Here is a 144,179-nt window from a genome sequence, read left to right as displayed (position 1 = left end):
ACCTGAGGTCAGGAGCTCAAGACCAGTTTGGCCAACATGGTAAAACCCCTATCTATACTAAAAATACAAAAATTAGCCAAGTGTGGTGGCATGCACCTGTAGTCCCAGATACTGGGAGGCTGAGGCACGAGAATTGCTTGAACCTGGGAGGTGGAGGTTGCAGTGAGCCGAGCTTGCACCACTATACTCCAGCCTGAGCAACAGTACAAGATTCCATCTCAAAAAAAAAAAAAAAAGAAAAAGAAAAGAAAGAAAGAAAGAAAACTACGAAAAAAGCAAAAATGCAACCCACAGAAAAGGAGAAAATATTTGTAAGTCATGTAACTGAGAAGGGATTAATATCCAGAATACATCTTATTCGTAAAACTCCTACGATTCAACAATAACAACAAAATTTGTTTGAAGTAGGTAAAAGACTCAAATAGACGTTACTCCAAAGAAGATAAACAATTGGTCAATAAACACATGAAAAGATGCTCAACATCACCAGCCATTAGGGAAATGCAAATCGACACCACAAGGAGATACTACTTCACATTTAAAGAATAGCTATTATTGGCCGGGAGCGGTGGCTCACACCTGTAACCCCAGCACTTTGGGAGGCTGAGGCAGGCAGATCACGAGGTGAGGAGATCAAGACCATCCTGGCTAACACGGTGAAACCCCGTCTCTACTAAAAATACAAAAAATTAGCCAGGCGTGGTGGCGGGTGCCTGCAGTCCCAGCTACTGGGGAGGCTGAGGCAGGAGAATGGCGTGAACCCGGGAGGCGGAGCTTGCAGTGAGCTGAGATTGCACCGCTGCACTCCAGCCTGAGCGACAGAGTGAGACTCTGTCTCAAAAAAAAAGAATAGCTATTATTTAAAACAAAAGGAAAATAACAAGTGTTGGCAAGAAGGTGGAGAAATTGGAAACCTTGTGCATTGACTGGTAGAAATGTAAAATGGTGCAGCCACTATGGAAAACAGTATGGTGGTTCCTCAAAAAGGGAAACTTAGAGTTATCACATGACCAGCAATTTCATTTCTGGGTATATACACAAAAGAACTAAATGCAGAAACTCAAACAGATAACTTGTACATCAGTGTTCATAGCAGCATTCTTTGCAATAGCCAAGATGTAGAAAAAAACCTGTGTCCATCAAAAACTGAATAGATAAATAAAATGTAATATATACACACAATGGAATATTACTTATCCTTAAACAGGAATGAAATTCTGGTACATGCTACAACCTGGATGAAACATGAAAATATTATGCTAAGTAAAATAAACCCGACCCAAAAAGACCACATAACCAGATCCAATCCAAACATTGTATGATTACACTTGTATATTACTAAGAATAGGCAAATTCATAGAAACAGAAAATAGAATAGTGATTACTAGGAGCTTAAGTGAGGGTGAACTGGACAGTCATTGTTTAACGGGTATGAGTTTCTGTTTGGGATTGTGACGTTCTGGAAAGGATTAGTAGTAATGGTTGGACAACAATTTGAATGTATTTGGTGCCACTGAACTTACACTTAAAAATGGTTAATGAGGTAAATTTTATGTTATGCATTTTTTAAAAAAAAGTTTAAATTATGTTGAAGACAAAATGTGTTCTTTCCTTTTTCTTTTTTTGCGGGAAGGGGATTCAGGGTGTTAAATATTTTTTTAAGAGATGGAGTCTCACTCTGTTGCCCAGACTGGCCTCTAACTGCTAGGCTCAAGAGATCCTCCCACTTCAGCCTATGAAGTAGCTGAGACTAGAGGCGCGCACCACCTTGTCAGGCTTAAAATGTGTTTTCATAACCCTCTCAGACTATCCACTAAGTGTCATTTAACTTTTTTTTCTTAACCAAAATTTATTGAACACTAACCAAATGTCAGCTGTCTGGTAGGTCCCCAGCTTTCAAAGATACATAAAGGATTCTTCATAAAGGACTTTATAATCTACTTAGAAAGGCATGGAAGTAAATTAGCAGACAATACCATGTGGATGAGTACCATGATACTGGTAAGGATAGGGACCTTGGGAAGTACATTGATGGGAACATTTAGCTTACGTGAGAAATGTCTGGGAACACTTTTGAAAGAATGTAAGTGACTGAGCTGAGTCTCAAAGAACGTGTATTAGTTGGCCAGGTGAAACGGGGAAACAGCTTCTCAGAAAAGAGGACTAACATGTAAAAAGATAGAGTAAAGAGAACATGAGACTGAAAAAAACACGGAAACTTATGAAGTCAGTAGAAATGGGGTGGGAAGAAGATGAATATTGGAGAGCTGGATGAGGCTCAGAAAGTTAATACCTTATATGATATGGGAGTGCACACTTTATCTTACAGGCAATGAGTAGCCATTCTATAAGGGTTCAGAGGCCAAGCACTGTGGCTCAGGCCTGTAATCCCAGCACTTTGGGAGGCCGAGGTGGGCAGATCACAAGGTCAGGAGATCGAGACCATCCTGGCTAACACGGTGAAACCCCATCTGTACTAAAAATCCAAAAAATTAGCCAGGCGTGGTGGCGGGCGCCTGTAGTCCCAGCTACTGGGGAGGCTGAGGCAGGAGAATGGCGTGAACCCAGGAGGCGGAGCTTGCAGTGAGCCAAGATCACGCCACTGCACTCCAGCCTGGGTGACAGAGCGAGACTCCATCTCAAACAAACAAACAAACAAAAGTTCAGAAAGAGGAGTCAGCTGTATCTTTAAAACAGACTTCCTGGCTACACTGTGGAAAAGGGACAGAAGAGAGGTTCAACTCCTCATTTAAAGTGAGGACTGATGAAGGACCTGAAGCAAGAGAGTGGCAACAGTCACAGAGGCCAGTGGACAACAGTCAAGAAACGTTCATGATAAAGACTCAGAAGGCCAGGCATGGCGGCACATGCCTGTAATCCCAGCTACTCAGGAGGCTGAGGCAGGAGGATCACTTGAGCCTAGAAGGTCGAGGCTGCAGTGAGCTGTGATCACACCACTGCACTTCAGCCTGGACAACAGAGTGAGACCCAGTCGGTACAACAACAACAACAAAATTAATTAGCCAGGCATGGTGGTCTGTGTTTTTTGTTTTTGTTCTTTTTTGAGATGGAGTCTCACTCTGTCACCAGGCTGGAGTGCAGTGGCACGATCTTGGCTCACTGCAACCTCTGCCTCTCAGGTTCTAGCAATTCTCCTGCCTCTTCTTCCCAAGTAGCTGGGAATACAGGTGTGTGCCACCATGCCCAGCTAATTTTTGTATTTTTAGTAGAGACAGGGTTTCACCGTGTTGGCCAGGATGGTGTGGTCTTAACTACTCAGAAGGCTGAGGTGGGAGGATTGCTTGAGCCTAAGAGGTCCAGGCTGCAGTAAGCTATGATCGTACCACTGCACTCCAGCCTGGACAACGGAGTTGGTCCCTGTCTCTAAAGAGAGAAAAAAATGACTCCACATGGCCAGCTGGATGTGGGTGACGGGAAGACTCTCACTCAGGTTTCTAGCTTGGGAAACTTGGCGAGTGGTGGTACAATTCATAAAAATTAGAAACCTAGAAGAAGAAATAGTTTTGATACAAGGGAGATAATAAGTTCTGGGGTTTTTTGTTTTTTTGTTGTTGTTGTTTTTGTTTTATTTTGTTTTGTTTTTGAGATGGAGTCTTGCTCTTTTACCCAGGCTGGAGTGCAGTGGCACAGTCTCGGCTCACTGAAGCCTCCACCTCCGGGATTCAAGCAATTCTCCTGCCTCAGCCTCCCGAGCAGCTGGGATTACAGGCGCGTGCCACTATGCCTGGCGAATTTCTGTATTTTTAGTAGAGATGGAGTTTCGCCATGTTGGCCAGGTTGGTCTTGAATTCCTGACCTCAAGTGATCTGCCTGCCTCAGCCTCCCAAAGTGCTGGGATTATAGGTGTGATTCACCACGCCTGGCCTTTAGGTTCTGTTTGGAACTGTTGTATTAGAGGTGATTGTGGGGCAGAAACAGATGGCTATTTAGGTGTGGAGTTAGGAAGAAAGCCTGACATACAGATATAGATTGGAGGGTGCACTGGACAGAAAGGAGGATCTGCCTTAAGTGAAAGGAATTAATGTCTAAATTAGAATCCCATTATTAGAAGTAAGTCTACCTCTTCCACAGCAGGGGAGATTAAGGAATGGAGCAGCTCCCCTATAGGACATCGACATCGAATCACATGGGCCGATGCCCACTCAGTGTTGTGTGTAATAAAGCGTATTAGAATAAACCGAGTATGGATAAGCCCGGGAGCTTTCCAGACTGGGTTTCATTTTGAAGCAAGAGGGACTTCTAATATATATCTTGTCTGTGGCAAAGCAAAATGCTAAATACCTTCTTATATTTGAGATAAATTCTTTGAGAATCTTGTCAGCAACCAGAAAAGCATAGCTAACCAAAAAAATGAAACAAAATAAAATAAAAATAAAACAAGTGTTGGTGTGTTTTATTCTTTTTTAAATGGGCATTCATTATCAATGTCCCCACATCTGTTGTTTCCTTCTACTGCGGACAGAAATTCTTCTTCATAAAAGGTGGATTCTATATGCAGAATTCCTAAGGAAGTACATCACATCATATATGGAAGAAGACTGGGCTTTGGAATAAGAATATCCTAGCTGAATCCTGTTCCAACCATGTACATGGTCATTGTCAAATTCATTTATTCACTCATGCATTCATTTATTCATTCATGCAATAAACATGTGCAGAGCACATTTTATACGTCTTATCCTATATACATATAATAGAGTAAAAAGTCACAGCTCTTGCTCATAGACTAGTGAGAAGGAAGACATACCAACAAAATTACAGCATAGTGTCCGTGCTGGAAGAGTGAGGAAGATGGTGCATCAGACTGCTTTAATGAGACTGGAGAAAAGGAAGAAAAGGTAGGGAAGGAGGTAAGAAGTATGAGAGAGTAAAGGGCCCTGGGGACATAGGAAACATAGAGAGAGAGATTGACAGGGAATTCCTAGTAGAAGGAACTACAAGACCAAAGTCAGGGAGATATAAGATAGTATGGAGTTGGGTTCCAGGAGCAGCAAGTCACTTTTTGGTAGTTGGACAATAGGGTTGGTCATGAGTGACAGGGATGGGTGACAAGGCTTGATGCACAGTCAGGGGCATGATCATGTGCACTCTGCCTATATTGTTGCCTGAAGGTACCACTGAGGCATGTTCCTCATGCTCCTCTTAGACTCTATAAATCCTACTCTCTTCAGTAAATAGCTCTTTTTCATTCTATAGCTGTCTCCTACTCTCTGCCTAAGAAACCCCCACTCATTATTTGGGGACCTTGACACTGTGTGCATAGGCTTCTCACTAAATTCTGTGGCATCCTATGTTAATCAAGGTTCTCCAGGGAAACAGAACCCATAGGATATATTTGCACAGAGAGAGAGATATTTATGTTAAGGAATTGGCTCACACAATTGTGGAGACTGTCAAGTCTGAAATCTGTAGGCCAGCAGGCAGGAAACTCAGGCAGGGTTTTTATATTGCAGTCTTTTTTTCTATCTTTCTTTATATAGAGACAGGGTCTCACTCTGTCACCCAGGCTGGAATGCAGTCATACAATCATAGCTCTACAGCCTCGAACTCCTGGGCTCAATTATCTTCCCAACATTCCTGAGTAGCTGGGACTACAACATGCACCACCATACCTGGCTAATTTTTAAAAAATTTTTTGTAGAGATGGAGTCTTGCTATGTTGCCCAGGCTGGTCTTGAATTCTTGGCCTCAAGTGATCCTCCCACCCTGGACTCCCAAAGCACTGAGATTACAGGTATATTGCAGTCTTGAGGCAGAATTTCTTCTTCTTTGAGAAACCTCAGTCTTTGCCCTTCAGGCCTTCAACTAGGTGGATAAGGCCCACCCACATTATCGGGGGTAAGCTAGTTTAGTCAAAGTCAGAAAAAAAAAAAAAAAAAGATTATAGGCCACTGGCTCATACCTGTAATCCCAGCAATTTGGGAGGCTGAGACAGGAGAATAACTTGAGCCCCGGAGTTCGAGGTTATGGCGAGCCATAATTGTGCTACTGTACTCCAGTCTGGGCAATAGAATGAGATCCTGTCTCTAAAAAAAAGAAAAAAAAAAGAATGAATCACATCTTTAAAAAAAACTTTACAGCGACATCTAGACTAGTGTTTGACCAAAAAAATGGGCACCATAACCTAGCCAAGTTGATATACAAAATTAACCATCACACATCCCCATGAGATTTCAAACTCTCTAGATATATCAGGCAGGGGATAGCAGGAAACAGAATTCACTGAAATGAATTTTATGGAAGAACTATTTTTAAAGGTATCATCAGATTCTTTTTTGAGACAGGGTCTCACTCAGATTTAAAGGAACAAACAAGAGGTGCCAAGTTACCTGTTAAGAACTGTAAAGAATCTGAGATTGTACCTTATTTGAAAGCTAACAAGAGAACCTATTAGTTTCACAGATGCTGGTAGAAGACATGACACTCCTGGGTCAACATGAAGGACAGTTTATTGCTCATAATAACAGCAGTAGCCAAAGCATCAGCACCTTTTTTTTTTTTTTTTTTTGAGACAAATTCTCACTCTTGTCACCCAGGCTGGAGTGCAGTGGTGTGATCTCCACTCACTGCAACTTCCACCTCCCAGGTTCAAACACTTCTCCTGCCTCAGCTTCCCAAGTAGCTGGGATTACAGACATGCACCACCACACCTGGCTAATTTTTATAGTTTTAGTAGAGACAAAATTTCACCATGTTGGCCAGGTTGATCTTGAACTCCTGATCTCAGGTGATCCACCCGCCTCGGCCTCCCAAAGTGCTGGGATTACAGGCGTGAGCCACTGCGCCCCACCAGCATCAGCACTTTTATTCTAGTTTCCCAGGTCCTAATTTCCATGAAGAGTGTGACATGAAAAGAGCCAGATAACAACTGTACATGCAGTGGGGTAGGTTGAGTTATAGGAGAGGGAATTCTGAGCTTAGGAAACCCAATCTTTTGTAATGGGCACTAAATAGGCCTGTCCCTTTCTCTAGAGGAAGACAGTATCTTTCTTATACTGCATAGTAAATATGACTGCCTTTTGCTCCAGAGACACCATCTTTATTTTCCAAGGCTACTTAGTATACAAACCTCCTTGAAAAGGCATTAGCATCTTGCAAGTAAGATGTGCAGAAACACGAGAGACCCATGGAGAATTATCTCTCAACACTACCTAGAAACCAGTGGTGGTAAAAATCTGTCACCGTTCATAGGGCCAAAATCCAAGAAAAAATACAGTTATCTGAGCCCAGTAAGAGCTGGAGGCATGGAAAAGAGGCCACCCATTAAGAACTTCAGTCATAGAGAGACACAGGCACCAGAGAAGCAATGCTGAAGCAGGGAAATAATGAGAAAGAAATATTCCAATTTCTATCTTCCATTTTGATTTTTGGCCAGTGACTCCAACTGGCCAAATCCAACATGAAGCCAGCTATCAAGAAAGCCTCAATAATACAGTTCATAGGGGTCAGTATCCTAGTGTTCAAAGCAGCACTGGGAGAAAACTGGAGAATGTATCTGGGGTAATGGAGGAGAATGGTACAATTGATGATCCCTTTAATATCTCAGCTTGAAAGTTTCTTGATTTTCTGGGATTAAATCAGCCTCACTCCACTCACTCTATTTAAATCACCCTCTCTCAAGGTTACATGGAATTTATCAATATACAGGACTCCTCCACCTCCAAAATATTAAGCCTCAATCTGCCAGTCTCTGACCACAACTTTCTAAACTACCAGCTGGCTGACTCTCTTTTTCTCAGTAGACCTGCTTTGTTTTGAACACTACTGTTTCTTGCATTCCATTTGTTTTTTTCTGATTCCAACTTCCTTCTTTTTGAATTACTCCATTTGTTAATGATTTCAGAAAAAGCCTCTGCATGATGAACACTCAGTCTTTTGACTGTCTGAAAAGGTTTCTATCCTAGCCGCCATCTTATATGATAGTTTAGCTAGGTGTATAATGTTAGTATCCTGCTTATTTCCTCTCAGAACTTTAAATATATTATTCCAGTGTTTTGTGGGGTTTTGTTGTTGTTGTTGTTGTTTTTTGGCTTCTGTTCTTGATGATGAGATACCAATTTAATGTGTTATTTCTATATATGTAACTCTTATCTTTGGTGTCCTTGAGTTTTTCTGTAATGTGTTTAAATAAGGATTGCTAGAATTTATTCTCTCATAAGTCAGCTTTCTTCAATTTGACCAATCAAGTTCGTTTTGTTTTGTTTTGTTTTTGTTTTTGTTTTTGAGACGGAGTTTCACTCTTGTTGCCCAGGCTGGAGTGCAATGGCGCGATCTCAGCTGACTGCAACTTCCGCCTCCTAGGTTCAAGCGATTCTCCTGCCTCAGCCTCCTGAGTAGCTGGGATTATAGGTGCCTGCCACCATGCCCAGCTAATTCTTATATTTTTAGTAGAGATGGGGTTTCACTATGTTGGCCAGGCTGGTCTCAAACTCCTGACGTCAGGTGATCCATCCCCCTCAGCCTCCCAAAGGGCTGGGATTACAGGCGTGAGACACCATGCCCAGTTCAAGCAATCAAGTTTTTTATAATCCTTGGAAATTTGTCCTTTTAAATATTTTTTTCCTCCATTTTTTTTTCTACTTTCTGCTTCTGGAAACTCTTGTTAAACGTGTGTTGAATACTAACCCCCATGATTCAACTTTTCTTTTATATTCTTTATCTCTTCTTTTTGTGCAGTCCTTTGGATAGTTACCTTACAGCTGTGTTCCAGTTCACTAGTCAATCACTAAGCTATATTTATCTATAATTTAACCCACCTATTCAGTTTTAATTTCAATACAAAAGTTTTTCATTTCTCTAAGTTCTATTTGATTCCTTTTCAATCCACCTGGTCTGTCTTTACAAAGTCTTGCTCTTTCCATATGATTCCTGTATCTCATCTTCTTTCATCCTTTTAATCATTTTTCAAAACTATTTACTTTATAATCTTTTAAAGATCATTCTATACAAATCAAAGTTTTAGAAATGTATTATACTGTGCCTGATAAATCTTTGCATAGTGGATTATTTCTCTATGTGGTTTGAAATTCAACTATGAGCTCATCTTCAATAGGGATTCTTTTCCCTTGTGAGTTTGCTGAGTTATAGAAGTGTGTTACATAGTGACTTTATATCTGCATCTGCCAGGCACAAGAAGGATTTCATTGTCCAGGCTCAGCTTTTATACTAGTATCTCCTCTTCAAATTAATACAGTAAGTATGGGATAAATTCAAATTAAAAAGTCTGAACATGGGAAGACATACATTTCCCTTACAACTTCCCTGAGGATTTTTTAGTTTCCCCTTTCATTGAGGAGTAGCTCCACCAGAGCCCTGGCTTGATTTAAAAGGTATCTCAGTTCAGTTTCCTGACTAACCCTACCTCAAGGCCATATCTTTTTTTTTTTTTTTTTTTTTTGAAACAGTTTCACTCTTGCTGCCCAGGCTGGAGTGCAGTGGCGCAATCTCAGCTCACTGCAACGTCTGCCTCCCAGGTTCAAGCAATTCTTCTGCTTCAGCCTCCCAAGTAGCTGGGATTACAGGCATGCACCACCACACCCAGCTAATTTTTAGTAGAGATGGGGTTTCATTATGTTGGCCAGACTGGTCTGGAACTCCTGACCTCAGGTGATCCACCCGCCTCGGCATGCCAAAGTGCTGGGATTACAGGCGTAAGCCACCACACACGGCCATATCTTCTATTCTTACAAAGGTGTTAAAAGCCAGGAAACTAGCCTATACAGTGTATATCCTGCTTTGATATTTCCTTGGCTAAGGCAGCAGGTTTACAGATCCAGACTTCAGTTCCTCGTTCACTTTTGGCACCCAAGAACACCATTTCTATGTCTTTGCAGTAGAAAAGGAGTGGCAGAGATCCTCACTGGTTCATTCTGCCATGATGCTAAAATTGTCCGTCGCCCTGCATTACTGCTTCATTCATATATCTAATTCCTTCATTTCTCCCTTGGCTTCTGGGAACCTTACTCCATTCATGGCTGTGGTACCATCTCTGTCCAGCCTAGAATCACAGTACACTATTCAACCACTCTACTTCCTACAAACTAACATTGTAGACCTCTTTTATTCTGCCTCATCCACTTTGAAATCATTCCAGATTGGATCTATCCAAACATCCTCTTTCTTACACCACACCAACGAGAAGCATAGTGCAGGGTGCAAAGCATGATGGACTTTGGAGTAAAACAGAGCTGATTTTGAATCTCAGCTCTGCCATTTTCTATTCTTTTTTTTTGGGTGGGGACAGAGTCTCGCTCTGTCGCCCAGGCTGGAGTGCAGTGGTGCGATTTCAGCTCACTGCAAGCTCTGCCTCCCGGGTTCACGCCATTCTCCTGCCTCAGCCTCCCGAGTAGCTGGAACTGCAGGCGCCCACCACCACCACGCCCAGCTAATTTTTTCTATTTTTAGTAGAGACGGGGTTTCGCCATGTTAGCTAGGATGGTGTCAATCTCCTGACCTCATGATCTGCCCACCTCGGCCTCCCAAAGTGCTGGGATTACAGGCGTGAGCCACCGTGCCTGGCCAGCTCTGCCATTTTCTAGTTGGGTAACCATGGACAAGTTATTCAACTGATCTAAGCCTCCATTTTCCCTCCAGTAAAATGTAAATGATAATATTAATCTCAGTTATTGTGAAAATAAAATAAAATAGTGAAGGTAATGCATTTACTACAGCTCCTGAAACAGTTAATAAATGGTAGCTATGATAAGATTCTGTAGAAAATCTCCAGACTGGTCCTTCACAAATAGATTTTTTTAACCTCAGCAAGACCCTCTGTGAGGTTTGGGAATCTTTCATGTGCTGCTTTTATCATTCCCGACAACTGCTCTTGCAAATGTGCAACATTTTCTTCAAGCCATGGCCAACCAGCAGCTAACTTTGCTTCCTATTTCAATACTGAGAGTATCAGGTGGCTTCACCACCAAGTTACTGCCTCCATGTGTGACTTGACTAGAACTTGGTCTTTTATCTCACACAAAAATGTCTGAGTATATGCCATGTGCCAGGCAGTGTACTAGGCCCTGGGGCTACATCAGTGAACAAAAGAAACACATTTCTGCCCTAGATAGTTTACATTCTACTAGGAAGAGAAAAACAATGAAAAGCATAACTGAGTAAATTGTATCTTACAAAGTAATAAGTACAATAAAGAAAAGTAAAGTGCTGCCAGGCATGGTGGCTCATGCCTGTAATCCCAGCACGTTAGGAGGCCAAGGTGGGTGGATCACCTGAGGTCAGGAGTTCAAGACCAGCCTGGTCAACATGGCAAAACCCCGTCTCTACTAAAAATACAAAAAATTAGCCAGGCGTGGTGGTAGGCACCTGTAATTCCAGCTACTCGGGAGGCTGAGGCAGGGAGAATTGCTTGAACCCAGGAGATGGATGTTGCAGTGAGCCGAGATTGCGCCACTGCACTCCAGCCTCGACGACAGAGTGAGACTCCATCTCAAAAAAAAAAAAAAAGAGAGAAAAAAAAGAAAAGTAAAGTGCTGGCAGGATTATAATTTTAATAGGGTCATCAGGAAAGATCTCAATGAAAAGATGGCACCTGAATAAAGAGGGCAAGGGAGTGAGGAAACAGTAATTGCGTGGCCCTTGTGAAAAAGTGCTTGGAATGTTTGATAAAAGCAACGAGGCCAGGATGGCTGAGAAAATATGAGTGAGGTAGAGAGCTATAGGAGGTAAGGTCAGAGAACCAATGAAAGACCTGATTGTATAGGGCCTTGCAGTCCATTTCCAGGATATTGACTTTCACTATGAGTGAGATGCAGAGCCTTTGGAGAGTTTTCAGTAGAGGACTATGAAATGTGATATGCCAGATAGCATTACTCTGGTTCACAGCTCTAAAATGGAGCAGGGAAGCCATTCTAAGGATGACCTGCATGATCTGCAACCTTGAAAAACAAAAAACAGGACCTTGCCTTGAAACTTTCAACTAGGCCAAACCTCCATGACCACAACATCCTGGAAAGCAGCTGAAGTTTTCTAGCACTATGACTCCTAAACAACCACAACCAATGACTGTAGACTCATGTACTAAGCCAGCCACCTCCACCCATGATAATTCTTTCAAAAACAACTAGTGTAACCACTCTCAGCATCCTTTTAAAAATCCTTACTCTCCTTCCTCTCTTCAGAATATGATTTGGCCTTTAGCTGAATCTATGTCTCGTGAATTGCAATTCCTACAACCCCAATAAATGCCTTGTTTCCTTGCTCTGCAGTAAGGTCTTTCACCTCTTCTTGGTTGACATTAAATGGTGTCATAAGTGGGATGCAAGTGACTCTCTTCCTCTGTGTCCCAGTGCTGCTGTGGTTTCAAGAATGGTACTTGCAGGAACTCCTTGCATTCCATTGCCTTCCTGACAGCCTCAAACCCTATTGGGGAGTCCTCTCATTTTCCTGAACCTCCCACCTTGGTTGAGGTTGAAGCCTTTATTGGGTAGCCTTTGTTGCCAGCTGTCAACAAAGAAAATCTTCCCTTTTTGGTGGGTATTCAGGAGCTCTTTTGCTTCTAATGGTATAGGTGCTAAGTTACCCCCCTTCTTAAACATCTGTTTGTTTTTTAGACAAACATTATGGTCATTCACCTTGTAAATTTCATTCTCAGTGGACCAATATCACTGAAAGTGATTTGGAATTACAATCGCCAACCTGAAGCTTTTTTAATCTCCAAAACTTGTTTTCCTTCTCAATTACAGGGCTAAAATGAAAGAATAAACAGCCTGAGTGGGACGCCTACTTTAATTGGGTTTCTTGAGGTATCTAAAAGACTCCAGAGATCTAAACTAGTGTCCCTAAGAGATAACCATGCCAAAATAACTTTTAAAAATCTCTAAAATTAAAAAAAAAACAACTCAAGTTTCTAGAATTTCTCAACTTCAGTGACCAACAGATACATCCTTTAAATTAGAAAGACTCTATACTTGAAAGGTTTTTAGAGGTCTCTCTTTCTAAACAATGCATTATTTGTATTTATGGGAGGATCAAATTGAAAAAAAAGACACATGATCGTGTTATGGCTAGCCTTAGAAATCATTTTGACAAAATTAAAGAGCAAAAATTCTGACCTAAAACTAAGTTAAAATCCTTGTATGCTTTCAGAACAGGGTTATCTGAAGAAAAAAATTCTTGTATGCTCAAACTGCCTGCTTTGTTAGCCAGGTGTAGTGACACATGCTTGTAGTCCCAGCTACTCGGGAGGCTGAGGTGGGAGGATCAACTGAACCCAGGAGGGTGAGGCTGCAGTGAGCTGAGATCACACCACTGCACTCCGGCCAGGGTGTGAGATCCTGTCTCTAAAGTTTAAAAACAAAAACAAACAAACCAAAAACATTGCCTGCTTTGGATTTCCTGCAGGATTTATTTACAAAAAAAAAAAAAGGCACCACTCACTCTGTGGTCTATGGTTAGGATTTGGTGCTTTCACTGCCATGGCCCAGTTATGGTTTAATATTTATGTGACTCGTGACTTTTTGGGATACTCATTTGTTATTGACGCTTTTCCCTTCCATACAGCTTTTGATTTCCTGTCTTACTGACTGTTTTAATCTTTCATCTGAGATGCCCATAGAGAAGCTTTCCTTTTTTTAAGCTGTCTTTTGGGGGGTAGTTCTGGGTCTTGTAAGGACTGCTTTGTACTTCTTTGGCAATACCTCATGCATCCTTCTTTAAGTTATAACCTTGGCTAAGGCTTTTGCTTTTGGTAAGTCACTTGGGAGGTACCTTTGTTAAAAACAACAACAATAGCAAAAAACAACTGGCTGCATACAGTGGCTCATTCCTGTAATTTCAGCACTTTGGGAGGTCAAGGCAGGAGGACTGCTTAAGCCCAGGAGTTTGAGACCAGCCTGGGCAACATGGCAAACCTTGTCTCTATAAATTAAAAAGATTTAAAAAAAAAATTAGCCAGGCATAGCGGTGCACACCTATGTCCCAGCTACTCAGGAGGCTGAGGTGGGGGATTGCTTGAGCCCAAAAGGTCAAGGCTGCAGTGAGCTATGTTTGTGCCACTGCACTCCAGCCTGGGCAAACAGAGTTAGACCCTGTCTCAAAAAAAAAAAAAAAGAAAAAAGAAAAAAACAGGTCAAAAGCCAGGAATATTGGCTACTTATCCCTGCTGAAATCTGAAAATAAGAGATATGATAAGATTTTTTTTTAAAGAACTCTACAGTCAGAAATCAACCAAATTAAAAGCTGATATTCAGGCTGTTTTTGTGGGGTTTTTTTTCGAGGTCTTTCTGTTTTTCTCTTTTGGATTCTGTTTCTGGGAATTTTTTTTCAGTCAACTGAAATCCCTTTTTAATTGTGTTCGGTTCCTCTGTCGGCTTCCTTTCTTGTTGGCATGATTTTGCTTAAAAAAAAAAAAAAAAAGTAAAATTTCACTGGCCTTTCTGGAAAGCTTTAAATCTCCAAATTGGCTCCTTTAAGATTTGTTCTTCCATTTCCTTCCACTTCTACTGCTCCTTCTTTTTTGCTATTTTTGATTCCACATGAAGAGATCTAGGAGGAACTTCTAGTGGCCCTGAAACCCCTTGAGCCACACAGAAAAAGACACCACGCCTCCTTTTTGGGATTCTCAGTTTTCCTTACGGAGCCCCAGAGTTGTGGCGAGATCCTCTCGGGGCTAAAGCTCTGCTCTCTTTTACATTGACCTCTCTAATTCCTCTGGCTTTTGAGGGTACCAGGGATTCCTTTGCACTGTGAAAGAAAGACTGATCTTTGTGCAATGGCCAGTCATCACTAGCAAGGGCTGCAGTTTTGGAGGTGGCTGACAGTGGTTGTTTGCGGTGAATAGTTAATACTGCAGGGGGATACTCATTTCATTGCAAGTTTAGATAAGGAAAGTGAAGTTTGAATACTTGGAGGCTATGAGAACACCTGCCACGAAAGGATAAGACTCCTGGGCCAGGAGCAGTGGCTCCTGCCTGTAATCCCAGTGAGAAGTGACAGCGTGCTGGCAGCCCTCACAGCCCTGGCTCACTCTCCGTGCCTCCTCTGCCTGGGCGCCCACTTTGGCGGCCCTTGAGGAGCCCTGCAGCCCGCCGCTGCACTGTGGGAGCCCCTTCCTGGGCTTGCCGAGGCCAGAGCCAGCTTCCTCAGCTTGCGGGGAGGTGTGGAGGGAGAGGCAGGGACAGGAACTGGGGCTGCGCGCGGCACTTGCGGGCCAGCGTGAGTTCCGGGTGGGCACGGGCTCGGCCGGCCCCGCACTCGGAGTGGCCCGCAGGCCCTGCCGCCCCAGCAGTGAGGGGCTTAGCACCTGGGCCAGCAGCTGCTGTGCTTGATTTCTCACCAGGCCGTAGCTGCCTCTCCACAGGGCAGGGCTCGGGACCTGCAGCCTGCCATGCCTGAACACCGACCTGGCCCCGCCCCGCGTGGGCTCCTGCACAGCCTGAGCCTCCCTGACCAGCGCCGCCCCCTGCTCCACGGAGCCTGGTCCCACTGACCGCCCAAGGGCTGAGGAGTGCTGGCGCAGGACGCGGGACTGGCAGGCAGCTGCACATGCGCCCCTATGGGGGATCCACTGGGTGAAGCCAACTGGGCTCCTGAGTCTGGTGGGGACTTGGAGAACCTTTATGTCTAGCTAAGGGATTGTGAATACACCAGTCGGCACTCTGTGTCTAGCTCAAGGTTTGTGAATGCACCAATCAGCGCTTTGTGTCTAGCTGATCTGGTGGGGACTTGGAGAACCTTTATGTGTAGCTAAGGGATTGTAAATACACCAATCAGCACTCTGTATCTAGCTCAAGGTTTGTAAACACACCAGTCAGCACCCTGTGTCTAGCTCAGGGTTTGTGAATGTACCATTCGGCACTCTGTATCTAGTTAATCTGGTGGGGACTTAGAGAATCTTTGTGTCTGGCTAAGGGATTGTGAATGCACAAATCGGCACTCTGTATCTAGCTCAAGGTTTGTAAACACACCAATCAGCACCCTGTGTCTAGCTCAGGGTTTGTGAATGTACCATTCGGCACTCTGTATCTAGTTAATCTGGTGGGGACTTAGAGAATCTTTGTGTCTGGCTAAGGGATTGTGAATGCACAAATCGGCACTCTGTATCTAGCTCAAGGTTTGTAAATACACCAATCAGCACTCTGTGTCTAGCTCAGGGTTTGTAAATACACCAACAACACTCTGTATCTAGCTAATCTAGTGGAGACATGGAGAACTTTTGTGTCTAGCTCAGGGATTGTAAATGCACCAATCAGCACCCTGTCAAAACGGACCAATCAGGTCTCTGTATAACAGACCAATCGGCTCTCTGTAAAATGGACCAATCAGCAGGATGTGGGTGGGGCCAGATAAGAGAATAAAAGCAGGCTGCCCAGTGCTCTGGCAACCGGCTGGGTCCCCTTCCACATTGGGAAAGTTTTGTTCTTTCCTTCTTTGCAATAAATCTTGCTACTGCTTGCTTTTTGGATTCACATTGCCTTTATAAGTTGTAACACTCATGTGAAGGTCTGTAGCTTCGCTCCTGAAGCTAGGGAGACCATGAACCCACCAGAGGGAAGAAACTCTGAACACATCCAAACATCAGAAGGAACAAACTCCGAACGCGCCATTTCTAAGAACTGTAACACTCCCCCCAAGGGTCTGTGGCTTCATTCTTGAAGTTGGTGAGACCAAGAACCCACCAATTCCAGACACACCGGCACTTTAGGAGGCCGAGGCAGGCAGATACCTGATGAGGTCAGTAGTGCGGGACCAGCCTGGCCAACATGGTGAAACCCTGTCTCTACTAAAAATACAAAATATTAGCCAGGTGTGGTGGCAGGCACCTGTAATCACAGCTAGTCTGGAGGCTGAGGGAGGAGAATTGCTTGAACCCAGGAGGCAGAGGTTGCAGTGAGCTGAGGTCGTGCCATTGCACTCTAGCCTTGGCAACAAGCCTGTCTCAAAAAAAAAAAAAAAAAAAGCTCCTGTGGGGACTGGGCTGATCCCAGAGTGGGCTGATGGGTGCTGGGTCAGTCACCCTTTAAGGGTAGGCGCACTGTGGAAGTGTACTGCCCCGTCTTGTGGTGTATCTCTTTTTTGGGGGGTCTGGGATCCAGTGTAAAATGTGATCCTTGATTTCTGAGGATCTAGACGTTCAGTTTCCAGCTGTATCTGCTTTTCACACATAAAATATTAGGCCTTGGAAACTGCAAATACTTTGTTGGTCCTGTTAATGGGCTTTGCCCTGAGCTCAGTATTCCAGTTAGAAAGTAAAGACTGAATTAGCCACATATGTAACTAGACTGGTTTACAAAATATTCCTTTCCGGCATCCAGTTTATTTTGAAAAGGTTTCTGAATGTTCTCTAAATTCATCTGTATGTTTTCCTTGTAAAATGCTGTAGCAAATTCCTGTGATTTTGTATTACCTTGGCATCCATTTGTAATAATCCTCTAACTCACCCAAAGTCTTTCTTGAAATGCTTAATATTCTCTCTGTGCACTTTGAGATGGCTTTGGCTATGTTGGCCAGAGAAACTTCAACTGTCTCATTTAAAGAGACATGATTCAACTGATTCTTTAAACAGTTTTACCTGTCTCCTGGCTAAAAAATTTTAAATCGAAGCTATAAAATCTTTGTGTTTTTCTCTATTTTTGTGTATACATGTGTACATGTCTGTTTGTATATTGTCAACAAGGTGCCAAATTGACTTATTAATAAATGAGTATTGATAAATAGCCCAAATGTTTTTCTTTTTTCTTTTTTTTTTTCCTTTTTTGAGACAGAGTTTTGCTTTTGTTGCCCAGGCTGGAGTGTAATGGCACAATCTCGGCCCACTGCAACCTCCACCTTCCAGGTTCAAGCGATTCTCCTGCCTCAGCCTCCTGAGTAGCTGGGATTACAGGCACCTGCCACCACGCCTGGCTAATTTTTGTATTTTTAGTAGAGCTGGAGTTTCGCCATGTTGGCCAGGCTGATCTCGATCTCCTGATCTCAGGTGCGCCACCTGTGTTGGCCTCCCAAAGTGCTGGGATTACGGGCGTGAGCCACCGCACCCAGCCCCAAATGCTTTTCAAATTTACATGACTTTAGTAATCTTTGGTAAATAAAGCTGGTTTTAACATTAGATTTCGAGCCTTTAGATTCTGGGGTGTGGATAATGCCTATGGTGAAGTCTAGAGACGTGTATCTACAGCACCTGGGCCACCAGCTTCAGGGCAGAGCCAAGGTCAATACATCCTCCCTGGCCCAGCTGTGCCTCCTGGCCATGCTGGGAGAGGTTAGCTCCTACAGGCATTGTCTTCACAGCCCTGTCCTCAGGCCTGGGCTCTGTATCTGGTACATAATAATTAAAACTGCTTACTTCCTAGGTTGTTCACTAGAATTTAGAATCACTAAGAATTCAAATTGTAGTTAGTTTGTATAATTAAAACTACTAGATATAAGAGAAATAATTCTGTGTAGAGATTGGACAAGGACAGTAGAATGTGTTTTTTGTTAGGTTATTTTTAAAAACGTAAATATGTGGGTTTTGTTAAAGGAAAAGTAATTTTGTCTAGTTCGGAGGTTAATTCAAGGTTGTTTAAATGGAATGAATAAAAAATGATATTGAATAGACATTTCTCAAAAGAAGACACACGAATGGCAAACAGGTGTATGAAAAGGTATTCAACATCACCGATCATCAGATAAATGAAAAATCAAAACTACAATGAACTCTGGGTGTAGTGGCTCATGCCTATAATCCCAGCACTTTGGAAGGCCAAGGAGGGAGGATCTCTTGAGCCCAGGAGTTTTGAGATCAGCCTGGGCAACACAGGGAAACCCCATCTCTACAAAAAAAAATTTAAAAAATAGCCGGGCATGGTGGTGCCACGCCTGTAGTCCCAGGTACTCAGGAGGCTGAGGCAGGAGGATCACTTGAACCTGGGAAGTCAAGACTGCAGTGAGCCATGATTGCACCACTGCACTCCAGCCTGGGTAACAGAGTGGCACCCTGATTAAAAAAAAAAAAAACAAAACAAAACTACAGTGAGATATCATCTCACCCTGGTTAAAATGGCTTTTATTCAAAAGACAGGCAACAACAATGAACACTGGTGAGGATGTAGAGAAAAGGGGAAACCTCATACACTGTCAGTGGAAGTGTAAATTAGTACAGCTACTATGAGGAACAGTACAGAGGTTCCTCAAAAACTAAAAACTAAAATAAAAATTAAAAAACCATATGATCTAGTAATCCCAAGGTAGATTACCTTGTTAGGTAGATACCCAAGGAAAAGGAAATCAGTATATTGAAGAGATATCGGCACTCCCATGTTGACTGCAGCACTATGCACAGTAGCCAGGATCTGGAATCAACCTAAGTGTCAAACAGGATAGGATGAAGAAAATATGGTACATATACGCAATGGAGTACTAGTCAGCCATAAAATAGAATGAGATCCTGTCATTTGCAACAACAAGAGTGGAACTGGGGGACATTATGTGAAGTGGAATAAGCTAGGCACAGAAAGGCAAACTTCTCACGTTAGCACTGATTTGTGGGAGCTAGTAACTAAAACAATTGAACATACGGAGATAGAGAATAGAATGATGGTTACCGGAGGCTGGGTAGGGTAGTGGGGGTATAGAATAGGTATGGTTAATGGGTACAAAAAATTAGTTATAATTAATAAGATATAGTATTTGATAGCACAACAGGGTGACCACATTCAGCAATAATTTGTCATACATTTTAGAATAATTGAGAGAATATAATCGGAATGTTCAAAATAAAAAGAAATGATGAATGCTTGAGGTGATGGATACTCCATTTACCCTGATGTGATTATTACACATTGTACACCTGCATCAAAATACACCCCATAAACATATATATCCCCTAGGTACCCATACAAATTAAAAAAAAGTTTTAAAAATAATAGATAAAACTGAATGAGGCTGGGTGCAGTGGCTCATGCCTGTAATCCCAGCACTTTGGGGAGGCTGAGGCGGGTGGATCAACTGAAGTCCAGAGTCCAAGACCAACCTAACTAACATGGTGAAACCCTGTCTCTACTAAAAATACAAAAATTAGCCAGGTGTGATGGCAGAAACCTGTAATCCCAGCTACTTGGGAGGCTGAGGCAGGAGAATCAATCACTTGAACGTGGGAGGCGGAGGTTGTAGTGAGCTGAGATCCCACCATTGTGCTCCAGCCTGGGCAACAGAGCGAGACTCTGTCTCAAACAAACAAACAAACAAAATTGAATGGATGTAGAGAGTTGTGGGGGGAAAGAGAATGGAAAAAAATCTGTAAGAAGTTATAAAAGGGTTGTGGAACCATTATCTTGTATGGTCAAGGCTGACTGAGATTGGATAGATCTGTTTATAATATTAAAATTAGCTTTAAATCAAGTGTTTTAAACCATTGCCATCTGACAAACTACCCAAAAGCAGATTTTGAATTCTAAATTATTTTTAACTTCAAACTAACTTTTGGACATTCCAAAAAGAGCCCCTGGAACTCTTAAGAGAGACATATTGGGCTTATCTGATATGTTAAAATCGTATAGTAAGCATTGTCAAATTTAGAAATCGTGTTTAATTTTCCTTGAGTTATATTTGTATAAATGTGTTAATATATGTTCCAAAATTGTATGAAAGTCCTAAAACTCTTGATATGTCTTGGTAAATTGCTTCATTCTGATGCTTTTTTTCTAAGAGCTCTTTGCAAATCCTAAGGTGGTGTATTTTCAAGGAGGTTCATGAAAAAGCCTCTGAAAGGTACTTTTAAATAGAGACCTCTGCTTACGACTTTGAGATTATTCAATTGGACTGGGTTAAAAAAAAAAAAAAAGAAACTCCAGTAAAAAAAACTGGACTCATAAAATTGCTAATCTGACATCATACAGAACAATAATTAAGTAGATGGGACTAACCTGATAAATGACTAAAATGATGTTTATGACTTTTTTGCTTGAAACATTCTTTTATTTACTTACTTATTTTGAGACAGGGCCATGCCATGTTATCCAAGCTGGCTTCAAACTCCTGAGTTCAAACAATCCTCCCGCCTCAGCCTCCTAAGTAGCTGGGATTATAGGTATGCTGCTAATTGTTTTATTTTCCAGAGTTAAAAAAAACTTTTTTTCCTCTTAAGCTATTTATAACCTACAGTAATTGGGAAAGTATACTTTTGTGAGCAAAATGGAAATATTTACTTTTCTCCCTAACTGATATCTTCAAAATTTGGAAACTATTAATGAGTATTTTTATTTTATGGCAATATAGGTATTTGAATAAACTCAGTAAGAATCTGTTTTCTTCTGTGATAGGACACAATTAGAGACACTGGTTATTTTACCAAGGCTTTGGCTGGAATGTCATATTTTCATATGTGATGGGGCTGCTTTAAGGAACTGAAACTGACTTTAAAGTCAACAGACTTGGAAAAAGACTGTCCTGGTTCCTTGTATACACAGTTTCTTTAAAGGATTTTTGATCCTATGGTAAGTAAAGAATGTCACTTTCTAACAGGCCCAGGAACCTCAAGATATTTTGGGGACCTTGATGATTGGACTCCGGTGAAGACTCCAAGATGGCGATCGCCACCTCAGATACCCTGACTCAGCATTTCCGGGTTCACCTTTCCTGTTTCCGCCACCCCGACTAACGCGCATGCCCACTAGGGCGTGTCACACTCAGAAGCGCGAAACTCAACCGACCCCGCCCCTACCCCGCCCACTCCTCACCCAGCATCCATAAAAGCGCGCTGCACCTTTGGCACAGCGCGACTTCCCTGGCCCTCCTCCTGCGGACCAGTGAACCTCGCCCGAGAGCTCAATAAAGAAGATTTTTGCCCTCTTTGTCTCGCCTCTCGGCCTTATTGATCCACGGTGCCCTTCCATTGCCTTTCACTTGAGAGAAGAATTCATCCAATTTGTGTAGTTATTACAGGTATAATCTGATGGAAAATCCTTGGCGTGGCTTCCTACCCTTGAGAGGCTTTTTTTTTTTTTTTTGAGACAGAGTTTCACTCTTGTTTCCCAGCCTGGAGTGCAATGGCACGATCTTGGCTCACCGCAACCTCCGCCTCCCAGGTTCAAGCAATTCTCCTCCCTCAGCCTCCCGAGTAGCTGGGATTGCAAGTATGCACCACCACGCCCGAATAATTTTGTGTTTTTAGTAGAGATGGGTTTCTCCATGTTAGCCAGGCTGGTCTCGAATTCCCAACCTCAGGTGATCTGCCCACTTGGCCTCCCAAAGTGCTGGGATTACAGGCATGAGCCACCATGCCTGGCCAGCTTTTAAAAATATAATCTGAGGTTCTTATGAAAAAGCCCCTGCAAAGCCAATTTATAAAGAGCCTATGTAGCCAATCACTATTGCTGCTTTACTTTATGCAAATAATCAAGCCATGTATAATAGGACTAAAATTATTCTGCAATTAAATTGGTTCTGCTATGATTTATCTTTGGTAGAAATGGGGGACTAGAGATTGAAAAATTATGTTTCAGAAAAAAAACTATAGTACACCTGTTATTAGATTCTACCACTGACCATTGTTTCTATTATTTGCCTACAATTCAGACTGAATTTTGAATTCCTTCCTGGTTACAAGTCTCCAAACTAATGTTTCCAAAATTTTATTCCATTTTTCTGACTTGGACTCACTGAAATTGCTACTACCTTTTTCTGGAGGGCCTGCAAGCTGAAGCTCATGAATAAACAACCTTGTGATATGCAAATTACAGACCAGAAAAGCTGTCAGATTGCTACCGCCTATTTCTACTTCAGCTGAGAATGCTTTGAGTTTAACATCAAGACACCTCAACTGACTGCCCTCCAAACTCTGAAGAAACTGGTTTATACTGTTCCAAACATTAACCTTTGTGTTTCTTCTGTGTGAGAGCCTGTCTGCAACACCATCTCCTGAAATCAGATACAGCTGTCTAATGGGGCTGGCCTATTTCCAGAAATGGGAGACTGGGTTAATGGGATCCTTTGCCACTCAGCTATTAACTGAAATATTCTCTCCACAGCCACCAACTCAGCTTTCAGTGTGTGAAACATCTAGGGAAGTTTCATATGGAAATGTTGTTTGCAGAGAATGTTTCCCCAAAAATATGGTGCTTTGGCATGTTAAGTGCTTTTGAAAATGGAAAGGCCTCAGAAATAAGCCTCAGAATCAAGGTCCCTCTAATTTTGTCTTTTTCCTCTCTCTCCAAGGGCACAGAGAGTCTCCCTCTGGAATTCCTTTATCTGACCAAGAAAGCTTCTCACCAAAAGAAACACAATCGCTTTCTATCTCCTTCCTGAAATCTCATCATCTATTTCAGGAAAGAAGGCTGAAGAATGACCTTTACACGTGGTTAACCAAATGTATGCCTTTCCTGATGTACAGCTAATTGCCATAGACTAATGCAGGACTCTTTATGAAAATGGCTCCCCTGTTACTCCAACTTGGCCAATTTCTGCATGTTATCTTTTGACAGCTCACTTCTGTGGGACAAGCCACTCTAAAAACAGACATTTCTAGCTCCAAAGACAATATGTAACAAATCTATGGCCAACCAATAATAATTGATCAGCAGTGCTGCCTCCTGTCAGATCTTGATCAAAACAGGGAATGTGAAATGTGATATACAAAATGGCGTCACTCTGGTTCAGAGCTCTAAAATTAAATCAGGGCTGGGTGCATTGGCTCACACCTGTAATCTCCACTTTGGGAGGCCAATGCAGGAGGATTGCTTGAGCTCAGGAGTTCAAGGGCAACATAGTGAGACCTTGTCTCTACTAAAAACAACTACAAAAATCAGTTTGGTGTGATAGCATGTGACTGTAGTTCCAGTTACTCAGGAGGCTGAAGTGGGAGGATCACTTGAGCTTGGGAGGTCAACGCTTCCAGGAGCTGCAATCACACCACTATACTCTAGCCTGGGTGACAGAGTGAGACCCTGTCTCAAAAATAAATAAATAATTAAATCAAATTAAATTGGGAAGCCATTCAAAGAAGTACTAATTCTATAAAACCTGCAACCTTGGAAATAAAAAAACCCAGAAACTTGCCTTAAACCTTTGAACTGGGCCAAATCCCCATGACCAAAACATCTTGGAAAATAGATAAATTTTGCCAGCACTATAACGCCTAAACAGCTACAACCCATGAACTATGGACTCATGTACTAAGCCAGCCTCCTCTACCAACAATAATTCTTTCAAAACAACTAGTGTAATCACCCTCGGCATCTTTTTAAAAATTACTATTCCACTTTATTTTTCAGAACACAATGTAGCCTTTGACCACATCTGTTTCTCCTGAATCACAATTCCTAAGACCCCAATAAGTGTCTTAACTGCTTTGCAGTCCGGCCTTTCATGCTTCTTGATTAACAAGAATAACATGAGAAACTTACATTTTAATGGCATCATTTTGCTGATGTATTGAGTATTAACTGGAGAGAGGCAAAAGAAGACTCAAGGAGACTAGTTAGGAGATTATGGAAATAATCCAGGCAAGAGATGTTGATGACTTGCCTCAAGGCAGTAGTGGTAAAGATGGAGAAAAATGATCAAAGTGTGTGGGTGTGTGTGTGTGTGTATTCAAGATAGGGTCTTGCTATGTTGTCCAGGCTGGACTCGAACTCCTGGACTCAAGCACCTGTCCCACCTCTGCCTCCTGAGTAGATGGAAGCTGGGACTATAGGTGTGTACCGCCACACATGGCAGATTGTGTAAACATTTTAAAGAAGGTGCCAACAGCATTTGTTAATAGACTGAACATGGGATGGGAGAGAAATCGAGGAATAAAAGATGATTCCAGGACTTGTGCCTAAGCAACTAGAAGGATCCCATTGAATTAGTTCAGAAAGACCGAAAGGAGCATATTTTGATGGGGAGGATAGGGATGATCAGGAATTTAGTCTGCAACATGTTAAATGTAAGATGCTCACCTGCTATCCGGTGGACGTGTCAAGTAAATAGTTGGAGTCACCTTGAGATTGGAAGATATTACTAAGGGAGAAAGTACAGACAGAAAAGAGAATAGTTCCAAAGACTACTGAGGGGGCAGCAAGGATGATTAACAAAGGAGGCTAAGGAATAGTGGTGAGTGAGGTGGGAAGGTAATTGGGAGTGTGTGGTGGTGTCCTGGAGATAACTGAAGAAAAGACTTCAAGGAGGACGCAATGATCAATGCAAATGGCGCTGTTATATAAGATGAGAATGAAGAATTGATAATTGGCTGCAGCAACTCAGAGGTCACTGATGACCTTGACAAGAACAATTTGTGTTCACCAGTGAGAGTGAAAGCCTAACTGTAGTGAACTTAAGAGAAATGACTCAACAGATACTTGTATGCACATGTTCATGGCAGCAGTATTCACAATAGCCCCAAAATGGAAACAACCTAAGTGTCCATCAACAAGAAAATGGGGCCGGGCGTGATGGTTCACGCCTTTAATCCCAGCACTCTGGGAGGCCGAGGCAGGCGGATCACAAGGTTGAGATCGAGACCATCCTGGCCAGCATAGTGAAACCGTGTCTCTACAAAAATACAAAAATTAGCTGGGCGTGGTGGCGCATGCCTGTAGTCCCAGCTACTTGGGAGACTGAGGCAGGAGAATCGCTTGAACCCAGGAGGTGGAGGTTGCAGTGAGCCAAGACTGTGCCACTGTACTCCAGCCTGGCAACAGAGCAAGACTCTGTCTCAAAACAAAAACAAGAAAGAAATGGATAAATACAATGTGCTATATGCATACAATGGAATATTACTCAGCCATGAAAAGGAATGAAATTCTGACTCATGCTACCATATAGACAAACCTTTAAAACATTATGCTATGTGAAAGAAGCCAGACACAAAGAAATAAATACTGCATGATTCCACTTATAGAGGTACCCAGCGTAGTCGAATTCAGAGACAGAAAGTAGAATGGTGCTACTAGGGGCTGGGGGGCAGGGGAGAATGGAAGCTATTGGTTAAGAAGTATGCAGTTTCTGTTTGGAATGATGAAAAATTCTAGAAGTGGACAGTGTTGATGGTTGGACAACATTGTGAAAGTAATTCGTGCCCCTGAATTGTATACTTGAAAACAGTTAAAATGGTAAATTCTATTATATATACTTAACCACAATAAATTGGCTGGGCATGGTATCTCAAGCCTGTGATTCCAGCACTTTGGAAGGCCGAGGTGGGAGGATTGCTTGAGTCCAAGAGTTCAAGACCAGAATGGGCAACATAGTGAGACCTGCCCCTGCAAAAAAAAATTGAAAAAGAAAAAAAATGTTTAATGACTCTCTGACAAAATGAAACCATAATTGAAAAAGAAAAATGGAAAACAACATAGACAAATCTTTCATGAAGTTTTGTTTTAAAGAGTCAGGGGAACAAAGAAATGAGGCACTAGTAGAAGAGGGAAAGGGGTCAAAAAAGGATTTTGTTTTCAGAAGGGTGAAATTACAAGTTGTTTTATGCCAATTGAAATGATCCAAGAGAAAAGTAAAATGATAATGCAGGAGAGGGGAGGGTAGCTCCAACAGTGCCACTGAGTAAGCGAGAGGAGAAGGGGTCCGGCGCTGAGTGGCAGCATGGCCTTTGCTAGCAGGACAGAAAGGGGAATTCTGTGATGAGAAATGCTGGGAATATGAGATTCTGTACCATCTTGACTGGGAGAAGGCAGAGTCCGTGGCTCCACATGCTGGGGAATAGGGGAAATTCTCCACTCTCCTCTGACTGCTTTTATTTTCTCTCTGAAGTAGGAAGGATATTCATTGTGGTAGACTGAGTAATGGCCCCCCAATGATGTCCATGTCCTAAACCCTGAGATCTGTGACTGTGTTACCTTACATGGCCAGAGGGACTTGGCAGATGTGATTAAGGGTAAGGACCGTGGGCCGGGCACGGTGGCTCACACCTGTAATCCCAGCACTTTGGGAGGCCGAGGCGGGCGGATCTTCAGGTCAGGAGTTCGAGACCAGCATGACCAACATGGTGAAACACCATCTCTACTAAAAATACAAAAATTAGCTGGGTGTGATGGCATGCACCTGTAATCCCAGCTACTCAGGAGGCTGAGGCAGGAGAATCACTTGAACTCAGGAGGCAGAGGTTTCAGTGAGACGAGATCATGCCACTGCACTCCAACCTGGGCACCAGAGCGAGATTCTTTCAAAAACAAAAAACAGTAAGGACCGTGAGATGGGCAGCTTTTGCTGGATTACCAGGGTAGGCCCGATCTAATCTCATGAGTCCTTAAAAGTGGAAGAGGAGAATGAAGTACTGAGACATGGATGAACCTTGAAAGCATGCCAAGTGAAAAAAGCCAGTGACAAAAGAGCATATACTGTGTGATTCCATTTACATGAAAAGGCCAGAAGAGGAAAATCCATAAAGGCAGAAAGCAGATTAGTGGTTACCAAGGGTTAGGAATGAGTGATGGGCAAGAATAAAATATAATTGCTAAAGGGCACAGGGTTTCTTGGGGATAGTGAAAATGTTCCAGACTTGGTTCTGGTAATGGATGGATGTATAGCTCCGTGAATATACTAACAACTATCAAATTGTCCACTTTAAATGCATGAATTATGTGGTATGTGAACTATATCTTCACTATGGCTATTACTAAAAACAGTGGAAGGGGGCTGGGTGTGTTGGCTCACGCCTGTAATCCCAGCACTTTGGGAGGCCGAGGCCGGGAATTCAAGACCAGCCTGGCCAGCATGGTGAAAACCCATCTCTACAAAAAATACAAAAAATCAGGTAGGCATGGTGGCGCGCGCCTGCAGTCCCAGCTACTCGGGAGGCTGAGGCAGGAGAATTGCTTGAACCTGGCAGGTGGAGGTTGCAGTGAGCTGAGATCACACCACTGCACTCCAGCCTGGGTGACAGAGCGAGACTCCATCTAAAACAAAACAAAACAAAATAAACAGTGGAAGAAGGAGGCAGAAGAACGTGGTTGAGAGAAACGTGATGATGGGGAAAGGGGCAGAGAAGAGTTGCTGGCTTTCAAGATGGAATAAGGAGACCATGAGCCAAGGAGTACAAGTGGCCTCTACAAACGAGAAAAGGCAAAAAGGGCTTCTCCGTATGGCTTTCAGAAATGGACATAGTCCTGCCTATACCTTGATTTTAAGCCAGGGAGACTTCTGTCCAACTTGTGACTTCTAGATTGTGAGATAAAAAACGTGTGTTGTTTTTAGCCACCATATTTGTAGTAGTTCTTTTTTTGTTTTTTGTTTTGTTTTGTTTTGTTTTTTGAGAGTCTCACCCTGTTGCCCAGGCTGGAGTGCAGTCGCACAATCTCAGCTCACTGCAACCTCCACCTCCCAAGTTCAAGCAATTCTCCCACCTCAGCCTCTCAAGTAGCTGGGACTACAGGTGCCAACCACCATGCCCAGCTAATTTTTTGTATTTTTAGTAGAGACGGAGTTTCACCTTGTTGGCCAAGCTGGTCTCAAACTCCTGACCTCAGGTGATCCACCCACCTCATCCTCCCAAAGTGCTGGAATTACAGGTGTGAGCCACTGCACCCAGCCTGTGGTAGTTTTTTATGATGGGCATCAACTGAGAGACAGTGGTAAAGGAAGTATTGGAGGACTGACAGAAGAGATGATAGAAAATAGTCTTCTAAGTGCAAAAGAATGAATGAGCCAGAAAAATGGAATATAACTGCCAAACAGAATTAAAAACACATAACAAAATTGAGAACACCTTCTCCCCCATCTAGATGGCTACTATGAGAGTTCCATTTTTTTATTAGAAAATATTAATTACCCCACTGTTGTGCAATTTTTTTGTGACCCAGTGAAGATCATCTGTTATAAGTTTGGTGAATGATTAGATCATAATCCTAACCACAAATGATTTCTGCATTGGGTTATTAGCAAACACTGTCCTCAAAAATGAATGCAATGAGCTGTTTCAGTCTTAAGCACTGCAAAATAAAATAAAATAAAACAAAAGTCAATCCTTGCAAAATCACCTGTGATTATTGCTCAACCCGTAAGATAAGACTCAGCTCAAATGTATTCGCCAACATAGAGTCTACTGCTAAAATAGAGTCCCCTTCAGAGGAGTCCTCCCCAAGCTCTTTCTCAGTGTATTAGTCAGGGTTCTCCAGAGAAGCAGAACAAATAAGAGATTATATATATATTTATTTAATAGGAGACATACCGTGGGCATTGTTTCATGCGATTAGAGGCCAAGGAGTCCCACGATCTGCCATTGGCAAGCTGGATCCAGGAGAGCTGATGGTGAGTCAGAAGTCAGAAGGCCTGCAAGCCAGGGAAGCTGATGGAAATCCTGGTCTGGGTCCCGAGGCCTGAGAATCAGGAGCACAGCTGTCTGAGGGTGGAAGAAGATGGATGTCCCACCTCAAGCAGAGAGAACAAATTCACCCTTCCTTCACCTTTTTGTTCTATCCAGGTCCTCAATGGATTGAATGACACTCACCCATGTTGGTGAGGGTGATCTCTACTTAATCTACTGATTCAAATGCTAATCTCTTCCAGAAACATCCTCACAGACACACCCAGAAATAATGTGTTACCAGCTATTTGAGTATTCCTTAGCCTAGTCAAGTTGACACATAACATTAATCATCATACTCAGGGATGGCCCTGTTGGATACAAATAAGGAAAACCCTCCTAGCAGAATCCTGGGGCGGCCATACTGAACTTAATCCACTCTTAAGGAAGTAAATTAACAAACAGATGCACATTAAGTTTGCTGGCCCTATGATCTACTTTATTGTCTTCCTCCAGCAAGATGTGCTATAAGATCTGGGCAAGTGACCTCTGTAGGTTGCTCTTCTTTTTCTTCTTTTCTAAAGAGTTTTTTAAAAATTGTGGATATTCTAGTTGTCTTTCATCATTTAATACTTTTTTACCCTAGAAATAGAATGTACACACATTTAATTCATATGAACTGAAGTAGGCTTGAGAGAGGGAAGTATAAGCATCATTTGACTAAGCAAATTAATGCCCAAAGTAAGCAGAAGACAGAAGACACAAACGTGTCATTCTCTCAGTTGGTCTGTTTCCAGGTGCCTCTCATAGTGTGGGCATCTAGCAGTCTGAGTCCAAGTCTAGAAGTCCTACATGCAAGCCAATGACTTCCTCTGGGGCTCAATAGAAGGATGAGCCATCTGTTCCAATGCTGCAAGGAAAATCATCTAGGTTGGACTTACTGAGAGACAGAATGTCAGCCTCCAAGGTGGCTCATAAATGCAATATATTGTGCCTTATGGGCAATTTAAGAGATCTTCAACAGTAATCTTGACTATACATGATCTTCAATTTGTAATGCACATTTTAAATTTTTAGAGAATTTTCAGTTTTACTAATAGAGCAGACAACAAAAAATAAAAAGGCTAAGTGAAACCAAGTGTGGAAGCAAATGGCATGTAAAAAGTAAAGTAAAGGTTCCTCTTCAAAAAGACTTTCCTCCCTGTCTAATTAGGAATAAATAGTAACTTCTCTTAGAAGCAAAATTTATTCAAAGACCTGTGCTAACATTCTCAGATATCTGCTAGCCATAATAAAGAAATCAATGTACTTTGTGTTCTTAGCTCCCACAATTTAGCCTAAATATTTGCCCTGGCATGCTTATACTAGTCCAAGCAAGCATTAGGTCATAGCCTGTTCCTCTTCCTTATTTGGAGGTATTTTTACCTTTCTCAGCATTCCACAAGTTACTACCTCCTTCCTTTGTTCTCCTCTGCCTTTGTCTCTTTTAGAAAGTTCTAAGTTGCTAGCCAGTTGGGACAAATACAGAATTTCAGGTCCCATTCCAGGCAATGGAAACCATACACAGCAGTAGGGTAGACGTGTCAGGTTATAAATAACCCTGTCTCCTTTGTTCGGTGTACTCTCGTGGCAAAACAGCTGGCTAGTGTGCCCTTTCTGCAGAAAGTAAAAATGGCCTTGCTGAGAAAATTAAATTTACGTTCAAGTGGTATTTCTTTGTAGCACTGGGGAACAAGCACTTCTAACAGGCATGTCAGACATGTTAGAACATACATGTTCTAAAGTAGATAGAAAGGGAAGGAAGGACCAAGACATAGCAAATATTCATGATTCACTAAATATACATGAGACACATTAAGCCCTTGACATTGTTGAAGACTTACATCAGCCACTCATAGTTGATATTATTCTAACCCCATTTGTCCTTTGCCCCAAAAATGCAAATGAAATTGAGACCTACTCATCAGGCTGATTGATGAGATACAGCTACTGCCATGCATACATATCCCTGTGTCTTTCCAATAGGCAAGTCCCTGTGTATACTGGTTCCATACACCTTCCGTCTGTTGGACCCCTTGCTCAAACATCACCTCTGATCCTCATAACCACACCGTCAGAAAGAAAAGCTGGCACAGCAAGGGGAAAGACAGGACTATGAACATTGTGTAATCTAGATCCAGGTAGTATGGTCCTTCACCCTGCTTGTACCTTACCCAAAGGGTGTTAATCTACCTCACTCTTTCCTCTTACTTCTCACTGTTTTAAATTTTTTAATAAATTGTGGGATTCTAGATACTTAGTTTGGCCTGTGGGTCTTCCCCTGACATAGCTTTGCCTAAGGGTCTAGGAGGCTACCATTGCCCCAAGGTAATTTCTCATACAACAGGAGCTGACCTTAGGACCTTTGCAAAAGATATGACTGTATTGTTTTGAGGGCTGTTACATTTGTCATTTAGCCCATAGATTGCAAAATTATATACAACTACATCCAGACCTGATCAACTGAGATTCTGGAAATGAAAGATAAATGTAGTAGCTGGTCATGTCTTTTACTTGTTTCTCATTTAGTAGGCAAGGTGTCTGTTCTACATGGGAAAACTGCATTATGCTAGACAAGAGAATTTATGAAATTAGACTATGGAAAGAAATATGCATGTGCTCAACTATGAGATTATCTGCCTGGTATAGTTCCTTCTCCTAGAAACTGCCCCATAGCATCCACACATCTGGCATGAAAGCTGCATTTTCTGTTTTTTTTTTTTTTTTTTTTTGAGATGGAGTCTCGTTCTGTTGCCCAGGCTGGAGTGCAGTGGCGGGATCTCAGCTCACTGCAAGCTCTGCCTCAGCCTCCCGAGTAGCTGGGACTACAAGGTGCCCGCCACCACGCCCGGCTAATTTTGTTAATGTATTTTTAGTAGAGACCGTGTTAGCCAGGATGGTCTCAATCTCCTGACCTTGTGATGCACCTGCCTCAGCCTCCCAAAGTGCTGAGATTACAGGCGTGAGCCACTGTGCCCAGGCTGCATTTTCTTATAAGAAAGTTGATTGGTTTAGGGATGAGTACTCAAACCAAGCTAAACCAGTAAGTCTCTTCCCTGGGATTTATAAATTTAGAACCCCCCAAAATTGAGGTTAGTTCCTCTTCAATATATAGATTTGTATGGTGTATTCCTACAGATTAGAGTATATAGGCATACTTTGTTTCATTGTGCCTCACCTTATTGCACTCTGCAGATTCTGTATTTTTCACAAATTGAAGATGTGTGTGGCAACCCTGCATTGAACAAGTCTATTGGAGCCATTTTCCCAACAGCATGCACTTACTTTATGTCTCTATCACATTTTGACAATTCTCACAATATTTCAAACTTTTTCATTAATTATAATAACTGTTATGGTGATCTGTGATCAGTGAACTTTGATCACTATTGTAATTGTTTAGGGGCACCACAAACCGCACCCATGTAAGATGGTAAACTTAATAAACATGTGTGCTCGTACTGATCCACTGACCAGTTGTTTCTAGTCTGTCTGCCTCTCCTCAGACCTCTCTATTCCCTGAGACACAACAATATTGGAATTAGGCCAATTAATAACCCTAGAATGGCCTCCAAGTGATCAGGTGAAAGGAAAAGTCACACGTCTCTCACTTTAAATCTAGAATTGATTAAGCTTAGTGAGAAAGACAGATCAAAAGCTGAGATAAGCTGAAAGCTATGCTTCTTGTGACAAAACAGCCTTAGATTGGAAAGAGATACATTTAGGACTTTCATAGCTAGAGAGAAGGCGGCAGTGGCTGGTTTCAAAAGACAGGCTGACTCATTTGTTAGGGGCTAAAGCAGCCGGTGACTTTAAGTGGAAACCAATGTTCATTTACCATTCTGAAAATCCGAGAGCCCTTAACAATTATGCTCAATCTATTCTGCCTGTGCTCTATAAATGAAACATCACAGCCTGAAGGAGAAAGCACATCTGTTTACAGCATAGTTTACTGAATATTTTAAGCGCACTATTGAGACCTACTGCTCAAAAGAGATTCCTTTCGAAGTATTACTGCTCTCCAACAGTGCAACTGGTCACCCAAGAGCTCTGATGAAGATGTACAAGATTAATGTTGTTTCCATGCCTGCTAACACAACGTCTATTCTGCTGTCCATGGATCACAGAGCTATTTCTACTTTCAGGTCTTACTTAAGAAATACATTTCAGCCAGTTGTGGTGGCTCACACCTGTAATCCCAGCACTTTGGGAGGCTGAGGCGGGTGGATCACGAGGTCAGGAGTTCGAGGACCATCCTGGCTAACACAGAGAAACCCCGTCTCTACTAAAAATCCAAAAAAATTAGCTGGGTGTGTTGGCGGGTGCCTGTAGTCCCAGCTACTCAGGAGGCTGAGGCAGGAGAATGGCGTGAACCCGGGAGGCGGAGCTTTCAGCGAGCTGAGATTGCCCACCGCACTCCAGCCTGGGTGACAGAGAGATACTCCGTCTCAAAAAAAAAAAAAAGGGGGGGGGGGAATAAGAAGCCAGGTGTGGTGGTTCACGCCTGTAATCCCAGCACTTTAGGAGGCTGAGGCGGGCGGATCACGAGGTCAGGAGATCAAGACCATCCTGGCTAACATGGTGAAACCCCGTCTCTACTAAAAATACAAAAAAATTAGCTGGGCGTGGTGGCGGGCGCCCGTAGTCCCAGGTACTCGGGAGGCTGAGGCAGGAGAACGGCATGAATCTGAGAGGCGGAGGTTGCAGTGAGCCGCGATAGCACCACTGCACTCCAGCCTGGACGACAGAGCGAGACTCCGTCTCAAAAAAAAAAAAAAATACATTTCAAAAGGCCTTAGCTACCATGTATAGTGATTCCTCTGATGGATCTAGGCAAAGTGAAAACCTTCTGGAAAGGATTCACCATTCTAGATGTCATTAAGAACATCCATGATTTGTGGGAGAAGGTCAAAATATCAACATTAACAGGACTTTGGAAGAAGTTGATTCCACCCCTCATGACTTTGAAGGGTTCAAGACTCCAGTAGAGGAAGTAACTACAGATATGCTAGAAATAGCAAGAGAACTAGAATTTGAAGTGGAACCTGAAGATATGATTGAATTGTTGCAATCTCATAATGAAACTTGAACAATAAGGAGTTGCTTCTGGTGGAGGGCCAAAGGAAGTGTTTTGTTTTTTGAGGCAGGGTCTTGCTCTGTCACCCAGGCTGGAGTGCAGTGGTGCAATCATACCTCACTGTAACCTCAAACTCCTCGGCTCAAACAATCTTCCTACCTCAGCCTCCCAATTAGCTGGGACTACAGGTGCATGCCACCACGTCTGGCTAATTAAAAAAAATGTTTTTGTAGAGATACGGTCTTGCTATGTTGCCTAGGCTGGTCTTGAACTTCTGGTCTTAAGTGAGTCCCTTACCTTGGCTTCTCAAAATACTGAGATTATAGGCATATACCACACCCAGCCAAAAATAGTTTCTTGAGATGGAATCTACTCAAGATAAACATAAAGGTGAAGATGCTGGGAACTTTGTTGAAATGACAACAAAGAACTTAGAATATTACATAAACGTAGTTGATAAAGCAGCAGCGGGGTTTGAGAGGACTGACTCCAATTTTGCAAGACATTCTACTGCAGGTAAAATGCTACCAAACAGCATTGCATGCTACAGAGAAATCTTTTGTGAAATAAAGAGTCAATTGATGCATCAAACTTCATTGTTGTCTCATTTTTAAAGAAATTGCTGTAGCCACCCCAACCTTCAGCAACCACCATTTTGCTCAGTCAGCAGCCATCAACAGTGAGGCAAGACCCTCCACCAGCAAAAAGACTATGACTCGCTGAAGGTTCAGATGATCATTAGCACTTTTAAGCAATACAGTATTTTTAATTTTTATTTTTTTAGATATAATGCTCTTGTACACTTAATTGACTATAGCAGGGGTGTCCAATCTTCTGGCTTCCTTGGGCCACACTGGAAGAATAAGAATTGTGTTGGGCCACACAGAAAATATACTGACACTAGCAATAGCTGATGTGCTAGAAAAAATTGCAAAAAAAATCTCATAATCCTTTAGGAAAGTTTACAAATTTGTGTTTGGCCACATTCAAAGCTGTCCTGGGTTGCATGTAGCCTGCAGGCCATGGGTTGGACAATCTTGGACCATAGTATAGTGTAAACATAACTTTTATATGTACTGAGAAGCCATAAAGTGTGTGTGACCCACTTTATTGTGATGGTCTTTAACTGAACCCACGATATCTCTGAGGTATGTCTATACTGGGATTTCAACCTGATATCTTAGGTTCTGGGGCCAGATTACTTAGATTTGAATATCAGAAGAACTCAGTAAATCTTCCATCTTCACTCTTTACAAATTGGGATAAAGTATTTTCTTTTTTTTTTTTTTTGAGATGGAGTCTCGCTCCGTCGCCCAGGCTGGAGTGCAGTGGTATGATCTTGGCTCACTGCAAGCTCTGCCTCCCGGGTTCAAGCAATTCTCCTGTCACAGCCTCCTGAGTAGCTGGGACTACCGGTGCCTGCCACCATGCCCAGCTTATTTTTGCATTTTTAGTAGAGACGGGGTTTCACCCTGTTGGTCAGGCTGGTCTCAAACTCCTGACCTCAGGTGATCCACCTGCCTCGGCCTCCCAAAGTTCTGGGATTACAGGCGTGAGCCACCGCACCCGGCTAAGATAAAGTATTTTCTTTTTCCCAAATATGACTTCAACATTTATTTTTTGAGCATATACTATATTCCAATCATTAAGTTAATCTTAGAAGAAAAATAGTAGATATGATTGCTGCCTTCATGGAACTTATGGTTTAGTGAGGAGGCAGACATTATACAAATGATCAGACATATGCTTATCACAAATAAGCATAAATATGAACTGCAGACAGTCCCCAACTTGAGATTTTTTGACTTTACAACAGTGTAAAGTGATAAATATACAAAAGAGACTGTACTTCACATGTCTATACAACCATTCTATTTTCTACTTTCACAATAAAGTAAATGAGATATTTAATACTTTAGTGTAAAATAGGCTTTGTGTTGGATGATCTTGCCCAACTGTAGGCAAATGTAAATGTTCTCAGCACATTTAAGGTAGGCCAGGTATGTTTGGTAGGTTAGATGTATTAAATGTATTTTTGGCTGGGTGTGGTGGCTGATGCCTTTAATCCCAGCACTTTGGGAAGCCGAGGTGGGCGGATAACTTGAAGTCAGAAGTTTGAGACCAGCCCGGGCCATGTGGTGAAACCCCATCTCTACTAAAAACACAAAAATTAGGTGGACATGGTGATGCATGCCTGTAATCCCAGCTTCTAGGGAGGCTGAGGCAGGAGAATCGCTTGAACCCGGGAGGCAGAGGTTGCAGTGAGCTGAGATTGCACCACTGCACTCCAGCCTGGGAGACAGAGTGAGACTCCATCTCAAATAAATAAATAAATAAATGCATTTTTGACTTATGATATTTTTAACTTACAATGGGTTTATTGCAATATAACCCCATCATAAGTTGAGGAGCATCTGTATAAGAAGTGCCATGAAGGTCAAACAGAGGGTGGTACGAGAGGATATAATCAGAAGACCAACCTAGTCTTCCTTAAGAAAACAATGATTGAAAGGTAAGTAAGAGTTAGTGGAAGTTGGAGAAAGCTTTCCAGGTGAGGGAATATGGGCAAAGGCCCTGAAATGGAAAAAACTCTGGTGACTTAGGAAATGAAAATAGGTCAGTTGGCTTAGATATAGCGAGAGAGGAGGAAAGTGGCCTGAAAGGAGGCTGCAGAGATGGGGACCAAATCATGCAGGACCTTACAAAAGGAGTAGGATCCCAAAGATTCAAGGTCTTGGGGGTCAGGTTAAGGACTTTGGATCAGGATGGTAGTGGCTGAAAAGGAGAGAAGTGGCAACAATTAAGAGATTATTTGGTAAAAGGGAAATAATCAAGCATTTATCATGCTTTCTTATATAAACAATATCACTAGGTAATCGAATAATCGAAAAGGGGAAATTTCCCTTTGTAGAAACATTGTACAATAGCTAGTAAATGAATAATGATACAATTATATCACCACTTAAAAACTCCTAATGAATGAATTGATCTGGGCATTTCTCATTAATGGCTGCCAACATCACAAAAAGAAGGACAAGCATACACTGTGTATCTCTCAGTGGAAACGTACATTGCCACCTATAAAGTAATATTGCCAAAAATTAAACTTGAATCTGATAAAACATTTAGATCCTACTGCCAAATTACACAAAATGCAGCTAAGGGAACATAAATACACCACAGGGATGCAGTTGACAAAATCCAGATTGTGGCAAACACTATAGGGCAAACAACCTAGTCCCTTTTTAGAAATGCTGGGGAAAAAAGAGAAAGGGAAAACAATGCAGAGGACTTAACCGTTATACCAGCCAAACATGGCACAGCTCTCACTGAAACTGCAAAAAAGAAATATATGGCAGATCTGTACAGAGAGAAAGTAACTAAGTTAGTGGTTCCTAGGGCCGAGGAGTTGGGGGAAAATGGGAGTAACTGCTAACAGGTATGTGTTTCTTTCTGAGTAATGAGAATGTTATAAAATTGATTATGGTGATGGTTGCAAAGCTCTGTGAATATGCCAAAAGCCATTTAATTACATATCTTAAATGGGTGAATTGTATGGTATGTGAACTATATCTCAAGAAATCTGACATATGTATATGTGTGTGTCTATATATGTGTATCTATATGTAAAAGAAGAGATCTGAGGATTGAAAGGAAATCAGCTAAGGAACGGAGTACAGTATTTCTACACAGAAGAAATAATATGCGTAATGGAGAAACAGCATAGCATTTTAGAAGATTAAAAAAAAAAAAAAAACTGCCAGTCATGATGGCTCACGCCTGTAATCCCAGCACTTTGGGAGGCCGAGGCAGGCGGATCACAAGGTCAGGAGTTCGAGACCAGCCAGGCCAATATGCTGAAACTCCGTCTCTACTAAAAATACAAAAATTAGCTGGGTGTGGTGGCGTGCACCTATAGTCCCAGCTACTCAGGAGGCTGAGGCAGGAGAATCGCTTGAACCCGGGAGGCAGAGGTTGCAGTGAGCCGAGATCACGCCACTGCACTCCAGCCTGGCGACAGAGTCAGACTCCGTCTCAAAAAAAAAAAAAAAGAAAAGAAAAAACAAAACTGCCTCTGCAACTGGCACATTTCCTGAAAAAGCATAGCTAAGAGATGAAGCTCAAGACAGTGAAAGGGCCCAGACTGCACAGCGGTGTGAAAGCCATGCTGAGGGTTTGGGACTTTATCCTGGGAGCAATAGGAAGCCATTGTTGGCTGACATCACTGCTATGCATTGCAACTCTGGCGACCATGTAGAGAATGAGGAAAAGGGAGAGTGCATTTGGGAAACCACATGAGTGGTATTATAATTCTCCAGGCACAAGCTAGTATCATCTTATTTTAGGACGGTGGCAGTGGAGAGGGACAGATTCAACAGGACTTGCTGATGGATTGGAATTGAGATACAGTAGTAAAGTAGCAAAGTCACCCTGCTTCACTGGGTGAATGGTAAAATGTGAACACTAGAAGAGGTATAAATTTTAGGGTAAGAGAGTGAGATTAATTTTTTATATATGTAGTTGTATAATCTAATCTAATAAGGAGGCAAGGTCGGGTAGAAAGGATTCATGCCTTAATGCTAATGCTTTTGGACTAAATAACTAAGTTTCCATTCAGTTATAATGGTCTTTCACAAGGAAGTGCCATCTTTTGCAGAATTTATTCCCCCAAAGAGCTCGTGGCTGAAATATAACTCCTGGAATTTGCCTGGAATTTGAATTCCTCAGAATCATCCACACCAAGTTAATAATTAAAGGTTCCTCATACTGTCTACATTTGTTTTTTTCACCTGTGTACAGGATTCTGATTTCACAAAATCCTCCCAGCAGTATTATTTAACCTAGTATCAAAGAAAGGTGTGTATATTCCAGCAACCCAGAGGCAAGTCTCTACCAGCTCAAGAAGGAAAAAGGTGGGAGGCTGCAGAAGCCACAGAAACTGACCCTGCCCAGAGCCAAAACAGACAAGAGGGCTCCTGCAAAGTTAATCTTCTTTGAATTTTTTCTCACACCCTCTCCAAGCATCTAGCATTGAGCTCTTAAGGGCCTCACGGTCATTTGTTAGTTAATAAATTCTTCAGACCTGAGGTGGGGGTGGAGTGGAAGGATGATAAAATATTTAAATATTAAATGAGAAAGAAAAGCAGGAAAGGGCTCAGGTATGGTAGCTTATGCCTGTAATCCCAGCACTTCAGGAGGATCACTTGAGCCCAAGTTCACATAGCAAGACCCATCTCTACAAAAAATTTTTAAAATTAGCCAGGCACGGTGGCACACTCGTAGTCCTAGCTATTTGGAAAGCTGAGGCCAGAGGACGCTTGTGCCCAGGAGTTTGAGACTGTATTTAGCTGTGATTGCACCACTGCACTCTTGGACAACACAATGAGAGCCTGTCTCCAAAAAAAATTTTTTTAAGTGGAAAAGGCAGAGGAGACAAGGGAATAATCTAAGGGAAAAAAAGTTTTTAAATGATAAAAGCCATAGATGACAAACCCGCAGCTAATATCGCACTGAACAGGAAAACATTGAAAGCCTTTCCACTAAGATCTGGAACAAGACAAGGATACCCACTTTCACCACTCCTATTCAATATATTTCTGGAAGTCCTCACCTGAGCAATTAGGCAAGAGAAAGAAATAAAGGGCAACTGAATTGGAAAGGAAGAAGTCAAATTATCCTTGTTTGCAGATGACTTGTTCTTATATTTAGAAAAACCTAAAGACTCCATCTTTCAGAACTTTGATGAACGAATTCAGTTAAGTTGAAGGATACAAAAATCAATTGATTTTCTTTTCTTTTTTTTTTTTTTTGGAGATGGAGTCTTGCTCTGTCACCAGGCTGGAGTGGCACGATCTCGACTCACTGTAACCTCCACCCCCTGGGTTCAAGCGATTCCCCACCTCAGCCTCCCAAGTAGCTGGGACTACAGGCGCGTGCCACCATTCCCAGCTAACTTTTTTGTATTTTTAGTAGAGATGGGGTTTCACTATGTTGGCCAGGCTGGTCTTGAACTCCTGACCTCGTGATCTGCCTGCCTTGGACTCCCAAAGTGTTGGGATTACAGGCGTGAGCCACCACACCCAGCACAGTTGATTTTCTATATGCTAACAGCCATCAATCTGAAAAAGAAATCAAGAAAACAATCTCATTCACAATAGCTACAAAAAAGCAAAATAAAATACCTAGCAATAAATGTAAGCAAGGAAGTGAAAAATCTCTACCCGGAAAAGTATACACATTGATGAAAGAAAATGAAGAGAACAAAAAAAAAAAAAAAAAAAAAAGGAAAGATATCTCACGCTCATGAATTGAAAGAATTAATATTGTTAAAATATCCACACTACCCAAAGCCACCTACAGGTACAGTACAATCCCTACCAAAATATCAATGACACTCATCACAGAACTAGAAAAAAAAATCCTAAAATTTGTATGGAACCACAAAAGACCCTGAAAAGCTAGGGCAATTCTGAGCAAAAATAACAAAGCTAGAGGCATTCCTCTACCTGACTTCAAGTTGTACTACAAAGGAAAGCAAATTTTTGTGTCAGTGTAGTAGTTGAGGAGCTGCCACCACAGCCCCTGGAGAAGCACTTAGAAAAGACTTGCCTCATGGTCTTTTATTGACTATCCTGTTAAAGGCACTAGGAGAGGTAGATAGGATTTGACTACTTCATTTCCACCCTGATTCTTGTCCAGTTGCTTACCACCTACATACATTCTCACACATTCCTCACCAGGGCCCCAGCTCCTGCCCTTTCCTGAGCCCTGCTCTGTGGCCGCCAGTCCTCTCCCGGGTAAGCATTCCGCCTTCTTTCCCTTCCCCTCTTCAAAACTTAGTGCAAAAGTTTCTGGGCCTAGTTCGCATCTTTCTGATTTTTCTCATCTCTGAAATGGGAATAATAAGAATGATAGTGGGAATAATAATAGAAACCTGTGATAAAACCTGTGAATTACAGTTGCCGTAAGGATTAGATAACATTATACATGCTTGAAAACTTGTTGGAAACTGCGAAGGACTATAAAAACAGAAGTTGTTTTTATTGCCTTTATTCCTAAAGAAGATTGCAAGTGTCAGGGTGTTCAGGTGCTTGGCTGCTTGTCTCTCAGAGTGAATTAATGTGAGATGTTGCCAAGTGTTTCAAAAGGAAAATCCACTCTACTTCAGCGGGACGTCCACCCACCTTGCACAAAACCCTCTGGAAAGAAGTCTTTCGGTTTGCAAACTGGAGGCGTGGGAAAACAGAAAGCGCCCAAGGAGCACCCGCCCGCACCCCGCCCGCCCCCAGGCACCTGGGGCGCTGCCGCCTGCAGTCCCGGGAACCCCTATGACCTCCGGGGGCGGTGTGGAGAGCGCTCGCCCGCTTGGCCAGGGGAAGCCAAGACTTAGGGCCCTAGGAGTTAACTAGGTTGATTGATTTTGCAGTTGACCAAGAACTTCAAAACCCCCCGGGCGGTACCGGTTACTTCGGGGAGGCCCGCACACTTCCTCCGGGAAGGCCAGGAAGTAAGTGATGGTGCAGTAAAAATGACAGATTCACGGTTGTGGAAGAAGTAAGGTATATTTTTGGAGCAGCTCTAGCTGTCCCTGTGTTGGAAGAACGAGAGGGACCTGGGAGTCCGTTTCTCCACTCATCTCAAGAGCCGCACGTCCTGCCAGGTCACCGAGGCAAGTGCTAGAACGGCAGAGAGCAAGCACTGCGAGGAGGCCCGAGGAGCCACGCAATCCAGACACCCGCCGCAGGTCGCAGTCCGCCCAGGACGGGGGCGCGGGCTCACCCGTCTGCGGGGCGGCCCTTGGCAGGCCTGTTTCCATGGGTGAACAATGGGCACCTTACCAACTAACCTCCCTCGCCGAAGAGGGGCTGAAGTGTTTCTATTTCGACCTCCCTACAAAAACTACCCGAGAAAATAGGAGTAATGTTTTTAGTTCGAAGAAAAAAAAAATGCTATAAATGTGACTCCTGCGGAGAAATGCTTCTCAGGTGTGAGAGGGGAACTGGGTAAGAGGACGGCTTAGAGGAAGGACAAATGGGACAGGGCTTATGGGGCATGTGAATGTAAATCGGCACATGTGCGCACATATGCAAAAATACAGTGTCAAGACTCACGGCCTTTCTGGGTCACGCAGGCTCCACCGTCTAAGGAGACGGAGTCACCAACAGTGCAAGTCCCGGCGACCAAGACGGCCCATTTTCTGCGCTTGCGCAATCATCACGTTTCCTTCCCCGCCCCGAGCCCCGCCCCCGAGCTCGCTCCGCCCCGCCCCCTTCTCCTCCCCTTCCCCAGCCAGGCCGCCGGCGCAGAGCATTGTGGGACACAAACAAAGTGCCCCCAAACAGGCTGGAGTGAGCGGAGCGGCAACGGCGGCGGCGCCGGCCCGCACGCGCGCGGCGGCGGCTCCCTCCCAACCTCCCCCTCCCCTCCCCTCAGTCCCCTTCCCCTTCCCCACCCCGCCCCGCTGGGAACACGCGAGCCGTCGCCGCGCTCCCCAAACAACCGCCTGCCCTCGGCCAACCGTCCCCAACGGTCGCCAGCGCGCGACTCCCGGGCCCCCTCGCTCCTCCCCTCTGGCCCCTCCGAGCGCTGGGGGTGCTTCCCTCCCCGCCTCCTCGCACTCCCACCTCGCGGGCACGCCGGTGGGCTGTGCCGCCATGCCCCAGCCACAGGCTGCTCACGGGCCTAGGCGCGGCGGCCCGAGATAGGGGCCCCTGAGCCTCCCGGGGGAGGAGAGAGGCAGCGAGCCGCGCGCTCCGCCCCCTCCCCCCGGGCCGCCGCCGCCGCCGCCTCGCCGCCCCAGCCTGGCGGGAGAAGGAGGAGGAGCAGCAGGCCTCCGGGCCCGGCGCCGCCGCCCGCAGGTAACGGGGAGGGGAGGGCGGGCTCCGGTCGCGCGGGGGACGGCCCCTGCACGCTGCCCGTGGCTGACACCGCGTGGCCCCCACCTGGCGCCGAAGGGAGCGGAGAGCCGGGTCTGTCACCCTAGTCCGCGCCGGGAGACACCCCACGGGATCCCCTCGGTGGCATTTAATCCTTCTGGGAGGAGACCGGCCTTGGGCCCCGCGGTCCCGGAGCAGTTACCCCGACCTTCCAGGGAGCTGCCCGTCCTTTGCACGCCCATTTGCCCAACACCCTAACCCGGAGCGGCCGGAGGTGTTGCCACCTCTCACCTGGTCGAACCCGGGAGGCTCAGACCTGTTTTTTTTCCTCCTTTCCCCTTCTGCTTTTTCTCTGGTACAGAAAGAAAAAGATGGCACTTCTTTAAAAAAAAAAAAAAAGATATATATACACACACACACACACACACACACACACACAAACACAAACACCTCTTTTTCTTTCCTTCCTGAGGATCACTCTGCATCTAGTCGTTTTATTGCTGGCCTAATCAGAAAAAGGGGTTACCTCGAGAAATGACAGGTACGTTAGAACTGATTAAAAGGAAATTGCGTCCATGTGAGTTCTATGAATCCAAGCAGAATTTAGAATAAAACCCCGTAATTGTGTGCTTTTTTTGGAACTTAACAAAAATGAAGACAAAAACTTAATTTCTTTTTCAGCGTGTAAGTAGATAATCTCTTGAAGTCAGGAAGAAATTCTCTATAACTTCCACTTATTTTCTTAATGCTTTATTTGGAGATCGGCTGATACCGGAAGCAAGCTGCACGATTTTGATTTCCTTTTCTCTAGGTGTTCAGTTGGAATTCTTGGGTTTAAAAAATACTGTATAAATCTTCATTTCCCCCATTACTTCACTTGGACTGTCAGTGGATTAATAATAATTTTACCTAATGTAGTTTCCCCTTATCATAGAATGTGAATATAATGAACGTAGTCCTTTAGTTTTGTGTTTTAGGATTATTAGTAATGTACTGATTAATTATGAAAACCAGATTATTCATTTTGTGCAGTACTGCTTGGCATTTTTGCATTTGTAATTATTTAATTCTCAGAACAACCTAATGATGCAGATATTATTACTTGAATTTTATAGAAGTGACTAACTTAGTGATACGAAGAATTACAACTTGCCTTAGGGCACACAACTAGTAAGATAGTTTAGATTTCAACCCAAATATAATTCCAGTATAGATGTACTTTCGTGTACTTTCTACCGTACTTCTCAATAGAAGTACAATTTTATTAACTTTGTTATGAAAAATTTTAGTCGTATAGAGGTTCGTTCTATACAATTGTGATCGGTTATTCATGCAATGAATAAAAATGCTAATCAATGCAATGAATAACCAACTCAGTGATTAGCATTTTTGCCATATTGTTTCCTGTCTTTCTCTGTATGTGTGTAATTATTTGAAAGTAAGCTGCAAACACTGTAATCCTCAAATATTTCAGCATGTGTTTCCTAAAAATAGGGACATTCTCCTACTAACCCCAGTATCATTATTAATGCCTATCAAAATTAACAACTCCATCTTCAAAATTCCTCAGTTGTTCCAAAGTGTCTTTGAGGGTTCTGCCCCCAGTTGTAGTCAGTCAAGATTCATGCATTGATTGCATTTGGTGATTAAGTCTTTAGTCCTTTTGTAAAATGAAGAGTATCCATCCCCTCTTCTTTTTGCAGGGGAAATTAAATAGGATGAATATTCCCTCCCTTCTTTTTTTCTGACACCTAATTGACCAAACCAGTTGTCTTGTAAAATATACCCACATTCTGGATTTGTGCCCTCCTAATGTCATTTCATTTATTCCTCTTTCTCCCTGAATTTCCTATTAACTGGAAGTTAGGTGTAAAGGAAGGCTTAATTAGCTTAAAGTAAAACTTCCTTTGGCAAGAATATTTAATAGGTGATGCTGTGTACCTCCTATTGCATAATATAGGAGGCACATAATGTCAGATTCCCACACTATTAATGATGCTAAATGTAACCATTTGATTAAAGTCCTGACTACTGATCTGTTGTAAAGGTGTGGTTGGCCAGTTTGTGATTAATATGTAATCTTGGGGTAAAACTTGGACACTAAGCAAATACCCAGTTTCTGACAATCTTTTGCTTAGTGGTTTTTAGCACCCATGATGACTTTTGCTTAAATCAGTTATTGGAGGTTCTCTGTAAGGAAGAGATTTCCTTCATTAAGTGCAAGTAAACTATTGTTCTTCCCCAAAATGCAAATTAAATGTTAAATTTAATCTCTTTACTTTTCAATATTCATAGTAAAGAGCTGGAGAAATAGCCACCCCCAATGATGTTTTTTGGGGCAGGGGTGAATGATACCACTTCAGACTCTCATGGGTTTTAATTTATTCCTTGTTTTATAACCAGTTACAGTCGTTTTTCTTTTTAATGACCAAATTGTCCCAGATTTGGTCAGTAGGAACCATTTCAAGCTGACTATTGTGTGTCTTGACACCCCTGCTCCCCATTAATCTTGGAGTGCTTTCTGACACAAGTTACTCCAGGGTTTATCTTATACTTTCTTTGCTCACCTCTGGAAAGAGCTGTTTATCCAGGGAGTCTTGGTTCTTTTTAATGAGAAATCGTATATAGAAACCAAGTTCTGGATGTTTGGCATATTCGTTGCTGCTGCAGTATCATTGCTTCTAGGTGCTTTGAGAGGAGAGAACTAAGAAAAAGGTTTTTGCTTGTTTAATCATGAGTTCAGAGTGATATTCCAATTCCTATTTAACAAGCAGACTTTTTCTTCCTTGACTCTATATTTGTCTCTTGTCTTAAATGAAAATCTTGGTTTTTAATACAGTTAATAAACTGGCCAAGCACAGTGGCTCATGCCTGTAATCCCAGTACGTTGAAAGGCCGAGGTGGAAGGATTGCTTGAGCCCAGGAGTTCAAGGCCAGCCTGGGCAGCATGATGAGACCCCATCTCTATAAAAAATAAAAAAATTAGCCAGGCATGGTGGTGTGTGCCTGTGTTCCCAGCTGCTCAGGAGGCTGAAGCAGGTGGATCGCTTGAGCCCAGGAGGTTGAGGCTGCAGTGAGCCATGTTCATGCCCCACTGCACTTCAGCCTGGTTGACAGTGAGACCCTGTCTCAAAAAAAAATAATAAACTTATTTGCTTTCTCCCACTGTATACATAAAATCATTTTAAAATTATGGTGCTGGTATTGCTAATACCAATAAGCTTCATGTAGTTTAAGATTTCTTTGCATTTATTTTCGTATTTAGACTATATTGCATGAAGAATGTATAATGAGTACTGTGTTCAAAAGTCACTTGAAATACTTTTCTCTGGTTATGCTACCAATTTGATATGGTTCATAGGTTTCAGTTTTTACTTAGGATTTTATTTTTGAATATGTAAAGTATGTACATAGTGTAGAAGTCAAAATAATGTTTTAAAACTATACTTGGATTAGCCGGGCATGGTGGCACATGCCTGTAGTCTCAGCTACTTGGGAAGCTGAGGCAGGAGAATTGCTTGAACCGGGGAGGCGGAGGTTGCAGTGAGCCGAGATTGCGCCATTGCACTGCAGCCTGGGTGACAAAGCGGGACTCCATCTCAAAAGCAAAACAAACAAACAAAAAAACTATATTTGGATAAACCTCATTAAAATTAGTTTTTAAAGATGAAGTATTGTTTACCTTTACCATACTCCTTTTAGTATCTACTACATTCTCATATCAAGCTCAGAATAATTAGCAATAGACAAATTATGTTATGTGAAGCCACATAGAAGTACTTTTAAATTTTAAAATTAGATTCTGCTTCCTCTGGCAAAGAGAAAGAACTAAGACTAATTTTTAGAAGTTAACAGAGAAGTGGATTCCATGCTTACTTTTTTTTTTTTTTAAAGACGGGGGATTTATTGTGTTGCTCAGGCTGGAGTGCAGTGGCTATTCACAGATGTGATCCTACTACTGATAAGCACGGGAGTTTTGACCTGCTCTGTTTCTGACCTGGGCCACTTCTCTCATTAGGCAACCTGGTGGTCCCTCACTCCCTGGAGGTCACCATGTTGATGCCTAATTTAGTGCAGACACCCAATCGGCATAGGATACTACAGCCCAAAACTTCTGGGCTCAAGGGATCTTCCTGCCTCAGCCTCTTGAGTAGCTGGGACTACAGGCACACACCACTGCGCCCAGCTCTTTTTTTTAAATAGTGATTTAAAATAGTGATAGATTTCTCATTATGTTGTCCAGGCTGATCTCTCAAACTCCTGAGCTCAAGTGATCCTGCTGCCTTGGCCTCCCAAAGTGCTAAGATTACACGTGTAAGCCTGTAGCCGTAGGCCTAGATACCATATTTTTAAATAAAAATTCCATAAAAATAGAACTGTAGCTTTTACTTAAATCATGTCTTTAAAGAGGCAGGTAGTTGGTAGAGGTTTTATGACTCCATCTACTTTTTTAACTTTTTTTTTTTTTTTTTTTTTGAGATGCAGTCGCCCTCTGTTGCCCAGGCTGGAATGCAGTGGCTTGGTCTCAGCTCACTGCAATCCACCTCTGCACCCTGGGTTCAAGCGATTCTCCTGCCTCAGCCTCCCTAGTAGCTGGGATTACAGGCGTGTACCACCACGCCCAGCTAATTTTTGTATTAGTAGAGATGGGGTTTCACCATGTTGTCCAGGCTGGTCTCGAGCTCCTGACCTCAAGTGATTCACCTGCCTCGGCCTCCTGAAGTGTAATCCTGGCCTCCTAAAGTGCTGGAATTACAGACGTGAGCCACTGCGCCCAGGTGACTCCATCTACAACAAAACTGGCATAAATATGCTATGTACAGGTAAAAAGGCATTTGGATGTGTAATCAGTGGAGATAACACATTTTGTTTGGGTTGGACCAAATTTGATATAAAATCATAATTATGTGATCTCAAATGAAGTTTTAAGAGGGAGCAGTGTTCATCTAAAGTAAGCAGAGCACAATTAGGCAGTTTATCAGCCTCTTGTCAACCAAGTCCTGAAAAGCAAAACTGTGCCTGTAGTGTGTTTTCTTGTGTTCATCCTCACTGTCATAGGTCACACTAGCTGAGGCTGGCGTTGCAGGTGGTAAAGGAATTACCAAGGCAATTGTAGGTAAAGAAGGGCAGATTTATTAGAGAAAGTGTGAAAGTAGGTTGGTTGCAAGGGTGCAACGGGCAGATCAGCAAGAGAGAAGCTGACTGCCAGGAGACAATGGCTTGCTGGGGATGTTATAGGATGATGCTTCTGCTGTGTGCTGCAGAGAGGGCTATGTGCGGTACTGATAAGGCCAAGGTTGCAGTGAGCTAACTTGCATTTTTCTGTCAGCTGAGAGTCTGGTGATAAGTTGAGTGCAGAAAGCTTGTGAGTTATTTGTGCAAGAGGGCTGTGTGTCTTGGACCATGAAGAAAGGCAGACTTTTACCTTATCTGCTTTTTCTTTTTGCTGTACCCTTTTCCCACCCGCCTGACTCCTTTTCCCTTACTAGGACTCCACAATCATGCTTTCAATAACAGAGTGAACATCTAGTTCCATTAGGGAGTGGAGTGGGAAGATGGAGAATGCTTGCACTTGGACCCATTCACCCTCATTCTGTCTTTAATCTCAGTAAAATACATACACTACCCAAGGTTCTTAGAACATATAAGGTGATGAAAAAGAATACTATAAACAGTTGCATGGGTATGTGTAGCCATGTAGCAGCTAGAACCTGTTGTGTAGGCTGAATGAACTAATACAGTGTTGATAATAATGCTAACATTTGTTATGCCCTTTCTGTATGCCAGCTGTGCTAAACATTTTATATATTATCTTCTTTAAATCTCACATTAACACTTTGACATTGCTACTAGTATCTTATTTTGCAGTAAGGAAACTGATATCTAAAAGCATTAAATGACTTGCATTGAGTATCACAATAAGTGGCCGACCCAGGTTTCAAATTCAAGGCTGTTTAGAGTTAGCACTTAGCTGCTTTGCTCCACCTCACAACTAAATGTAACAAGTCATAAAAATTGAATAAATTTTCAGTCACCATGAATAGGGAACTACATGACTGATGCTGTAACAACCTCAGAGATTGCAACGGGGATATGTTCTGAGAAATGCGTCGTTAGGCGATTGTGTCATTGTATGAACATCATAAAGTGTACTTAGACAAAACTTGATGGTATGGCCTACTCTAAATCTAGGTTATATGGTATAGCCTGTTGCTCCTAGGCCACATATCTGTACAGCATGTTACTGTACTGAATGCTGTAGGCTTTTGTAATGCAGTGGAAAGTATATGTATATCTAAGCATATCTAAACCTAGAAAAGGTGCAGTAAAAATATGGTATTACAGGGTTGCGCACGGTGGCTCATGCCTGTAATCCCAGCACTTTGGGAGGCTGAGGCGGGTGGATCACCTAAGGTCAGGAGCTCGAGACGAGCCTGACCAATATAGTGAAACCCTGTCTCTACTAAAAATACAAAAATTAGCCAAGTGTGGTGGCATGCACCTGTAGTCACAGCTACTTGGGAGGCTGAGACAGGAGAATTGCTTGAACCTGGGAGGTTACACCAGTACCATGCTGTTTTGGTAACTATAGCCTTGTAATATAGTTTGAAGTCAGGTAATGTGATTCCTCCAGCAGTGAGCCCAGATTGCACCACTGCCCTCCAGCCTGAGCGACAGAACGAGACTCTTGTCTCAAAAATAATAATAATATGGTATTATAATATGGGACGGTTGTGGTATTTGTGGTCTATCATTGAGGGACACATGCCACGCATGATTGTATATCATTTTCCTTTCTAATAGGTGCGGGAGTTTCTGACCCCTTGCTTCAGAAACTGCATTTAGATACTACTTTAAAAGGCATTTTAACAGTAGAGTAAAAATCAAGATGGATTGATGGATGGATAGGTATGTGATAAAACAATAACAGTAGAATTTTTTTTTTTTTTGAGACAGAGTCTTGCTGTGTTGCCCAGGCTGGAGTGCAGTGGCACAATCTCAGCTCACTGCAAGCTTCGTCCCCTGGGTTCACGCCATTCTCCTGCCTCAGCCTCCCAAGCAGCTGGTACTACAGGTGCCTGCCACCATGCCTGGCTAATTTTTTTGTATTTTTAGTAGAGACGGGGTTTCACCGTGTTAGCCAGGATGGTCTCGGTCTCCTTAAGTTGTGATCTGCCCACCTTGGCCTCCCAAAGTGCTGGGATTACAGGCGTTAGCCATCACACCCGGGCTACAGTAGAATGTTAATGGTGGGCTTTAGGTATGGCTATTCAGGTATTCAACTATAATTTTTTTTTTTTTTTTTTGCTTGTTCTTTGATTTTTTTTTTTTTTTGAATGTTGATAGTTTTGGGGGTGCAGGTGGTTTTTGGCTATATGGATAAGTTCTTTAGTGGTGATTTCTGACATTTTGGTGCACCCGTCACCTGAGCAGTGTACGCTGTACCCAATGTGTAGTCTTTTATCCCTCACCCCACTTGCACCCTTCCCTCCAAGTCCCCAAAATCCATTATATCCTTTATATGCTTTTGCGTCCTTGTAGCTTAGCTCCCACTTATAAGTGAGAACATACGATATTTGGTTTTCCATTCCTGAGTTACTTCACTTAGAATAATGGCTTACAACTCCATCCAAGTTGCTGCAAAAGCCACTATTTCATTCAGTTTTCATGGTGTAAATATACCACGTTTTCTTTATCTGCTCGTTGTTTGATGGGCGTTTAGGTTGGTTCTATATTTTTGCAATTGTGAATTGTGCTGCTGTAAGTGTGTGTACATGTGTCTTTTTCACATAATGACTTATTTTCTTTTGGGTAGATACCCAGTAGTGGGATTGCAGGATCAAATGGTAGTTCTACTTTTAGTTCTTTTTTTTTTTGAGTGGAGTTTAGCTCTTGTTGCCCAGGTTGGAGTGCAGTGGCGCAATCTCGGCTCACTGCAACCTCTGCCTCCTGGGTTCAAGCCATTCTCCTGCCTCAGCCTCCCAAGTAGCTGGGATTACAGGCATGCACCACCACGCCCAGCTAATTTTGTATTTTTAGGAGAGATGGGTTTTCTCCATGTTGGTCAGGCTGGTCTCGAACTCCCGACCTCAGGTGATCCGCCCACCTCAGCTTCCCAGAGTGCTGGGATTACAAGCGTGAGCCATCGTGCCCAGCCTACTTTTAGTTCTTAAAGGAATCTCCATACTGTTTTTCACAGTGGTTGTACTAGTTTACATTTCCACCAGCAGTGTAAAAGTGTTCCCTTTTCACCACAGTCATGCCAATATTTATTATTTTTAATTTTTAAATTATAGCCATTCTTACAGGAGTAAGGTAGTATCTAATTGTGGTTTTAATTTGCATTTCCCTGATAATTAGGGATGTTAAACATTTTTTCATGTGTTTGTTGGCTGTTTTTATATCATTTGAGAATTGTCTATGTTTTTTTTAACCCATTTTTTGATAGGATTGGTGGTTTTTGTTTGTGCGTTTGTTTTTGCTGGTTTGTTTGTATTCCTTGTAGATTCTGGATGTTAGTCCTTTGTTGGATGCATACTTTGCAAAAATTTTCTACCACTTTGAGTTGTCTCTTTACTCTGCTGATTATTTCTTTTGCTATGTAGAAGCTTTTTAGTTTAATTAGGTCCCATTTATTTTTGTTGCATTCGCTTTTGGTTTTTTGGTCATGAATTCTTTGCCTAAGCTAATGTCTAGAAGAGTTTTTCTGATGTTATCTTCCAGAATTTTTATGGTTTCAGGCCTTAAGATTTAAGTCTTTGATCCACCTTGTGTTGATTTTTGTGTAAGATGAAAGATGAAGATCCAGTTTCATTCTTCTACATGTGGCTTGCCAATTATCCCAGCACTGTTTGTTGAATAGGGTGTCCTTTCTCCACTTTATGTTTTTGTTTGCTTTGTCAAAGACCAGTTGGCTGTAAGTATTTGGCTTTATTTTGGGGTTCTCTATTCTGTTCCATCGGTCTACATGCCTGTTTTTATACCAGTACCATGCTGTTTTGGTGACTATAGCCTTGTAGTGTAGTTTGAAGTCAGGTAATGTGGTTCCTCCAGATTTGTTCTTTTTGCTTAGTCTCGCTTTGACTATGTGGGCTCTTTTTTGGTTCCATATGAATTTTAGAATTGTGTTTTCTAGTGCTATAGAATGATGATGGTATTTTGATGTGAATTGCATTAAATCTGTAGATTGCATTTGGCAGTAAGGTCATTGTCACCATATTGATTCTACCCATCCATGAGCATGGGATGTGTTTCCATTTGTTTGTGTCATTGATGATTTGTTTGAACAGTGTTTTCTAGTCTTCCTTGTAGAGATCTTTCACCTCCTTGGTTAGGTATATTCCTAAGTATTTTAATTTTTCTTTGGCAGCTGTTGTAAAAGGGATTGCGTTCTTGATTTGATTCTCGGCTTGGTCATCATTGGTGTATAGCAGTGCTACTGATTTGTGTACATTAATTTTGTATCCTGAAACTTCACTGAATTCATTTATCAGATCTAGGAGCTTTTCAAATGAATCTTGAGGGTTTTCTAGGTATAAGTTTGTATCATCAGCAAACAGCAACAGTTTGACTTCCTCCTTTGCAGCTTGGTATAAAATTCTTTAAATTTTGCTGTATCTAAAAGTTTTCAAAATAAAATGTTACTGACTAAAAATATATTCTTAGGACTGTACTTTCAGGGATCATTTCTATAGTTTGTTTCTAGAGAAGTTTCTCTGAATATATAGAGCACTGGAAAAATCCATTTTTTTAAAAAAAAGAAAAAAATATATGTATATTCTTATTATAAAGCAGTAATGGCAGCTGTGTAAAAACCAGTAACATGCTGTATCCTCCATGTCTGTGTACAATGATCTTCCGAAAAATTTATTAACTCTTCCTAGTCTTTTATCACTGAAAATGGTCAAGCATTAAAGACTGTTGTAAAGAGGGTTCCCTCATTACTTAGGAGGCTTCTAATTAAGCTTCTTCCAATATGATTTTTTAATACTCTTATAAATATTTCATGTATCAAATTTCTGCCTGTGGTTTCCTGACATTTTGTAACCCCTGTTGAATACACTCTATATAAGCGTTATGGGGTGTTTTTGCTTTTTAAGTGCTACCACATTCACAACTGTAACGGATAGTCCTTGGTACTTCAGAATAATTGTTTAAAATTTATCTCCTGTTAAGCTAAAAGTTACATTAGTTTTTCTTTGTTCTTTATAGTAGAAATACTTCACCCCATTTTAAGCAATGAGCTAGAAATATTCCAAGCCATAGGATTTAAAATAGTGATTGTATGTGTGCCTTTAAAAATTAAAAAAATACATTAGATTTGTATTATGCTTGAAGGCCACATTGAGTGTTAAATTAATTTTTTCACTAATATTATTAGTTACAATGTTGATATTGGCTGGCACAGTTTTACATAACTTACCCTGGAGTAAATCACTGACTTGTATTATCATGTTATTTCACGTTGATAACTCTGTCTTGCAAGAGTGAAATGGGTGGCTGAAGCTTATTAATTAGAGAATAACATCCTTCTTTGTCTCCACGTTGAATATTCTTCCCTTTTAATACTTTCCTTATATAGCTTTAAAAAAAAAACTCAAAATTACAGATGTTTGATACCTGGCCTTTTTACAATTTTGATATTCTTTTACTTCAGGATATTGCTATCCTTCTACAGGTATTAAATGATATTTTTGGGGGGTGTTTTTTTGGGTTTTTTTGTTTTGGTTTTGGTTTTTTTGAGATGGAGTTTCGCTCTTGTTGCCCAGGCTGGAGTGCAATGGCGCCATCTTGGCTCACCACAACCTCCACCTCCCAGCTTCAAGCAATTCTCCTGCCTCAGCCTCCCGAGTAGCTGGGATTACAGGCATGCGCCACCACGCCCAGCTAAGTTTGTATTTTTAGTAGAGACTGGGTTTCTCCATGTTGGTCAGGCTGGTCTTGAACTCCCAATCTCAGGTGATTCACCCACCTCGGCCTCCTAAAGTGCCGGGATTAAACGTGTGAGCCACTGTGCCCGGCCTTGGTATGTATTTTTTAATGCTGAAGTGATTTGCTATTGATTTGGTTTTGATAGTTTTTTACGCACTCAGCATAACTACAAACATCTTGGCAACGTGTAACTAAGACTGTGAGTCTCTGGAATCTAGTTTTTGTGGAACTACTACCCTCTAGCTTCTGAAACAACTTTAGATGATTCCTTTTAAAAATTATTTTCTTTTATTCCAATCTTAACCTGTTAGGTATCTGATCCTTGCCTATTCTTGGCAGATAAGCATATCCAATAGTGTATTTTATTAAATAATTGTGCTCTTTGATAAGAAAATAAAGAATAAGTTTTTCAGGGACTTAGATTTACTTATTTTGCTTTAATTTCACTTTTGCGTATGTGTGGGTATGTGTGATGGAGTTTCACTCTGGTCCCCCAGGCTGGAGCGCAATGGTGTGATCTTGGCTCCCTGCAACCTGCACTTTACGGGTTCAAGAGATTCTCCTGCCTCAGCCTCCCGAGTAGCTGGGATTACAGGCGCGCACCACCACACCCAGCAGGTTTTTGTAATTTTTAAGTAGAGACGGAGTTTCACCATGTCAGGCAGGCTGATCTCGAACTCCTGACCTCAGGTGATCACCCGCCTCAGCCTCCCAAAGCGTTGGGATTACAGGCGTGAGCCATCACGCCCAGCCCTCATTTCACTTTTTTACTGGTGGTGTTTACTGTTGTGTGTATGTGTTTCTTCTACTTACAGCTTTTTCTCCTTTTTACATTTTTCCTGGGTTTTACTTTTTCTTTGGCTCTTTGCTCTTCTTACTTTCTGCTTTGGACCTTCCCACTGCTCATTTCCTTTTTGTGGCTTTCCATTACTGAATCAGGACGGTTTCTTTTGTCTTTGGTGCACTTCACATGCTGTATAAAACTAACCCATTCTTCCAAGAGAATTATTTTTATTTACAGGAATCGGTGCTTCTCTTTGTCTTTGTGTCCACTTGGTATTGTTTTTTCCTTCTTTCTACTTTCCGCCACTAGTTTTACCTAACTTCACTTTGAGAGGCAGTATAGCATAGTGTAAGGAGCACCAATTAGCATGCTAGCTGGGTTCAACTCTTGACTCTGTTACCTGTTGTGTGGCTAGTTCCTTAACTTGTCTATGCTGCCTTTTCATCACTGGTAAATGAAGATACCTGGTGATAGCTGTCACAAAAGTTTATGTGAAAATTAAGTTACATAATATGTAAAGGGTACTTAGAACAATACTTGGCACATATTGGGTACTATGTAAGTATTAACTATAAACTAATGATTATTATTACTTTTTTTTTTTTTGAGACAGGGTCTCCCTCTGTCGCCTAGGCTGGAGTGCAGTGGTGTGATCGTGGCTCATTATGGCCTCGATCTCCTGGGCTCACCGGGTTCAAGAGATCCTCCCACCTTAGCCTCCTGAGTGACTGGGACTACAGGTGCACTCCACCACTCCCATCTAATTTTTGTACTAGAGATGGGGTTTTGCCATGTTGCATTGGCTGGTCTCAAACTCCTGGGCTCAAGCAGCCTGCCCAACTCAGCCTCTCACAGTGCTGAAATCATAGGCATGAGCCACTGCACCTTGCCTATTGTTACTACTTTTAATATAAAATGGTTCAAAGCAGTTGGGTCTTCAGTGCCTCTTATCATACATCCTTCTACTTTTTTCTCCACATGTATTTATTTATTTGAGACGGAATCTGGCTCAATTGCCCAGGCTGGAGTGCAATGGCACAGTCTCTGCTCCCTGAAGTCTCTGCCTCCTAGGCTCAAGCCATCTTCCCAACTCAGCCTCCCAAGTAGCTGGGACCACAGATGCACACCACCACACGCAGCGGATTATTATATTTTTTGTAGATGTCCGCATCTACGTGATCTTACCATGTTGCCCAGGCTGGTCTTGAACGCTCACGTGATCTGCTTGCCTTGGCCTCCCAAAGTGGTGGGATTAAAGGCATGAGCCAGCATACCCGGCCTCCACGTGTTATTTTTCATGTTTCATTTTCTTAAAAATTCTACTTCATCATCTTTTCTCTCAGGAGTCTACCTCTTAAAACTTGAAAGAGGAGTAAAGCCAAAGCCAGACAAGAACTCTAGCTACTTCTCACCACGCCACCAATAAACTTAACTATAGCTGTACTCTTTCTTTCCTCTCCCCATCTCCCCAGCCTGGGCCTCTGCCTGTTTAAGGCCAATCCTTTCACTCATCCTCTGAATCCCATTTCCTTCTACCTACCTAGGGACCTTATACCATCTGTTATCACCCGTTTCCTGTATCTTTAACCTTTCCCTCTTTTCTGTGTCTTTTCCAACAAAAATCAAAACATTCTGTTTATATTTTACTTTAATAAAAAAAAAATCTGAGAGAGTAACAAGGGAAAAAAACATTTTCTAGCTTGTCCATTCTGTAAAAAATCAGTATCCTCGCCTGACCCCTTACTTCTGTCCAGCTAACCCCCTTGCTCTATTTTTAGAACCTAGCTGCTTTATGATGAATTATCTTTACTCACAGTTTTCACTTCCTCATGTCTGTATATTCTTTCTTTTTCTATGGCAATCTTGCTTCTAATTCTACTTTTTTCTTATATGCTATTATGAGGTCATCAGTGATTCCTCTGTGGCTAAATCAAATAGACTTTGGTTTCTATCTTATTTGACCAGTCAGCAGCATTTGACACTGTCAATCACCACTCCTTGAAATACCTTGTACCCTTGGTTTCTGAAGTAACTCCTACTATGCTGGTTATTCTGTGTATCTATCTCTTTCACAGGTTTCCCTTCTGCTACCCCGCCTTCACTTTTTTCCTCTTTTTTTTCTTAATTGGTCTAGCTAAAGATTTATCAATTTTGCTTATTTTTTTCAGAGAACCAAGTTTTGGCTTTAATTTTTCCTATGGCTTCTCTGTTTAATTTATGTCTGTGCTTTGTTTTGTCTATTTATTTTGGGTTTTCTTTGCTCTTTTTCTAGCTAAGGTAGACACATAGACCATTGATTTGTGTGTGTGTGTGTGGTGAAATACACGTAACATAAAATTTGCCATCATAACCATTTTTAAGGGTACAGTTCAGTGGCATTAAGTACATTTACATTATTATACAACCATCACCACCACCCATCTTTCAGAACTCTCTTCATCTTTCAGAAGTGTAACTCTGTGCTCGTTAAGTAGTAACTCCCCATCTCTCTCTCCCCACATCCCCAGGCAACCACCCTTCTACTTTTCTGTCTCTGAATTTGAGTGTCCTCTAAGTACATCGTGTAATCGGAATCATATGGTATTTGTTCCTTAATTATTGGTTTATTTCACTCACAAAATGTCTTCAAGGTTTGTTTGTGTTGCAGCATATATCTGAATTTCCTTCCTTTTTAAGGCTGAATAATATTCCATTGTGTATTTATGCCACATCTCATTAATTCATTCATCTCTTGTGGACATTTGGGTTGCTTCTACCTTTTGGCTGTTGTGAATAATACTGCTTTGAATATTAATGTACAAATACTGGTGTGTCCTTGCTTTCACTTCTTTTGGGTATCTACCCAGAAATGGAATTGCTGGATCATATGGTAATTTCTATTTTTTATTTTTTGAGGAGCCCCACTATACTGTTTTCTATAGTGGCTACGCCATTTTACATTCCCACCAACCGTGCACAAGGATTTTAATTTCTCCACATCCTTGCCAAGACTTGTTATTTTGTTTTTTTTTTTACTATTACATTAGACATTCACATGGGTATGAGGTGGTAAGTCATTGATATTTAGAGACCATCTTTTTTTTTTTTTTTCCCCCGAGACGAAGTCTCGCTCTGTCACCCAGGCTGGAGTGCAATGGCACGGTCTCGGCTCACTGCGACCTCTGCCTCCTGGGTTCAAGTGATTCTCCTGCCCCAGCCTCCCAAGTAGCTGGGATTACAGGTGCGTGCCACTATGCCTAGCTGAATTACAGTTAAAAATATATTCCAGTTTCCTTTGTTGATTCCTTATTTGACCAGCCCATGGGTTATTATTTAGAAGTGCATTGTTTAATTTCCAGATATTTAGGACTTTCTTGATATTTTATTACTTATTTTTTTCTGTTTTGGTGAAAGAACATACTCTGTGCATTCATTCCTTTAAAATTTATTAAGATTTGTCTTATGGCCCAGCATATGATCTTTCTTGGTGAACATACCACTTTGCACTTGACAATAATGTATATTCTATACTATAAATGTCAGTTTGGTGACGATGATTGCCCTTTACGGTTTTTTTTTAATGTTTTGAGACAGGGTCTCACTCTGTTACCCAGGCTGGAGTGCAGTGGATCGATCTTGGCTCACTGTAACCTCCACCTCCCAGGGTTAATAAATCCTCTCACCTCTGCCTCCCAAGTAGCTGGCACTACAGGTGCATGCCACTATGTGTGGCTAATTTTTGTATTTTTTGTAGAGATGGGTTTCACCATGTTTCCCAAGCTGCAGATCTTTTATCTTTACTGATGGTTTTGTGTGTGTGTGTGTGTGTGTCTGTGTCTGTGTCTGTGTCTGTGTCTGTGTCTGTGTCTGTGTCTGTGTGGTTCAGTTCTATAATTGCAGAGAGGTGATATTAAAATCTTCAACTATTGCTGGGCGTGGTGGCTCACGCCTGTAATCCTAGCACTTTGGGAGGCTGAGGCAAGCAGATAACCTGAGGTTAGGAGTTCGAGACCAGCCTGGCCAACATGGTGAAACTCTGTCTCTACTAAAAATACAAAAAGTGGCCAGGCGTGGTGGCACGTACCTGTAGTCCCAGCCACTTGGGAGACTGAAACAGGAGAATCGCTTGAACCCAGGAGTTGAAGGTTGCAGTGAGCCAAGATCATGCCACTGCACTCCAGCCTGGGTGACAGAGCGAGACTCAGTCTTTAAAAAAAAAAAAAAAAAACTTCAACTTTAGGCCAGGCACGGTGGCTCACACCTGTAATCTCAGCACTTTGGGAAGCTAAGGTGGGTGGATTCGTTGAGCCCCAGGAGTTTGAGACCAGCCTGGGCAACATAATGAAACCCTGTCTCTACAAGAAAATACAAAAATCATCTGGGTGAGGTGGTGCACGCCTGTAGTCCCAGCTATTCAGGAAGCTAAGGTGGGAGGATTGCTTGAATCCGGGAGGTCCAGGCTGTGTGTGTTGTGATTGTGCCTCTGCACTCTAATCTAGGCAACAGAGTAAGACCCTATCTCAAAAAAAAAATCGTCAATTATTATTGTGGAATTATCTTTCCCTTTAATTTTGTCAGTGTTTTATTTTGAAGCATATACATTTTTTATTACTCACCTCTATCTTTGATAATACTTTGTCTTAAGTCTGCTTTATCTGATATTAAAGTAAGCCAACTCCAGCTTTCTTGTACGTACTGTTTGCATGATGTATGTTCTTCCATATCTGTCTTTTTTTATTTAAAGTGTGTTTCTTATAAAAAACATATATTTGAGAATGCTTTTATCTCTTCTGACAATCTGTGACTTTTAGTCAAAACATTTAGTTTATTAAAAAGCAACATGTATTAGTTTGCTAGGGTGCCGTAACAAACTATGACGAAGTAGGTGGCTGTTAACAGAAATTTTTGTCTCATAGTTGTGGAGCCTTGAAGTTCGAAATCAGGCATAGGTAGGGTTGGTTCCTCCTGAGGGCCATGAGGGAAGCATCTCTTGTTCCACGTCTCTTTGCTTCTGGTAGTGCCTTGGCTTGTCTTCATGGGGCATCCTCCCTATGTGCATGTCTGTCTATAAATGTCCCCTTTATACGAGGACACCTTAATGATCTCCCTTGAACTTGATTACCTCTATAAGGACTCCATTTCCAAATAAGGTCCCATTCTGAGGCACTGGGGTTTAGGACCTCAACGTATCTTTTTAGAGAACCCAATTCAACCCCATACCAAGACATATATAAAGTTAACTGCTTGTGCAGAGGTAAGTTGGCAAAAGCCACAGTACTTGTGTACATATTTTTTTAAAAGGTACAAAAATTTAATTATATTAAAACAGTAACATACATTTGTGTGTATGAGGGAGGGATATTTAAAATTAAAATATTATATAATCACAAGAAAGACCTAATATTCTTGCTCTGCTCTTGGGCAACCAAGAAAATTAGAGCCTGTTTTATATCCCAAAAATAAAAAGAGACTTGATAGAAGTTACAGTGCTCAGTGCTTGCAACCCAAGTCAATTTATACTCTTGTTAGATAAGTTTAAATTCTAAAGGCTACAAAAATCTTATTAAATCAAGGGGAAAAAATTCATTTTAGGACAGTTATTCAAGATGAAAGAAAGGCATGTCTTCAATGAGAGAGCTGCCTGCTGTCGGATGATTTCTTGCTAATGTGTTTAAAGATTTTGGACTTCTCAACTTTCTTGGTTTTCTGGTAGTCAAATCCACCACCACCTCCTCGCTTTTTCTGCTTGCCTTCATTGCCATTGACATTCAGATCAACAAAGGCAGGCACTTTGAAATCAAATGGCAGAGCAACTTGAGGCAAATTTAAGTTATTTACATTAAAGATCTGTTTCAGAGAATGGGAATCATAACCTCATATGTATGACTTATATGCTTCCTGGGCTGACTTACGAAGAAAGTAGTTCTTTTCAATCAATTTCTCAAGCTGAGACTGAATGTCAGAAATTTTAGACCAGGAAAAGTCAAATTCACTTAATGGAACCTTGGATTGTTTCAAGTAGAAGAAAACCCAATTATTCTGGGCCCAAAATTGGCAAGGCATGTCTTCTCCCATTTAGGCCTCTGGCTGTTCTACCTACACGATGAATATATTCCTTAGGGTCATCCGGATGGTCATAGTGAACAATCCAGTTGACTTAAGGAATGTCCAGTCCTCTTGCCACCACATCCATACACAATGTGTTCCCAAATCTGTGTTGCAGAACTGGAAGAATGTGGTCGTACGTTTATTTTGCTTTTGCTTTCCATGAATGGCCAAGACGGGCAAATCAATGTAGTTCAGCAACTCATAGTGGTATTTCACGGACATACAAGATGAAAAGAAGACCACGAGCTTCTTTCGGTTCTTCTTAAGGAATGTAAAGAGCAGAAGGAATCTCTTTTCAGAAGGACAAACAACATATCCCTGCTCAAGACCATCCACTGTTGTATTAGCTTTATCATCATCAACACTAACATACAATGGCTCCTTTTTTCAGAGAAATCCTTGCCAGGCCTTCAAAACTTTTCGAGTTTGGGTGGCAGAAAAGAGCATAGTCTGTCTACATGTTGGCAAAAGTTTAATAATCTGCTTTAATTCCTCTTCATACCCAACATCCAAGATACGATCAGCTTCATCAATAACCAGACACTGCAGGTTTTTATACATAAACCCTGGGATATTCTGCATATGATACAGCAGACGGCCTGGTGTGGCCACAGTGATGTTGATCCCATTAGCAAGTTTCTGTGCTTCAGCAGATCTGTTACTGCCACCCATTATCAACCCGTAGGTATGCACGTGGTGAGTCATTAGCTCCTTAAGAACACCAAAAATTTGCATGGCTAATTGTCTAGTAGGTGAGAGAACAAGGACTCCGGATGCATTCCTGGGCATGAATTTTAACAATGAGTTCTACTGCAGGTTTGAGAAAAGCCAGGGTTTTACCACTGCCTGTTTTTGCAGCTGCTAGAAGATCCCTGCCTTCCAGAAGTGGTCTGATACTTTCATGCTGAATTTCAGTCATGTTGGTAAAACCCATTTTTTTTTTTAACTTCAGAGTTTTCATTGACAATATTATGTAGAGAAGCAAATGAAGTATCCTCAAATGCTCCTGTGAGTCCCAGGGGCAGGCTGGGCACCTCACTGTCATCTTCATCATTATCTGGCTTCTCTACGTTATTTTCTGTTTCTTTAGGAGCCTCGGCACTTTCTTCTCAGATTCCTCTTTGTTTTCAGTTTTTGCTTTTTTTGTATCAGTCCCAGCATCATTCACCATTTTTCTCTTTTGATTCTGAATTGGGAGACTGCATTGCTGCTTCTCCATTGGTTAATACGGTGGATTTCTGGGGAGATTTTTTAGGTTTTATATTTTCCACTGCTTCTTGAGACATGTCTCCATTTTGAGCTTCTGATAAGCCCACATTCATAGAATGTTTTGATTTTTTAACCCTTCTACCTCTCATTGTTTCTTCAGACACATCTCCATTTTGAGTTTCTGACAGGGTCAGATTTGAGGCCCCTGCAACTTTAGGTTCTGGTGCCGCAGTTTGAGTTTCTGCTTCTTGATCTTCTTGCGCAGGAGTTTTTCATTGGCAGGTGAGACATTGCTGTCCAAGAAGTGCCTAGATCACGACGTCACACAGTACAGCTACTCAGTTCTCGGGGCTGATGTTGCTTCCACTTGTATACATATTTTAAAGCGTATATGCAGTTGAACTCTTGAGTACTTGGTGTGGACACTTAAAAAGTCTTTAGGGAAAATAAGGAGCTCTTTAAATGCTAGTTGACTAAAACTAACTTGAATTTTACTTGCTCATGTAAGGAGCCAAATGGATGAATAAGATAGATAGGCCCTCTATTCAGTCTTTCTTTCTAGATAAAATAATATGATGTGAATAGCAGATATCCCTTAAGTACTCTGATTAACCTGTTTTGCCTACCGTTCCATTATTGGAACACTAAGCATGTGGGAGTTATTGCTGTCCTGCTCAAGGTCATCGCTAAGGTCTGATTGCAAAAATTCAAATAATTGCAACCTCTGGCATAAATGGGTTAAATTATTATAAACGACAACATAATGGGGTGGGGAGAAATAACTGGGAATTGAAGATTTTTTTTTTTTTTTTTGGTCATATAGACCTTTGTGTAAATCATGGTTTTGTTAACTTAGTTATAGGGAAATGGACAATTTAATTTGATTCTCTGTCTCCTCATTTAACACTGGATTTATTTTTATTTTTATTTTTATTTTTTTAAGAAAGAGTCTCTCTCTGTCACCCAGGCTGGAGGGCAGTGGCGTGATCTCAGCTCACTGCAACTTCTGCCCCCCAGGTTCAAGCAATTCTTGTGCCTCAGGCGCCTGAGTAGTAGCTGGGGTTACAGGCATGCACCACCACACCCAGCTAATTTTTGTATTTTTAGTAGAGACGGGGTTTTGCTGTGTTGGCCAGGCTGGTCTCAAACTCCTGGCCTCAAGAGATCCACCCATCTCGGCCCCACAAAGTACTGGGATTACAGGTGTGAGTTACCGTGCCCGGCCTATAACTGGATTTAAAAAATCCTTTTACCAGAGCTTGTGAGTCCAGAGTGAGATAGTGACACTTGGTGGGAGTTACGCAATGTATATTATTTTCTCTTGATGTAGAAAGTAACAATCAGCATGACTTGGTGACTACTAACGAGAGGAAATTCTAATCATTTAATGTTTCTGATTTAATTGATTTATTGATAACTCTCCATTACTTTTTCAAATCTCTGAACTAGAAAGGGCTTATTCATAGAGTAAAATGATTAGAATCTTTGTTTCATTGAAAAACAACTAGTTATAAAATGGTTTTTTTGTTTGTTTGTTTGTTTGTTTTGAGATGGAATTTCGCTTTTGTTGCCCAGGCTGGAGTGCAATGGTGCAGTCTTGGCCCACGGCAACCTCCGCCTCCCAGGTTCAACCGATTCTCCTGCCTCAACCTCCCAAGTAGCTGAGATGACGGCGTGCACCACCATACCCAGCTAATTTCTTTCTTTTCTTTTCTTTTTTTTTTAAGTAGAGATGGAGTTTCGTCATGTTGGCCAGGCTGGTCTCAAACTCCTGACCTCAGGTGATCCACCTACCTTGGCCTCCCAAAGTGCTGGGATTATAGGTGTGAGCCACCACGCCCAGCCAAATGGTCTTTTTTTTTTTTTTTTTGATACAAGATCTTGCTGTCATCCCGGCTGGAGTGCAGTGGTGAAATCACAGCTCACTGTAGTCTCAACCTCCCAGGCTCAAGTGATCCTCCTGCCTCAGCCTCCTGTGTAGCCAGGACTACAGGTGCACAGCACCACACTTAGCTAATTTTTTTTTTTTTTTTTCATTTTTAGTAGAGACAAGTTCTCTCTGTGTTGCCCAGGCTGGTCTTGAACTCCTAGGCTCAAATGAGCTTCCTGCCTTGGCCTCCCAAAGTGCTGGGATTATATGCATGAGCCATTGTTCCAGGCCTAAAATTATCTTTTTAAAACTCAGATAAAGTAGTCCATTTGAAATTCTCCTTGAAAACTTAAAAAACACTTAAGGGAAGTAAACTAGTGTGAAATAAAGATCACAAAACACTTTCAGTAGTGTTCAGAAAAAGAAAAAGCATGTTCCCAATTACTAGTTCTCATGTGAATCTAATCTAAAAACTTGGCTCATATCATGGGAAAATACCTTTACTTAGATTGATAAGAGTGACAAGTTTAGAGCAAAATATAAAATATGAGGTACTGCTATATTTGTAAAGTAAAAAAGAGTCTTAATAGTGAGAAACGTCTTAATAACTTTTGGTGGGGTGGGTGAGTTGTAATTTTCACTAGTTTGAGTACACGTATACATTTTCCATGTAAGTTTAACATGAAGTTTCTACGTTGAGCTGTGGTTCTTCCATTCCTAAATCAATTGTTTTAACAGGTTTCCTGCAAAACATTTGTATGTTGTGTATGTTACACTCTTAAAATACTAATTTATATGTTTTGTTTATCATTTGCAATTAAGCTTTTAATAATAATGTGATTGAACATAAAAGAATAATACGCTTATCCCAAAAATAAGCACCGTAAATCAAGAACATTTATTCAGCAATTTTTCAATGCACACTTTTATTTATTTTTTTAATTTTTAATTTTTTTCTTATGATCTTGTTGCATACCAGTGTATGTACTCTTTTAGGCAGTTATAGAATATAGACAAGGCTCAGCCTTTTCTGTCAAGTCTCATTAGGCCCATGGGTGAGCAAAATCTGTAAACTACTTACTGATCACTTGTATGTAAAGTATTATACTGGTGAATAGAGTAGTGACTTTTTTATGGAATCACTGCAGTATAATAAGCCATATTAAGAGTATAACACATAAATGGTATAGAAACAGAAATAATTAAGAACATCTGCTGGTTTGTCCACACAAATCTTGTACACAAATGTGCATAGCGGCTTTATTCGTAATAGCCCAACTGCAAACAACTCAAGTCTATCAACAATTAAATGATAAACAGATTGTGTTACATCCATGCAGTGGAATAGTATTCAGCAATAAAAAGAACAAAAATCCTTACGCTCAACAGCATGGATGAATCTCAGAGTAATTATGTCCATGAAAGAAGCCAGAAAAAAAGAGTACATACTATATAATCCCATTTATATAAAATTCTAGAAAATGGAGCTACTAAAGTGTAAAGCACATTGATAATTCCTGGCAAGGACAGGAAGGTGAGACTGCAAAGAAACTTACAGAAATTGTGGCAGTATTCCTTATCTTGATTGTGGTGGTGATATATATGTTATAACTCATCAAATTGTCCACTATGCAGTTTATTGTACATGAATTATATCAGGAAAGCACTCATAAAGTGATTTTTAAAGAACCTATGCTGGAAGTACAGATGTGATTGATTCCATAAATATATTGGAATAATCCTTGGAGAGATTAGAGTGTATACCCTGGTAAACCTAAATTGATACGCTATCAAACACAGGATCAGTGAGTCCCAACAGAACTACCACCAGAGTTCAGTGTAGAGAAAGACAGCTTGGTTTAATAATAAAATGAGGATAGGATTTAATTAAAGTCAGAGGCTCTGAATTTGAATCCCTGTTAGGCCATATTTTCTCTAATCTTTATTTTTCTCATCTTTAGTTTCATTAAGATTTTAAGATCCAAAGAATATATTTGAAAGTACATCTGAAAGTGACATTAAAAATTGAAGGCTGGCCGGGCGCGGTGGCTCACACCTGTAATCCCAGCACTTTGGGAGGCCGAGGTGGGCGGATCCCAAGGTCAGGAGCTCGAGACCAGCCTGGCCAACATGGTGAAACCCTGTCTCTACTAAAAATACAAAAATTAGCTGGGTATGGTGGCACGCGCCTATAATCCCAGCTACTCAGGAAGCTGAGGCACGAGAATTGCTTGAACCCGGGAGGCGGAGGTTCAAGCAATTCAAGAGCCAAGATTGCGCCACTGCACTCCAGCCTGGGCGACAGAATGAGACTCCGTCTCAAAAAAAAAAAAACAACAAAGGCTTTCCTGACATTTAGCTTAGAAGGGAAAACAAAATAAAGTAGAATTTGACCTGTGGAGATCAGTGAGGAGGGAATTCCAAAAAGGGACCAGAGCTGGGGGAGTGGGAATATGTATGATATATATGGAAAATGATGAGTCTAAAGCAGTTTAGGGCAAAGAGTTCATTTTGCAGAGCAGGGAGGGAGAGATAGCAGCTTAAAGTATCTAAAAGCATAATAGAGAGATTATAAAATAGCGAGAAAGTTTACCATCAGGATATAAGTTGCTGTTACTAGCCCTGTAACCTTAGCCAAGTCATTTAATTCTCTGAGCCTTAATTTCCCCATCAATGTAATGGGAGATAATAATAGTTCTGCCAGATCTCAAGGATTTTATGTATTTAAATCAGTCCATGTCAGATGTGATAGGGCGTAGGATAGTGCTGAAAAGTACCAAGTACTGTTGATAGTTCAGCGTGATTATCAAGCTGTGGGCTAATAAGTGTCTGGACTCAGATAATTGTATTTTAGAGACAGTTTAAATAACAGTAAAGATTAATATAAGGCCGGTGAGACTGAAGGCAAGGAGATCAATCAGGATGCTGTTTCAGTAGTCCAAGGCAGACGCAGAGACAGTGGCAGTGGAGAAAGGAAGGGATGGATTTGAGATAGGTCTTGGTGACCAGGTCTGTGTTAGGAGGAAAAGGGGAAGAGAAATTGTATTAGTTTTCTGTGGCTGTTGTAATTAATTATCACAAATTAGATGGCTTAAAACAACAAAGTAATTTCCTCACAGAAGCTTGAAATAATCATAACTGGGTTGAGATCAAGATGTTGGCAAGTGCTCCTTCCCTCCGAAGGATCTAGGAGAGAAACCATTCCTTGCCTCTTCCAGCTTATGTGGGCTGCAGGCATATTCATCTTGTGACCATATCATTCATCACTAGTCTTCACGTTGCTACACCACCTCCTCTTCCCCACTTTTCACCTTCTCCTGTGTGTGCCAAGTCTACATCTGCCTTCCTTGTATAAGGAGACTTGTGACTGTATTTAGGGCCCACCTGGGTAATCTGGGATAATCTCCCCATTCCAAGATATTTCATCACATCTGCAAAGCCATAAAGGTATCATTCACAAATTCAAGGGATTAGAACATGGACATTTGGGGGTTTTAGCTTTTTGGAGCTGGTCCTGTCATTGACCAGAGTACTTGAAAAAGAAGAATGCATTTTTCAGAGATGATAATGAATTCACTTGGGACCTGCTGAAGTACCTATGGGCCATGTGTATGAGGGTATTCAATTTATGTTATCAGAAAACCTTGAATCAGGTGGCTTAAACAATACGGACATTTATTTAAAACAAAAAACAGCCTCAGAGTTGGTTAAATTAGCAATTCAGTGACATCCTTGAGGACATAAGTTCTTGCTTTGCCATCCTTAGGCTGGCTCTCCTATGGTAACCAAACGATCCCCACAATTCTAGGCCTTCAATACAGATACGAAAATTTAGTTGGCTTGTTTTGTGTGCCCCACCCCCACCTTTTTTTTTTTTAAAGTCTGCAAGGAAACCTAACTTCTGAAGCTACCCATTAGCTTCTATTTTTCTTGGCCAGATAAACATTCTCTTGACCACCATCTTTTACCTAAATCTTTTTTTTTTTTTTTTTTTTTGAGGCAGAGTCTTGCTCTATTGCCCTGGAGCTGGAAGTGCAGTGGGATCTCGGCTCACTGCAACCTCCGCCTCTGAGTTCAAGCAATTCTCCTGCCTCAGCCTCCTGAGTAGCTGGGATTACAGGCATGCGCCACTGTGCCTGACGAATTTTTGTATTTTTAGTAAAGATGGGGTTTCACCGTGTTGGCCAGGCTAGTCTTGAACTCCTGACCTCAGGTGACCCACATTCCTCGGCCTCCCAGAGTGCTGGGATTACAGGCATGAGCCACCGCACCTAGCCACCTAAATTTTTTATATCTACGTTGCAGATTTGTTCAGGTAAGGGACCTCTGCCTCAAATACACAAACATTACACCCATCCATCTTCAGTGACAAATGGCAAAACAGACCTCTTGAGCGCTTCCCACATCACATTGTTTTACTACTTTTTTGCTATGCAGATTTGGTAGAATCTTGCAGATGTGGAACTGTCTTTCTGTGGTTTATTTAAACAGCAGTCCATTCACCTTGCTTAGTCTTGTTTAAGTTCTTGTCTACAAATTCCTAACCATGTCCTCATTTTCTTTTTCTTTTTTTTTTTTTTTTTTTAAGACGGAGTCTCGCTCTGTCACCCAGGCTGGAGTGCAGTGGTGTGATCTCAGCTCACTGCAACCTCCGCCTCCCGGGTTCAAGCGATTCTCGTGCCTCTGCCTCCCAAGTAGCTGGGATTACAGGTGCGTGTCACCATGCCTGGATAATTTTTGTATTTTAGTAGAGACAGGGTTTCACCATGTTGAGCAGGCTGATCTCAAACACCTGACCTCAGGTGATCTGCCTGCCTCGGCCTCCCAAAGTGCTGGGATTACAGGCATGAGCCACCGCACCAGGCCCGTGTCCTGATTTTTAACATTAAACTTGAAAGCAGTGGTTAATGTAGTCTGAGGACTCTCCTGGGGATCCCGAGAACCTTTTAGAGAGTACATGAGATCAAAATAGTCTTCTAGCAGTGTTTTAAGACACTACTTGCCATTTTTCTTTCTTATTCTTAGATATACAATGGAGTTTTCCAGAGGCTACCTACTTGAAATGTTATTTTTTATTTTTTTATTTTAGTTATTTATTTATTTATATTTTTCCCGAGACAGAGTCTGGCTCTGTCACCCAGGCTGGAGAACAGTGGCGTGATCTCGGCTCACTGCAACCTCTACCTCCTGGGTTCAAGTGATTCTCCTGCCTCAGCCTCCCAAGTAGCTGGGACTACAGGTGTGCGCCACCACACCCGGCTAATTTTTATATTTTTGGTAGAGACGGGGGTTTCACCATGTTGGCCAGGCTGGTCTTGAACTCCTGACCTCAGGTGATCTGCCTGCCTCAGCCTCCCAAAGTGCTAGGATTACAGGCGTAAGCCACTGTGCTCAGCTGAAGTGTGATACTGTAACAGACTTAACACATGTGAGAATTCAGCTGATTTCCAATAAGCCAGACTTAAAGAGATTTTCAAAAATCAGTGCTACTCTTGCCTTTTTCTTTCTTTTTTTTTTTTTTTTTTGTCTGAGAAAATTTAGTTTCTTGAAAACTATATTGTCTTAAAATGTACTGTTATTTTTAGGTGAATAATTTTTTAAATTTCTAAATTTTAATTTATAATACGGTAAATATTTTTAGATATAGTTCATGTAAATAAAAGCTCTTTTGGGTTCTCAATAAATTTTAAGAGTGTAAAGAGGCCTGAGATTCGAGTTTAAAATCCGCTGTCTAGTGTTAATCCCACTCTAACCACATACTCCAAAGTTTTTCCATTTCTCCAATCATTATTTCCTTCTCTTACTATTATCAGTTATCATGTAGGTATATCATCTTCATATGTTGCAGGATTTGTTGCAAGTACTTTAGAGTCATTCATTCTATTTAATATTGATCCCATTTATGGGAGCAGCAGCTTTCTTATTCTTTATTAATATGTCTCTGCATTTTATTTCCAACACTTACCTCTGTTTGTTAGTACTTTCACCATTCTTACTGTTTTTGTGCTTATCGAACATGCTGGATTTAGTAATATACCTCAAAACTAAGCACAGAGAAAAAACTAATGAAGACTAGAGAGCTAAGACTTACATGACCACACAAGTCCATTATTATCATCTCTTGGTAATAGGCATAGTTAACACTCTTGCTCTGAGAAATGACTTTGATTTATGATAAACATTTATAAGTGGGGAGTATCTGTAATTTTTATAAACTTGGCTGTGAAGGGAGAGTGCCTGATGGATGATACCCAGTTTTGATGGGAGGTGAGGGATGGGGCATGGAGAATCAAAAATGAGTACTAGATTTTAAGCTATGGGTGACTGAGCAATTGAAGGTATCCATGATTAACAGATTAAGAAATTCTGTAGTGGTATGTTAGTTGGGAAATAATTTGAGTTTGTTTTCAGACACTGAATTCGCAAGATAGCGAACACATTCAGATGGAATTGTCTAGCACTCTAGCTGGTCAGTAGAAGCCCAGAATTGACATTCAGAGGGATATTGCTGAGATTTTAGTCAAAGGTGGTAGAGTCAGAGATCTGTCAATAATGATAGCTTATCTGTTAATCACTGCTGCACCATATTCTTATATAAATAGTCTGTGCTGGGCACTGGGCTCTTTACATAGACTCATCTCATTGAATCTGTATGACAGTCCTCAGAAAGCTCACTTGTTTAAGGTCATCCAGCCACTACAGTCATATAACCATGATTAACATGCAGGTCTGTCTGAACTAAAAAGCTGTTGTTCTACCTAGTGTACATGCTGTCTCCAGGCAATGTTAATATATTCATTGATAATTGAATTGAATGTGATATACTCAAAGCCTAATTATGCATGAGGTGAAGAAATCTGTTACTGAGTTTTGGGTAATATGAAAAGACTATAATTCTTTTAATTAATGCTTAGTAATGTGTCAGAAGATTCAAATGTATTTATCCTTGGAGCAATCTTCTGTAGTTCAAAGGGTTAGGGATACCACGAGTGTCTATGGCAGATCTAGAATTAGAAACCTTAATAGGAATTGAGTAGTTATAGTGTGAGGTATAATTTATTGGGAAAATTTCAGGTAGTAAGTTTCAGAGACTATTCAAATTAATAGATTTTTTTTAAGTTTATTGTAATTTTAAAAATACATTTACAGGTCGAAAAGGATGTATTTTTCTGGGATATTCAGATAATCAGAATAGGCTAATATCTGTCATTTTCACAGTCACTTTTTTCTCTTTAGGTTGTTAGGCAGCAAATAACTACAGCTAAGGACTCAGCTTTTAATTTTCTGGCCCATTGGTGATTTTTTCATTTTTTTAAAGATCACTTTGTTACAGAATTTGCCTGATTTCGTCTCAGTCTGATAATTTAGAAAGGAATTGACTGTAATGAGTCCTAACATTTTTCCACATCAATCTTTTTAGTTGTGTAGTTTGTCACTTTTCGGATAGTTGATTTACTGGTTTGAACAGATCGAATATGAGTTTTAGAATAGTAAGATTTTTATTCCAACAAGAACAGTTAGTTGTTCCTTTATAGAAACAAGTTTTCTTACACTATTATCAAATCACTAGAAAGAATACTTGTAGGTGGGCTGGATCAGTGGCTGGAGCATTACCCCTGCTGCATACTGGCTGCTAGCAGTTCTGAGAGCAGAGTGGACAGCACGGGTTGGTCTCAGGATTTGTTCTGTGCCTTGTGGAGATCACTGTCAAAAGAAGTGTAGGAGCATGTGGGCGTGAACTGGTTTGGGAACAAATACTACTCTATTCCAGAGTACAAGAACTGGAGAGGTGAGGACAAACTATTCAAGAGAAAAGAATTGTAGAAGCAGCAAATAAAAAATTAGACTGTGAAGTAGGGGATATTCCAACAGAATGGGAAGCTTAGATCAGAAGAACAAAAAAGAGGCTGGGTGTGGTGGCTCACGCCTGTAATCCCAGCACTTTGAGAGGCCGAGGCAGGCAGATCACCTGAGGTCAGGAGTTCGAGACCAGCCTGGCCAACATGGTGAAACCTCATCTCTACTAAAAATACAAAAATTAGCCAGTCATGGTGGTGCATGCCTGTAATCCCAGCTACTCAGGAGGCTGAGGCAGGAGAATCACTTGAACCCGGGAAGCGGAGGTTGCAGTGAGCCGAGATTGTGCCACGGCATTCCAGCCCTGGCCAACGAGCGTGAAACTCCATCTCAAAAAAAAAAAAAAGAGAGAACAAGAATAACTCCACCTACGATGGAGGAAATACTAAAGAATGAAAAATACAGAGAAGAAATTAAAAAGCAAAGATTTTTATGAAAACCAAAAACTCCTTAGTAAAGAGACTAGTGAGGAACTCTTGGCTCCACCAGTTCAAACTCAAAGGACATGGCTTTGCTCCATACTTCGGAAAGGAAGAACTCACTGGTTCCCACCAGCACTGGTAAAACCTTTCAGCCAGAATCCCAGATGCCGCAAGATAGAAGGAGCCACAGTCAGTGACTGCATTATGGTCAGGTCGTTTTGTGTATATGGATGTGACGATTTTCACAAAGAAAAGAAGTCAAAATATACTTACAATTTAGAGAGATTGGCCCCCAGGTCCTGTTTTTAACAGTGATTTTTGTACAAAGCAGTGGACTTTTTTTTTTTTGGAGACGTAGTCTCGCTCTGTTTCCCAGGCTGTGGAGTGTAGTGGCGTGATCTCGGCTCACTGCAACCTCCACCTCCTGGGTTCAAGCGATTCTTCTGCCTCAGTCTCCAGAGTAGCTGGGATTACAGGCACGTGCCACCACGTCGGCTAAATTTTGTATTTTTAGTAGAGACGGTGTTTCTCCATGTTGGTCAGGCTGGTCTCGAACTCCTGACCTCGTGATCCACCCGCCTCAGCCTCCCAAAGTGCTGGAATTACAGGGGTGAGCTACCACGCCTGGCCAACAGTGCTTTTTGTACAAAGTAGTGGACTCTTAAGAACCAAGTCATCTGTGCTCCATCCCTAGCCCTGACATTAAGTAACTAACATCCCTAGCTCTGACGTTAATAACTGACATTAAGTAACTGACTTGGTTTACTTTTCTGGGCTTTAGCACAAGTATATGCCACCAGTAAATGTTTGTTGAGGTACCATGAACAGTTGTGGTAATTATACATTACCAAAGTGTTTGTGATTATTAGTTACTTGAATTTTATTTTACCAATGAATAAACTTTTAATAAGAGGAGGATGACTGCAAAGTGTGAGTTGTTTGTCCGTATTGCCTATAAGCAAGAATGATACAATGAAAAAATTTGCAATTAACATCATATACAGTATAATTCTATAAATTGCATGAATTCTAATATTAAATGTGAAAAAATTTACCTACCTGTTTGCTTGCTTGCCTTTTTTGTATTTTTAGTAGAGACGGGGTTTCGCCATGTTGGCCAGGCTGGTCTTGAACTTCCGACCTCAGGTGATCTGCCCACCTCAGCCTCCCAAATGTGCTGGGATTACAGGCATGAGCCACCGTGCCCAGCTGCTTGCCTTTTTTTTTTTTTTTTTTTTTTTTTTTGAGATGGAGTCTTACTCTGTCACCCAGGGTAGAGTGCAAAGGCACAAACTTGGCTCACTGCAGCCTCCAGCTCCCGGATTCAGGAGATTCTCCTGCCTCAGCCTCCTGAGTAGCTGGGACTGCAGGCACCTGCCATCATGCCCAGCTAATTTTTTTTTGTATTTTTAGTAGAGATGGGATTTCATCATTTTGGCCAGGTGGATCTCAAATTCTTGACCTCAGGTGATCCACCCACCTCGGCCTCCCAAAGTGCTGGGATTACAGGCATGAGCCACTGCGCCTGGCCTGCTTTGCCTTTTTAATATCAAGAAAAAAAATCAAGATTCCTTCTCATTGTCGAATAAAGCTTAATTTTTTAAAGTGAGATTGAACATATAATTGTGTTTATTAAAAATGAAAATCTTTTGATATAAATTTAAATTGAGTAATTCTTACATAAGATTATTTTGCAGTGATCATGCCAAAATAAAGTCTGGTGCGCTTTGCTTTTGTTCCCTGCAGTTCTTTTGAGTTTTGTAAAAATCTGGCCTTGCTGATGAAAAATTTTGGAAATAGGAAATGGTTGCACAACAGTGTGATTGTACTTAATGTCACTGAACTGTACACTTTAAAATGGTTAGAATGGGCCGGGCACGGTGGCTCATGCCTGTAATCCCAGCACTTTGGGAGGCCGAGGCGGGTGGATCATTTGAAGTCAGAAGTTTGAGACCAGCCTAGCCAACATGGCAAAACCGCCTCTCTACTAAAAATACAAAAAAATTAGCCAGGTGAGTCCCGTACACCTGTTATCCCATCCACTTGGGAGGCTAAGGCAGGATAATTGCTTGAACCTGGGAGATGGAGGTTGCAGTGAGCCAAGGTTGCGCCACTACACTCCAGCAGTCTGGGTGACAGAGCGAGACACTATCTCAAAAAAAAAAAAGGTTAGAATGGCAAATTTTATTTTATATTTTTTTTAACCACAATTAAAAAAATATTGGAGCTAGTCACAGTGGTGGGGACCTGTAGTCCCAGCTACTTAGGAGACTGATATGGGAGGATTGCTTGAGCTCAGGAATTGGAGACCAATGTGGGTAGCATAGCGAGACCCCATCTCTAATTTAAACAAAAATCTCCTTGCCCAGGGAGGTGTGTCACACACATGACATCTGCTGTCGTGTGTCGTGGCTAAATAAATTAAAATACAGGTGATAATTGCCAACGTGGAAGAGAGAAATGTGAACCGTTTAAGGTGGTAGCCACTCTTACTCAAAATACTGCAAAATACAGAATTCTATGTTTGGGGTAACTTCAGTCAAGTGATTTAATTAGAAGGCTGTAGGGCTGGGTGGCCTTCAACATTGCTCTTTACCTGGAAATTAAGTTTGTGATTCAAACCTTTTATTGGTTAAGTCAGGGATTTAAAATCTGTAGAAAAGACTCAAGTGTCCAGCATGAGAAGAATGGATGAACAAAATGTGGTTTATATTCAGCTTTAGAAAGGAAGAAATCTTGACACAGTAGTACATCGTGGAAGAACCTTGAGAACACTTCGCTATGTGAAATAAGCCAGAAACAAATATTGAATGCTTCCACTTATATGAGGTACCTTCAGTAGTCAAATTCATAGGGACAGAAAGTAGAACAGTGACTACAGGAATGTGGGGGTGGGAAGAATGGGGAGCTGTTGTTTAATGAGTACTGTGTTTCACCGTGGGATGATGACAAAGCTCCAGAGACGGATAGTGATGGATGGTTGAACCACAGTGTGAATGTATGTAATGTGAACATACAAACTGTATGCTTAAAAATAGTTAAAACAGTAAATTTTGTGTATATTCTGCCACAAAAATAACCTTAACTGCTGCTTATTAAGTAACTTAGATGATGTAGGCTTTAGTTTATAATAGAGTGTTATGTTTCATTTTAAGAAATTGGGTCTCACTCCATCACCCAGGCTGGAGTGTGGTGGCATGATCATAGCCCACTGTAACCTTGAATTCCTGGGCTCATGCAAATAGGGTATTGGAGAACTTTTACAAAATAAAATGACATGGGCACATCATCAAAACAATAGGCCGGGCGCGGTGGCTCACGCCTATAATCCCAGCACTTTGGGAGGCCGAGGCGGGCGGATCACGAGGTCAGGAGATCGAGACCATCCTGGCTAACACGGCGAAACCCCGTCTCTACTAAAAATACAAAAAATTAGCTGGGTATGGTGGCGGGAGCCTGTAGTCCCAGCTACTCGGGTGGCTGAGGCAGGAGAATGACGTGAACCCGGGAGGTGGAGCTTGCAGTGAGCCGATATCACACCACTGTACTCTAGCCGGGGTGACAGAGTGAGACGAGACTCCATCCCCCCCCCCCAAAAACAACAACAACAATAAAACTACTTTTTAAAATATTTATTTATTTATTTATTTATTTATTTTGAGACAGGGTCTCTGTTGCCCAGGCTGGAGTGCAGTAGCACAATCACAGCTCACTGCTGTTTCGAACTCCTGGGCTCAAGCCATCCTCCCACCTAAGCTTCCTAAGTACCTGGGGCCACAGGCTTATGTTACCACACCTAACTAATTTTTGTATTTTTTGTGGAGACAGGGTCTCACTGTGTTGCCTAGGCTGGTCTTGAACTCTTGGGCTCAAGTGATCCTCCCACCTTGGCCTCCCAAAGTGCTGGGATTACAGGCATGAGCCACCGCGCCCGGCCTGTTTTCTGGCTTCTTAAGGCAGGCACTTTGGATGATTAATTTGAGACCTTACTCATTTTCTAATTATAATCATTTAAGGGAATGAATTTCCCTATAAGCACTACTTTAGCTGCATTCCATAAATGTAGATGTGTTTCATTTTTGTTCATTTTAACATTTTATAGCTTCCCTTGAGTCTTGCCTTTTGATTTATGGATTGTTAGAAGTGTGTTGTGTTAATGAGAGAACTTCCCCAACCTGGCAAAGGGCAATTACAAAAAACCTAGAGATAGTAAGACTGGATGCTAAAAAGGAAGATTGTCCCTTCCCTCAAGTTCTATTCCCACCAATCCTATTAAACATTATATTAAAAGTCCTTACTGGTGCAAAAAGGCAAGAAAAATAATAGGCATAGAGATATGAAAGGAAAAAACAAAACTTATTGAGAGACCTGATTATTTACACCCAAGTAATTTTTTAAAAATACGAAAAGCGTGCTAGAACTAATCAATGACAGGAACAAGTCAACGTAAAGAAGTTTGGTGATTTTTTAATTACCTTTCTGTTACTAATTTTTGTGTTGTAATTCCATTAGGGTCAGAGAACGTACATTAGAAAGACTGACTATTCTTCTGTTACTGCATAGAATGTTCTATAAATGTCAGTTAGATCCAGTTGGTTGATGGTGTTATGTCTTTGCTAATTTTCTGCCTACTAGTTTTGTGATGGCTGAGACAGGAGTGTTAAAGTCTCTAAGATTAGGGCCTTGTGTATTTTTTCTTTCGTTTCTGTCGTTTTTACTTCATGTATTTTGATGCTGTCTTTTAAGGTATATACACAGAATTGTTTCACTTGATGAGTTAATCCAGTTCAGCTTTCTTTTGATTAGTGTTTAAATGGTATGTATTCTTTTCCAACCTTTCCCCTTTAACGTACCTAAGATATGTTTGAAGTTAGTTACTTATAAACAGACTACATTGAGATCATGGTTATTCTCTTTTTTCTCCTCGTGCTGTCTCTGTGTTTTCATTGTTGTGATTAAATCATTTGCATTTATTATAATTGCAAATGCACTTTAGAGGTAGAGGCTCCCTTCTTACACCCATCCCCTGCTAACGAAATGAAGGCTGTACTTTGGGCTTGACACCCTGAGAATACTGGGACAAAAATTGCCGTTGCGCTGGCTTGTGAAGCAATGATTGAGTCAAGCCTAGAAGTCTTCAGGTTGCTGTCCCCCTTTCTGCCAAGTACTCAGCTCCTAGAGCAGGGATTTCATTCTGAGAGAAGCTTGCAATTATTTCCATCCCCAGCTTTAGAGACTTGGCTCAGAGATTTTTTGTGGTGGGGAGAAGTAGACCAATAGCTCTTAATCTCTTCTGAATGCAGCTTACTTAATTGGGAAGATAATGTGTAGAATTTCAAAGCTAAGGGCACTCTCAAAAATGGTGGTAGTTGTGGGAGAGGACTATAGAAAAGACCAGAATAAGACAGCTAAGTGAAGCTCTACTGTAGCAAGAAGAAATATCAGATAGACCTCAAACTGTTCCTTCAAATGAGCTACGGTTGGTTGGTTGGTTGGTTGGTTTTGAGACAGAGTCTCGCTCTGTTGTCCAGGCTGAAGTGCAGTGGCATGATCTCAGCTCACTGCAACCTCCACCTCCTGGACTCGAGCGATTCTCCTGCCTCAGCATCCCGGTTAGCTGGGACCACAGGTGCATGCCACCAAGCCCAGCTAATTTTGGTATTTTTAATAGAGACAGGGTTTTGCCGTGTTGGCCAGGCTGGTCTCAAACTCCTGGCCTCAAGTGATCCACCTGCCTCAGCTTTCCAAAGTGCTGGTATTACAGGTGTGAGCCACTGCACCCAACCTGAGCCACATTTTGATTTCAATTAATTTGTAGAATATAAACCCAGGGCTTTTTTTTTTTTTTTTTTTTAATAACAGAGCAGTTAGTGGAGTTTAACACCTTGGTGTGATAAGAGCTAGAATATCATTGTAAGTCCAGGGTGACTGTGGGCGTACCCAAAAATGTACCTCTCTGTGGATCAACATCCAAGGCTTAGCATTGTGGAGGTTGGGGAAGTGGGGAAATAGACTTTGCTAAAATAATTCGGCTAGTCACTAAAAAATAAGCAAGAAACAGTAAGAAGCACCAAGAAAGAGGGAGGTAGAAGAAAGGAACAGTAGCTGGATTTGCTATACTATATTATCAAAAATGTCAGTGTCTAGCAAAAAATTATGAGGCATGCAGAGAAAAAAGAAATTATGACTCATGCACCAGAAAAAAAGCAGACCTTATAAACTGCCTGTGTGAGAGAGACCACATGTCAGATTTAACAGAAAAGACTTCAAAATAGCCATCATAAGTGTGTTCACAGAACTAGAGAAAAAGCATAAAGAGGTAAAAGTGGGTATAGTGACAATTTTGCATAAAATAGAGGCTATCAATAAGAATATAAAAATTATCGAAAAACAATTAGAAATTCTGGAATTGAAAAAAATAATTAACCGAAAATTCACTAGCAGTGCTCTTCTTCACTGGCAGAAGATGGGTTTAGTGAATTCGAACATAGATCAATAGAAATTATGCAAACTGAGGAACAGAGATAAGATAATAATGAGTAGAGCTTCAGCAAAACATAAGACACCATCCCACATACCATTAAACACTTAAGAGTAATGGGAGTTCTGGAAGGAGAGGAGGAAGAGAAAGAAGATAACAATAGAAAATGATATAGCAATAGAAAAAAACACTCAAATAGTGGCAGAAAACTTCCCATACAAACGAATGATGGTTTGACTTACAAGTTTTTAGTGTATGATAGCGCAAAAGCGAAAGTGATAACGCATTCAGTAGAAACCGTGCTTCAAGTACCCTTACAACCACTCTGTTTTTCACTTTCAATGCGGTATTCAATAAATCATATGAGGTACTGAACACTTTATTTAAAAATACTTTGTGTTAGGTTATTTTGCCCAACTGTGTAAGCTAATGTCAGTGTTTTGAGCACTTTAAGCTAGACTAAGCTGTGATCTTTAGGAAGGTAGGTGTATTAAATGCATTTTTGACTTTGATATTTTTAACTAACAATGGGCTTATTGGATATAATTCCATACATTGGAGCATCTTTACTGAAAATCTTTTTCTAAGTAAGAAAAATGTAGCAATTTAAACATACAGTAAAAACGCTAAAAGTTTAAAAAGGGAAAATCTTTAAAATAGTAAGAAAATAACTCACTCAAAATGGAACCACTGTAGGATTAATGGCTGACTTCTTATAGCAGTGGAGGCCAGAAGGCGTTGGGAGAACATATTCAAAATGTGCAAAGGACAAGGGAAGAAAACTGTCAACCAAAAGTCTTATATCCAACAATGCTATCTTTTTTAAATGAGAGCAAAATAAAGACTGTCTTAGATAAAAACGAAAATTTGTTGCTAGCTGACCCACTTTACAAGGAACATCAAAGGAATTTTTTCAGGCTGAAGGCAAATGACCCTAGATGGTAATTTGAATGCACACAAAAAAATAGAGCATCAGAAAAGGTAATTATATAATTACTTTAAAAAAAAGAAATTAACATTTTTTCTCCTTTCTTGTTATAAGTTTATTAAAAAGCAAGCTATTTTATATGTATATACATATATGTAATGCTGATCCCATAACAAAGAAATGTAATAAATCTGTAATATATCTGCCAGTAACAGCATAAAAATAAGTGGGTAGGAGCAAAGCTGTGTTGGGCTAAGGAAATGACTACAGATGGGAAAGCAGTAATCATGACCACATATTGTGTTTGTAATCATGAGCAGATATGATATCTGTAACAATACTACTATAAATGGGGGAGGGAATTGACATATATAGTAGTCATGTTTTTGTCTGTCACAAGAATTAAGCTAGTATAGATCTGAAGCTGGTTCTGGTATATATTCTAAAACCTTGAGCAACTACTAAAAACAACTCAAAAAATATAATTAAAAATCATTTTAAACCTGCAAATGCTACATTAGAAAATAATACAAAAGTAAACACTAAAGGAATAGTAGAGGAACAAAACAGACATGGGACATAGAATCGCAGGTTTGAATCTAACTATACAAATAACATTAAATGTGAACGGATTGAAATCAAAAGACAGAGATTGTCAGACTAAGTTTATAAACAGCATTATCCAGCTGTATGCTAGCTAAAGGAGACATAATTGTCATTCAAAGAAAAATAGATTGAAAGTAAAAGGATGGAAATAAATATATCATGTAAACAGCAACCACCAGAAAGCGAGAGTGGTTTTACTCGTATCCAGCAAATAGACTTTATAACAAAAAGTGTTACTAGAGACGTTTTATAAGGATAAAAGGGTCATTTCATCAGGAAGCTGTAACAGTTATGTGCATATATGTAATAACAGAATACCAAAATACATGAAGCAAAAACAGAAATGAAGAAACAGACAATTCAACATTAGTAGTTGGAGACTTCAGTATACCGCTTTTAATAATGTATAGAACAGGCCAGGCACAGTGGCTAACACCTGTAATCCCAGCACTCTGGGAGGCCGAGGCGGACAGATCACTTAGGAGTTTGAGACCAGCCTGGCCATCATGGTAAAACCCTATCTCTACTAAAAATACAAAAATTAGCCAGGCATGGTGGTGCACTCCTATAATCCCAGCTACTCGAGAGGCTGAAGCAAGAGAATCACTTGAACCCAGGAGGTGGAGGTTGCAGTGAGTCAAGATCATGCCACTGCACTCCAGCCTGGGCAACACAGCAAGACTCTTGTCTCAAAAAAAAAAAAAAAAAGAAAAGAAACGTATAGAAAATTAAAAGGTCAACAAGTAAATAGACACTATAAACCAACTAGACCTAACTGACATCTATGGAACACTTCACCCAGCAACAATAGAGTATATGTTCTTCTCAAGTGCACATGGAACATTCTCCATTATAGACCATATGCTAGCCATGAAACAAACCTCTGATTTCTTTTTTCTTTTTTCTTTTCTTTTTTTTTTTTTTTTTTTTTGAGACAGAGTTTCACGTTCACTCTTGTTGCTTAGGCTGGAGTGCCAAGGCGTGATCTCAGCTCACTGCAACCTCTGCCTCCCGAGTTCAAGCGATTCTCCTGCCTCAGCTTCCCCAGTCACTGGGATTATAGGCACCTGCCACCATGCCTGGTTAATTTTTGTATTTTTAGTAGAGACAGGGTTTCACCGTGTTAGCCAGACTAGCCTCAAACTCCTGACCTCAGGTGATCACCCGCTTTGGCCTCCCAAAGTGCTGGGATTACAGGCGTGAGCCACTGCACCTGGCCAATAAATTTTAATGCAAATGACCTGGCGCGGTGGCTCATGCCTGTAATCCCAGCACTTTGGGAGGCCAAGGTGGGCCGATCACGAGGCCAAGAGATCGAGACCATCCTGGCCATCATGGTGAAACCCTGTCTTTACTAAAAATACAAAAATTATCTGGGCATGCTGGCACGCGCCTGTACTCCCAGCTACTTGGGAGGCTGAGGCAGGAGAACTGCTTGAACCTGGGAGGCGGAAGTTGTAGTGAGCTAAGATCATGCCACTGCATACCAGTCTGGCAACAGAGTGAGACTCTGTCTCAAAAAAAAATGGAGATTATGTTCTGAGACCATATGGAATGAAATTAGAAATCAAAAGCAGGAAAAAATTTGAGAAGCTCACAAATATGTGGTAATTAAACAATGCATTCCTAAATAACCAACAGATCAAAAAAGAAATCCAAATGAAATCAGAAAATAGTCTAGAGTGGGTTAGGCATGGTAGCCCACTCCTTTAATCTCAGCACTTTGGGAGGCCAAGGCAGGAGAGTCGCTTCAGCCCAGGAGTTTGAGGCCAGCCTGGGCAACATAGTGAATCCCTGTCACTATTTTTTAAAATGTATTTTAAAAAAGAAAATGTTCTATGGTGAATAAAAATGAAGATACGACATTACAAACACTCATGGGATGTAGTTATAGCAGTGCTTAGAGGGAAATTTATAGCTATAGATGCTTATATTAAGGAAGAAGAAAGATCTCAAATGAATGACCTCGCCCCTCCACCTTAAGACACTGGGAAAAGAGCAAACCTACTTAAGGAGGCATAAGGAAAGAAATAATAAAGATTATAAAAGAATACTATGAAAAATTTTATAGCAATATAATTGTCATATGTCAAATGTCAGAAGCAGTAGACAGTCTGAATAGATCTATATCAAGTAATGAGATTAGTAATTTAAAAACTACCTTCAATGAAAAGCCCAGGCTCAGATAGCTTTACAGTGAATTCTATCAAACATTTAAAGAACTAATACCGATTCTTTACAAACTCTTCCAAAAAACAGGAGAGGAGGGAACTGCTGTTCCCATATCATTTTATGTGGCTGGTATTTACCCTGATAATAAAGCCAGACAAAGACGTCACAAGAAAACTCCAGACCAATATCTCTTATGAATAATGGATGTGAAAATCCTCAACAAAGTACTAGCAAACTGAATCCCACAACATATTTTTTAAAAAAACAAACTATGTATCATACATGACCAACTGGGATTTTTTCCAGGTTGCCAAGGCTAGTTCAACATTTAAAATTAATTAATGGAATATATTAATAGAATAATTTTTAAATTACATGATTATATCAATAGATGCAGAAAAAGCATTTGACTCATTGAATTCCCTTTAGTGATAGTAACACTGTAGCAAACTAGGAATAGAGAAGAGTTTCCTTAACCTGAAAAGGGGCATCTATGAAAACCTCGTAGCTAACATAATCAGTGATAACAGACTGGGAATTTCCCCTTCTAAGACTAGGAACAAGACAAGGATATCTGCTCTTGCTAATTCTGTTTAACATTGCACTGGAGACTCTAGGTAAGGAAATTAGGCAAGATAAATAAAAGGCATCTAGTTTGGAAAGGAAGAGGTAAGACTGTTTTCAGATGACCTGATCTTATACACGTTGAGCATCCCAAATCCAAAAATGTAAAATTTGAAATGCTCCAAAGTGCAAAGTGTTTTGAGCACCAACATGACGCTCAAAATCCTCATTAGAGCATTTTGGATTTCGGGTTTTTGGATTAGGAATGTTCAACTAATAACGTGTAATGCAAATATTCTAAAATTCAAAATACTTTCGGTCCCAAACTTTTTTTTTTTATTTGAGACAATCTTGCTCTGTCACTCAGATTGGAGTGCAGTGGTGTGCTCTTGGCTCACTGAAACCTCCGCCTCCTGGGTTCAAATTATTTTCCTGCCTCAGCCCCCCTACTAGCTGGGATTACAGGCATGTGCCACCACATCAAACTAATTTTTTTGTATTTTTTATAGATGGGCCGGGGTTGGGCGGGTGGGGTCTCTCCATGCTGGCCAGGCTGGTCTCGAACTCCTGGCCTCAAGTGATCCACCTGCCTCAGCCTCCCAAAGTGCTGAGATTACAGATGTGAGCCACCATGCCTGGCCCCCAAGCATTTTGGATAAGGGATACTCAACCTGTTTATAGAAAATCGTAAGGAATTCATTTAAAAAGTATAGGACTAATAAACAAGTTGAGCAAGGTTGCAGAATATAAAACCAGTATACAAACATGAGTTGTCTTATTATACACTTGCAGTGAAGCATTAAATTAAGAAAACAGGCTGGAGGTAGTGGCTCATGCCTGTAATTCTAGCAGTTTGGGAGGCCAAGGTGGGTGGATTGCTTGAGCCCAGGAGTTTGAGACCGGCCTGGACAATGTGTCAAAACCCCATCTCTACAAAAAATACAAAAATTAGCCAGGCGTGTTGGTGGCCCGTGCCTGTAGTCCCAGCTACTCAGGAGACTGAGGTAGGGGGATCAGTTGAGCCCAGCAGATCAAGGCTTCAGTGAGCCGTGATCATACCATTGCACTCCAGCCTGGGGCAGCAGAGTGAGACTCTGTCTCAAAAAAAAAAAAAAAAAAATTAAGAAAATAATTTTATTCATGGTGACATCAAAAGAATAAATTTAACAAAGAAAAACTCATACTCTGAAAACTTACAACATGGCTGAAAGAAATTAAAGACAATCTAAATAAATAGAAAAACACCCCATGTTCATGGATCAGAAGATTCAACATTGTAAAGATAGCAGTATTCTCCAAACTAATCTATAAATTCAATGCAGTTCCTATCAGAATCCTTGCTGACTTTGTAAAGATTGACAGTCTGATTCTGAAATTAATATGGAGTTGCAGGGGACCCAGAATAGCCAAAATAGTACTGAAAAAGGACAAAATAAGAGGACTCAGCTTCTTGACTTCAAAACTTACTGCAAAACAACAGTAATTAAAGCATTGTGGTACTGGCACAAGGACATATAAATCAATGGAATAGAGAGTCCAGATATAAACCCATTTGTGTTCAACTGATTTCCAACAAGGATGCCAAGATCTTTCAGTGGTAAAAGAATATGCTTTTTAACAGATGGTACTGGGACAACTAAATAGCTACATGCAAAAGAACGAGGTGGGACCATATACAAAAAATAACTCAAAATAGGTTAAAGGCCTGAAACTTTAAAACTCCTTGAAAAAAAAAAAGATATTAGTAAATCTTCATGACTTTGTATTTGGCAAGGAATTTGTAGATACGATACCAAAAGCATGAACAGCAAAAGAAAAACACTGAACTTCATAAAAATTAAAACCTTCTGTGCTTCAAAGGACACCGTCATAAAAGACAACCCACAGAATGAGAGAAAATATTTGCAAACCATTTCTCTGGTAAGCACCTCACAACTAGAATATATAAAGAACTCTGACAACTCAGTAACCAAAAGACAACCCAATGGGCAGAGCTCCAAATGGACCCCAAGGAAGATACACTAATGTCCAGTAAGCACATGAAGATGCTCAACATTGTTACTTATCAGGGAAATGTAAATTAAAACTACAGTGAGATACCACTTCACATCCACTAGGATGGCTAGAAACAAAGTTGGATCATAAGTGTTGGTGAGGATGTGGAGAAATCAGAATCCTCATACGCTCTTTTTTTTTTTTTTTTTTTTTGGAGACGGAGTCTCGTTGACACCCAGGCTGGAGTACAGTGGCGTGATCTTGGGTCACCGCAACCTCCGCCTCCCAGATTCAAGCTATTCTCCTGTCTCAGCCTCCCGAGCAGCTGGGATTACAGGCGCCCACCCCTACACCCAGCTAATTTTTTTGTATTTTTAGTAGAGTTCGGGCTTCACCATATTGGCCAGGCTGGTCTTGACTCCTGACCTCAAGTAATCCACCCGCCTCGACCTCCCAAAGTGCTAGGATTACAGATGTGAACCACCGCATCCAGCCTCCTCATAAACTCTTGATGGGAATATAAAGGTGTGGCTGCTTTGGAAGACAGTCTGACAATTTCTCAAATGATTAAATATAGAGTTACCATATGACCCAGCAATTCCTGTCTTACACATATACCCAACAAACTGAAAACATACGTCTACACAAAAACTTACACATGATTGTTTATAGCAGCATTATTCATAATAGCCAAAAACTGGAAACAACTCGTGTCCATTAACCTGTAGATAATAAAAATGCGGAATATGGAGTGGAGTATTTTTTCAGCAATAAATGTAAATGATGCATGATACATGGTAGAACATTATACTAAGTGAAGTGAGCCCCAAAAGTCCACATTATTATATGATTCCATTCATATGAAAGTCTTGGATGGGGAAGTTTATAGACAAAAAATAGATTAGTGATTGCTTAGGGCTGGCAGGAAGTTGGAGAGGGTTCTCCTAGGTTTGTCTGTTGGGAACCTCCTCAAGTTGACTTGAGCTTTGACATACCCCGAGTAATCTTTGGTAGCTTCCTTGTTATCTGGTCAGATATTCCAGAAGGCATTTACTGCCTGAGACATGGAATCAGCCATTTCTCTAAGGACCCATGAGTTTATAGTTTTTTTGAGATGAGAAATGGAATTTAGAAGCCATTCTGGGTGCTAGCAATATTCATTGCTAGAGATTAAGTACATTATCATTTCATACTGATGCTTTTAATATGAAATTCAAGACTGTAAACTCAAATTGCAACTTTTTCCTTTAACTATTTATAATAAATAGATATAGGCATTTTATATAGCAAAACCAGATAGAAATTTTATAACAAATTTATTCATTCATATATTTCACTCTGTTGTATGTTATGTGCAATACTGGACAGGGTCGAGAGAAATTAGACACAAAATGTTTTCACCAAGGCCTTTTGCTCTATCTGCTCCAAGCTTCTAACAACTTGCCTTTCTGCCCTTCTTCCCCGTACATTCTTTACATGTCTTCAGCTCTGATAAATTCAGCAGAATGAAATTTATCGTGACTTCTTCCCTGAACTGCAGGCCAGAATGGGCAACTTCATGTATAAATTTACATGTGGATATTCTTCTCAGGTATTTTAAACTCAGTATATCCAAAATTTAAACATTTCTTTCCCCATCATCAACCCCTATCGAAACCAGCTCTTCTTTCGTCTTGTTTGGTGAAAACAAAGTTAGAGATAAAACCATCTGACTCTTTTAGCTACTGTTCCACCCACCCTTAGTACAAAATCATGCCTAGGTGGTTTTCCATTCTAAATATTTCTCAGATGCATTTTCTTTATCCTCACTGCTGCCACCAAGACATCTTCTTAAAAGGCAGATAGGACTCTTCTACTCCCATGTGGCTACCTGTACTTTTTGAAGAAGATTGTAGGTCTGAAGCTTGGTATAAACATAAGTGGTCTTGAACCAAATAATTTTCTGGCCTCAGTTTCCTCATCTGTAAAATCAGGGTATTATAATGTAAACTCATGTGAGATAGCATATCTAAAGCCCCTAGTGTTATATCTGGAGCATAGTTGATAAAAGCCAATACAGACAAGTTTATGTATAAATTTCCACCTGGATATTCCTCTTACAGGCATCTTAAACTTATATGCCCCTCTCCTTAACCTTTTCTGTCCTTCATGGGTTTTAATTAGAATATAAGCTGCGAGTGAGTGATCTCAGTTCAGTTTTAGCATAATTAAAACCTGGTTTGTATCTTTTGAAAGTTAGCTTCCAGTTTTGAGATGTGGCTGCATATTTAAATAGATACATTCTTTCAAATATCAACTTTTCCCATCCAACTAAAATTACTTCCAAGGTTAACAGTCTCATTACTTTCTCTTTCATCATGTTAAGCAGCCACGTCACTTTATATGCTAAGAGCTACTTCGTTTTAATCTCAAATCTTCTGATAATTTTTATCAGCTAATCTATATATCAAAATACAGGTTTTTAAAATGCTGTGAAAAATAGACATTTTAAAATTTGATCTCCATTTAATTTTTGTTCACGCTTTTTCTAGTGTGAATAAATAGCTAACGTTTATTGAATGCTTGCTTTATGCCAGGAATTGTGCTAATTTAATCCTCTTGGCTATCTTGGAAGTATAATTTCTATGATTCCTGTTTTTCAGATGAGAAAAAAAACAGAAGCATCATTAGAGAGGTGAACAACTTGACTCAGATTTAATGCCTGGCTGGTAAATGGGGAAGTGAAAATTTAAAACCTAAGATTTGTCTAACTTAAACCAATCTACTTTATCAACTAGGCTGTATACCTTATTTGGCAAAATTGTTTCAACCCAACTGTAAAAAAAATTGTAGGTTCTTTTTTGTATTCCCTTAAATTATATGTTGTTTAGCAACATACCACTTTCACAAGAATGTGTGATAGCAGTATTTCATCAGTAATTTGGAATAAAATGGGTGGGAAGTAAACTTCCTGAATTACTGAATAGTTCAAATTGCAAACTGCTACAAGTACATTTTTATTACTTGTAAATGCTGCACAAAGTCTAAATTAGTAATTGTAGTTAATACTGATCTTTACTCAAGAATTTTAAATGACCTCCAAATTAAACTTATAACTACACATATACATATTCATCTACACACAGAGATAAATGAGATTAATTAATTAATTAATTATTTAGTGGAGTTTTACTCTTTTTGCCCAGGCTGGAGTGCAATAGTGTGATCTCGGCTCACTGCAACCTCCACCTCCCGGGTTCAAGTGATTCTCCTGCCTCAGCCTTCCAACTAGCTAGGATTACAGGCACACACCACCACGCCCAGCTAATTTTGTATTTTTAGTAGAGATGGGGTTTCACCATGTTGGCCAGGCTGGTCTTGAACCCCTGACCTCAGGTGATCCACCCGCTTTGGCCTCCCAAAGTGCTGGGATTACAGGCATGAGCCACCGTGCCTGGCGAGATTTTTTTTTTTTAAAGAGACTTGGCTAACTTATAAAAACTTCAGGTTATACCTTGTGGTTTCTCAACTGTCCATATTATGTATGACATTTTCTTTTTCTCTCTCTCTCTTTTAAAATTTGAGGCCGAGTGTGATGGCTCACACCTGTAATCCCAGCGCTTTGGGAGGCTGAGTCAGGTGGATCACATGAGGTCAGGAGTTCGAGACCAGCCTGGCCAACATGGTGAAACCCCATCTCTACTAAAATTACAAAAAATTAGCCAGGTGTAGTGTCTGGCGACTGTATTCGCAACTACTCAGGAGGCTGAAGCAGGAGAATTGCTTGAACCCGGGAGGCGGAGGTTGCAGTGAGCCAAGATTGTGCCACTGTACTCCAGCCTGGGTGACAGAGTGAGACTCTGTCTCAAAATAAAATAAAATAAAATTTGAGACAGGGTCTTGCTGTGTTGCCCAGGTTGGAGTCAAGGGCTCTTCCTACCTTAACTTCCTGAGGAGCTGGGATTACAGCTGCATGCCACTATACTTGGCACATTTTTCAAATATCTTAAAAATACTTTATTGCTAAAAAATTCTGGCAATTATCTGAGCTTTCAGCAAGTCATAATCTTTTTGTTGGTGGAAGGTCTTGTCTTGATATTGATGGGTGCTACTGCTCTGGATGGTGGTCACTGAAGATTGGAGTTGTGGCAGTTTGTTTAATAAGACAGTGATGAAGTTTGCCACGTGGGTTGAATCTTTCTTCCCCTACCCCACTCCACCCCCCACTTTTTTTTTTTTTTTTTTTTTTAGAGGTGGGTCTCACTCCATTGCATTGAGCTCCTGGGCTCAAGTAGTCTTCCTGCCTCAGCCTCCCAAAGTGCTAGGATTACAGGCATGAGCCCCTGCACCCAACCTGGATCTTTCTTTCGTGAGGATTTCTCTTTTTTTTTTTTTTTTTTTTTTTGTAGACAGAGTCTCACTCTGTCACCCAGGCTGGAGTGCATGGGATGATCTTGGTTCACTGCAGCCTCCACCTCCCGGGTTCAAGCAGTTCTGCCTCAGCCTCCCGAATAGCTGGGATTACAGGTGCCTGCCACCACACCCGGCTAATTTTTTGTATTTTTGGTAGAAACAGGATTTCACCATGTTGTCCAGGTTGGTCTCGAACGCCTGACCTCAGGGGATCCACCTGCCTTGGCCTCCCAAAGTGCCAAAGTGCTGGGACTACAGGCATGAGCCACTGCACCCGGCCTTCACGAGGATTTCTCTACAGGATGTGATGCTGTTTGATAGCATATTACTTACAGAAGGACTTCTTTCAAAATCAGAGTTGATTGCTAGGTGTAGTAGTTCAAACCTGTAATCTCAGCACTTTGCAATGCTGAGGCCAGGAGTTCGAGACCAGCCTGGGCAACATAGGGATACCCCTATCTCTACCAAAAGAAATAAAAAAATTTAAAAATTAGCCAGGCGTGGTGATACACACCATAGTCCTAGATACTTGAGTGGCTAAGACAGGAGGATTGCTTGACCCTAGGACTTCAAGGCTACGGTGAGCCATGATCATGCCACTGTACTCCAGCCTGGGTGACAGAGTGAGACCCTGCCTCTAAAACAAAAATTATAATCTTACCTAGCTCTTCTGGATAACTTGCAGCTTTGACATCAGTACTTGCAGCTTTACCTTGCACTTTTATGTTATGAAGATGGCTTCTTTCCTTCAACCTCATGAACCAACCAACCTCTGCCAGCTTTTCTGAATTTGTTTTAGAGGCAGGGTCTCACTCTGTCGCCCAGGTTGGTGTACAGTGGCTTGATCTCGGCTCACTGTAACCTCTGCTTCCCAAGCTCATGCAGTCCTCCAGTCTCAGCCTCCTGAGTAGCTGGGACTACAGGCATGTGACGCCACACTGAGCTAATTTTTGTATTTTTTGTAGAGATGGTGTTTCACCCTGTTGCCAGGCTGGTCTTGAACTCTTGAGCTCAAGCCATCCACCCACCTCAGCCTCCTGAAGTACTGGGATTATAGGGTGAGCCATTGCGCCCAGCTAAAAAAAATTTTTAATTAAAAATTTTTTTTAATTGGACTTGATCCTCTCAAACCCTGCCACTGCTTTATCAACAAGGTTTATGTCGTTTTCTAAATCATTTATTGTCATTTCAACAGTGTTCCTAGTATCTTCACCAGGAGTAGACTCCAACTCAAGAAACCACTGTCTTTGCTTATCCACAAGGAGCAACTCCTTATCTGTTCAAGTTTTATCATGAGATTGCAGCAATTCAGACTCCATTTTGAATTCTAGTTCTCTTGCAGTTTCCAACACATCTGTAATTACTTCCTCTGTGAAAGTCTTGAACCTTTCAAAGTCATCCATGAAGGCTGGAATCAATTTTGTCCAAACTCCTGTTAATGTTGATATTTTGACCTCCTCCCATGAATGTCAAACAGTCTTAATGGCATCTAGAATGATGAGTCTTTTCCAGAAAGTTTTCACTTTGCTTTGTGCAGATCCGTCAGAGGAATCAGTATCTATGGCAGCTATAGCCTTTTGAAATGTATTCCTTAAATAATAAGGCTTGAAAATCAAAATGACTCCCTGATCTATAGGCTGCAGAATGGATGTTATATTAGCAGCCATGAAAACAACATCAGTCATGTACATCCTCATCAGAGCTCCTCGATGACCAGATGCACTGTTGGAAAGCAGTAATATACTGAAAGCAGTCTTGTGAGCAGTCGGTCTCAACAGTGGGCTTTTAAAACATTCAGTAAACCATGCTGTAAATAGATGTGCTGTCATCAGGCTGTGTTGTTTCACTTACAGAGCACAGGCAGAATAGATTGAGCCTAATCGTTAAGGGGTCTAGGATTTTCAGAATGGTAAATGAATATTGGCTTCCAGTTAAGTCACCAGCTGCATTAGCCGCTTACAAGAGAGGCATCCCGTCCTTTGAAGTTTTGAAGCCAGGCATTGACTTCTTTCTAGCTGTGAAATTCCTAAACATGTCTGTTTCCAGTGTAAGGCTGTGTTGTCTGTATTGAAAACCTGCTGTTTAGTGTAGCCACCTTCGTCAATGATCTTAACTAGCTCTTCTGGATAACTTGTTGCAGCTTCGACATCAGCACTTGTGGCTTCACCTTGCACTTTTATGTTATGGAGATGGCTTCTTTCCTTCAACCTCATGAATCAACTTCTGCTAGCTTCCAACTTTTCTTCTGCAGCTTCCTCATCCCTCTCAGCCTTCACAGAATTGAAGAGAGTTATGGCCTTGCGCTGGATTAGGCTTTGATTTAAAGGAATATTGTGGTTGGTTTCATCTTCTGTGCACACCAGGCAAACTTTCTGCATGTCAGCAATAAGGCTGTTTTACTTTCTCATCATTTGTGTGTGCACTGGAGTAGCACTTTTAATTTCCTTCAAGAGTATGTCCTTTGCTATCACAGCTTGGCTAGCTGTTTGGTATAAAAGGTCTAGCTTTCAGGCTCTCTCAGCTCTCAACATGCCTTCCTCACTAAACTTAATCATTTCTAGCATTTCATTTAAAGTGAAAAACATGAGGTGGGTGGATCACTTGAGGTCAGGAGTTCGAGACCAGGCTGGCCAACATGGTGAAACCCCCTCTCTACTAAAAATACAAAAATTAGCTGGGCTTTGTCGTACGCACCTGTATTTCCAGCTACTCTGGAAGCAGAAAGGAGAATTGCTTGAATCTGGGAGGTGGAGGTTGCAGTGAGCCAAGATTGTGCCACTGCACTCCAGCCTGGGTGACAGAGCAAAATTCCGCCTCATAAAAAAAATAAAGTGAGAAACGTGCAGCTCTTCCTTTCACTTGGTCATTTAGAGGCCATCGTAGGGTTATTAATTGGTCTAATTTCAATATCCTTGTTTTTCATGGAATACGGAGACCTGAGGAGGAGGAGAGAGATGGGGGAATGACTAGTGGGTAAATCAGTCATAACACACACAACGTTAAGTTCACTGTCTTATATGGGTGCAGTTTGTGGTACCCCAAAACAATTACAGTAGTAACATCAAAGATTACTGATCACAGATCACCATAATAGATATAATAATGAAAAATTTTGAAATATTGCAAGAATTACCAAAATGTGACACAAATGTGAAGTGAGCACAAGCTGGTGGAAAGTGGCACCAGTAGACTTGCTGACAGCAGGGTTGCCACAAATTTCCAATTTGTAAAAAACACAATATCTGCAAAGTTTATTAAAGCAAAGTGCAAGAAGATGAGGTATGTCTCTGTATCCAAAATATATTTGTCCATATAAGTTTGTATTATGGAGCATATCTTGGGCCTGAGTTTCTGCAGACATATTGGGAAATGCATGTGATAAATATATGGTAGAGAATGCATTTCCTCATCATCACCTTCTTCTCATCCCATACTTCTATCAGACTTTGTACCATATATGTGAACAAGCATGACTTACGGGAGGTACTCATGAGCTATTTTATTTATTCTGTGGAGTTAGTTCTCCAGCTTCCTGGAAAGTAAGTTTTAATAACTGTTCTGATCACTTTCAGGAAATACCAGCAATATTTTCAAGAACTAATAAACTTAGAGTAAAAGCTTTCCCTCCTTTCCCACCTCAGGCCTACTACAGGCCTGCAGTTGAAGAGTTAGGTGTGGTTTACCTCCTTTTTCTTTCTTTCTCTCTTCCCCAACTTTCTTCTTTCACTTCTCTTCATTTGCTGGCTGTGGTTTCTGGCCCTTTCAGGAAGAAAAGGTCTTTGATAGCAATGTTAGTAGCAGCAGCAACTAATGTTTCTATAGCATTGATTATGTTACTAGTTACTGTTCTAAACACTTAACATGTATTAGGTCATTTAATCCTCAGAACTCTATGAGGTGTGTTGTGTTATATTTCTTATACCACTGAATATAGTAAGATACAGAGGGTTTGTTTAATGACTTGCCTAAGGTGACACAGGTAAAAATAGCAGAACCAGCATGCAGAGTGAGCATTCTGGCTCCAGAGTCTGTGCTTTCAACCACTCCACTGTGTTGCCTTTATATACCGTTGGGAGATAGTAGGCATACGTCTTGGCCTTGGTTGTTGTTTAAATCAGACTTATGTGCCCTTCAGAGTTTTTTCAGTTGTAACATATTTTCCATAGACTTGAGGTAAAGGATCAGCATGCCTTGAAGCCCCTTTCCCTGCAGGGGAGTAAGCAGGGAAGTAGAATGGGGTTTGCAACTCACAACAAACTGATTACTCTCAGCAAAAATCCTTTTCATATCTACTCTTTGAACGCGGAAGATGATTGAAGGTGGATGTAACTCAAGGTTGAAAATAGTTTTCCACTACCCCTTGTATAAGGTGCCCTTGTGCCTCACTTGAGAACGTAGTACATTATCTGTTGTTTGGGGCCTATTCAAGATGGAAATGGTTTCATTTTAATACTCCGATGCACATGTCTTCCAAATATGCTGTTTAATTTCTTGCCTTCACACCTTTGTTCATGCAGATGGTCCCTGGATTATAACTAATTCACTTGCTCTGAAAGCATGTTTCTTCCCTCAGCCAGATGATCCCAAAGTAAGCACTCTCGAAGGCCATGCTTTAAAAGCAGAAGCTAGTCTCCTGGGATGCAATAAATGAACAAAACGCTTTATATATAGCCCTCCCATTTTCTTCCTTTCATCTTATTTTTGTGAGACCCAAATCAGCAAATATGTTACATGATGGTTTGCGTAGACCAGTCCCTGGCTGTCTAGTGTCTCATTGTGGTCAGTTGACTTCAGGAAGGGTATGTGGAGCGCTCAGTTTACATTCGAACTTCTGTTACTAATTATGGTCAAGATAATTATTTCAGTAGCTTTACCTGGCTGCTTTGGAACAGAGATTTATGCCTTATCCTTTTGTGAAGTCTGACATGGAACAGTCTCAAATTGATGATTTTGTCTTCTCAAGTTAGAATAGTCTGTGACTTATATTTTTTTAGACAGGGTCTCACTCTGTCACCAAGGGTGGAGTGCAGTGGTGCAGTCTCGGCTCACTGCAACCTCCACCTCCCAGGCTCAAGTGATCCTTCCACATCAGCGTCCCGAATAGCTGGGACTACAGGCCCATGCCACCACACCCGCCTAATTTTTATGTGTTTTTTGTAGAGACAGGGTTTTGCCATGTTGGCCAGGCTGGTCTTGGACTCCTGAGCTCAAGCAATCTGCCTGCCTTGGCCTCCCAAAGTGCTGGGATTACAGGTGTGAGCCACCACACCTGGCAACCTTTTTAAATTCATCTTGAAATCTTTTTTTTTTCCTTTCCACTTCCTTTTTTTCTTTTTCCCATCTTTCTTTTCCTCTATACATTTACCTGCATAAAACATTAACAGGGATGATTATGTAATGGATTGTTCAGTGTTTACACTGGCATTGCCTGCTGCATGCTCACATTTAGAAACAGGAATGATAATACGCCTACTGATAGAGATATGATGACAATCAACTAATTATTAAATGTGAAGCATTTCAAATACTGTCTGGCACATAGAAGACACTCTATAATTGTCATTATTTACAAACTGTTGCAGCCCTGCAGCTCATTAAAACGCTGGTTCACAGGCCGGGCATGGTGGCTCACGCCTGTAATCCCAGCACTTTGGGAGGCCTAGGCAGGCCTATCACCTGAGGTCAGGAGTTCAAGACCGGCCTGGCCAACATGGTGAAACCCCATCTCTACAAAAATACAAAACTTAGCCAGGCATGATGGCGGGTGCCTGTAATCCCAGCTACTCGGGAGGCTGAGGCAGGAGAATTGCTTGAACCCGGGAGGCAGAGGTTGCAGTGAGCCAAGACCACCCCGCTGCACTCCAGCCTGGGCGACAGAGCAAGACTCTGTCTCAAAAACAAAACAACAACAACAAAAAAATTGGTTCACAGACTTCACTGATTGGACAGTTTGGAAGGCAGATAAGGAGAATATATTTCTATACAGTCCCTACCTTGAAGTTTCTCTCTCACTACCATCTTTCAGCTTTTTAATTTAGTACAGTGGCCACATGAAAATGATCTAAATCACATTTTAAACCACTAAAATATCAATTAATGCTTTATTTTATGTATTTTTTAGGACATTTCTGATTTATTTGCATCCTTGAAGAGCATCTGTAGAAGAGGAAGTAAAAGATGGGTGTGAAAACATTTACTCATAGCTCCTCTTCCCACAGCCAGGAAATGCTTGGAAAGCTAAATATGCTGCGAAATGATGGACATTTTTGTGATATCACTATTCGTGTCCAGGACAAAATCTTCCGGGCACATAAGGTGGTACTAGCAGCTTGCAGTGATTTCTTTCGCACCAAACTTGTAGGCCAAGCCGAGGATGAGAACAAGAATGTGTTGGATCTGCATCATGTTACAGTGACTGGCTTTATACCTCTTTTAGAATATGCTTACACAGCCACTCTATCAATTAACACAGAAAATATTATTGATGTTCTAGCAGCAGCCAGCTATATGCAAATGTTCAGTGTTGCCAGCACCTGCTCAGAGTTCATGAAATCAAGCATTTTATGGAATACACCCAACAGCCAACCTGAAAAGGGTCTAGATGCTGGACAAGAAAATAATTCTAACTGCAATTTTACTTCTCAAGATGGGAGCATTTCTCCCGTGTCCTCAGAGTGCAGTGTGGTAGAAAGAACGATTCCTGTCTGCCGAGAATCCCGAAGAAAGCGCAAAAGCTACATTGTTATGTCTCCTGAAAGTCCTGTAAAGTGTGGCACACAAACAAGCTCACCCCAGGTATTGAATTCTTCAGCTTCCTACTCAGAAAATAGAAACCACCCAGTTGACTCTTCCTTAGCTTTTCCTTGGACTTTTCCTTTTGGAATTGATCGAAGGATTCAGCCTGAGAAAGTTAAGCAAGCAGAAAATACCCGGACTTTAGAATTACCTGGCCCATCTGAGACCAGTAGAAGAATGGCTGATTATGTGACTTGTGAGAGCACAAAAACTACCTTGCCTTTAGGTACCGAAGAAGATGTCCGGGTCAAAGTAGAAAGATTAAGTGATGAGGAGGTCCACGAGGAAGTGTCCCAGCCTGTCAGTGCATCTCAGAGTTCGCTGAGTGATCAGCAGACAGTTCCAGGAAGTGAACAAGTCCAAGAGGACCTTCTGATTAGTCCACAGTCTTCCTCTATAGGTATAATGCCTTCTGTGTTTTTCTTGGTGCTATAAAGTCAATTCAAACATTTTTAAGTTCCTGTTAGATAAAAAGTTTTGTGCTCGGTCATATAGGAAATATAAAGAAGAGTAAAACATGGTAACTGGATTTGCTTGAGATGCTATTAGCACTATCGTTTATTTTTTACAAGTTGCACATTGGGGAAGATAAAAATAATTGAATGATATCTGCTGGGACAAAGGCAGATACACATACACAAAAAAGCAGTTAAATCCAGTTTGTGTTTTATTCTTCATATGTATTGAAAACTTACCATGTGCCAAGCAAACATTGATGATACATAAAGAAAAACACATAGTCCCTGCAATGACAATTAGGTTAATCATCTAATTGGGGAAGCAGATATGTAAGTAAATGATTACAGTGAACTATCAAAAGTGCTCATCTGGAGGTGTGAACAAAGTAGTATGGTTGCAACAAAGGAAAGAGCAAGTTACACTATATGTTTGAGTGGGTCTTACGCAATAAGTAAGAGTTTACCCAAGTGTGGGAATGTCATTTCTGTGAAAACATAAAAACACAGAGCATATATGCAAACACAGAGGTATGGAAGAGCATTGTATGTTTGGTAAACAGTGAATTCAGTGCAAAATGATGTAAATAAGTACAGATGCCTGAAACTGTAGGGAATAGTGGGAGATAAGACAAAAGGAGTGGTTGAGCGCAGGCTGTGAAGAGCCTCGAATCCTAGTTTCAGTAGGGTTTGCATTTAAGTGCAGGTGATGGAATCCCTTCTGCAGTAACTTAACTGTAGCAGAGTTTTATTTATTTTTTCTTTATTATTTATTTATCTTTTTAGATTGAAAATAAAATGATTTATAATTGTTTTCTCTGGCAGTATTTTTTTCTTTTTTTATTTCAAATTCTGGGGTACATGTGCAGAACGTTCAGTTTTGTTACATAGGTATACACATGCCATGGTGGTTTGCTGCACCCATCAGCCCTTCATCTGCGTTACGTATTTATCCTAATCCTATCTCTCCCCTAGCCCCCCATCCCCCAACAGGCCCCACTGTGTGATGTCCCCCTCCCTGTGTACATGGGTTCTCATTGTTTAACTCCCACTTATTAGTAAGAACATGTGGTGTTTGGTTTTCTGTTCTTGTGATAGTTTGCGGAGAATGATGGTTTCCAGCTTCATCCATGTCCCTGCAAAGGACATGAACTCATTCTTTTTTATGGCTACATAGTATTTCATGGTGTACATGTGCCACATTTTCTTTATCCAATCTATTATTGACGGGGATTTGGGTTGGTTCCAAGTCTTTGCTATTGTGAATAGTGCCGCAGTAAACATATGTGCGCATGTGTCTTTATAGTAGAAAGATTTATAATCCTTTGGGTGTATACCCAGTAATGGGATGGCTGGGTCGAATGGTATTTCTGTTTCTAGATTCTTGAGGAATCGCCACACTGTCTTCCACAATGGTTGAACTAGTTTACAGTCCCACCAACAGTGTAAAAGCATTTCCTATTTCTCCACATCCTCAACAGCATCTGTTGTTTCCAGACTTTTTAATGATCACCATTCTAACTGGTGTGAGATGGTATCTCATTAAATTTCCATATGAAATTTAAAGGAGTTTTTTCCAATTCCGTGAAGAAAGTCAATGGTAACTTGATGGGGATAGCACTGAATCTATAAATTACTTTGGGCAATATGGCCATTTTCACGATATTGATTCTTCCTATCCATGAGCATGGAATGTTTTCCCATTTATTTGTGTCCTCTCTTATTTTCTTGAGCAGTGGTTTGTAGTTCTTGAAGAGGTCTTTCACATCCCTTGTAAGTTATATTCCTAGGTATTTTATTCTCTTTGTAGTAATTGTGAATGGGAGTTCACTCGTGATTTGGCTCTCTGTTACTGGTGCACAGGAATGCTTGTGATTTTTTATCACAAAGTGTTCAGGAATAAAAGTCCAGGGCTGGTACAGTGAATCTGCAATATAATCAGTGGCCTAGGCAACTTGTATATTTATAATCTGCCATCTTTACTTTGTTGGTTTCATCCATAAGATGCTCATTTCATCTTCAGCTTTGTATTCTAGAAAGGGGCAATGCTTTGTATCAAGAAAGCACCTATGTTCTCAGAAATCCCTAAAAAACTTCTGCTAGTCTGTGTCTCATAGTCTTTCCTAGCTGCAAGGGAATCTGGGAAGATAATGTATATTAGTTGCGTACCTAAATGCCTTGAACAAAATTAGAGCAAAATGGATATTGAGTATGCAACTAGCAATGTCTGCCACAAGTAGGCCAAGTAAGCTTGGATTTTATCTTAGTGGTAGGTAGTAAGGAGTCTACATTAAAGGGATAAAAACAAAAACATGCAGATATTTTAGGAAAACTGTTATTGACATGCAGTGAGTTTGGCTGTACAGAGACAGTCTCAGAGACCAATTGCAGTGCACTTATCTTGGTGTGAATGAAGACTTAAAACCATGTGAAAGAAAATAGATATTACAAGACTTTGTAAAGAAAGACTTAGTACCTGATGATACTGAATATGTATATTGAAAGAACAGGAGAGGTTAAAGTATTCTGATGACTAGGAAATAATGGTAACATTTTATTATATTCCATTGATTCTAAGTCATAATTTTTCATATTTTGTTATTTCTGAATCCAGATATGTCTTACAGTTGGCAGTCTTCTACAGTTGCTTTTTTCTTCCTTAGTGCTATAGAGAATAATGGCAATCATATGAATCAATAGCATTTTAGCATCTATTAAATGCAGTTATTGCCATATGAAAATCAGTGGAAGGTGGTGGGAATCCAGTTTTGAGAGTAAATTATCAAGGTCAATTCTGTGTAAATTGTGCTTGGATGATGATCAAGCAGTGTCATTTCAAAAGCAGTAGAAAAGATAAGTGAGATTCCCAACTTGGGACTTTTCTACTAGTAGTGGCAAATTCGATCTCAATAGGAAAAACAGAAGAGCCAAAACCAAGGGGATACCTTGGGGAATACCTATATTCAGGTTTGGGAAGGGATAGAAGAAAAGCCACTAGTGAATAATAAAGATTTGTCCAAAATATTGGAGAACCAGGAAGACCATATTAACTTTGTTAGTTTCTTGTGCTTTTACCCTCTGTGTGAGTTTCCCTGGGCTGCTGCAACAAAGTACCGCAAACTGAATGGTTTAAAAAAAATTTATTCTCTCATAGTCAGAGGCCAGAAATCTGAACGACAGGTGTTAGCTCCCTTTGAAGGATCTTTCTCTCTTTGAAGATTGTAGGGAAGAATCCTTCCTTGTCTCTTCCAGCCTGTGGCAGCTGCCCACAATCCTTGGTGTTCTTTGGCTTGTAGCTCCAGTATATGATATTGTACTTTAGTATATGCGTTCGTCTTCACATGACCTTCCCTGTCTCTCTGTTTTGCCACTGGCTTCAAATCTCTCTCTCCCTAAAAGGACACCAGTCATTGGATTCAGGTCCCACCCTAATCCAGCATGACCTCATCTTAACTTGATTACATCTGCAAAGACCCTATTTCCAAATAAGGTCACATACATTGGTAGCAAGGATTAAGATGTCCTTTTTTTTTTTTTTTTTTTTTAAGATCTGGGATGCATGTGCTGAACATGCAAGTTGTGTTTTTGGGTATTTTATTTTCTTTGTAGCAATTGTGAATGGACGTTCACTCATGATTTGGCTCTCTGCTTGTCTATTACTGGTGTATAGGAACGCTTGTGATTTTTGCACATTGATTTTGTATCCCGAGACTTTGCTGAAGTTATCAGCTTAAGGAGTTTTGGGGCTGAGACAGTGGGGTTTTCTAAATATACAATTATGTCATCTGCAAACAGAGACGATTTGACCTTCTCTCTTCTTATTTGAATACCCTTGACTTCCTCTCTTCCTATTTGAATACTCTTTCTTTCTCTTGCCTGATTGCTCTGGCCAGAACTTCCAGTACTGTGTTGAATAGGGGTGGTGAGAGAGAGCATCCTTGTCTTGTGCCGGTTTTCAAAGGGAATGCTTTCGCTTTTACTCATTAGGTATGATACTGTCTATGGATTTGTCATAAATAGCTCTTAATATTTTGAGATATGTTCCATCAATACCTCGTTTATTCAGAGTTTTTAGCATGAAGGGGTGTTGAATTTTTATTTTTAATTTTTATTTATTTATTTATTTTTGAGATGGAGTCTCTGTCACCAGGCTGGAGTGCAGTGATGTGATCTCAGCTCATTCAAGCAATTCTCCTGCCTCAGCCTCCTGAGTAGCTGGGACTACAGACGCATGCCACCACACCCAGCTAATTTTTGTATTTTTAGTAGAGATGGGATTTCACCATGTTGGCCAGGATGGTCTCGATCTCTTGACCTCGTGATCCGCCCGCCTTGGCATCCCAAAGTGCTGGGATTACAGGCGTGAGCCACCGCGCCCAGCCAGGGTGTTGAATTTTATTGAAGGCCTTTTCTGCGTCTATTGAAATAATCGTGGTTTTTGTCATTGGTTCTGTTTTACATGATGGATTACGTTTATTGATCTGCGTGTGTTGAACCAGCCTTGTGTTCCAGGGATGAAGCCAACTCGATCCTGGTGGATAAGCTTTTTGATATTCTGCTGGATTCAGTTTGTCAGTATTTTATTGAGGACTTTCACATCAATGTTCATCAGGTATATTGGCCTGGTATTTTCTTTTTTTGTGTTGTGCCTCTGCCAGGTTTTGGAATCAGGATGTTGCTGACCTCATAAAATGAGTTAGGGAGGAGTCCCTCTTTTTCTGTTGTTAGGAATGGTACCAGCTTCTCTTCGTACCTTTGGTAGAATTCAGCTGTGAATCTGTCTGGTGAATCTGTCTGGTGCTGGGCTTTTTTTGGTTGGTAGGCTATTTCAGGAGAGTTTATAGCATGAAGGGGTGTTGATTTTTTTTTTTTTTTTTTTTTTTTTTTTTGAGGTTTTGCCTCAACTTCAGAATTTGTTATTGGTCTATTCAGGGATTCAGCTTCTTCCTAGTTTAGTCTTGGGAGGGTGTATATGTCCGGGAATTTTCGTCTAGATTTTCTAGTTTATTTGCGAAGAGGTGTTTATAGTATTCCCTGATGGTAGTTTGTATTTCTCTGGGATCAATAATGACATCCCTTTTATCATTTTTTATTGTGTCTATTTGATTATTCTCTCTCTTCTTCTTTATTAATCTGGTTAGCAGTCTATCTATTTTGTTAATCTTTTCAAAACACCAGCTCCTGGATTCATTAGTTTTTTGAAGGGCTTTTCGTGTGTCTCTTTCGGTTCTGCTCTGTTCTTAGTTATTTCTTGTCTTCTGCTAGCTTTTGAATTTGTTTGCTCTTGCTTCTCTAGTTCTTTTAATTGTGATGTTAAGGTATAGATTTTACATCTTTCTCACTTTCTGATGTGAGCATTTAGTGCTATAAATTTCCCTCTCAACTGTGCTTTAGCATGTCCCGGAGATTCTGGTACCTTGTCTCTTTGTTCTCATTGGTTTCAGAGAACTTCGTTATTTCTGCCTTAATTTCGTTATTTACCCAGTGGTCATTCAGGAGCAGGTTGTTTAGTTTCCATGTAGTTGTGCAGTTTTGAATGAGTTTCTTTTATTATTATTATTATATTATTATTTATTATACTTTAAGTTCTAGGGAACATGTGCACAACGTGCAGATTTGTTACATATGTATACATGTGCCATGTTGGTGTGCTGCACCTATTAACTCGTCATTTACATTAGGTATATCTCCTAACGCTATCCCTTCCCCCTCCCCCCACCCCACAACAGGCCCCAGTGTGTGATGTTCCCCTTCCTGTGTCCAAGTGTTCTCATTGTTCAATTCCCATCTATGAGTGAGAACATGCAGTGTTTGGTTTTTTGTCCTTGTGATGGTTTGCTGAGAATGATGGTTTCCAGCTTCATCCATGTCCCTGCAAAGGACATGAACCCATCCTTTTTTATGGCTGCATAGTATTCCATGGTGTATATGTGCCACATTTTCTTCATCCTGTCTATCATTGATGACATTTGGGTTGGTTCCAAGTCTTTGCTATTGTGAATAGTGCCACAATAAACATATGTGTGCATGTGTCTTTATAGCAGCATGATTTATAATCCTTTGGGTATATACCCAGTAATGGGATGGCTGGGTCAAATGGTATTTCTAGTTCTAGATCCCTGAGGAATCGCCACACTGTCTTCCACAATGGTTGAACCAGTTTACAGTCCCACCAACAGTGTAAAAGTGTTCCTGTTTCTCCATATCCTCTCCAGCACCTGTTGTTTCCTGACTTTTTAATGATCGCCATTCTAACTGGTGTGAGATGGTATCTCATTGTGGTTTTGATTTGCATTTCTCTGATGGCCAGTGATGATAAGCATTTTTTCATGTGTCTTTTGGCTACATAAATGTCTTCTTTAGAGAAGTGTCTGTTCATATCCTTCTCCCACTTTCTGATGGGGTTGTTGTTTGTTTTTTTCTTATAAATTTGTTTGAGTTCTTTGTAGATTCTGGATATTAGCCCTTTGTCAGTTGAGTAGATTGTAAAAATTTTCTCCCATTTCGTAGGTTGCCTGTTCACTCTGATGGTAGTTTCTTTTGCTGTGCAGAAGCTCTTTAGTTTAATTAGATCCCATTTGTCAATTTTGGCTTTTGTTGCCATTGCTTTTGGTGTTTTAGACATGAAGTCCTTGCCCATGCCTGTGTCCTGAATTGTATTGCCTAGGTTTTCTTATAGGGTTTTTATGGTTTTAGGTCTAACATTTAAGTCTTTAATCCATCTTGAATTAATTTTTGTGTAATGTGTAAGGAAGGGATCCAGTTTCACCTTTCTACATATGGCTAGCCAGTTTTCCCAGCACCATTTATTAAATAGGGAATCCTTTCCCCATTTCTTGTTTTTGTCAGGTTTGTCAAAGATCAGATGGTTGTAGATGTGTGGTATTATTTCTGAGGGCTCTGTTCTGTTCCATTGGTCTATATCTGTTTTGGTACCAGTACCATGCTGTTTTGGTTACTGTAGCCTTCTAGTATAGCTTGAAGTCAGGTAGTGTGGTGCCTCCAGCTTTATTCTTTTGGCTTAGGATTAACTTGGCAATGCAGGCTCTTTTTTGGTTCCATGTGAACTTTAAAGTAGTTTTTTCCAATTCTGTGAAGAAAGTCATTGGTAGCTTGATGGGGATGGCATTGAATCTATAAATTACCTTGGGCAGTATGGCCATTTTCACGATATTCATTCTTCCTATCCATGAGCATGGAATGTTCTTCCATTTGTTTGTATCGTCTTTTATTTCATTGAGCAGTGGTTTATAGTTCTCCTTGAAGAGGTCCTTCATGTCCCTTGTAAGTTGGATTCCTAGGTATTTTCTTTTCTTTGAAGCAATTGTGAACAGGAGTTCACTCATGATTTGGCTCACTGTTTCTCTGTTATTGGTATATAAGAATGCTTGTGATTTTTGCACATTGATTTTTTTATCCAGAGACTTTGCTGAAGTTGCTTATCAGCTTAAGGAGATTTTGGGCTGAGACAATGGGGTTTTCTAAATATACAATCATGTCATCTGCAAACAGGGACAATTTGACTTCCTCTTTTCGTAATTGAATACCCTTTATTTCTTTCTCCTGCCTGATTGCCCTGGCCAGAACTTCCAACACTGTGTTGAATAGGAGTGGTGAGAAAGGGCATCCCTGTCTTGTGCCAGTTTTCAAAGGGAATGCTTCTAGTTTTTGCCCATTCAGTATGATATTGGCTGTGGATTTGTCATAAATAGGTCTTATTATTTTGAGATACGTCCCATTAATACCTAATTTATTGAGAGTTTTTAGCATGAAGGGCTGTTGAATTTTGTCAAAGGCCTTTTCTGCATCTGTTGATACCATCATGTGGTTTTTGTCTTTGGTTCTGTTTATATGCTGGATTACATTTATTGATATGCATATGTTGAACCAGCCTTGCATCCCAGGGATGAAGCCCACTTGATCATGGTGGATAAGCTTTTTGATGTGCTGCTGGATTTGGTTTGCCAGTATTTTATTGAGGATTTTTGCATTGATGTTCATCAGTGATATTGGTCTAAAATTCTTTTTGTTGTGTCTCTGCCAGGCTTTGGTATCAGGATGGTGCTGGCCTCATAAAATGAGTTAGGGAGGATTCCCTCTTTTTCTACTGATTGGAATAGTTTCAGAAGGAATGGTACCAGCTCCTCTTTGTACCTCTGATAGAGTGAGTTTCTTAATCCTGAGTTCTAATTTGATGGCACTGTGGTCTGAGAGGCTGTTTGTTATGATTTCCATTCTTTTGCATTTGCTGAGGTATGTTTTACTTCCAATTATGTGGTCTATTTTAGAATAAGTGCCATGCGGTGCTGAGAAGAATGTATATTCTGTTGATTTGTGGTGGAGAGTTCTATAGCTGTCTATTAGGTCTGCTTGGTCCAGAGCTGAGTTCAAGTCCTGAATATCTTTGTTAATTTTCTGTCTCGTTGATCTGTCTAATATTGACAGTGGGGTGTTAAAGTCTCCCACTATTATTGTGTGGGAGTCTAAGTCTCTTTGTAGGTCTCTAAGAACTTGTTTTATGAATCTGGGTGCTTCTGTATTGCGTATATATGTATTTAGGATAGTTAGCTCTTCTCGTTGCATTGATCCGTCTGCCATTATATAATGCCCTTCTTTGTCTTTTTTGATCTTTGTTGGTTTAAAGACTGTTTTATCAGAGACTATGATTGCAGCCCCTACTTCTTTTTTTTCTTTCCATTTGCTTGGTAAATATTCCTCCATTCCTTTATTTTGAGTCTGTGTGTGTCTTTGACCCACATGAGATAGGTCTCCTGAACACAGCACACCAATGGGTCTCAACTATTTATCCAGTTTGCCAGTCTGTGTCTTTTAATTGGGGCATTTAGCCCATTTACATTTAAGGTTAATATTGTTATATGCAAATTTGATCCTGTCGTCATGATGCTAGCTGGTCATTTTGCACATTCGTTGATGCAGTTTCTTTATAATGTCATTGGTCTTTGTATTTTGGTGTGTTTTTGCAGTGGCTGGTACCAGTTTTTCCTTTCCATATTTAGTGCTTCCTTCAGGAGCTCTTGTAAGGCAACCCTGGTGGTTACAAAATCCCTCAGCATTTGCTTGTCTGTAAAGGATTTTATTTCTCACTTATGAAACGTAGTTTGTCTGGATATGAAATTCTGGATTGAAAATTCTTTTCTTTAAGAATTTGAATATTGGCCCCCACTCTCTGTAGAGAGATCTGCTGTTAGTCTGATGGCTTCCCTCTGTAGGTAACCTGACCTTTCTCTCTGGCTGCCCTTAACATTTTTCCTTCATTTCAACCTTGGAGAATCTGATGATTATGTCTCTTGGGGTTGCTATTCTCGAGGAGTATCTTAATGATGTTCTCTGTATTTCCTGAATTTGAATGTTGGCCTGTGTTGCTAGGTTGGGGAAGTTGTCCTGGATAATATTCTGAAGTGTGTTTTCCAACTTGGTTCATTTCTCCCTGTCACTTTCAGGGACCTCAGTCAATTGTAGGTTTGGTCTTTTCACATAGTCCCATATTTCTTGGAGGCTTTGTTTGTTCCTTTTCAATCTTTTTTTCTCTAATCCTGTCTTCATGCCTCATTTCAGTAAGTTGATCTTCATTCTCTGTTGTCTTCCGCTTGATCCATTCAGCTATTGATACTTGTGTATGCTTTGTGAAGTTCTCATGCTGTGTTTTTTAGCTCTATCAGGTCATTTATGTTCTTCTGTTAATGGGTTATTCTAGTTAGCAGTTCCTGTAACCTTTTGTCAAGGTTCTTAGCTTCCTTGCATTGGGTGAGATAGAACATGCTCCGTTAGTGGAGAGGAGTTTGTTATTACCCACCTTCTGAAGCCTACTTCTGTCGATTTGTCAAATTCATTCTCTGTCCAGTGTTGTGCCCTTGCTGGAGAGGAGTTGCAATCATTTGGAGAAGAGGCATTCTGGTTTTTGGAATTTTCGGCATTTTTGTGCTGGTTTTTCCTCATCTTCGTGGATTTATCTATCTTTGATCTTTGAGGCTAGTGACCTTTGGATGGGTTTGGATGGGGCGTCTGTGTGGAGGTTCTTTTTGTTGATGTTGATGTTGATGTTATTGCTTTTTGTTTGTTAGTTTTTCTTCTAACAGGCCCCTCTTTTGAAGGTCTGCTGCAGTTTGTTGGAGGTCCACTCCAGACCCTATTAGCCTGGGTATCACCAGCGGAGGCTGCAGAACAGCAAAGATTGCTGCCTGCTGCTTCCTCTGGATGCTTCATCCCAGAGGGGCACCGGCCTGATGCCAGCCGGAGCTCTCCTGTATGAGGTGTCTGTCACCCCTGTTGGGAAGTCTCTCCCAGTCAGGAGGCATGGGGGTCAGGCACCCACTTGAGGAGGCAGTCTGTCCCTTAGCAGAAGTCAAGCACTGTGCTGGTAGAACCCTCCTTGTGAGTATCCGCTGCTCTCTTCAGAACCCGCAGGCAGGGACGTTTAAGTCCACTGAAGCTGCGCCCACAGCCGCCCCTTCTCCCAGGTGCTCTGTCCCAGTGAGATGGGATTTTTATCTATAAGCCCTGACTGGGGCTGCTGTCTTTCTTTCAGAGATGCCCTGCCCAATGAAGAGGAATCTAAAGAGGCAGTCTGGCCACAGCCACTGTGCCACACTGTGTTGAGTTCTGCCCAGTTGGAACTTCAGGCCTTTTTAGCGCTGTCAGGGGAAAACCAACTACTCAAGCCTCAGTAATGGCGGATGCCCCTCCCCCGACCAAGCTTGATCGTCCCAGGTCAACTTCAGACTGCTGTGCTGGCAGTGAGAATTTCAAGCCAGTGGTTCTTAGCTTGCTGGGCTCTGTGGGAGTGGGACCTGCTGAGTGAGACCACTTGGCTCCCTGGCTTCAGCCCCCTTTGCAGGGGGCTGCAAAGGTTCTGTGAATGGTTCTGTCTCACTGTGGTTCCAGGCACCACTGGTGTGTGAAAAAAGAAGAGCTAGCTTGGTGTCTGCCCAAACAGCCGCCCAGTTTTGTGCTTGAAACCCAGAGCCCTGGTGATGTAGCACACGAGGGAATCTCCTGGTCTGCGGATTGCAAAAACTGTGGGGAAAGCGTAGTATCTGGGCCAGATAGCACAGTCCCTCACTGCTTTCCTTGGCTCCTTGCACTTCCTGGGTGAGGTAACGCCCCACCCTGCTTCTGCTCACCCTCTGTGGGCTGCACCCACTGCCTAACTAGTCCCAGTGAGATGAACAGGGTACCTCATTGGAAATGCAGACACCTGCCTTCTGTGTTGGTCTCACTGGGAGCTGCAGACTGGAGCTGTTCCTATTCGGCCATCTTGCCAGCAGCCAAGACGTAGCGTCTTTCTGGGGGAAATAATGTCACCCACAGCAGCCACTGAAGTTCATATTCCTGAATTGGGGTCAAAGTAGTTGTGAAGAATTTACATGAACACATCCAACAAAATATTTAATTTCAAGAAATCATAGCTATTTGTTGATACAACCAAGTTTTTACTAAACTACCAGAGTCAGTAATTGAAAACACCTTGGTACCTTCTGAGTAACGAACTGCCTACTGAATAATTATAATTTTAATCATTTAAGAAAGTAGGAACCCAAATATTAATCTGTCTAAATATCTAAGATATTTAGTTAGGCATGTGAAATAGTCATCCTTTACCACTCCCAAGTATATATAATCAGTTCAGGTTTTGCCCTTATGATAGTTTTGTTTTTGTTTGAGACTGAGTCTCGCTCTGTCACCCAGGCTGGAATGCAGTAGCATGATCTCAGCTTACTACAACCTCTGCCTCCTGGGTTCAAGCAATTCTCCTGCCTCAGCCTCCCAAGTAGCTGGGACTGCAGGCACACACCACCACACCCGACTAATATTTGTATTTTTAGTAGAGATGGAGTTTCACCATGTGGGCCAGGTTGGTCTCAAACTCCTGACCTCAAGTGATCCACCCACCTCAGCCTCCCAAAGTGCTGGGATTACAAGCCTAAGCTACTGCACCCAGCCCTTTATGATGTTATTAACAAGAGTTAATAAGTAGAACAAATCTTTCAGTTATATAAGTAGAATCTGTTACCTATATATTATTATAAATGGATTCTATAAAGCAGACATGGGAACCGCTCTGAATCAGATAATCCCAATGTGGTTTGTTTCTTGTGTTTTTTTGTTTTGTTTTTGTGGTTTTTTGAGCCAGTATCTTGCCCTGTTGCTCAGGCTGGAGTGCTGTGGTGTGATGTCAGCTCACTGCAACCTCTGCCTCCTGAGTTCAAGTAATTGTCCTGCCTCAGCCTCCCAAGTAGCTGGGATTACAGGTGCCTGCCACCACACCTGGCTAATTTTTGTATTTTTAGTAGAGACAGGATTTCACCATGTTGGCCAGGCTGGTCTCGAACTCCTGACCTCAAGTGATCGCCTGCCTCAGCCTCCCAAAGTGCTGAGATTATAGGCGTGAGCCACCATGCCCAACTCCAATATGATGTTTTTTCCTTGCCTTCATGGCAAATGTACTAATCACTCTCAACAAACCAATCTTAACTCCAAACTTGCATACTAAAACAAAGCCATACAGAAAATTCCTTGCGGTATTGAAGGCAGTCAGTAAATTTGAGAGGGAGAAAAGGAAGATGTGCATGGTACTTTTTCCCCTGTAAGTTCCATAAGAGTATTTAATTTTACTTACTAATTTGTTAAAGAACATCTCTGAGAGGTATCTTGTCTTTCTAGGGATAGAAAATATAATGTTTAGTGTATTATTTTCAAATTTCCAAAATAATAATTTGATTATCCATGAAATTAGTTCAGATAGGATTTTACCTGCTGTTTTAAGTTCCTTTTGTTGCCACTTGCCCATGGAAAGGTTGTAAAATTCAGTATCAACTTGCAGCAAATAAAAGCAATAAATACAACAAATTTAAAGGAGAAAAAAGACTGCTGGTTTTAGGTTGGGCCTTGTTACTTAAAAAGATAACTCTCTAGTCATTCTAACCCCATCCCCACTCCTAGGCAAACCACTGTAAATATTAATAGTTGCCTATTCTGGATATTTTATATCAGTGGGATCATGAAATACGTGGGTTTTTTTTCTCACTGGCTTATGTTTTTACCATAATGTTTTCACAGTTCATCTGTGTTATACCTTGTAAAGTTTTGAAATGGTTTTGCCAGTCAGAGATCTGAACTTGGCCTCCAGGGCCAGTTCAGATGAACTAATCCAACCTGTGTTCATCTTCTCATTATAGTTTATTTCTCTTGTAGGCCGTTAACACAGTAGGCAGGCAGGCAGATGATCTTCAGAGCAGGTGTTAGCCTAGAAAACAATTTCACCAAGGAGCAACACAATCTGAATAACCAAAATATTTTCAAAAGACTGTTTCTAGGAAAACAAAACAAACCTGACAGTGAAGGGCTTCATTGAACTATTTGAGCTTAATTCAGCATGAACTTACATCCCAGCCAAGGGCAGGTGGCACCTCAAAAGGGATTTTATATCTGCCCTCTCATCCAGGATCCCAGGACGAAGCAACAAGGAATTTAGCTGAATCTCAGTGGATCTTTATTTCTGCCTGGGCCCTATAGCCAAAGACCACCTATGATTGAACAGGTTGAGTTTGTTGCTCATTTGCAACAAGGGAGATTATACACCATGGGGTTTTTAGAGCTGGTTGTCAGTAAGAAGGTGTTAAAAAGGCCTTAGCGCAGGATTTGGCCTTGTGTTAGGTGATTTCAGGGATGCTTACTCTCCGTTAGGGAGGGTTCAAGGAAGTGAGGTTTGCTCAGGACTGGTGATGTCAGAAAGGAGAGAGAATTCTGTTATTGAATATCTTAATAAATACTATCTAGGAATGCAGACTAAAGTGAATCTATAGCAGTAGTGACTCATTAGCCAGCGAGAGATGGGGATGACTGGTATGTTTGTGATTGCACAAATAAAAGTGTTTTTTAGTCTCGCTTTAAATAAGGGTCACAAAGTGACTTGATTTTATGTTGTTTTGTGAGACTGTTTATGTTCCCCAGGAGAATACTGTGGCTGTAAGGACCAGGCCCCACCCCTAAATGAGTGCCAAGCCTGTTTCTGAATGTTGGAAGATGTTTCTCTTTTTCAAGTATAAATTGAGATCTTATATTGAAAACCTTTTAGAACAATGCCTGGCACATGGTAAATACTCAGTAGGAGATGACCACTGTAATTGCTTTTCAATTCCAGAGGGATCTTTGTAAGTATCTTGAATACCTGAACAGTGGCAGCAGCAACTTGAGTTTGATGCAACAGAAGCTATCATACAGCACTTCTAATTGGGGAGAGAGTCGACTCTGTCTTGATAAGCTAGCCCTGACCCATATAAAGCTGATTGTCTCTGTGAATCAGTTTTACTGTTTCACAAGGTGAAAAGTGTCTGACCAGAATTCTTAGCCTCACTACCACTGAGAACAGAATCCCTATAGGGTAGAAAGGAAACTTCATTTTAATAATTTAAGAAACATCACTGTCACCTCAGGAAAGTAATATTGTGCATATATATGTGTGTGTATATATATATGTGTGTGTGTATATATATGTGTATATATTCTGCTGTTAAATCAGTTTAACTGAAATTCCAATTCATATGATTACTTGTGTTATTTGCAAAAACCATCATTTCAAGAAAAACAGTTGCACAAAATTTATTTTTTGCTGATAGTTGCATAAGTGATATAACACTATGTGTTTACCTCCACAGTATACATAGAATTCCAAAAGTCTGTTTTAACTCATTTTAGCTTGGAGTGGCTTTCATTTTTAGCTGTTGGTGCATTCAGTAGCCATGGGTGAGGGAAAATAGTTTTGCTTTGCTTTGCATGCTCTCTATCCATTGAATTAGGGGATCTAGACATTTTAGAATGTAGAGATGGATTTGTTTTAAGAAGGACTATCTGCTAGATGTATCTTGTACTGCATTTTAGTTCTTTTCAACCAGCTTTTTAAACAAACCTTTGACGGTACTAGAATCAGTCCCAGACAGTGTGGTTTTTATTCTCACCTCACCAAGAGTCCATTCCCTCCTAGAAAGAGTATGGCCTGCCTGATAGTGAGAAGCAAATGCCAGTCTTCTTGGCCTACCCTTATCACAACTCCAGGCATTTTTTTGGCAAGCCTTTGCCTGTAAGCTTTAATATTGTCTGTGCTCTGAATAAGTTCAGAATACCGTAAAATAGATCTTTATGTCCATGGGACCAACTCTAAATACTGGCGTTTTTCCAGTTTCTTATCCCAGGACTGATTGAAAAGTTAATGTTTATTTTTCTTTTCTTTAAGGAAAAAACTGAGAATGGGAAGATACTGACAAGTAAACAGTTCTTTCTTAAAATGCAGCATTATCTGGTTCTCTGTGCTACATCTGGATTAAAAACAAGTCAGAAGAACCTGGGAGTAACTTGCATAAGTAGACATAGGGGAAAAGCAGAAATGCCGTTTGATAGAGAAAGAAAAAGAAAAGACACACACAGAAATGCTACACATACACCAGAAGGGATGGAATGGGGAGACCAGAAAGAATGGGGGTGCAATTGGGAATGAATGTAAACACACATAGTCCTGCCTATTTTCAAAAGCCTCAGAGTATATGCAAGTATTAGAACACTGTATAGTAATGAGTGTTCTTTATGATTGTGGTGAGTCATCAAGAAACAAAAAATAAGTTCTATTTGGTGTCCTTCATTTAAGAAGTCAAGGCAAAATGTAACCCTGTCACAAGTTTTCCAGTACAAGTGATTAAATAAAGTTTGGATGCCTTAAAATTTAGTTCTTTAAAATGCTTTTTACTTAAGTGGATGATGTACCTGTTTCCTAATGACAGCAATTCAAGTGTTCCAAAGAGGGAAACTTAAGTATTAGATTCCAAATCTTCATCAGAAGGAAATTTCATCCTATATGTTCATTAGCAGATGATACTTATTAAATGTTCACATGTATGTAGTGGTGTACAAACTGTTACAGTTAGTACATTTTCTTTTTTCTTTTTTCCAGACAGAGTCTCTCTCTGTCGCCCAGGCTGGAGTGCAGTGGCGCGATCTCGGCTCACTGCAAGCTCTGCCTCCCGTGTTCACGCCATTCTCCTGCCTCAAGCCTCCCGAGTAGCTGGGACTACAGGTGCCCGCCACCACGCCCGGCTCATTTTTTGTACTTTTAGTAGAGATGGGGTTTCACCGTGTTAGCCAGGATGGTCTCGATCTCCTGACCTTGTGATCCACCCACGTCGGCCTCCCAAAGTGCTGGGATTACAGGCATGAGCCACTGCACCCGGCCACATTTTCATTTTCATTAAAATATTATAACCAAAAGCTTGTTTGCTATTAAAAGACCGAAATTCTCAGAGGCTCAGATTTGTTCATTTGGTGCAACACAGCTGGTTTGTGTTCAGTAAAGAAATTGGCAGAGTTCATTACCTAATGAGAATAAGCTAGGTTGTTTGAGTCTACTGTCCCACCACAAACAACAAATTTTAAGTTTTTAAAAATTCACTTTAAAACTGTTTGAAAAGCTGAAAAGATGGCCAAGGAACTGCAAGGTTAAATTAGGGGAGAAAGCCTGGCCCAGGGAGGTAAGTAGATCATCAGAGCACTAAAATCAGTTTTGCCTTTAAGACATTTGCCAAAACACAAATGGGCTTTGGTTGATCAACTCAAAGAGCAGGAGAAATGAAACTGAAAGCTCAGAGTGTGTAAAAGTTGTAAAGTCTTAGAAAAGTTGCCCCACACATTAAGCAGGGAGCAGGTTTACATTAGAACTAAACCTGCTCCCTGCTTAATGTGTGTATTGTAACACGTTCCTGATTGGTAATAATTTTAAAATCCTGCAATACCAAGTGTTGGTAAGGATATGGAGCAACACAACTCTGATATACTGCTAGCAGTGATGTAAATTTAGTACAATCATTTTGGAAAAGAATTTAGTATTTTCTAATAAGGTTGAAGATAAATATATTCAGTAACCTAGCGGCTCCATTCCTACACATATACCACTTCCATTCCTAAGTATATACTGTGGAGAAAAGCATGCTCATGTGCATTGTCCTTTGGGATTGTACTGTCAGAACTAAACCTGCTCCCTGTCCTCCAAACTCCAGGAGACTGTAGAAAAACCTGCCTTGGCAATGAGCAGACTAGAAAAGGAAAAAGAGAGGAAAACACATCCCTGAGAAGTTACTGCTAGACCACTTACAAATTGTTACAACACAGACTTTGAGTGGGTAGGCCAAGGAATCTCAAACAGTGAATCTCATATAGCTAATGCTGCCCAGGAACCTAGCAGAAGCAAACATAAAACTTCTCTGGAAAAGGGCATTATGTATCCTGACCTCAGCAACTCAATTTCCTACAAATAATTTTCAAGGGCAATAACCAGTCGAAAAATTACCAGAGTACTCAAGAAAACAAGGCAGAGAGAGAACCAACAGGAAAAAAAAAATGTGTTTTTTAAATGCAGCAGAAATATATTGGCATTGCCACTTGGCGTAGTTTTCAAGCACAGATATAAAGTAAATATGCTTACTGTATTTAACAAAATAAACATGAACAATAATTGCAGAGAACAGTAAACTATAAAAAGTGACATAGCAGATTTAAGGAGTACCAAATGGGACTTTTAGAAAAGAAAAATGATAACCAAAATTAAAATCTCCATGAACATTTTGGCAGCACATTGCACTCAACAGAAGAGAATTAGGAAATTAAAAGATAAACTAGAAGAAATTACTTCAGTGCTACACAGAGAGAGACACAGTGGTGGAAACTGCAGTAGCAAAGAGGAGAAGGGTGTGGAAGACAACAAATGTAGGTTTGATGGAAGCTCTAAAGAGAGAGGAGAGGTTGGCTGAAAATTTTCCAGATTTGATGAAAGACACCAGTCCCAAACAGGAATAGTAAAAAGAAACACAGACCTAGATACATTGTAGAGAAAATTCAGGGGAAAAAAATGTAAAAAGACATTACCTTAAAAAGAATATGACTTTTTACCACCACCAGAAACCAGTGGGATGATATCCTCAGTGTGCTGAAAGAAAATAGCTCCCAGTCTAGATTTCTACACAGGGTAAAAATGTCTTTCAAGAATGAATTATATTTGAAAAATATATAAATGAAATATTTATATTTGAAAATATATAAATATGTTTTCAAACAAAAAGAATTGATCATCAGCAAATCATTGCCAAAAAAGTTATAAAGAATGGACTTTTGGCAGAAGTGAAGTGAGCATAGATGAGTGGTTTCATTTGCAAGAATGAACAGCAAAGGCAGAGGTAAATGTGAGAACATGTATATATGATAATGTCTGTGGGGCTTAATCAGAACAAAGAAGTAAAATATCAGGCAATTTGTAAATGGCAGGATGGAAGTGGTGGGAAATGGAGTTAAAGCTTCTAGGATCTTTGTATTATCCAGAAGGAAGTAAAGGTTTTAACTTTAGACTTCGGTAAACAAAGTGTATCTCTAATTTCTAAGGCAACCAATACAAAGAAATAGGAAAATATTGTGTAACTTCTAAACAAATAGAAGGGGAGAAATGGAATATTTATTTCCACTTGTATTCAACAAGCTGATTCTCAAATGTATACAGGAATGCAGAAGTCAAAAAATAGCCAGAATGTTCAGAAAGCAAATGAACAAGGGCAGAGAACTTTCTCTACTTGATAGCAAGATTTATTATAAAGCTACAGTAACTAAAGATTGGCATTAATACAAGGACAGATAAGCAGATGGAACTAATAGAAAACCCGAAAACAGACGTATGTATTTATACATGACATACAACACAGGAGGCACTGCAGAGCAGAGAAGGCAGACCTTTCATGACATTCGGTCACAAAGTCAACTCCAGTGGGTTAAAGAAAAAACATAAGGCACAAAACATGATACTTTTCATAAGATAATTTCAGACAGGGAAAGATTTTTTAAAAACAAGACCAAAAAGCCATAACAATGAGAAAAGGATTAATTAAATTAAAATGTTAAACTTTGGTCATCAGAAGAAGCCATTAGAAAGGGTGAAAAAAAAAGCCATGGGATGGGGAAAGATATTTGTAGTATGTATCACTGACCAAGGGCTTATATACAAATTGTGAAAAGAACTCTTATGCTAAAAAGGCAGACAACTCTGGCATTTCACAAAAGAGGGAGGAAGGGAGATTCTGTAAATATGTGACACTAGATTCACCTCAGTAGTTATAAGGGAAATGCAATTCAAACCACCATGAAATATTGTAAGACATACACCAGGTTGGTAATAATTTTAAAAACCAGTGGTAATAACTTAAAAATCCAGCAATACCAAATGTTGGTAAGGAGGTAAGGATATGGAGCAGCACAACTCTGATATACTAGCAGTGATGTGAATTTAGTACAGTCACTCTGGAAAGAGTTTAGTATTTTCTAATAAAGTTGAAGATAAATGTGTTCAGTGACCTAGCAATTCCATTCCTACATATGTACCACCTCCATTCCTAAGTCTTTACCATGGAGAAAAGCATGCTTATGTGCATTAAGGATATTCACAGCAGCATTGTTCTTAATAGCCAAAAAACTGTCCATCAAAAGTAACATGGATAATGATGAATATTATAAACAATGAAAATAAACTTTGGTTACACGTAAAAACGATGAGTCCACAATGTTGGAGGAAAGAAGCAAGACAAAAGAATACATATAGTATGACCCGGTTTATATAAAACAGCCAGACAACACTAAAAAGTATTGTTTATGGCAAGCCTTGGCAAACTTTCCTTTAAAGGCAAAATGATAACTGTTTTAGACATAACTGCCACATGGTCTCTGTCACAACCAAAAGCTACTAAACTCTGCCACTGTAGGCAGAAGCAGCCCTAGTCCAGCCAAAGTTGTGTTCCAGCAAGAACGAATACCTACTTTATGGATACTTCTATTCAAGATAAAATTACTTTTAAAAGTGAGAGAATGGGAGGAGGAAAATGATAACCATAAGAAGCTTTTGGAGAAGGGAGGGGTTTATGATGAGGGAAGGATGAATGGGGACTTCCAGGATGCTGGCCGTGCTTTCGTGTGGCTTGTGTGTGGAGGTTGCCCGGGTGTTCACTTTATCTGTTAAATTCTGTATAAAAGTTGTACAACAAGTTGTATGTCTTCAATAAGTTTTAAAAAATAAGAATTTCAGTGTTTCCTTAAATGGTTAATTATTCAGTTTTATGTGGATTTTTGTTCACTTTTGAATTGCCCTGCTTGCTTTCTGAAATGTGTCAAAGAAATATTTCTAAAAGAACTTAAATAGTAATATAAGACTATTATCTTACATGTGTTTTTTTTTAATCACAAACATTTAAAAATATAGAACACGGCCGGGTGCGGTGGCTCATGCCTGTAATCCCAGCACTTTGGGAGGCCGAAGCAGGTGGATCACAAGGTCAGGAGATCGAGACCATCCTGGCTAACACAGTGAAACCCTGTCTCTACTAAAATACAAAAAATGAGCTGGGCGTGGTGGTGGGCGCCTGTAGTCCCAGCTACTTGGGAGGCTGAGGCAGGAGAATGGCGTGAACCCGGGAGGCAGAGCTTGCAGTGAGCCAAGATCGCGCCACCGCACTCCAGCCTGGGCGACAGAGCGAGACTCAGTCTCAAAAAAAAAAAAAAAATGTAGAACACTACTTTGGATTAATAATTCAGGATATGAACACTAGATAATATATGTCAGAGGCTTAGATATAATATAGCTTTCAGTTACAATCTTGGCTTATTCACACCAAAGGATTACAGTGGTCCTCTTTCTCTTATTCACAGGCTCAGTAGATGAAGGCGTTTCTGAGGGGTTGCCTACACTTCAAAGCACGTCTAGCACTAATGCTCCTCCGGATGATGATGATCGGTCAGTACTAACATAGCATTTCGTTACCTCTTAAGGGTTGTGTTTACAACTCCAAATTCAAGCATTTCATCTCAAGAGTTGTAGAAGTTTATTACAACCTCACTTCAGTATACTTTTCAAAGTAATGAAGTAGCATCATCACATTATAAATGAGAGTACCTATACAAGGCTTTTTTTTTTCCCCCAGCATTTCCAAAACTACCTAGTCCCATTGCTTTAAATTGTATCTGTACCAAGTGTTGGCAAACTATGAACCACAGGCCAGTTCCAGCCTACCACCTTTATTTGTAAATCAAGTATTACTGGAACACAACCAGGCTCATTTGCTGACATATTGTTTGTGGATGGCAGAGTTGAGTGGTTGAAACAGACTGTATGGTGTGCAAAGTCAGAATGTGTGCTGTACGGACTGCTGTGAAAAACATCTGCCAAAGTCTGATCTGTATACCCATAACTCCCTCCCTGCTTGATATTTCCACATAAATGTATAAAGGGCATTTCACATTTAACAAGGCCAAGACAGAACTCTTGATTTCTAACTCCTTGTCTGAATCCTGCTTCTCCAGCCTTTCTCCCATTTCAGTAAGCATCAGTAAGCATCATCATTATCCCCTAATTTCTCAAGCAAAATCTCTGAGGATTATTCTTAATCTTTTTTCCTTACCACTCTTCATCTCCCTCGTAGTTAATCCTTAAGTCCTGTCAACTCTGCCTATAAAATATATCCCTGTCTACTTTTCTAATCTGTACTGTAGCCACCCTACTGTAAGTCACCACCATCTTCTGCCTTGACTACTGCAATAACCTTCAAAGTAGCCTCTGATTGCATTCTTCCCCTAATCCATTTTCCATATAGCAGCCAAAATCATCTTTTCTCTTTTAATTAAGTCAGATTATGTCACTGTTTTAAGCTATAGATTCTTAACATTCTTTATTCCTACCTAAAATCTATAGGCCTTGCTATGCCTTCTAAAGCCCTACACGATATGACTTCTGCCTAACTCCGTCTCAAAAAAAAAAAAAAAAAAAAAGGGGGGCATTCTGGACATTAACATTGTTTTTCATATTGTTAAAGTAAAACTTGAAATCTAACAGTTAAACTGTTTCAAAAAGTCTTTAAGTGTTTTATCTTTTTTCATTTAAAATTGACCTATAGCAGTGTTTATTCAGTTTAAAAATCAGAGCCTGGTTGCCTTCTTTGGTCTGTTTTTTTTAGATTGGAAAATGTTCAGTATCCCTACCAACTCTACATTGCTCCTTCCACCAGCAGTACAGAGCGACCAAGTCCAAATGGTCCCGACAGACCTTTTCAGTGTCCAACCTGCGGGGTGCGATTCACCCGTATTCAGAACCTAAAGCAGCACATGCTCATCCACTCAGGTAATGTCACCTTCCCTGTTGGTGCATAAGTGAACGCTCTAAAACATTTTATTTTGCAGTCCCAGTTAAAATAGAAAACAGGGGCTTCTGAGTTTTAAAAAAAACTCTGGGAAGTCAAATGAAAACAGATTAGCTAAGGTTTATTGCTGAAATGATGCAGTGTCAGAAAGCTGCTTGCCACGGGTGTTGAGTATTCTGATTAAAAGAACATAAGGTGATATGGAGTGAGTACTTTGTAAATAAAAAGACATATTAGGTGTGCACATAGAGGTGAGATAGAGAATCACAAACACAGATGGTAAAGCAAATAGGGTTAAAAGGGTCTGTATGGGTGTTCTTTGTGCTGTTCTTCTTATAATGTCTCTTTAAGTTTGAAATTTTTCCCAAATAAAAGTGTGTTTAAAAATGTAATATTTTCTTGCTAATTTACTTTCAATTCTACAGTCCTAAATCTCTGTGTGCCCTGATGAGTCAGCTTTGTAGTTTGTATTTTTTTAAACATAACAGAGATTTTGGATAAATGTATAGAGGGGATTTGAAATTTTAGTTCAGTAATCACATGAAGGCAACAGGATTCTTGTGGGTAAAACACTGACCTCTGACGAGTAAGAGATCTTTGCTGCTGTTTTCAGCTGCGTGAGTTACTATCTCACTTTCCCCTTCTGTAGATAGGTCTTACAGTCCCTGTCCTAGCACCAATTCTCTGTGACTTTGTTCAATCCGTAGACTGTGTTTTGAAAGGTTTTAAATTTTTTTTCCCCAAAACACTGTGATAATGAATTTGAGGAGACTGTTAATACACTTTATAACTCATTTATTTCTATCAATATTACATCATATTACCCAAAAAAACCCATTATATCAAATGATGGTTCTGTCATGCTCATTACATTCAGAGATGTTAAAATTGTTCTTTCTTCTCGTTTCTCTGTGAGATAGGGAACAGAGAGTAGGTACTGATGATTTTCATATCTGTTCAATGTAAACCTCTAATGAAATGAAATAATATGTGCTGTTAATGGGGATTTGGGTTCTGTCTACATACTGTAGTTAAATTGTGTTTTGAAGTTAGTAAAATAGATGATCTAGAAAAGCATTCAAAAATCAGCTTCAGTAGACGTTACCTAGTTTGCCTCCCCTACTGCCTTTTTTTCTTTTCCTTTTTAAGCACTTGTGACTTTTCACATATTCTGCACATTTTCTGAGATACTCAATTAGAATATGTTTTTGCTGGTAATTCTTGCCTTTTCAGATGATCTGTTGCTACAGAAATATAGTTCAGAAATTTGTAGGGTTTATGACTTTTCAGTTTATTTTTGTTTTTAGATATTTTGTTTTGCTTTATTTACAGGAATTAAACCATTTCAGTGTGACCGCTGTGGGAAAAAGTTCACCAGGGCTTACTCGCTAAAGATGCATCGCCTAAAGCATGAAGGTAAACGCTGTTTCCGGTGCCAGATATGTAGTGCCACTTTCACTTCCTTCGGGGAATATAAACACCACATGAGGGTTTCCCGGCACATTATCCGCAAGCCTCGGATTTACGAGTGCAAAACATGTGGCGCCATGTTCACCAACTCTGGAAATTTAATCGTGCACCTGAGGAGTCTGAACCATGAAGCATCAGAGCTAGCAAACTACTTCCAGAGCAGGTGAGGTGCACAACGAAAACCCAACCAGGAAAACTGCTTTCTAAACTCTCTTTTCCTGCTTTTAGGGCAGCCTTCTGTGTTTTTACATCAGGTTGCCAGCTAGTCAGTCACATTTGTTACAGATTCCCACTGTTCATACTCTAATCTCCTGATCTGATAAAATTTTGCTGAGTCTTCTACGTATATAAAATTATAAACATTTTATAGTTGGTATTAAAAATATTTTCCTGCAGAAGTAGACTACTTGTCCTCTTGAGATATTTTTTAAATAATACAAGGTTTAAGTAATTCTGTAATGGACCTTAAATAGATCTTACTGGAAATTTTACCATGTCAGATGATGCTTAGTGATACTGGATTACTTCAGACTCTAGATGTTAATAAAATTCTTTACCACTTCTCTCTATTTAAAAATATTCTATATAAAGGAATAGCCATTGGCCAGTAAGAAAAATTTCAAAGGCAACTATAGTGGGTGTGATGGTTTAGATCATGAAGTCATTGCTATTTTCATTCAGTTTAGAGCTCTATTCTTGTAATATTAATTTATAATAGAATTACCTTTCTGATTTATAGGGCATCCCAGGAAATCAGCTTCTAGATCTAGCTCTGCCACTAACTGCTGTTGATTAAACCTGTCACTTTACACATGAAAAAGCTTGAAACTTAGAGAAAGATAAAATGTAAGCTTTAAACGATGGTTTCTAAGGCCTTCTCTAGATATAAAACTGTTTTAAATTGTTTATAAGAATTGTACTTCTGTAGGAATCCTTAGTTTCTCATAAAATGAAATTTTTACAAATCTTTCCTTTTTTTTTTTTTGAGATGGAGTCTCACTATCACCCAGGCTGGAATGCAGTGGCACGATTTTGGCTTACTGCAACCTCAGCCTCCTGAGTAGCTGGGATTACAGGTGCCCACCACTACACCCAGCTAATATTTGTATTTTTAGTAGAGATGGGGTTTCACCATGTTGGCCAGTCTGATCTCGAACCCCTGACCTCAAGTGATCTGCCTGCTTCAGCCTCCCAAAGTGCTGTGGGATTACAGGCGTGAGCCACCATGCCCAGCCCAAATCTTTACATTTTAAATCACCCTTATTTTTAAAACCTTTTTTTTTTTTAATTGAATAGATGGGGTCTTGCAGTGTTGCCCAGGCTGAAGTGCAGTGGCTGTTCATAGACACAGTCATAGTGCACTGCAGCCTCGAACTCCTGAGGTCAAGCAATTCTCCTGCTGGGGCTACAAGTGTGGGCACCACCCCTGACTTAAAACCTTATTTGTAAACAAATTCCAAATTATTCCTGCGTAGATTTTGTTTTTCCCTTCAAACCAGACATTCATTTTGTTTAATGCAGTCATCTCTAATTCTGAATGTGTGGTTGCCATATCACTAAACCTTAGGTTATACATATCATAGTAAACATAGTTTGTTCAGGACTAAAATAGTGTTCCTGTTAACTACTCATGTTATCTTTATCGTCCCTGTACAGAGCCCTGTATTCTCCATTCTTCTTCTCTAACACCTGAAGACTTTTTAGAAAATATAACATAGGGCATTCTAAATTGCTTTGCAGATGAACAGATTTTAATTTTTTATTAATACTGAACAATGAAATTATAAAATAACCTTATCAAGTCTAAATACATATATTACTGACAATTATGGTATAATGAAATTCTTAGTTCAGTAATAAAGATTTAAATAAAGCCTCTAAGATAAGACTTATTTCACATACTTAGTTTCAATTACCAAAAATGCTTATAAGTAGGAAATTTAGGAAATACAGAAAAGTATGAAGAAGAAATTTAAAATCTATTTCATCACTTAAGGAAAGTAGCCACTGTTTTAGTATATTTTACTGTCCATGTTGCCTGTGGGGACCAATAATTGAACACGTTTTGAGGATTATCACATAACCAATCTCAAGGCATTCATTTCCAAATTCTTTATTAGTATTTTCATATACCAAATGTAATAGCAGGATACACATAAATTACTTTCTACATTTCCCAACTTTATAGTAGATTATGTATCAGGTCATTTATGCATAAGGACTTAGTTTCTTAACTAACCTATGTCAAGTTTAGTAATACAAAGCTAGGTTTATATATCTGTTACTCAATGTATAATCAAGAAAAGTTTAGCATTAAAGTTACTCAGATGTTCTTTGTTTAAGTGAGCATGCTACATTTGTTTTGTATATAGAAACTCCTCTACATAGAACAAGAAAGGCTGTTAAGGTGTCCAGAGTTATAATGAAAGTGATAATTAACCTGATGTATTGGTGGTGGGGAAGATTGATACATTTTGGTTTTAATGGATGTTTTGGTTCATATTTAGGAAAGTTTATAAGTTGAAAGTTCCTGAGTTTTAATCTTCACTGAACAATTAGTGAAATGAAGAGTCCCAGTTTTGTTGTATAAATCAGAGCTTTTTACTGTTGCTTATCTATTACTGGTTTGAAAATTAATTCCATATTTCATCCTTTGCCTCTTATCTAGTGATTTCCTAGTACCGGACTACTTAAACCAGGAACAAGAAGAGACCCTTGTTCAATATGATCTTGGAGAACACGGTTTTGAAAGCAACTCCTCTGTTCAAATGCCTGTCATTTCACAGGTCTCCTCAACCCAGAATTGTGAAAGCACTTTTCCCTTGGGGTCTCTTGGTGGGCTGGCAGAAAAAGAGGAAGAAGTGCCAGAGCAGCCAAAGAGCAGTGCTTGTGCTGAGGCAACCAGAGATGACCCCCCAAAATCAGAGCTGTCTTCTATAACTATTGAGTAGTTTTGTGATTTTGCTTCAGTTTTGTTTTTTGGAAAGTGCCTGTGCTTGGTCTTGTACATTTAAATTTAATTTAATTTTTTAAACAAAAAAAGCCGGGTGGGAGGGAGGGGGAGATTGGGAAAGAATTTCCCTTTTTACTTTCTGAGCCCTGAAACTGATTTTATTTTTCCTAACTGAGAGATTGCTTCTGTAAGTACACAATAACATGATGTTGAAACAGAAACTATGAGACTTAAGGAGAACTGGTTGACTTAAAACATATACCAGTTCCTTCTTCCATTGTTAAAAGTAGGCTAACAACAGATCATTAGCTAGAGAGGAAATCAGATGTTTATTGACCTTCTTGAGACAAGAGGGTGCATGAGAAACTAATTACTAAACAGCTTGACAAATGGCCTGAGTAGATACTTACTGCTGTACACAGGATGTTGTATAATATTTTGTAAAGCCTGTTGTTTTTGGAAGTATTTATGGTAAGCTTTCTTAAAAATTATTATGGTAAATACTTCTGAAATCCAGCGTACTTTTCTTTAAGCTTTGTCATTTCTGTTATGATTTTTCATGGTGAAATTTTGGTACTGAGATGGGCATTCTCTGTACCTTTATAGTACCACTCCAAAGGCAAGGAACCACGATTGACAACAGTCAAGCTGTGGATGAAATGACCAGGAACGGAGAATGAAGTATGTAAATCCCAGCTTCATAGGAACTCTTCTCATACTGCTTTTCAGATTAAAATTGCTGTTTACCTGGTCTCCGAATGTAATGCCTGACTGTGTCATTGCCCGGATCAGTTTTCCCCCTGCCCCATCAATATGTTCTCTTGCATATATTGGCGTGCTGCCATATAAAGTAAAAATATTGGAGATATTCTATATTTTATATATAGGTTTATGTGTTGTTGGAGATGTTTTCATTGTGCTCTTTTGGACATAATAAATAATTCTCTATTGAGGCTACATTCTTTTTTTTTTTTTTTTTTTTTAAAAGAATGGCATCTCACTCTGTTGCCCAGGCTGGAGTATAGTGGCTAAGTCATAGCTCACTGCAGCTTCGAACTCCTGGGCTCAGGCCATTCTCCTGCCTCAGCCTCTTGAGTATCTAGGATTATAGGCATGCTCCACCATGCCTGGTTAACTTCGTTTTTATTTTTTGTAGAGATGAGGCCTCACTGTGGTGCCCAGGCTGGTCTTGAACTCCTAGACCAAGTGGTCCTCCTCCTTTGGCCTCCCAGACTGCTGGGGTCACTGCACCGGCCAAGGCTGCATCCTTCACCCAACTAGATTGTTTACTGAATCCCATATGACAGCGATACGTTGTCCTTACATATTTTTAGACATTGCAAGGTTATTAAAAACAGTTACTATAGTTTTTACACAACGTAGGCAACAATGAAGAGTATAGACTGTAAGATTTTCATCTATGACTCATAAATCTGGGAGAAAAAAATTATTAAGACTAATGAGAAACTGAAAACCTTAAACTAATGAATATTATCATTTCTGCTGCTAAAAATATGAAACTTTCTGGTCTATAGTTGAAATTTGTATGATCCTCTAGACTTGGTTATACTTTTCATCTGGTGCCATTAAAGCATCTCTAATATTGATCCTAAATATTTGTAAGTCCATGAGCAGTGAACTTTGGAATAAGTTTCTGTGTAGATACCCAAAGTTTAATAATTATGAGAGCACCTGATTTGATAGACAGAAAATACAGTTCTTTAGTCAAAACACAAGATCTGAATTTTGTTCAGGTGCTAGACCATACTAAATGTATATATTTTTAATTATAGTGATTTGTTTCATTTTTTTAGATTGGCTAATCCTGTAATTTTTTCCCCAAAAACATGTGAAGAAAGGAAAAGTAAATTAAATTCCTTAGAACTGTTTTAGGTTAAGATTCTCTGTGTCCGCCCATATTCTGCAGTCCTTAACTTGTTTTCAACTCTTTACCTCACTCATGAACTTGTTTTTACCCATTTGCTGCCAAACATAGGTGTGTTCCCTTCAGGAGAATCAGCATATACAGGTTATGATAGGCTCCCACCATTTATGCTTCTTCACTGATAGGGTTGCATTACTTTCTGCAGCAGACTATAATACTTCATATAGTACTGCTGTGTCTCAACTGGAAAGGTCAGGAATTTTAATGTTACGTTGTGGTCTTTGAAAACTGTTAGGCCTAGCAATAGATAAATCTCAAAATTAATTTTAAAATCTGTATTGACAAGAATAGGTAAAATTATGACCAGGAATCATTGTTACCCTTAGTTCCAAGAGGTTGTTTTTGAAAGAGCAAGAGGAAAGAAAAAAGAAAAGAAGGAAAGAAGAATAAAGAAGAGAAACGTGTAAGAATGGTTTGCAGATCGATTGGTTAAAAGTGTTTTTAGCACATCCCCAACCCTGAAAACTTCGCATTCAGAGCCAAGCACAATGTTGGTAGCTCTAAGATATTCTGACTGTGTTCTCAGAATGAGGGATTACCCATCACTGGGTATTCCTTCCCAAGTAGAAACTTTAGATTTTCACTGGTAATACACATTGCCAAGTTTTATGGGAAATCTGAATATACTGTGAAAATGCATATCTGGTTAGTTGTCTGCTGCCCAGATCTTATCAATACCAGTAACTAACCAGTATTTAACATAAAATGATACAAATAAAGGCCTTTTTCTATTTCAGTGAGGGTACATTTTTCTTGATATGTGTACTTTAAGGATATTGGATCTGTTGATGGATCTGTTTTAGGAAGCAGATTTGCAAGGGATAATTGTATATATAGTAGTATTTAGATTTATTTCACGTTCATCTTAGGGATGCCTAGATGCATAATTTTTACCAGGACATATTGAAAATATTGCAAAGAGATAGCCAGTTACATTATCCCATTCATTAGAAATTACCAGTGTAACTAAACATAAATATTCCAGTTTAGAGTGCTTAAACGTAGCTATCTTTCTTAAGGCCAGGAGGGTAACTTTGTGGTATCTAAAGGGCTTAAATTTCAGAATGCAGAATAAATTGCCTTTTTAAAACCAAGCATTTTGTACAAGCTTTTATTTTCAGTTTTTTAACTACCAAATAGGTGTGATGTACTTTAGAAGTAAACAAAGATGTTCACCCATGATAATGGATGTTAAAGCTCCTGCAGTTGTTCTTTTCATGTTTAAAGGGTATATTCTAATAGTGGAAGCATCAAGCATGTCAGTGATTTCATCTTATTCAGAAATAAAGAGATTAATATTGGTCTTTATTTTTTGGCATTTTAAGTTTTATATAAATGGATGCAGATGGAGATTATCACCCACAAATATATTTAAATGGATTTTTCTTAATTTGAATTTCAAGTAATCTTTTTATTTCAAGTAATTAGTTACGCATTTAGTTACATTGCCAGTTTTTTAAATCAATTTCAGTAAGACAAAATATACTAAAATGTTTAAATAGCCTCATTCAATCTTACATTTTGACATTTCAGCAATCATTCTGGCTTACAGTAATTAGATCCCCTGTTATGACACATGCCCTTTGGTCTTAATAACTAGCCAAAAAAAAAAAAACTTTCATCTTGTTAAAATACTTTGCCAAATGAAATAGACTAGTCAACACATCTGATGTCCATAATTATTGGTAACTCAGTTACCTTCTAACTAATAGGCTGGTTCAGGAGACTCTCCCAGTTTATAAATGGTTCTCTTGGGAGCCTTTGGAAGCTGTATTAAATCTTTCAGTCTTTTATTTCTAATTTTTTCTCTTAATCTAAATAGAGGCCAGTTATCTATTTTATCAGCTTTTATTCTTGAAGATTCTCAGATTATGTTTTAGTCCCTTTTAGCTTTAATAGTCCTTGAAAAATACATTACTGTATAATGTAGTGGCAATTCTGTAACAGAGAATTATTCTTATTACTTGAATGAATAATCCTAAAATTTTAATATTTTAGCTGAAAGAAGTTTGAGATTTGTGGAATGAACAAAAGAATTAGAAACTTTCATATGTTACTTTGTTTCACTCATCTGCAAAGTATGAAGCTGTAATTCTGAAATATACATCCAAGTGAATGAGAATTAAAAATTTTCTAAAAATACTAACTGGGAAAAAAAAAACTAGTGTGAAGTTTACAGTTAGAAGAAACAGACCCAAAGTTGCCAAAAGGTAATAAATAAATGTAGTTTTCACTGTAAGTTATTGACGTAAGATGCTTTATTTGTAATATATTTAGATTTTGAAAGTTATTGAGAGATGAATGTATAAAAGCTAAATTTTCTTTTCTGAAGCAGTGAAACAAAATTGGGGTAACAAGGAAGCTCTGTTGTGGCAAACATGTCTATGAGGAATATTAAAACTAAGCATACTCCCACAGGCTTTAAACTCAAATCATGAACATTTAAATTAAGTTGTTCCTTATTTTGCCTATACCCATTTTTATCTTTCATTGTCGTTTTTGCTTGACAGTATGGTGACAGAGTATTTTTATTTGGAAAGTCCTCAACAAGATGAATTAGCCAAAAGCAATAATGGTTCAGATTAAACAATAAAGTGGAATTGATTCAATCCCAGGCTCAACTAAGAACAGTCGCTCTCTGGATGTTTCATTTTAGACGATAGATAAGTTGAGATGTTGTAATATTTATGGGGGGTTAAGCCTGTGTCAGTTATGGGATGAAGACTTGTAGTACCATCAGTAGTCATACTTTTTTTTAACTTTTTACTAAACTAATACAGTTAGACATTTCCACTCTATCGTGATTATATTTTTATGATGGGAAAATAAAAACACTTCCATGTTTTTATAAATAGTCTCTGCAAAGATTTCAGATGTTATTGGTATCTCGGTTTGGCAGTATCCGAAAAATTGAGATTGTCTTTAAAATGTTTGTGCTACTTTTACTTAAGTAAACCCCCACTGTGTAAGACCCAGGCCGGTTTCAACTAATACCAAGGTTTCTGTGTGCATAATAGTTTACAAAGAACTTAAGAGTAAGGACTGCGGATTAAAAACAAAACTTTTTTTTAACTTTAAAATTTTTTTTTGTTCAAAGTACCTGGTTTATAAAGTCAAATTCTTTTATTATTTCCTTTCTCGTTTAAATTGACTGATGTTGCTGATGAAGCTTAAAGTCCCAGGCACAGTTGTGGTGATATACTGATAAAATTGGTGCCTAGTGGTGGGAGGAGCCCCAGTGTCAGGACTTTTATTAAAATGCCTTTGTTTTCCCAAATGCCAATCTAGCCACATTTAGATTTCATTATTCAATAAAACAGATGAAAAATCATCCCATAAATGAATGTTGAGGTTACCAAAGTACATCACCTGCTGAGGAAGGATAAATCTTCCCGCTTTAAGGGAGCCCCGTCATCTCTCCTCTTAATGCACGTTTCCCTTGGTATTAGTGGAAGCTGTGTTCAAGATGGGAAGCCTTTCCTGCAGTTCTTAGAAACACCTGCTTTCTAAGGAGAGCCTTTTCTAGGATTAGCTTATGTGTGTTTTCTCTAGGAGATTTTTTATTTCAGTTACCAATTTAATTTTCAAGTTGACAGATGCTGTGTAAAGTCTCTCATAATGAGAGTAGTCCATTAAATTGTTGAAAGTTGCACTGCTTTTCATCTTTCAGGTACCTGAAATGAATGACATCAGGTATTTGGAAGGAGTAAGATCATAAACTGTATTCATTTTCTTCCTTGTACAAAGTGATGACTTCTACTGCTTATATCTCAAGGTATTTTTTAAAAAAGCAACGGTCCCTAATAGAGTAAAATTTGGTTTTGGTCCAAGTTCCCAATAATGTATTTAATGTTTCTGTTGTTTACTGGTGCCTCCCGTTGCATCAGGTAGAGATTGCCTGCCTCTTTGTAGGGCAGCCTTGTGGCACCTTATGTCCAACTTGGAGGATAGTATATGGCTTCTTTGTGCCTCTACTATCTTTTCAAAAGCCATTTTATAAAAATCCTAGGTAGCCTATTTTAATATTTAAATATATATATTTGTGAAAGAACTTTTAGAACAGACTTTTTCTTTTTACTTTAAAATTCCTGTATTTCCATTTTTAAGAGTAAATTTAATCTCCAGGATTTAGAAGTGTCTTTCCAGAGAAGCATAATGAGAAAGTCAGATTGAGGTAATAGACCAGAATTAAGTGATAGAAGAAACTGTTGTTTGGTTAAAGGACACAGATTTGAAGGAAAAAAATTTTGATGTAACAATTTTTTAAATAAAATTTTGTTTTTCTGTAATGTCATATTTGCTGCTACAGTAGCTCAATATTTTACAGGGCTAACATAAGGCTGGCTCCATTTAAAAACTGGAGTATTTCCTAGTGCAGCCAGCCTAGGCGGAAACTGTACACCATGGTCTTCCAGATGGGTGACTGATGGCTTTGGGTAGCTGATGCATGCTTTAATATTTGCCTATAGCCCGGCAGCAAGGAAGTCGGGGCGGGGGGACTTTTTTACCCTGCCAGTTATAGCATTGTGATTCTTTCTGGGCACTGGCATTTTGTGAAACTCTCAAGGGAAGGTGATGCAGGGGAGAAAATGTGAATTAAATTACATAGATGGGTGTTTTTATGTCTTCTACCCCTTTCCTAGAATTAGTACAACTCTTAACTGTGCCAGTCCCCAGTTCACCAGCTTTGTATCCAGTCGTCATCTCATTCAAGTATGGCTTTACTTGGTGACACTGGCCATAGCTAAGTTACTTGGCATGTTTGACTTTTGACAATAACAAAAATGGTTTTGGATTTTATTTCCAAAAAATGTATACAATATCAGAACTTCACATTTTATATACTAGTATCTGGCTATTAGTATTTTACAGGAACCATAGTTCTTGGTGACTACATATATATATATATATATATATATTTTTGTGACCTTTTTTGTAAACTAAGTGCCGTTTCAACGTTACAATCATTTTTAGAGTTATTGTAATCAATGTGAATATCATGTTTTTTCAAATCTGTTCTGAGCCTATAGTGTTTGCTTTGTGAACATAAGTGTATTGTATATATTCTGTATAGTTATATTGTACTGAAATTAGCTTGTTTGATATAAGGAAAATATGTATTGAGTACCTTTTTGCTAGCCTGATTGTTTAATCTTTTTAAAAAAGGTTTAAACTTTTTTAAAAAAAAAAAATCTTTAAACTGGCCTTTATTACATGGTCACACATAAAGTTGCAGTTAGGAAAGGGATGGGCAGGGAAAAACTAGTTTTGAGTGTCTTTAGATAGAAACATGAGACTAAGGTTTGATTTTGTTTCCGTTTTCTCATTAAAATATCTTATGCTTTATGGAATAAAACTTCCTGCTGTTGTTATTTATTGTTTGCTGGGCGGCAGTGTTGGCTGAGGTCATGTGAGTGAGAAAAGGCATCAGAGTAATTCATTACTTAAATAATTATCTACTTAGAGCGCACAGAGTAGAGAGGGTTATATTAGACAGCACATGTCAATTTTTGGTGAAGTAGAGCTTAAGTGCAAAGATCTCACCAACACCATACCCCAACTTGGAAGGAGAGTATAAAGGCAGCTAGTTAGAGGACATCATCCAATCCTAGAGCGATTGAATCAGGTTCTTGTGTAAAGCTGGGTACTAATGGGTGGGTTGCATCTTTCAAAGTTGCTCTGATTCTTTATAAAGTCACATTTTATTGACTAGAGACCAACTGGTGCCATTTCAATGATATCTTACAACCAGGGATTAAAAAGTGGGTACCTAGCAGGGGAAAACAGCTCATTACATAGGCATGAATCTATGAGATCCTGAGGAAGGAAAAGTTTTCTAACTTTAGATTCAGTGATGTGGATTTTGACAATACCGGTCTTTAGAATGACAGTAACAGGCAAATAAAATTATTTTATTGACCTCAAGCTACCTGGATCATTTTAGAAGTAAGTTCAGAGAGGAAGAGGGTAAATTTTAAGAGGCACACTCTTTTCATTCCAGTGTGTCGAGCATTTTTAACAATTTACCAAATCATTCAAAGTCAGAAAATGTTGGGTTCTTCAGTAGCCTTGACCACAGATGATGTACATAAGTGCAGAATGAAGAATTCAAAACAGATATATCCTTGCCAGCCATGGTGGCCCACACCTGTAATCCCAGCACTTTGGAAGGCTGAGGGAGGAGGATCACTTGAGCCCAGGAGTTCAAGACCAGCCTGGACAACATAGGGAGACGTCTCTACCCCCCCAAAAAAAAAAGCTGGGCCTGGTGACACGCACCTGTAGTCCCAGCTACTCAAGAGGCTGAGGTGGGAGAATTGCTTGAACCTGGAAGGTCAAGACCTGCAGTGAGCTGAGATTGCACCACCGCACTCCAGCCTGGGTGACAGAGTGAGAACCTGTCAGTTGGCTTTGCATACTTGCATATAAATTACGTACCAGAAAGATTCCTTTCAGAGAATGATACTAAAAGTAATGACCAAAGATGTGTATCTCAACTGATAGAGCAAAAAAAAAGTTTGGGCTTTTTCTCTTTTGAACAGGAATTTTGGTTCTAAGAACTAAACTGAGAAAGTTAAAATCTACAAACATACCAAAGGTTTAAAGGGGCAGAACTTGCATATAACAACATCAAAGCCCCAAATTTAATGTAATTCTTTTTTGGGGAGTTAACTTCTATACAGATAGAAAAACTAACACAGGGCATATTCAGTCTAGAAAGTCAGTCCTCTTGAGCAAATAGATTTATAACTAGGGTTTGAACACCTTTATGGACAAAGGGAAAGCTGTTTTGTTGTTTTCTTAAATTCCAATTCATTTACTTGAATTTTTCTGCAAAATTAAAATTTTTGCACCTATCTGTTTTGTAGATGAGAAAGTGGAGCTGGCTCTAGCATCGTTTTGCGAGGCTTCCTCACTTCATCCCATGCCCTTTCTTCCACACCTGCCTAATTTTTCCCGTGACTAACATTTCTGGCTGCCTTTGGCTGGAAGTCATTTAGTGAGTGTCTCATTTACCAGAGATCCTGAAAGTTAGGCTCAGTACCCCACACACACCCCTAGTAAAGGACCAGCTCAAATGACCTGGCCTTTGATGATTCTTGACATCTAGAGACCCTCTGTTGACAAAGTTGCCTTAGGACATAACAAGAAAATATTACACCAAATAAATGTTCTGTAGCCCGTTTTAAATTGGGGCTCAGACAGAAATGCTGACAGTTCAACAACAGTACATATAGTAGGAACTGTGTACCTAACTCATCCAGGAACAGAATTCTTTGTTGAGTGCAAATGACTTACAAAATTAGTAAACAGTCCTTTTTTGTTCTTTTTTTTTTTGAGATGGAGTCTCACTGTTGCCCAGCCTGGAGTGCCGTGGTGCGATCTCAGCTCACTGCAACCTCCGCCTCCTGGGTTCAAGCGATTCTCCTGCCTCAGCCTCCCGAGTAGCTGGGACTACAGGCGCCCGCCACCACACCCGGCTAATTTTTTGTATTTTTAGTAGAGATGGTGTTTCACTATGTTAGTCAGGAGAGTCTCCATCTCCTGACCTCGTGATCCACCCACCTCGGCCTCCCAAAGTGCTGGGACTACAGGCGTGAGCCACCGTGCCTAGCCTAACAATCCTTTTCATTTTGTTTTACAGTTTATAAACTGCTAGCACTTTTTAGCTATTTGATCTTCAGAAACCCAGTAAGATAAACAGGAAAAGTACTAACAGATGTGTGATCCACGTAAACGGTGCCCTTCCTGCCCATTACAGGGAGAAAGATCCACTGAGAAATCAGGCCGTGAACAGGGCTGGAGTCTCAGAGGTATTGACTTGGTGGAGTCTCTGTGGACTCGGCTCTCTCCCAAACACAGTTCCTGGAAGAACAGGAATTGGGGTTCTTTTGTGCATTGGCACTTTGTGAAACCTTTGAGGGAGGGTAATGCTGGAGGGAAATGTGAATTCTCCAGGTGGCTGTGTCTAAATTACCTTAAAGGAGAGCCATTGTAACTTTTTCTTACGGTGTGAAAGGAAGTGCTCGTGACCATTTTCTAAAGATGTGCACTGGTCGATTTTTTCTCATGTGCTGTCATCTATTTAATACCTCCACAGGGTTATCCTTCGCAGCCCTGTTGATAACATTTTCCATTATTCATCCCTGCTGCTACTAGCTTCATCCGAGCCTGTGTTGTTTCTGGCCTAATAACAGCACCAGCCTCCTTGCTGCCATTCCCTCCCTTCAGCTGGGCTTCCTTCCAGTCCATCCTTGGCATTGCTACTGCAGTCATCTTTCTAATCAGGCCACTGCCCTGCCGAAAGCCTCCCGCCTCCCACTCCCCCAGAACCCGTCCCTCAGCCCTCACACTCCCCTTCTACCTACCTCTGTTTGAGGTTGACTCACTCCTGTAGATTCCCACAGTAGATTTTGTTTGCCTTTACCAAACCACTTCTCAGCCACACAGCCTTGCAAAATCTACCTCAGAGGAGTTGTGAGAATCGAGTGAGTTATATGTAAAATGCTTAGAACCATGCCTCGTATATTGTGACCACTTCAGAAGCCTCATCTGTTGATTAGAAGACTCTGGCATCACGCTCGTGTGTCTCCCTCACCTGACTACATTCTTGAGGTCAGGGAATATGCCTTCTATTTGTGTGTCCTCTGTAGTACCTGGTACAGAGAACTCAAAAACTGTCGAAGGAATGATTAAATGTTGCCAAGAAGTCATAAGCTCCATGTACGACAGTGCTTACAGGTACTTACCTGGGAACTTTAGGACAGAATACCTAGAATTATTTTCATCAGAATGCCTGATGATTAGCTTCAACTCTCACTTCAGCAAATGTCTCAGAGTCTCACTCGTTTTTAAATGAGGGTCTGAAATAGGCTGTAGGAGTTATGAATTAATACTAACTTTAATCCTCAGAACAACTGCTATCAGCCTGGCTAGAATTTCCCCAAACTGTTCTTTAGGACACTGGCATCTGCCGTTTTTCTCCCCTTCACCTGGTTTCCTCATCCATTAAGTATCCCTTGTTAAGGAAGCTCTCCCAGAGCCTTTCCTGCTAGGTTGAGACTTTGTATTATGTTCACATAACATCCTGCGCTTCTATTACTATGGTAACTGACTAAACAGCTGGACTAAACCCCATTACGTTAAGTTCCACTAGGACAGTGACCGTATCTGTTTCTTGTACTAGGGGGTCCCCAGGCCCAAGGTTGTTTGAATGAATGAAGTCTCTGCCCTTAAGGAACTTATGGAAGTAAGCAGAAGTAAAGAAGAATTACAGAAATACAACTGATAAAAATAACTGATTGCCCTGAGAGAAACACCAAAAAGTATACTTTGGAAATTTGAAGAAGCGGGAGACCTGGCTGGAGGGGTGAGGGAAGGTAGCATGGCAGAGGCACCACTTGAGCTGGGTCTTCCTTGGGAAGAGATGTAGGATTTGTACAGACAAGTGACGGAGAAGGAGATGACTCCGGGAAAGCAATACGCAGCCTCAGAGGTTGAGGGAACAGAAGGAGTGTAGCTTGCTGAGCCTTGCAGGATCCCTGAAGGGAAAGAGTGGAAGAAAACCTTATAAACTAGACTAGCACCAGGTCAGAGAAGGCCTGAAGAACTGCAGCTATATTTGGTAGGAAATCGAGAATCGTCTCACATTTTCGAGCACAGAAACATCAGAGCCCTCTCTAGAAATATTAAAAGCAGATTAAAGGGATGCATACGGACTTAACTGAGACCCCTGAGTTACAACAGAACTTCAGGTAAGAACCCAGAAGGGGATGGGAGTGGGGCTGGAGAGGAAGGGGTGTGTGTTCGTGACATTGGGGCTGACGGAGACGCGGTAGGTGGGGAGAGTGGGGAGAGGCGGACCTGATCTTCAGTCCAGGTGTCCTCTGTGCACCGTAGAGAATAGCTGCTGTATTCTAAGCTGTAGCAACACCAAGTGTGTGGCCTTAAACGCTTAGGCAACCTCCCTTTTCTGTTGCTGGTTTCTTTGAGAGGGAACTGTCCGAGAGAAAATGGAGCAAGAATTAGGCCAAGTTCAAGAGTTGGGCTTCAGAATTAGGCTAAAGGAGAGATTCCCCGCGCCGCTAACCCCAGCACTTTGGGAGGCTGAGGTGGGTAGATCACCTGAGGTCGGGAGTTTGAGACCAGCCTGGCCAACGTGGTAAAACCCCAACTTTACTAAAAGTACAAAAAAATAGCCGGGCGTGGTGGCGGGCGCCTGTAATCCCACCTACTGGGGAGGCTGAGGCAGGAGAATCGCATGAACCCAGGAGGCAGAGGTTCCAGTGATCCGAGATTGCGCCACTGCACTCCAGCCTGGGCAACAAGAGCGAAACTCTGGCTCAAAAAAAGATGGCTTTTCCTGGACAAAGTCGAAGCTTGTTTCCCCAACACAAGCCAAGGACCCTGTGGCTGTGAGCTAGAGGCAGGTGCTTGCGGCACTTGTAGATTTTAATTTTTAAAAGAGCTCAGTCTCCATATCCAAATTGTTGGCATCTGTGGGAATTTAAAATGCCATTTAAAAGACCTGTACCTGTCAGATCCTGAAACACGTCTTTCCCACAGAGAGTCTGGCTGACTACACAGCTACTCCTGCGTGTAGGACGCAGAATGCCTATGCGTGCAGATGTGCTTCACGGGCATGTGCCATGTGTTCATTCAGTAGATATGAAATGGCTTTCATAAGAACGTTTAACTGCCCTGGAGAAGGCCTGGGAAGGGGATGAGATTTAAACAGGGGCATTGTGCATTTGCACTGATTCATCCGCTAGTACCCGATATATGCCAGTACGAACCCCGCCCCCGCCACTTGCCTATGAGCATTCCAGTCCCCTACATAGATACAGGCTGTCACACACGGCAGGGATTTCCTTGTGGTCTCAAGAGAAACACTGGCACAGACTAGCTTTGGAGGAAGAGTTAGTTCTAACTTTACGTTGCGCTTTATAAGTACGCCAATACACGCACATGTATCTACACAGACACACAGACGTGTATAACTTATCTCAATGGAGAGTAGGGAAAACTGAAGGAGAGGCCTCCCCAGTTGAGTAAGAGAGAACCTTTGGACCCCTAGTCCTCCCCATGTCATCGGAATGCTCTGTAACCACCAGTCATGCCCACCCACGTGCCTTCTCCCAGACCCTGATGGGATTGGACAGTAGGGCCCTGTGCCTCCACCCGTGGGGCACATGACAACAAGAGCCCTTCCACACACACAAATTGCCGTGCTCCCCGTGGAGCCTGCCGTGGCAGCCAGCCCCTGACTGGCCTCTGTTAACAGGCATCAGGTGTGGAAGGAATTTCCCCAATTTGCTGATTGTCTCTCCACCTGGACCCTTCCAGGCACAGTCATTGGTTTGCCCCACCTCTCGTGTGCATCAGCGCACTTTCCAGTTCCTCTTCCAGAGGAAAGCGTAGGTAGGGAGTGGGGCACAGGGATGAGCAGAGCCAAGAGCAGGGAAACCACCAAGCAGCTCGGCTCTGCCCAGCAGCCCTCAGTCTCCAGGGGAACCAGCTGCCACCCACACAGCATGCAGCGCCCAAGCTCCAGAACCTCGGAGTGTGGGCCTCGTCCCTGGTTCTCCCCACACGGCATCCCAAGAGGCCACCTGTAGGTGCGGGGAGTGAGCAGCTCTGTAACCTGTCCTCAGAGACACTAAGGTTCGGTGCATGCTTCCCAGAAGTTGTCCACGGTGCCGTTCCAAGAATAGCCAGTGTCCAAAACAGAGGAGGCTCACGCATCTTAAGAAGGATGAAAAGCATCTGGGTGGCCATGGCAGGTTCCAGGTCATGTGGATCCAGAGTGACAGGAACGTGTGGTAAGAAACACGCTTACCTTTCCAGAGCCAAAAACTCATCCTTCAGTGGCTGAGTGCTGATGAAATGTTTACAAACCACTCAGCCGTACCCTCTGCCTCTGGAAGGTTCCCTCCTTCCGCCTGTGGTAGACGTGCAGGCAGGAGGGCTCTCGGTGCGTGGGGATGCGAGGCAGGAGCCTGCCATGCGCGTCCCTTCCCCTCCCTGCACCTCGCTGCCCTCCAGGCGTTATTCGGAGGATCCCAGCGGTACTCCTGGTTCCTAGAACAAGGGCCTGGCAAACAGACGCCAGTGAGTACCCTCTAGATGAACACATGGGGAGACAGAAGGGTGAAGCTACTGGCCGGGCGCGGTGGCTCACGCCTGTAATCCCAGCACTTTGGGAGGCCAAGGCAGGCGGATCACGAGGTCAGGAGATCGAGACCATCCTGGCTAACACGGTGAAACCCCGTCTCTACTAAAAATACAAAAAATTAGCCGGGCGTGGTGGCGGGCGCCTGTAGTCCCAGCTACTTGGGAGGCTGAGGCAGGAGAATGGCATGAACCCGGGAGGCGGGGCTTGCAGTGAGCCAAGATCACGCCACTGCACTCCAGCCTGGGCGACAGAGAGAGACTCTGTCTCAAAAAAAAAAAGTGTGAAGCTACTGGAAATGGGTCCACAGGAACGCAAGTCTGGTAATCAGGTTACAGTTAAGCACCCCAAGTACGATATGAGCCTCAATATACTTCCTCCCTCCCTTGGGCATTTTCGGAAATGAAGGAGCGCCAATTATGAACTGTTCACAGAGAAGTCCAGCCCTTCACGGCTCGGGGTGCTCCTTGGTGCCCCCGTACCGAAAGTGGTGCGTGCCAGCTCTGCAGGACTTTAGCAACCCCCACCCCAAGTCTTCATCCACTTCCCTAGGCCTTAATATGAACATAGCTGGTTAGCAGCATTATTTAACCTTGGAGAAAAGCTTTATAGATGTGAAGGCTTCCAGGTACATTAAATAAGAAATCCAAGCTCTGGCAGAGGTGATCTGAGGAGCATCTCTATACCCCTGAGAAGACAGCAAAGAGAGGACTTGGTTCCCCATAGTAGTGACCATGTTCCCAAATTCCCTTGGCCTCCCATAAACCTGCTCCAACCTGGGAATGTGCCAGGGACTCCTGTGTGGCTCCAGCCCTTACCACTCTCCAAGGTCACAGAAGTGAGGCCTGCTCCATGTGTGCAGAGATGGACCGTTTTGGTCAAGTGTTCAGGAAACGCTTGTGGGACTTTAGGTGTCTGCCAGCCTCTCCAAGACACAGTGAGTTCCCCACTGTATGCCAAAACACCCGGGGTGAGGGTCAGGGCACAGGAAGGTAGCCCGGCCAGCCCCTGGAACGCCACCTTCACAGCGGTGTCCAAATCTGAGGCCTCCAGGCCTGATGTTTCTACTCATGGAAACACAGGTGTTCGACGTCTATGCTTCACCAAGATGCACCATAAACCGTGTGGGCAGGGGCTTGTGGAGAGAGGTGGGCTGCCCAAAGCTGCCTTCTGAACCACACATCCATCCTGCCCTGCTGCCCAGCTGGCCCCGCTGAAACACACTGTGCGTTCCCTGCTGCCCTCACTGCAGTGAGTCCCAGGGCAGACACTGAACCAGGCCCAAATCATCTTTACTGAACCCAAACTTACAAAACATTATTTTAAAAACTAAACCAGGCTGGGCGTGGTGGCTCACGCCTGTAATCTCAGCACTTTGGGAAGCCAAGGCGGGTGGATCACTTGAGGTCAGGAGTTTGAGACCAGCCTGGCCAACATGGCGAAACCCTATCTCTAATAAAAATACAAAAATTAGCCAGGCATGGTAGCAGGCACCTGTGATCCCAGCTACTCGAGAGGCTGAGGTGAGAGAATCACTTGAACTGGGGAGGCAGAGGTTGCAATGAGTCAAGATCACGCCATTGCACTCCAGCCTGGGCAACAGAGCAAGACTCCATCTCAGAAAAGAAAAAGAAAAAAATTAAATGTCTTTTGTTTAAAATAAATACCCAACAAAATAGTTCAAGCTGTGAACCACTCATTCGTTTTTCAGAAGCCTTTGAATTAGAACAAAATGGAATTATATTTTCAGCTTGGGTCTTGCTACATGTCCCCAGGTCCCAGTGAAAATCCTTGTTACTGATGATGCAGGAATATTTCTGTGCCCCCCCCACAGGTCCAGTTTGTGGGTCTTCTTTGGGACCGGAAAATCTGGGCACAGGGGCCGGCCCTGCATAATCTCTCTCCAGCCCTTCCCCTCGAGGCTCCAGTCCGAGGCCCGCCCCATCACCCCTGGCCTCTGTTCCCTTTGCTTAAGCTTCCCGCAAGGCCAAGCAGCCTTCAGCAGAACTGAACTGCTCAGGGAGGGAGACGAGGGTCACAGGCTGATCCTCCTGAATCAGAGGAAAGAACATGTCGTTCTAGTACCCACGGCCAAGACCTCAAGGAAACATATTCTCCCTCCAGTCCACACTGCCCCAGGCAGAGGAGTAAGACGAAGCAGATGGTTTGGCCGCTTAGAGAGGGAAATGCCCAGGGGCTGCTGGGGGTGGCCAAGGAAAGGACGTGGGGAAGATTTTGAAATGCTGATGGAGCCGGGTTGGAGTCCTGCCAGCGAAAGTCTGTTTTGGCCTTTTCCACGTGTGCCTAAGCCAGTGAGTTTATGACCTGGCGAGAGAGGTCCTGGCTCCAGCACCTAAAGCCCCAGGTGGAGCATGCATTGGCTGCAGGAGGCTGTGCGGGTGGACCCAGCGGCCCAGGTGCACCCTTCTCTTCCCCTACTGAGGAACCGTGAGCAGCAGGCTCTCCATCCGCATGGCCACAGCGTCCTCTCCTATAACTGGGAATGACAGAACCCACTCCCAAGGACTGTGATGACGCTGAAGTGAGAGGTGAAGTGAGAGGATGCATCCACGCCGCCGGAGTCCCTGACACTTCTTTGACATACAGACTGGAGCAGTCACTCTTCCAGGGCCTCTCCAGCTCTCACATCCAGCGCAGGGGACAGGAAGAGGCCGCTTGGCATCCCACTTGGCAAGGTCAGGGGCACAAAGACGGGGTGGAGGCACAGTGGGGTCCCAGGCTGGACGGGCCTGTCCGTGCTCCCACATTAGGACGGATTAAAATGCCTCGTGGGCATCTGGCGTAGGTCACCTTGAATTTCAGGTTCTTTCCAACCGTGAGGTTCCAGTTCTGAAAGGATGTCCCTCAGGCAGCTGCTTTCCTGGGAAACAGGAACTCCACTGAGCCTTGGAGGATCATAAAGGTTCCCGCACACACCCCAGAAGGCCCCAGAGAGGCACCTTTCCTGTGCTCAGCTCAGGCTGGTCGGCCAGACCCCGTGACCTGACCCTGCCAGGAATGTGACCTGTCTGCCCGCCCGGACGTGCCCAGGACCTTGTTTCCCAAGTGTCTGCCTCATCTGGGGGCCCGATGCCCCCAGCCTACACCGGGTGCCCTTTCCGCAGTCACAGATGCCTGATTTGTTGAATTAATGAGCGGCTGCTTCTCTCATCCTTTCCCTTGGCTCATTCAAGTAAGCTTGTTACCCATTCTTTTGCAACAGAGTCACATGTGTCAAACAGATTTCATTTTTTTCCTAGTTTATGCCTATACATTTCTTCTGTCCTATTTGTCTTCATTGGGATTTGGATGGGAATTGGATTATGAGCTGCAAAGAGGTGTCAGATACCCAGTGTATTCTGGGAGCTGTTCTCCGAATGTCCTTCTGCATGAAGACTGAGATCTTCTCCACCCTTCCTGGGTGGGCCTGGTCCCTCGACCCCCTCCCTCACACTGCGACCTCAGAGCTCTGTGGAAAAAGCACACAGGCTGAGGGTGGTAGAATTTCCCTGTTGAGCTCTTTCCCTATTGAGTTAAACGAGACCATATGAAGTTCCAGAGGGTCTGGCGCAGAGGCTGGGTTATTCTTGATCCAGGGGTGTGGGCAGGGGAAACAGTGATAACCTCCAAGGTGAAAGCAGCGCGTGGGGGAGGGAGCCTGCAGCCAAGCCAAGGGCAAGGGAGAGCTAAGTTCCCATCCTAGGAAAACACACACATCCCTCCCGCTGGAAGGTGCTGAGACTATGGAATAAACAGACAATGGAGCTGAGTCCCACCCATACCCGCAACCAGCTCTGGACAGTGGCTTTTTAGGAAACGATGGGAGTGAGTGGAAAGGGTAGAATGAACACATGGTCTCCGAGTTGCAGGCACAGGACAGTGGAACTTGGGAGGAGACATTCCTCTGGAGGAGAAAAGGAGAGAAATAGGAAAAGGATAGTCAAGCCCGCTGAAATCCTAAGAGGATCTCTTTATCAAAATATAGTGTCCTCGCTGTAGGCATATCAGGTCACAGAAGCAATTCGTGTCATATACACATCAGCTTGCAGGGCAGGGAACAGCCTGCATGGGAAGGTGTCTATACACAGGCTTCTCCTTGGTGGCCAGCCAAGCCCTGGCGTAGAGCCAGGCTAGCCCCTCTGCAGGCACCTCCTGGCTGTGGGTTGCACCTGTGCCCCCTACACCCCTAAGGGATGCCCACCCTGATGTCTTCCCCCATTGTCAACGCTGTGCTGGTCATCTCATGGGACAGCAGCTTGAACCATCTTCTAGGCAGTCCCAAGATATGAAACCAGGGGAGAAATACTCCCATTCCTTCTTTGGGGTTTGGTCTCATCACTCTTAGTGGTGTTTGGGGCCTTTCCAAGTTCCGTTCCTGATTGTCACCCTGAGGAATGGCCCGGTGGCCTGGCCTGAGATAGCTGTTGTCCTCACCTCCTTCAACCAACACTCTACTCCCTTCCCTGTCCCCATCAACCATCTTCACTGAGCAAATTGAGGTGGCATCGTGGCTAATGAAAATCACCTTCCGTCTGGCTGAGTGGACTCCAGGAACCCAAGAAGCAATGCCATGGAGGGTGGCAATGCAGATGGAAGACAAGTGCATGACCAGCCTAGAGCAAACCCCTAGCCTGGAAAATGGGTCTTCTGGCAGGAACATCTCACAACCTGAAGGTCTCTGGAAGGTTTGTCAGGATTCCCAAAAGAAAGAGGACTCATTGGAGGACAATTCCCAAATGCTGATCCACACATATTTGCTGCTGAGACAGTTTCAAGTGTTTGCACAAAAATTAAAGCATTTAAAATACTTTTTTTTCCTTTTTTGAGACAGGGTCTCACTGTTTGCCCAGGCTGGAGTGCAGGAGTGGCGCAATCTCAGCTCCCTGCAGCCTCAACCTCCTGGGTTCAGGTGATTCTCCCACCTCAGTCTCCCAAGTGGCTGGGATTACAGGAGCCCGCCACCATGCCTGGCTAATTTTTTGCATTTTTACCAGACAGGTAAAAATGTCTATGTTGCCCAGGTCTGGTCTTGAACTTCTAGACTCAAACAATCCACCTGCCTCGGCCTCGCAGAGTGCTGGTATTACAGGCATGAGCCACCGCGCCTGGCAATACAAGACTGTCTTTTATACCAACAGTATGACCTACCTGCAGTTAGCATGTTAAAATCTCCTTTCTTTATGAAATGCTGGTGGCAGTATGTTACTGATATATAGTACACGGTGTGGATGTGTATGATAGAGCACAGTGCTGATATGTATATGATAGATAGACGTATATATGCGTGATATAGATGGATATGATAGAGCACAGTGCTGGCTCTGCAGCCAAATCACTGACATTCAATACCATATTTCCTGAGTGTGGGGCCTTTGGGCAGGTTATTCAGATTTTTGGTGCCTTGGTGTTCTATCTATAAAGTGGGAAAGACCATGGGGCTGTGTGAGGTTGAAATGAAATACGACTCAGAAAGCCCTTAGAGCACTCAGGAGGCGATCTTCATAAGCGCTGGATGTGCTGGACCGTGTTTCTCCTTTCAGCTCACTGCTCCAAGAAATTCAAGTATCTGAGAATCACTGGCTGAAGATCCAATTTTCCTCACCTGTGATTGCAGGTGAGCAACACACACAAATACACACATGCACGCACACACACACCACACACACGCGCATACACTATGCACACACACACCCCTAACGTGCAGTTGCAGGTGGGCAACACATGCACGCATGCGCACACACACACCACACATACACACATGCACGCACATACATGCATGCACGCACACATGCACACACGCGCCCACACCCATACACACATACATGCACACACATACACACATACATGCACACATATACACACACACGCCTCAAACCTGCAAAACTGATGAAAAGTGAAAAGCAATGTTTGGTCACAGGCACCTAACTTTGGGTCTGTAGGCCCCTCAGGTGCTCCTGGGGAGGGAGAGGGCGTCTGGTGTAGCAGCCAGGTCATGTTCTTGTGGCACATTCTAATCCGTCTATTCCAGGACTGCACAATCCCCAACACACACACGCACGCACATACACGCAAGCACACGCACGCACATACACACCCCTCTGCCCCCAGAATACCTGTGTACATGTGTATGGACAGACATGCCCACGTGTGGTAAATGGCCCTGCACAGTTGTCTCTGGGGCCGGTTGTGTCTCATGGGATAAAGTTCCACTTAGAGATGGCACCACCTTGGTGGCCATCCACAGGTCACCACTCTGTCCTCAATCTCAAAAGCCATCTTTAGAGCCTGCCCTGAGAATGTGTCCTCCAGGCCCCAATGCCAGAGAGCCAGCAGGTCCTGGCTACAGACTGGAGGTGGGGGCACTAAAGGGGCTGAAGGGCTGGCCAGGAAAGGCTTCAGGCTGGGGGCCTCTTCCATGCTCACCCTGAGCCAGGCACCGATTTCACTACCTGAAAGGTGACTGGGAAGCAGCAGAAGGCAGCCGCCAACAACAGACGGCCCCGGCCACCCCGCCCCACCCGTGAGCGCCCACGCCCTGGAACGGCGCAACATCGCCACCGTGTGGCCGTCGACCTGAACAACAGCTTCTCAGCCCCTGGGGTCCGTAGCTCTAGGTCTCTGGAGACCTCCAAACTGGGCCCAGGATTTTAAACATTTCCTTTTGCATAAAGTCCTTCCTAATCCAAATTT

General features: G+C 41.2%; 1 protein-coding gene and 3 pseudogenes across 12 annotated transcripts; 3 read left to right on the top strand and 1 right to left on the bottom strand.

The window, feature by feature from the left end:
• Positions 1-42,609: 42,609 nt before the first annotated feature.
• Positions 42,610-130,673, top strand: ZBTB44 (zinc finger and BTB domain containing 44). Of its 12 annotated transcripts, none has more exons than XM_034934070.4 (7): positions 42,610-43,159; positions 95,598-96,671; positions 117,466-117,550; positions 118,767-118,930; positions 120,282-120,582; positions 123,088-123,205; positions 123,979-130,673. In XM_034934070.4, exons 2-7 carry the CDS (start codon positions 95,654-95,656, stop codon positions 124,033-124,035), a joined length of 1,743 nt encoding a protein of 580 aa, XP_034789961.3. In that variant the 5' UTR covers positions 42,610-43,159; positions 95,598-95,653; the 3' UTR covers positions 124,036-130,673. The 12 variants fall into 12 exon arrangements, with proteins under 12 accessions (XP_034789961.3, XP_034789962.3, XP_008971530.4 ...); XM_063608309.1 differs by adding an exon at positions 57,992-58,113 and having other exon boundaries at positions 42,658-43,159; positions 120,282-120,365; positions 123,088-130,673; XM_034934071.4 differs by having other exon boundaries at positions 118,821-118,930; positions 120,282-120,365; positions 123,088-130,673.
• Positions 52,842-52,924, top strand: LOC112441334 (small nucleolar RNA U3; annotated as a pseudogene).
• LOC100993484 (ATP-dependent RNA helicase DDX18-like) lies at positions 60,498-62,480 on the bottom strand (annotated as a pseudogene).
• Positions 70,772-74,145, top strand: LOC103786324 (NADH dehydrogenase [ubiquinone] 1 alpha subcomplex assembly factor 2-like; annotated as a pseudogene).
• Positions 130,674-144,179: the final 13,506 nt, after the last annotated feature.

The sequence above is a fragment of the Pan paniscus genome, chromosome 9 (assembly GCF_029289425.2).
Source record: "Pan paniscus chromosome 9, NHGRI_mPanPan1-v2.0_pri, whole genome shotgun sequence".
In the NCBI taxonomy this organism is placed as follows: domain Eukaryota; kingdom Metazoa; phylum Chordata; class Mammalia; order Primates; family Hominidae; genus Pan; species Pan paniscus.
This window is presented reverse-complemented; position numbering and strand designations above follow the sequence as displayed.

Excerpts from the sequence above, each read along its gene's own strand:
- ZBTB44 (XM_008973280.7), top strand. The coding sequence starts at position 95,654 with ATGGGTGTGAAAACATTTACTCATAGCTCCTCTTCCCACAGCCAGGAA. Across the intron at positions 96,672-117,465 it reads TCCACAGTCTTCCTCTATAG|GCTCAGTAGATGAAGGCGTT; the intron begins GTATAATGCCTT and ends TCTTATTCACAG. Across the intron at positions 120,583-123,087 it reads GCAAACTACTTCCAGAGCAG|TGATTTCCTAGTACCGGACT; the intron begins GTGAGGTGCACA and ends CCTCTTATCTAG.